This window comes from Heterocephalus glaber, unplaced genomic scaffold, assembly GCF_053883595.1.
Source record: "Heterocephalus glaber isolate CG9 unplaced genomic scaffold, H.glaber_assembly_v1.0 deba00001429, whole genome shotgun sequence".
In the NCBI taxonomy this organism is placed as follows: domain Eukaryota; kingdom Metazoa; phylum Chordata; class Mammalia; order Rodentia; family Bathyergidae; genus Heterocephalus; species Heterocephalus glaber.
This window is the reverse complement of record NW_028258294.1, coordinates 21913522-22057700: the sequence shown is the minus strand read 5'-3', so window position 1 is coordinate 22057700 and position 144179 is coordinate 21913522. Positions and strand designations below refer to the sequence as shown.

The 144179-nt window shown below is 37.1% G+C and overlaps 1 long non-coding RNA gene and 1 pseudogene across 1 annotated transcript; one reads left to right on the top strand and one right to left on the bottom strand.

Moving 5' to 3' along the window:
• The first annotated feature begins 34627 nt into the window (after positions 1-34627).
• Positions 34628-36874, top strand: LOC101702119 (DNA polymerase delta subunit 3-like; annotated as a pseudogene).
• A 643-nt stretch (positions 36875-37517) lies between these two features.
• LOC147827907 (uncharacterized) lies at positions 37518-105872 on the bottom strand. The gene is made up of 4 exons (XR_015451645.1): positions 105569-105872; positions 88018-88064; positions 38632-38772; positions 37518-38511 (listed from the first exon to the last, which is right to left on the bottom strand). It is a non-coding gene; the product is annotated as an uncharacterized LOC147827907 (long non-coding RNA).
• Between the last annotated feature and the right edge of the window lie 38307 nt (positions 105873-144179).

The following is a 144179-nucleotide window of genomic DNA, read 5'->3' as shown; positions in this document are numbered from 1 at the left end:
TGCTTTCTGATAACACTTGATGTCATCTTTGAGGCAGTGTCAAAAGTCTGCATGGTAGCTATGAGTTCCCAATTAAATTCTCTGATTTTCCTGAGAATATTAAAATATATTCAGTTGACAGTCACCCAGTGCATGTGTGTAGGAATGGGGAAAAATTTAGCTAAAGAGATAACAAAGATAAAAATCTATCTAATTCTTAGGAAGCTAGTAAAAACAAGATAAATTATCAGAAATGTCTTTCATAAATGAAAGATACATTTTAAAGACTTATGTCACTTGATTAGCCTATAAATATAAATCAGAGGAAAGTTATATATCGTGTGTGTGTGTGTGTGTGTGTGTGTATCCAAAGATCTTCTCGCCTATGTGCTAATTCAGCAATTCAGCCTATTGTAATGTCTTGCCTGTGTGCTAAAATAACTTTCATGGCTCCCATGTTTTTCCTAAATCCTTACTTCAATCTACTCTCCACATAATAACATCTTTATTATCCAAAATCCAAATGCTACATTGTTTTAAAATTTTTTTGAGTCTCCATTAATACAAAGAGTTTAAAAATTAAGTTGTACTCAGTGTAATCTGGGAGAAGAGAAGAGGAAAAAGGCCCGCACACACTATTCCCTCACTACCTGAGCCATCCAAGGCCTCATGCAAGCCACATAGGAGAGGAGAAGAGCAGCCAATCTAGTAAATTCCAGCCATCTCTGCACCTTCATTTTCCTCAGCACAGCTGAATTCTACAAGACTTCTGGGAAGATATGACACTATTATTCTCCAAGCTCTAATAAAATAGAGAGGGAAGGGATACTTCCAAAATTATTTTTGGAAGTTATCCTGATCCCAAAACCATACAAAGATCCAACCAAAAAAGAAAACTACAGGCTAATCTCTCAAATGAACACAGACACAAAAATCTTCAACAAGATATTGGCAAGCAGAATGAAAAAAATCATCAAAAAGATCATACACCATGACCAAGTAAACATCATCCCAGAAATGCAAGGATAGGTCAATGTATGCAAATCAGTAAATGTAATTTATCACATAAACAGAAGCAAGGATAAAAATCATATGATTATCTCAATAAACACAAAAAGGCCTTGACAAAATCCAACACCATTCATGATATGAACTTTGAAGAAAATGGATACAGAAGGACTTTATCTCAATCTTATAAAATCCATTAACGACCAACCTTCTCCCAACATCATATTAAATGGGGAAAAACTGAAAGTTTTTTCTCTAAAATCAGGAATAAGACAAGGATGTCCACCATCACCACACCTGTTTAACATAGTTCTGTAAACATTAGCTAGAGCAATTAGCCAAGAGAAAGAAAGAAAAGGGATATGCCTTAAAAAGGACAAAGGCAAAGTATCATTTGCAGATGACATGATCTGATACTTACAAGACCCAAAAAACTCCACCAAAAGACTCCCGGAGTTAATAACCAAATTCAACAATGTAGTAGGATACAAAACAAACACACAAAACTCAATAGTGTTCCTGTACACTAATAATGGAACTCACTGAGAAATTAGAAAAACAATATCATCCACAATAGCATCAAGAAAAATTAAATACATAGGAATTAATCTAACCAATGAAGTGAGAGGCCTCTGCAATAAAAATTATATCACTCTAAAAAAGAAAATTGAGGAGGACATCAGAAATTGAAAATCTATCCATCTGCTCCTGGATAGACAGAACCGTTATAATCAAAGTGGCTATAGCTCCAAAACAAATATACAGATTAACACAATTCCAATCAAAATATCAACAGCATTTCCCACAGATTTAGAGAAAACAATCCTAAAATTTATATGGAACCAGAAGAGGCCTGGAATAGCAAAAACAAACCTGTGTGACAAAACCAAAGCTTGTAGGCATCAAATTCCCAGACTTGAAATTAAAAGATACCATGATTAAGACAATATGATAGTGGCACAAAAACAGGCATGTGGATCAATGGAACAGAATAGAGAAAGCAGAAACAACCCCAGACATATAAACCTTTTGATCTTTAACAAAGGGCCCAAAATCATATACTGGAGGAAAGATACCCTTGTTAATAAATGGTTCTGGAAAAATTGGATCTCCATGCAGAAGACTGAGTTTAGACCTACATATTTCACTGCACTAAACTAAGTTCAGAATGGATGAAATATCTAAATGTCAAAACATTAATCTCCTGGAAGATAAAATAGGTACAACTCTTGAGGACACAGGCATAAGCAAGGACTTTCTGAACAGAATCCCAATGGCATAAGAAATAATACTGAGAATCAACAAATGGGATTATACCAAAGTATAAATCTTCTTCACTGCAAAGGAAATAACCAAGAGTAGAGACAACCTAGAGAATGGGAAAAAATGTTTCCAACTATTCTTCATACAGAGGACTAACATCTAGAATATAAAAAGAATTCAAAATATTAGACTCCCCAAAATAAAAGACCCAATCAAAAAATGGGCAACTGAAATGAATAAACACTTCTCAGAAGAAGTACAAATGGCCAATAAATACATGAAAAAATATTCAACATCAATGGCCATTAGAGGAATGTAAATGAAAACTACATTGAGATACCATCTTATTCCAGAAGAAGGATTAAAGGTTAATGAGGATGTGGGGGAAAAGAAACTTTTCTATATATATATATTTTGTGTGTGTGTGCGTGTGTGAATATTACCTAGTATAACCACTGTATAAATCATTGTGAAGATTCCTCAAAACATTAAAAATAGCAATTTTATCTATCAATCACCCTTCCAGGTATCTTCCCAAAAGAGTTAAAATCATCATATATAAGGGATATGTATATGAACATTTATACAAGCACAATTGATGATAGCTAAATATTGGAAATAGTGTATATGTCCATCAATAGATTACTGGATAAATAAAATGTGGTATTTATAAACAATAGCATACTACTCTGCCATAAAAAAGATAAACTTGAGGTATTCATAAGGCAAATGGATAAAATTTCAAGAATAATATTAACTGAAATAAGTCAGACACATAAACTTAAATTTTGCCTGCTCCCAGTGCAGAGGAAGTGAACCTTCCAGGCCAACGTACACCACCCCAAGCACTGAGAACGTGAGCCGCATCATCTGGATTTCTGCTGGGTGCGTTGTAATTTCACCCTTTTCATTCCTAATTGCTTGGATTTGAGCCTTTTCTTTCCTTTTATTGATAAGGTTGGCTATGGTTTTGTCAACTTTGTTGATTCTTTGGAAGAACTAATGCTTGGCTTCATTGATTTTTTTGTATTGTTCTCCATTGCATTGATGTCTGCCCTGATCTTTATAATTTCCTTCCTTCTATGTGATTTCCATTTGTCCTGCTCTTTTTCTCTAGAAGCTTGAGGTTCAGCATCAGGTTATGTAATTGAGCTCACTCTGTTTTCCTAACGTTAGTATTCACTGCTATGAATTTCCCTTGTAAGACCGCTTTCATTTTGTCCCATAGATTCCAACATGTTGTATTGTCATTGTCATTTAATTGAAGGAACTGTCTGATTTCTTCTTTAATATCCTCTGTGACCCACTGGTTATTCAGAAGTGTGTTGTTCAATTTCCACTTGTTTATGAAATTTTTCCAGTTTCTTTTGCTATGGATCTCCAATTCCATCACACTATGGTCTGATAATATTCAGGGGATAACTTCAATTTCTTTGCATTTACTTAAACATGTTCTATGAGCAAGTGTGTGGTGTATTTTGGAGATAGACCCATGTGCAGCTGAAAAGGATATGTATTCTGAATTTTTAGGGTGGAACAGTCGGTAAACATCTGTTAAGTTCATTTGTTCAAGAGTTTGATTGAGTTCTAATATTTCATTGCTTATTTTTTGTCTAGTTGATCTATCTATTTGTGAGAGTGAGGTATTGAGGTCCCCTAGTACTACTGGATTAGTGCTTATTTGATTTTTCATGTCCGTTAGTATTTCTTTTATATAGTTGGGTGCACTAGTGTTCGATGCATATATGTTTATGATTGTCATCTCTTCCTCTTGGATTGTTCCCTTTACAAGGTTGTAGTGTCCTTCTTTGTCTCTCTTAATCAGTGTTGGTTTGAAATCCACTTGATCTGCAAAGAGGATAGCTACTCCTGCTTTTTGGGGGGTTCCTGTCACATGGAGTATTGTTTTCCACCCTTTAACTTTCAGTCTACAAATTTCTTTTTGAAATAAGTGTGTTTCTTGTATGCAGCATATTGTTGGATTTTGCTTCTTGACCCATTCTGCCAGTCTATTTCTTTTGATTGGTGAATTGAGACCATTAATATTGACCGTTATAACTGTTAAAAATTGACTTATCCTTGTTATGACTTTTTCTTTTTGTTGGATTCTCTGCTTTTGCATTTAATTTCTTGTCATGCCCAATGGATTCATTCTTCTGGGCTTCCTGGGGTTGTGAGCCTCATTGTCTTTTCCTAGGATATTGTGTAAAAGTTTTTGGAGTGCTGGTTTGGTATTCATGAAGTTCCTAAAGTGCTCTTTGTCATGAAAGTATCTTATTTCTCCATCAATTTTGAAAAATAGTTTTGCAGGATACATCAATCTGGGTTGGAGGCTGTTTTTCTTGAGGGCTTGAAATACATCACTCCAAGCTCTTCTTGCCTTGATGGTTTGTGTTGAGAAGTCTTCTGTGACTCTGATGGGCTTTCCTTTGTATGTGATTTGTTTCTTTTCTCTAATTGCTTGTAGAACTTTGTTCTTCTGTTGAGATTCTGGAATCTTAATTATTGTATGCCTATGTGTAAATTTTTTTTTTGATCAAGGCTATTTGGAGTACTATATACCTCACTTATCTGCATGTCAATTTTTTTCCCCTGCTTGGGAAGTTTTCTGTCATCACTTCTGTGAACAGTTCTTTTATGTCATCTGCACTCTCTCCTCTTTCTTCATTGACTCTGATCACTCTTATGTTATTCTTCTTTGCACCATCTAGCAGCTGCTGGATTGATTTCTCATGGTCCCTTACAATTTTAAAGAAACTTTTCTTTTCCTGGTCACTAATTGCAATCTTATCTTCTCTATCTGAAATTCTGTCCTCACATTGGCTCATTCTGCTATGTAAACTTTCAATGGAGCTTTTAATCTGGAAATCTGTTCGCATCTGTTTTATGGATTCCATTTGTTTCCTATGTTGGAATTCCATCATGTTTCTCAGCTCCTCTATTTTTTCATCTGTGTCTGTTCTAGATTTATTAATCATGTCTTGTACTATGGGAACAATCTCTGCTGTTATCTGAGAAAATATTTCTGATTTCATTTTTGCCAGGTCCCCTTTCATTGACAGTTCAGGGGGCCCAGGTGGTTGAGTATCAGATTGTTCCATCTTGTTTCCCTTTGAGGTTCCCTTAGGTGATCTTGAAGTCTGGTTTGGGGACTTATTTACATGTCTTCTTATTTCAACAGATGCAGCCTGCTGTGTCTTTGTTGAGGTGACTTTTTGCTCACCCAGTGGTCTTAAATTCTCAGCATGCCACTGAGCAGCCTTTACTCTGCTCACCAGTATGCCAATTCCTGGGTTCAGAGTGGTGGCCTTCTAAATCCCTGAGCTGACTTGTTGTCTGGGTGGGCTTCTGGCTGAGGTCTGAGCACACTTGGGATGGTATCTAGGCATGCCTCTCACTGGGGCCCCTATGTAGCTATTGTCTGGGAGGGCCTTTGGTTGGGGGCTGTGCACCCTAGTTTCTATTGTCTGCACAGGCTTTGGCTAGGATCTCCTCCCACTTATCAGTGGTATTGGGGTGAGCCTCTGGGTATTGCTTGTGTGCCTGTACAGCTCTTCTCCAGGAGGGTCCCTGGCTGTGGTTGATGGTATGGCAGGCCTCTGGCCGAAGCCTGTGTGCCCATGCAGCCCCCTTCTTGGTGGGCCTTTTGGCTTGGGCAAGTGTGCTGAAGCTTCTGGGGTCAGAGCGGAGCCCCGCCTGGGGTCTGCCCACAGCCGTGCTGGTCTGGGCCACACAGCTCTTCTCAGGGATCTGTAGACACTCACTGATGGAATGGCGGGCCTCTGGTGGGAGCCCATGTGCTCATGCAGCTCCTCTCTGCTCAAAAATATTTAATATATATGCTAATTCATTTCATTTATACTATTAGTTTCTCTTAGTTCATTGAAAAGAAAGTTTTGTACTATTATCTTTTTGTTTCTTCTTTGCAAGATGCTTTTTGTCTCTGCTTTGCAAAATTCTTTTTGGTTATGTCATATTCTGAGTAACTTCTTTTAAGATCATGATATACAGTGTATTAACTACTGTTATTCTCTTATTTTGTTATTAAATTTTGTTTTATTTTTTCATAGAAGAGTGCTTCTCTATATTTTCTTTATTAATATTTATTTGAATCATATTAAAATTAAAAATTAAATTCTATCACTTTTTGTAAAATACGTGACTGTATAGATACATGTCTACTTTCTTATTTCTATACAATTATCTTTGTTCAGTTGGAAGTCACACAGATGAGAATAGCCTGGTCAATATATGTAAGTTAATTTAATTTGGATAACTCAGAACAAAGACAGTGTGATTCCAACTGAAGGAATTTATGTACTCAAGAGTAGAGGCTTGTGCACATAGCCGTTGCAGTCTGAGAAATGCAGACTGTCACAGAACAATGTGGTAGGTTAGAGAAAGGAATTAGAGAGTATCTGACTTCAGCGAGCAGACATGGGTTAAGTAATGATATTGTTTCTTTTTTTTAAGGAGGTTTAGATGCCTATATTATTCTCCTAAGGTACCTAGATCAAAGCTGACCCCTGAAACAACTGAGACTGAGCAGAGGTTTATGATAAATCAGGCTCCTGGATGTTTCTGCTAGGTTTGAGAATAGTAGTCATCTTTATTCAGTACACTTTGATGAAAATTTTTGACAAATAGATTCCTCAGCTGCTTAAAAGATACTCTCTCACTTTGAACCTCTTAATATTTACAGATGCCAGTATTTTAAAAAATAATTATAAAAATTGGATCACTAAAGATACAGAAAAATTACAGGTGTTAAGGGCTTAGCCTCCAGAGTGACCCTGACTGAGAGCTCATATGGGGTGAAGGTCAGACCTAGGCAAAGGTCTTTATGTCACTGAGGGCAAGCCTTAGAAGGGGACTGTAAGGCCCTGTTCATCTCTTCTCTCTCTGTCTCTCTCTCTCTCTCTTTCTCTGTTCACTGATTCCTGATGTCAGCATTCACTAGACTCACACTTCCATCCCAAAGTGCCAACCTTACCAGAGATTCAAACCAATAGGTTCACCTAAACTTGAACTTGAATCTCCAGAACCATGAGCCAAAATAAGCCTGTCTTTATTTCATAAGAGGTTGTTATCAATTATTTTGTTACAGTAACAGAAAGCTGACTGATACAGATGGGATATTTCAAAAAGATGGAGAACTCTACACCTGGAGCATTTTTTCCTTTTCATGATACTTGAAATTATTTCAAATGTAGAAGGCTGAGAGGAAGGAAAGTATTATTTTGTTTTTCTGCCTAAATTAATTTAATGGAATGCTCAAAAGAACAACAATCCCAATGACTTCAAAGTAGAATATTTATTTTACTATTCTTATTCTCACACTTGACACAGCCATCCCTTCAAAATGTGGCCTAATTCTCATTAAATTGATTTCAAAGGTATCATTTGTTTCTTTTAGTTAAAAATGTCCATCTACCTCCTAAATTCTTTTATTTGACTCAAATCATTCCTATTTTCTGACAAGTTTCTAATCTCTTGTAAGTTCCTCAGTGAAATTAAGTGACACCTTCTCTGTCACAGAACATCACATACCCAGTGCCTCAACACCCCTGCTGAACTTGCTCATTCTCTGATTTGTGTTAGACCCTGGCACCTGAATTTCCTTTCCAGGCTGCAGACAGTCAACTCCACTGAATGCTTTGCCTCTGACTCTCCTCTCCAGGATTTCAGGTCAGTTGTGGTTCAGGAGTGGCACAATTTCTCCTTTCTCCTTCCTTACAGCCAGGGTCACATCCTGAAAGACTGGCAGCCTGGGTAAGGAACAGATGGTGTTTCACTGTGGCTGATGTAGAGGGATGATGAACAACCGCAGTAGACCAGGAGGGAGCTGTGGTTCAGAAAGAGCCTTGGCCTCAAAGTTGCAGGGCTGTATGTGCCTCTTATTTCTGCTCTTGGCATGAGTATAACCATGATCCAGTCAACACCCTTCTCAGAGCCCTGGTGACATAAATATAATCACACCTATGTGGCAGGATTGGTGCAGTAAGTATATAACAGGTGAAAAATATGGAAATACATGCAGGAAAAATATAAACTTGACTTCACAAGATGGTGGTTCCCAAGTTCCTCCTTTCAATTTATCACTGAAATAAAACTAGGTTATGTTCCCTTACAGAAGAAGACAATTGGGATTAATTAAAACCATTCAAAAGTTAAACTACTCAGAGCAGCTGAAAAATTCAGAGCCACTAACATTTTGTGAACTCTTAGAAAAAAAGGAATGAGCCAAAATAATGAATTATGCAAGAAAAATGGCTCAACTCTTTAGACAACAGGTTTTGCACATTTTCTGTCTGTCTGTCCCTCATTACAGTTAATTACCTGAGGCAGGAAAGATATAGATAGGCACAGACCAGCCTACCGCAGCAAATAGAAAAATTAATAACTCACTGTCACTGGTCAATGAATCTGTCTAATACTATTTTTACAAGGCATATTATATCTTCAACAATACATTCTTATTCATTACTGCTGTGCTTGGAAGTCATTTTATATAGTTCTATGTGCAAAAAAGCATGACCCACTTGATCCTCAGCATCAGAAATTCTGAGGCCTCTAGAACACTTACTGAAAGCCCTAAGTCCAGCTTTCTTTACTCTGTGGGTCTTATTCTTCCTGCTACTTTTTAAGGGTCACAGATGACTTTCCTTTGACATCTCAACATGCCAACAGACTGGCCACTGGCCAGGGGCACTGGCTTCTGGATGCTGATTTAGACATACATATCATGCCCATATTGTGGGCAAAATTTCCCTCAAGCACTAGACCTTGTATGAAGGTAGCATTTCCTTTCCCTGAAGTGTAGTTTTCCAGGCATGGGCAGCCATTCTTCAGAGTTGCATTCAAAGAAGATGGTCCCTGGCCAGGGCTCTTTAGTTTAACACTATTTTCAATGTGCTGTTTCTCAGACATGGAGCAGAGTAAATATTACTCAAAGTGCTACTTCTTGGTCAAAAAAGAGGTACAAGAATATGGAATCAATTTAATCTCTTTGAGGAGATTCAGGCTTCCTGATATCTTTGTGGTGAGAGCCACGGAAGTGGCTGACTCTGCACTGACTCCCCATGAATGCTAAAAGTGAGTTTTTCCTTGCCAAGCAGGTTCTAAATGCTTAACTTATGCAGAGTCATCTATTAAACATCTAATATAAACCAACATCAGCCCAAAAAATTGCATATGTGGTTTAGAGGAACTATGTTTCTTAAAATGGAAAAAAAAAAGACTCAATAATTACTAAGACACAGTACTTTCAAGAACTAATAAAAGCAAACTCTGTTTTATAATTAGCAAGTTCTTGTTTTTTCATAAACAGCTACATGTTTTAATTCTCATACAAGCATAAAATTATTCTGAAAGCCTTGTGTTAATGACCTCTTGAACAAAGTAACTCATATATCTCACTTTAACCCCTTTCTACAGGTGAGAAAAGTAAGGTTCAGAGAGATTGGTTATTTGGTTAATAGACTTTATCTGTATAATACTGTATCTTCAATTCCTAGAACAGAGTATTCACAGTAAAAAAAGAAAATGTCAAATGCATGGACTTATCCAAGACTAAGATGGCAAATGCAGCAGATCTGGCCATTGAATTTATTTTTGGATGGGGCTATGCATTCCAAACTGTAAGTTAGCTTGCTTGAACAAATCAGTATGTAGAATCCTAAATTCTTGGGGCCTGAAGGGATCACCCAATCATCCAGATGCACATTAGCATAGAAAATAAAACATTTTACATATTATTTTGTATATTTACAGAGGTTAATAAACATTGTCTGCTGAAAAAAAGAAAGATTGGAAATGGTAGCTTAGAATAAGATTCTATATGTTGCAGAATAGGTGAATAGTACTTGCTGATTTTTACCTTAATATCTGTGAGTTGGGAAATCGTTGCACACCAGAAAGTATATTTCAAAAGTGCAGTTATCTTTTTTTCTATTTTCTAAAATAGTTATGAAAATGCTCAAACAAGGAGAATTTTTCTAGGCATATCATCTTAATTCTAGTCATATACATGTACTAAAAAGCAATTACTTAGAAGTATTTACTTTCTGCAAAATACCTGCAGTTTATTAATTGGCTCTACCTGATGAGTACTTTAGGTTGATTGAAGCAGTTCTATGTTGCTTAAATGTCTTATGATCAAAGTGCTCAGCAGGAGGGTATATGAAGATAAATAAGATAGACACTTGCTTACAGAGGCTGGAGGAGATGATAAAAGATGAAAATAATTGTAACTCAAGCCAGGAAAAAAGTACAATAAAAGTGATGGTGGTGATGTGCTTAAAAATTCTAAGTAAATCTCACTTAAGGATGAGGAGTTGTAGGAATTGTCTGTAGAATAGGTTTTTAAGGTGCACTTTGAAAAGTGAGTAGGATTGGGGCCAACTGAGATAGAAAATAATCCATCAATTTATTAATGAATTCTTTTTGAGCACTAGGATGCACCTGGAAATTATGAATAATTTTCATGAACAAGATACAGAATTCTTTTCCCTAACAGAGTATTGAACAACTGAAAAAGACAATAAATGCACAATTACAATGAAATATGACAATGAAGTACATGGTGCTTTGATAACACGGGGAGGAACATCTATTTTAGAACATCAAGAAGGACCTATTTGAGTGAATAACAATTAAGCTAAAATTTGAAGATTAGAAGACTCAGATAGGTGAAGAAAGGCAGGCAAAGTGTTGCAGACAAAGAAACAGTGTCTGCAAACATCCACAAGTAAAAGAGAACATGTGGGGCCGGAGATTTAGCTCAGTGGTTCTGGTGCCCGCCTCACAAGCACAAGGTCCCGAGTTAGATCCCCGGTAACAAAAAAAAAAAAGAGAGAACATGTGATTTACAGGAACCCAACTAAATTGAGTGGCTAGCTCAAGAGCATGAAGAATACCAAGAAATGTGACTAGAGTCTCACCTCACATGTACTTATAAATTATTTCTAGAAGGCAATAGTCACTGAAAAGATCCAATAGAGATGTAACATGGCTGGCTGTTTTGGAAAGAGCACTCTAATTCTAGAAAGCCAAGAGATCAGATAGGAGATTTATGAAGACATCTTGAATCTAGATAACAAATAATAGTGGACAGGACCAGGACATTAGCAGTGGTATGGCGAGAAATGATTCCATTTTGGAGATATTTGGACATTAAAAATCAATAGAAAGTGGTAATTAATAGAATTGGGGTGGGAGGAACATACAGAAATACCAGACACAACCTAGGTTACTGGCTCAGATCGGGAAGATTGGGAGAAACACAAACATGGAGGCTACTATGGTTTGGATATGGCTTGTTCTCACCAGAACTCTTATTGAAATTTGATTCACAATGTACCTGTGTTGAGATGAGGTAAGACCTATAAAAGGTAATTAAATCAAAGGGCACTATCATTGGAAAGGATTAATCCTCCTTTCATTTTGAGGGAGTGGTTTAGGTCTTATAGGGCTGTACTCATTACCATGACAGCAAACTGTTTTGAATGGGGTTACCTTGGGGCTTTAGCCTTTTTTGCATGTACCCACTTCCCCTTCCACTTCTCCATCAAGAAGTGGGTAGAAGCCAAGAAGCCAAGCCTAAGCTAGTACCATGCCTTTGGACTTCCAAGATTGTGAACTAATAAAACTTTCTTTTATAAATTGGGCACCCTATCTCAGACATTTTGTTAAAGCAAAAGAAAACAAACTAAGACATAGATGTCTTTGTTCAGGCTACAACAATATAAGTTTCATGGACTAGTTGGCTTGAACAATAGAAAATTCTTTATCATGTTTCCAGAACCTGGAAAGTTCAAGATCAAGGGCCCTGCAGATTGGGTGACTAGTAAAAGCCTACTCCCTGGTTTATGGATGGGACCTTTTTGCTGTAATTTCACATGCAGGAAAAGAAGAAAAGAACATGTAGGGGCCTCTTTTATTAGAGCACTAATTCTTTTATGGGGGTCAACACTTATAACAGTCACCTCCCAAAGGCCCACCTCCAAATACCATTATATTGGAGATAGTTTTCATTATATGAATTTGGAAAGGATAAAAACATTTAACCTATAGCAGAAGGAAGTCACAGTGGATCTTGTTTTGAATATGCTTTGAGGCTTGTAAAAAAAATTCCAGTGATATAGATTTCTAATAGAGAAGAACATTAGAAAAGAAATGAAGGTAGAGAAGGAAGGGAAATCTCTCTAAAGTGTCTGGCTGGGGAGAAAGAAACTAAAGGAGAGAAGTATGAGAAAAGCCAGAAAGCCAGGGTCAGATAGTTAGAGGGTCTAGAAAGCTATGCCAGTTTAGAGGATAGATTCATTCAGGTCAAAATATTAAAGAAAATGTGAACCATTCCAAGCTCAGTATAGAAAAAAAAATGTTTCCTAAGGATATTAGTGTCTATATTGAAAAGGTCTCCAGAAATCTGAATGATTATTACTATAGTGCCTCTCAAAAAGTTAGCCTTTTTCTCTCCACTGTTTGATTAGACCAAACTCAGAGTTTTCTCAATAGAGCTGTTTTGGTTTGGATCTAAACTGTTCACTGTTCTCCAAAAGGCTCATCTGTGGAAGGGTTGGTCCCCTTGCTCATGCAGCAAAGTTCAGAGGTAGAATTTTGGAAGATGATTGGAACACGAGGGCTCTACCTTTAGCAGTGAATTAATTCATTGATGGATTCATAATTTGATGGCCTTATTTGGAGATGATAAAAATTTACCAGGTGGGGCCTAATTGAAGGGAGTGAGTCATGGAAACATGACCCTGGAGACTACATCTTACCCCTGCTCCCCCTCTTTTTCCCTCCCTATTTCCTCCCTGGCTGCCATGAGGTGAGCAGCTTTCTTCTACTACACCTTCCTACCATGTTTCTGCTTTGTCACAGTTCTAAAAGCAAGAGTCAGCTGACTATGGCATGAAATCCATAAGCTAGAAATAAAACTTTCTTTCAATTGTTGTTCTTGGATATTTTTGTCATAGTTATTGAAAGCTGACTAAGAAAAGAACCAAATTCTTCATTCTAATATCCAATCATGATTCTATCTGTTCTTGGAGAGACCTAGGCTTCAAGTAAATATTTTGTAACATGACTAGCTACAGAAAAAAATTGAAAGTAATATCTTTTTTGCCTTCAATTTGAGTTCTGTTTCCCTCTGGGTCCAGTAACTTCTTGGATTTCAACTATGAAAGTAGTACCTAGATGGACTGCATGAAACTCACTTGCTTCCTCTTTGTGTTCATCACACACTTCTTATTAAGCAGACAATGCAGTTCTAGTTAATTTCTTTTATAAAGGAGAAAACTAAGGATTAGGGACACACTCCAGTTAGAATGAAGAAGAAAGTCTTCTAATGGTAGAGTCAGACTTTACTACCTATAATGCTAAGAACTTACAGAAATTTTTATCCCATAAGTCAGAAATAGATAATATTCAACACACATGTGCTATTGAATTCTACATCCCGCAGGCAGAGCAGACATCAATAATGAATCATGGAATTCTTCCTGCTGAGTCTAGATGCAACCTCAAAATTCTTCTCAACATAATACTTCAAGTAGTTACTACCTGCGAATCTGAGTTGGCATGTCATAAAATCTATTTCCAGTGCTTTCCTTGGGTGTCTGTATTTTTAATCAGTTCTCTGAAAGACCTACAAGCTTTATATGCATTAAGGCATGACTGTATAGTAAAGAGTTATGAGATTTTTGAGACATGACTGCAAATCCAAGCCTTTTTTCCTCACTATAAATATATGAGCTATAAGTTTTTTTCAGTCTGATAGTCAACAATATTATGAAAGCTCAAGTATAATTACAAGATTGATTATTTTGAAGCAAGAGTGATTTTGCTATTGCCATAGATCTCATTGTATAAATTTTTCCTTTCTTTACTTTTTTTCCTTTCTTTGTAGTTCAGTCCTGTTAATCATCCTTGTGTTTCAAAGCCCAAATTTTCACATAGGGGTGAAGAATATAAATTGAGTCTTTAAAATTTAATACACAAAAATATCTTTAATATTTCTTTTGGTCTCTCACTAGGTTGAGATTGCACAAATTGAATACAGGTTGTAAATCACAGTGATGTAGTATTTTTTAAAAGTGTGGAATTTTGCATCATACAGATCTAGATTCACATCTTGATTCCATCCTGGATCTTTTAAAAAGAAATAATATATTTAATTTAGGGTGTGTGAATTACAAGTAATGTGTATAAACACATTCTATGACAACCTGGAATGGAAAATTACTAAAGTTAAATATTATTTACAGATTTCTAAAGCTAATTCAAGATACAGTGATACCTCAGTTGTCGAACAGCTCCAAGCTCAAACTTTCCACTACTTGAACAGTAAAGTTAAAAAAAAAATCTGCTCCATGTTCATAACTTTGGTCAGTAGTCAAATGAAAAAAGCATTTATGGGCCAAGAGTGAGTCACACACAGCATCTCGCTGTGGACATGAAGGGGTGATGCTTCTATCTAAGCACCACTCTCTCCCAGACAACATATAGTGCTTGTGTTAGTGCGGTAAAACATTCATCATTGTCCTGATTTTTTTTTGGCACTTTATTTGCGTAAAATATCATATTCACGCCTCAAAGAAAGATAGTGATAAAAGGAAAACTAAAAGGAAAACTGAAAACCATGAAAGACATAAAGAATCATTGTGAAATTTGTTAAAGTCCTGGAAAAATGAATTGATAAGTGTAATTTTGGGGCCTCAGAACCAATTATTTGGTTTGCCATTATTTTTTATGGGAAAAATATGTTCACTTCTCAACCTGTTTGGTGTTCCAACATGAATTTGGATTGAATTGAGTTTGACAACTGAGGTATGACTGTACTGCATAGTTGCCTATTTGTTCACCCACTTTGAAAATTTAAAATCTTACCTTTGGTTCCAGAAAAACTCCTCAGATGACTTGTAAATATTTAGCATTAGCATATCTTACCCCATCCTTACAAACTCTTCTCTGGAAAGAAAGTTTTGTGGCTTGCAGAATCATGGTTATAATATTTAACACTAACCCCAAGACAAGCATGTGCCCTGCCATAGCCACCAGAAAGATAATTGTGTGTTTTTTCAGACCACCATGGTACCAAACAGAGCTCAAATAGCTTACATAGTGCCTGGTATTATTCTGTATTCTGGAAGCATCAGATAATTTTATAATTTAATCCCATATCTTCATGCTGGAGGAAGTTGTGTTTGAAATAAAATAAAGTGGGGGGGGTTAGACTGGATACAATATATATTTATTGAAATATAACTGCGTTTGAAGAGTAAAAATATCATTACTGACAAATCAATGCCTTCAGAGCATTTTGAAGTGTGCTCAGCTTGTATAAAGCAGAGTGATGAGAAAAACTGGTTTTTGACCTGAGTAAAGATCATCCAGGAGGCTCTGTGAGCTAAGGAGCAGGGAGGGGAAGCAAGAGATCAACAGACAGCAACTCTATTCCAGCCAGACCTCTAACTTGTCAATAGATCAGGGAAAGTCATCACTCCTGTGTGTTTCTGATTTCTATAGCTGTAAAATATGAATAGCAATTGAGTTACTATAAGCCATACAGAAGCAAAAGAATCAAGGATTGGGAAGTTCAGTGAATATGAAGTGATAAAATAAAATATATTGATGAATTTATAAGATCAAGACTGGCCCTGATTTGATGGTTGCTGCTGATGGACTTTCTGCCAAAATATCTCATGTCTTTTGAGGATCAGCCTTCCCTGGTACTTCACATTCCAATCATTTAGCATTGTACCTTTAAGAACTTCATTTTTATGACCGAAATAGCCCACAGAAGAGGTAAGGTATTAAGCACTGGTTTTTTTTTTTAAATATGCTTGTGTATGACACAACAATGAAAGACATAAGATAGATCCATTTTGATGGAGGTGAAATGAATAGAAGGATGGGTCTGGAAATTGAGACCATACATAAAGGCAGAGTCAGATAAAAGCTAAGAAGAGAGCAGTCCAAGGCAAGTGACAAGGAGAAGCACAGGAATGTAAGAATGTAAGAAGCACAAGAACCTGAAAAAGATATCTGCAGTGGAAATGGAAGAGGAAACTTGACACCTATTCTTTATACACTGGTTAGTACTTTCTCTATGGAGTCAAGGAATCAAGCTACAACACCAGATTAAAAATTTCCTGTGTCCAGTGCATTATGATTTAGATAAAGCTCTTCCCTTCTCTGTATTTTGGTTCCCTAATTTGTAAAAGGAAGACATTGGAACAGATGGTATCTGGGGCCCATCATAAGGCTGGCATGTTATATCTCTTCATATGCCAGTAATGGCAAACATATTGAAAGTATCGGACTTTTTTCTCCATACAGAGGCTTGGCAGATACCAATAATCAATCATGGTGCTTTCCTGGTGAGTTCTGATACAACCTTAGAATCCTTTATAAGGAGTAGCCAATAACAATTATCACATTTAGCCAGAAGTTCTAATCTAATTGCCATTATTGATAAATATATTGAATTCCTAAATTTTCTCAAAGACTTACACAAATGATGATAGTGGCTCTGAAGTATAGATTCAATTCTGCTTCAGTAACTAATGAAATTCCCATGGAGAGTTATAAGGACTGAGTCAGCCACTGGAAATGGAGAAAAGGCAGACATAGTTGACCTGAAGAGATGTGAAGAAATCTTGAGCAGAGATATTCTCTTTTGTTCTTCATCTTTTCACAGCTACTATCTCCTTCCAAAGTTTAATGTCTCTTCTGAGATGAAAACTATGCTGAAAGTGGTCCAAAAGAGAAGACAAAATTTATGGATAAGATTTGAAAGACTTGAAGCACATTTGACAGTGAAATTTTGGGTAAATTACCTCTAAATATTAGTCTCTAAAAATTCAGATTAAAATAATCTATAGTGTTGTTGTGAAAGGTAAGATAAATTTAAAATGTTTCCAAAAATAAAAAGAACTATAAAAAATGTGATACTAGTAAATGCCCTTTGATAGCTAACAACTTTGGAGAATTTATTAGACAACTGATTAAGATGAAAATAATGAGTCACAGGACAGACATCAGACTGCCAAGCAAAGGAAAGGACAATGACTAGAAAGGCAAATGAAGAACAAACCCACATTCCATCAAGGTGGCTTTTTCCTTCTATCCCCAGTGAATTATTACTACAACAGTGTAACTCAGTGTTTCTCCTTGAACAGCTACCAAGACTTTGATGTGCCCTTTGCAAAACCAGGGATTTTTATATTTATTCTGCTAACTTCGTTTCCTACTCATCTTTTCCTCATGGTACAAGAACACAAACTCCAGAACACATGCAAACTCCATGTAGAAGACAAACTCTAAAGCACCTGCCACCATGTGAAAGGCTCAGGGGCATGATGACAGCAGAGAATGCTTGGAATTCTAGGGTATCAATAAACTCTCTGAGTGAATAGTGTGGGGACTTAGAAGCTCTGTGACTTCTGCTCTTCAGCAAGGTGTTGGTTAGGAAGCAGTTCATCAGTTCTTTTCTTACAGGTATCATTGTCTGTGGCAACAAATAAAGCATATGAATTCATGTTCCTATCAGACTTAGAATTTAGACTCACACAGTAGGAGACCAACACTGTGCATAACTTCAGAGAAGAGAAGCAAAGTTCTAACTTACTATTGGACATAGAATCACCTTTAAGAATTGTTTTTAAAGGGAATGGTGAAAAGAATATGTACTGAATTTGCTTTAGAATGTTATAGACTACTTTAGGAACTAGTGAATTATTATTTCTTATCATCTGTTTTTATTCTGACAACACAATTTTTACAGTAAAGATTTCAGTGTAATTATTAAGCAATCCAATGTGATCCAACCATGCGACAACATCCCACATTCGGTCATTTTCATGTTCCCACCTTATGGATGAATCACAGTGAGAGATTCTGAGAGACATGTTCAAGATTACAATGACAGTTAGTAGCAGGTCAGGAACAGACAGTAAAAGAAAATATAAAGAACCATAACTTCACCTAAAGTGGAACCTGCTAGAATGTATGTCATGAAAACACAGACACCAGGGTCAAGATAACTACAATAGGGTAAAGGTTGGGAAGACAAGCTCAAGAGGATGAGGGTCTGGGGATGTAGCTCAGTAGCACTGTACCTGCCTTGCAAGCACAAGGTCCTGAGTTTGGTCCCCAGTACCAAAAAAAAAAGAAGAAGAAGAAAAGGAGGAAGCTGAAGCTAACTTGTCTCTGTAATCTCATCTTGCCTACAGTACTACAGTGTTTAACTCTAGTGGACTCACAGAAATGTACATTTTTAAAAATTGACTTTAACATAACCAAATCAAACCAGGGATTTTTTTCTGATAGATCTACTATATATGCGAAGACATGAAAACAGGGATTTTCAAAAGGAGACAAGTAGTGTTGACATGAAAATCTCAAAAAGTCCACTATGACTTTCAGAAGCATAAGAAATCAATAAATTTTCCAGAACAAAAAGAATCAAAATGAAGAATATGTGGAGAGACACTTTGCAATCATAAACAAAGAAGTTATTCTTTTGGGAACTTGTTTTGAATTTGGGTTAAGAAGATCATGATTATGTCTCTTCTTGATTGAACACTACAGTTCCAAACAATATTTTGTGTGTGTGTGTGTGTGTGTGTGTAAATGGGTATTTTAAAAAACTGACAGCAAAATATCCCTGAACTTCTACATTTTGGAGGCTTGAAAACAGCTTGAGTTTATTTTGAGAAAATACTATATTGATAACTGAAGTCTTCTGAAGGCAGAATTTAAGAAATGTTAATCATGTGATCATTTCAACTCTGGAGAGAGTTACAGTGTAATTTGGACATGGCTGGCTATTGCTTCTCAGAGTATGTATAAGAAAAATATTCACCATACCAGTTTGGTACTGTGATCTCTTAGCCATCAATTCCATTTCCAAATAGTAGCCACTAGGAATTCATACCTGTGTTACAAATGATGGAATAAGTTACCACCTTTTCCTCTAGGAAAGTTCACATTAAAGTATGACATTTATTAAAAGCTGCTTAAGTGATAAAAAAGAAAAACATCTCTGTCTCAAGGGGCCAGAAAGAGACAGAGTAGTATAATGGGAACTACTATACCATTTAGGGCAAAGTTGAGTTGGTTTTGAAAACGGACTGTCACTTACTGGATATGTGGCTCAGGGTTGGTTTTACTTAGTTTTCCTCATGCTGGAATACAATACCAATGGTTTAAAGGAAGAATTTAATGTGAATCACAGTTCAGAGGATTGAGCCCATGGTCAGCTGGCTCCAAGAGAGAAACATCACAGCTGAAGGGTGTGACAGATCAAAGATACTGAGTTCATGGAGGCTGGGAAGCAGAGCAGGGAAATAGCACCAGAGAGGAAGGGGCAGAAGACCAGACATAGACCCCAAGGTCACACTTCAATGACCCACCCAGACACACCCTGAAGTGTGCTCCACTAATCCCCTTGGTGACTCCCAGGCCATGAAATTGACACAATGAAGCTTAATAACCACAGCAGATAGCTACTCTTGGACTCTGTTGCCTAACAACCTAAAAGAAAGAGAAATACTTGTTTTACTTGTTAAGGACTGAATGACATAATTATGTACATTATCTAGTATGGGTTTTAATAACTGGTAAGTAAATTGTTAATTCTAAAATACAACTTTTGGGACACATTAATGAGAACTAAAACACATACCTCATTGATTTTTTTATATTGTTGATGATGGTTAATTCTACCCTCTATTAGTCACCTTTCCGTACCTGAGATAAAATGCCTCACACCTGCAATTTAAAAGAGCAGAGGTTTAATTTGGCTGAAGATTTCAGAGGTTTCAGTCCATGGTCTGCTAGCTCCCAGGCAGAAACATCACAGTGAAAAGGCCTGGTGGAAGAACACTGCTCAACTCACAGCAAGTGGAAAGCCAAGAGAGCAGGAAGTGAGCCAGCAAGCAATATACCCTCCAAAGATTGGACCCCAGTGACACACCTTCACGAACTGGGCTCTACTTCTCAGCAGCACGTTCAGCTGTGACTGATGTGCTGATGAGGTTAGCCTCCATGTTTATGATCCAGTTGCCTCCAGAAAGCCCCACCTCTGAACATGAGACTTTCGGGGGACATTTTAGATATCAACCATAACACCCTCCCTGAGTTTTGTGTGCTAAAAATTCCAAGATAATCTTTCATAATGCACTTTTCTCTGCAAAGAAAGGAAGATCCCACAGATGACAAGTTGCAGATTTAACACTAACTCCTTCAGCACAAATTCATTTAAAACTTTAATTGCAAATTTTAGATGTCCTAAGGGTAGATTGTCTCATAGCTATATGTGTGCCTATGAAACCTAAAAGGAAAGACTAAAAACTATAAAAGAATATGTAAGAAATGTTGTTTTGATCATCTATCTTGAGGAATGAACAATTTTTTTAAAAAGCTCAATTTGGGAAAATATATCAAAGATGTTAGTCTGTGGAAATTTATGTAGAAGAAATACAAAATTTGACCAACATGTTACCTAAAATATGACTATATAAAACCACACACAAAAAAGGTTTTAAAATCTCTGAGACTCACATGAAAGTAAATATCCAAGGAAGCTAGACATTATGCTGTGACATTAGACTACAGCATAACAAACTTGGGCAACCTTGACCCATAAAATGCTCTTTCCTAAAATAAATCTAAAACCTTAATGAGCACCGAAAAGCTTGCACTAAGAGTGATAAGGGCTCAGCTTTGTTCTTGCTCTAGACTATAAAACCCATAATATCTAAAGCTAATGAAGGCAATTGAATTCAGTCTAGTGTAAAAGTCAAGCCCTAGACCTGGGAGAATTCTGTATTTAGTTCATTGAAGTAAAGATTTAAGGACTATAAACTTCATATGCTGTCTCTTAGTCTCCTTCCAAAATCTATTTCAACATGTCATTTGGCATAAGATATTACTTGACCTAGAAGAGTAACCTCTTTTATGGATTAGGACTAATTGGACTTTCAATTGAATTTTGTGTGAAAATGATGGCCCTACTATCAATAGGGAGCTAGGTATTTTTAACCCTAAACAGAAAATGCATTGACAAAAATGAAAAAGAATCTTTACATAAATAGACCTTGGAATGTTTATAAGACTTTTTTTTTACACCAGAATCTCTAATGTTGGCTTTAGAAGCTGACTTGTGGAAGTGACAGAAAAGGCATCCTTGGATAATTAAACCCTTTCAGACCATGAAACATGAGGTTAAGTCAGCAAGTTGGCCCTTTTCCTCTCTCCTTCAGATTCTTCATATATTTTAATTCATACATAAGTTATATGTATTCGTGGGGTACCATGTGATGTTCCGATACAGGTATACATTGTGCAATGTTCAGATCAGGTAAATATTTGTCATTTTTTTGGTGAAACATTCAAATCCTTTTTTATAGCTTCTTTAAAATATACAGTGCGTTATAATTATCTAAAATCACCCTACTATGCAACAGAACAAAATTTATTTCTCTTATCAAACTGTAACTTAGTACTCAGTGGCCAACTGTTTTTCATGCCTCTCCCTTCTTCTCAGTCTCCTTAGCCTCTGGTATGCATCATTCTCCTGTCGACTTTTATAAGATTAACTTTTTAAAATTCCACATATGAGTGAGGTTCAAGTGGGATTTATCTTGTTTATTTCATTTAACATAATGATGTCCAGTTTTAGCCACATTGTTGCAAATTACAGGAAATCTTTCTTTCTATGGCTGCATTGTATTGTTTTGTATACATATCTTGTTTTCTCTCCTCATTTACCAATTGGTGGACATTTATGTTGTTTCTATCTCTTAGTTATTGTGAATAGTGCTACAATAAACCTGGGAATGTGGATACCTCTTAGGCCTACTGATTTCATTTCTTTTGGTTATGATGTGGGAAGAACAGTCACACGTTTGTTTCCCTGATAGGAATGATTCAGTGGAGAGGAGCAGTTTAATGATGAATGAAAAATAAGTCATGGGCATCTTGTATCCCACAATTGAGAAGAGCAAGCTTGGCCAAAAGAAATCTTAGCATGATTTGGAGTGCTCAGTACCAGGAGTTCCCATGCTTCCCACAAGTGCAAAAGTGAGAGTGGATTTTCTTTCCACTACATGAAGAACTATTCACTACCTATAATTCCTGAGAAATAGGAAAGTGTGAGGAAAAAAATCATTAACCTAGTCTACTGCTCTCTGGTTGAAAAGAGGAAAGTCCTCAGAGATCTGAAGCCTCAAGTTCTAGGACCTAACTCCAAATTGTACTAGGCCTTATGACCCACCTATCACAACAGTGGGCTTCCTTAGCAGAAACAAAAGACAATTTTCCCAAGTGCTGGAGACTTTAACAGGATTCATTACTTTAACCCTCACAGCACCAACGAGAGAAGTATTACAACAATCATTTTTATTTTAGAAATGAGAGCTCTGAGGTCTTCTGTAAGTAAATAAATTGCTCAGGAATTTTGAGCTGAGATCTGACTGACAGTAGAGCCTGATTGCTTCATCTGTAGTCTGCCTGCTTTAACTTCCATCCTATTCCATGCACGTGTGACAGCAATTGTAGAAAGGGAACTGAATCTGAGATTGACTTTTCTTTCCCCCCAAAAAAGTAATTCAAGATTTCCTTAAATGGAAAGGGCAAGTGCTGAAGTGAATTCACATATTTATATGAAACTGAAACATAATTTTGTTCTGTAATTAATTAACCTGTGAACAGTGATAAATGTACATTTCATGACATTTTCCAAATGCTATTTGTATGCCTAACAGTTTCTATCATTTCAGAAGATTAAGAATCCAATATTTAATTAATGTGAAAATTATCACTAACCCTTTGAGCTGCCCAATATTTTCAAAAGAAGACTCTCAAGGCCTAGGTTTGCAACAGATGCTAGAAGTCTGCAGTTACCCTGAGTGTGTGGGAATTTTGTGGCAAAGCCATATAAATCCCAAGAATTTAGGAGTCATCCCCTGAATTCTTCTGTTAAGAGTATCTTAAGGGCTTCATCTTAGCTCTTTAATCAGATAAAGACTGAATCAATCAGTTCAGATGTTTATCAAATCCTTATTATGTGCCATGTACTGATCCAGGTTAAGTCCGCCCCTTCTTTACATTTTATGGGACCCTTCTTGTCCTATTGGGGACAAAGAGCCAGATTATCCCATTCATACCTCACCTCTGGGGAATCGCCAGATCTCTTATATTAGCCTCAATCACAGAGGACTGTTTATTAAGCATTCTGTTAAAATATCTTCATCTGTCAAATGAGCTAACATAGCGTTCAATAAGTTTATATTGATCATTTAATGTAGCCTGGCAACTGCTAAACATGAAAATGGTTCCTGTTCAAAATTTAAAAAAAAAATCAGAGTTTCACTTTCTCAGTTTGACTGTCTCCCCACAGTGCAAATGTTGAATATTTAGAAAGTCATGCTCTTAATCTATGCTTACTTGTACTTTACCTTGAAGAATGTTGAACTTTGCCAGTATAATGTACATGTCTTATGTGTCAGCTTACAAAGATATTTGCCTGTGTTACCTCCTTTAATTTTCAGAAATGAGAAAAAAATTAAAATCCCCATTTTATCACATAGTAAATTTAAATTCAGAGAAACTGCTGAACGTGTTCAAAGTCACATGGCTAGTTTATTGTAGAGATTCAAATCCTTGATGTTGAAGTTCATTGATCATTGTCTTTGTTTATACCTGGTAACTGACTTCTAAAGAGCTTTAATGTTCTCAGCATCTCAATCACCATTTTTCATGGCATGTTTTATCTGGCAGCCTTCCTTTAAAATTACTGATTTATCAAATAAATGTATTTCCTCTTTTATTAGTTGCTATATTAGGATTGGAACTATAATGATAACCATAAGCAGACATAATTGCAAAGATAAATGAAAAATGTGATTACTGTCTCGAAAGAATATGATGCTGCTCATATATGATGAGGGAAATTTATCTAGTCTGAGAGTGAGGAGTGAGGAAAGGTTTCCCAAAGAGGTGGCAACTGAATTGAAATCTGAAAGATAAATGACAGGTAGCAGACAAAAGGAGAGGAGGGTTCCTGGGGATGAGAATAGTATTCAGAAAGGACAATGGAAGAGAGGAGAAGAGAGTGTAGCACTAAGAACCAACAGAAGACTAGGGGCCACAGCAGAAAGCAAAGTCAGGGGGAGTTGAATGTGAGATAAAACAACCCACAATATGGATGTATTTTTTAAAGACTGCTTTTTAAAGAGATATTCAGTATACCTTCTGCTTCTACATATGCACACCCTCACCTATTATCAGCATCTCTGGTACATTTGTAACAACTGGTGAACCCACATTGACATATCAATCATGCCCAAATTCACAGTTTACATTCGGGCTCACTCCTGGATTTTCATTAGCTATGTTACTTATTTTCCTTCTTAATGAATGTATATTAATAAAACACCCATTATATACCAGTCACTAGAGAGCTAGTGATGACAGCTTATACACCTGGCACTTGGGGACTTAGCTTTTTTCTTTTTTTAACCAGAATACCTCACATAAGTAATTAAGATTCAACTGTTTGATAGAGTAAGTGGAAGATCCTAGGAGTACATGGAGGAGGGACACTGAACCCAGACAAGGAAATAAGAAAATGTCAGCTGGAAACTAAAGATGAATGAATGTTGGCTGATGAAGAGGTGGGGAAGTGTCTTACAAGACAGGAAAACAGATTAGGAGAAGGTTCCTGAGTGAAAAGGAGGATGACTAAACCAGAATGGAAAATGAGAACTTTAGAGATGAGGTTGCAGATTTAGGTTGGTGCCAGCATAGTTTTCATAAGTCATATATCAAATTTCAATTTATCCCAAGTCTCCAGCTTTAAAACTGAAAATAGATTGAATAGGACATCACAGAAAGTAAGGACATACATAAGAAAGTTATTGCTATAGTCAAGACAAGATGTGATAGTGACCTAAACTGGAGCAGTGATAGTGGGGATAGAAAGAGGCAGAGGGATTCATGTTATGAATATTATAACCAGAGCAGAATATAAATAGGCTGTATTCTTTACATAAACTGCCATTGTCTAAACATGTTGGTCATACCTACAATTCCTTCTAATGGAAATGACTGTTTATATGTCACAGGCTAACATGAGTCTTTGTGTTAGTGATGATGGAACTTAAAACTAAATGAATTTGTAAGCAAAAGTTTTAATTGGGAAATAAAAGAAGATAAGAAAAGGACTCCAGCTTGCCTAATAGCTGGAGCAGCCACATTCTAATGAAGAGGATCAGACTGGCCCATTAGTGGAGCAAAGGAATCAGTTTTATGGGGCACTTGTGGTGGGTCTGGCATATCATCACATCAGTCCTGTCTTCATAGCTCAAATTGAAATCTAATGACTTAAGGGGTAATTCTGTTTTCATAAGAAGATTCCTTATGACTTTAGTGGCAATTTCAGTCATGTAAGGCTCTGCTGGAATCCAAAGTAACTGTAGGTTTACAGCAATGGAAATTCTGAGCATAGTTGAATATTTCTGTAAATCCCTTATCTTGATGTCCTCAGTCTTGATCGGTAAAGAGATAGATATATTTAGGGAAGGATGATGAACCTTGTTTTGCCAGCTTTTAGTTGGACATTCCCTAAATGACTAACATGCCTATTTACAGAGCAAAGAAAGATTTGACCCAAAGTTTTATGAAATGAAAGTCAAGTTTTGTTCTACTTTTAGTAACTTATTGGACATCAGTAAGCTATTTTCAGTATATAACTGCTCAATATAAGTAAGATCATGGTGTCTTTCATGAGGATTAAAGTCAAAATATTACAGAGAATAAGGTAAATACCCAAGTACATTCTAATATGAGGAGGAAACCAAGCCACATGGAAAACAGTGTTAAGTTGAAACTCTAAGAAGAAGCCATATGGCCCAAGCCATAGAGGTCACTTAAGCCACAGTGTACCCAGAACCACACTTCAACTCTTGCTCTTCATGAAGTTACTTGGTTTTTCTGAGGTCCTATTACTGTATCTTCTTACAACAAATCACCACTGTTTGAGAAACTTTGAGTCAGTCTGAATTCTTTAAAACTATTATTCTAAGTAGAACAGTCTATCATACATCTCTTAAGAAAGGTCATACATCAGGCATCCTCAAAAGTACTGAGACAATAAGACTTTTATTTCAAAAACTATTTCCAGAGAGAGCTCTGTTTAACTAGTAGTTATCTTCAAGAGTATAGAGGAAGATAAGGTTTAACATCAGTGACAGTTTGTTCTTTATTTTCAGTGGAAAATGAACAATAAGAAAGGGGACTTCAATGATAGTTAGATTTAGATTTTTTAAAGTAATGGATATTTTGCACTAGAAAGATAACATAATGATTTTTCTCTGGATGAAATAGACAGGAAGTCATTTTAGAGGAGCCTTGTATATTTAAAAAACTGGAGTTCCACACACAAGGCTATCTCCAGGGTACCATGTGCTATAATGGTTGCATTTATGGTGACCAAAGATCAGCTCATCCGCTCTTGTGGGGACCGAATCCCAAGGAGCCATTTAGATCAGATTACAGCCTATGGGGCTTTATTTCATTGTGAGAAGGATTATGATAAAAAAACCACAAGATCAGCATTTAGAGTCAAAATGCCTCACTGAAGGCTTGGCTTTATGCATTCTAAGTCTCTATTTAAAAGTGTTTAATGTAAAAGTAGGAATTCTTTATGGCTATGGTGAGAATTTTTAATCTGAAAATAATTACTGTGTAGAAAACCATCAGAAAAAATAAGATATCACTATATACTTAATATTTGTAATAAGAAGAATTTTCTAACAGAATAAGGACAACCTGAAACTCACAAAAGCAGTAATGAACACTGATTTTGGGATCAGATAGTATAGACTTGAGAGTTTCCATATTATTGAATCCCATGTAATTGGATTATTAGTTCACCAACACCATAATATTGGGCAAGTTATTCAAAGATGCCATGCTTAGGTTTTAGCAGCCTTCAATCTGGTTAAAATTGGGGCCGGGGATTTAGCTCAGTGGTTCTGCCACCTGCCTCACAAGCAGAAGGACCAGAGTTCGAGCCCTGGTTTCAAAAAAAAAAAAAAAAAAAAAAACTGGTTAAAATAATACCTTGCCTCATAAACTGTTGTGATTTTAAATTAATTTTCATAAGGTAATGCATATAAAGCACTGAGCCTTCTAATTCATGCTTATTATGTACTCTTAATGGTACTTAACAGTATAATAGAAGCAGTAAATGGTACTGTAAATATTATTTATAGCCAAGTATCATCCCAGATTGAGTAATGTCTTGGATTGTCTATCCCAAGAAGTAGTTAAGAATGGGCAGTTGCGCTGAAAACACCAAATCAGCCCGCTGCAGACAGGCAGGTCTGCGGATGTGGTCCCGAGGTCAAAAGTCACACTGAAAACACTGAATCAGCCCGTGCCCTGGCAGCAATCCACTGGAACCCCCACCCTCCCCGCTCTTTTGGCCTCTTCTCTGTACAGGCACCTGGTTCCACACTACAACGATGCAGAGGACACCAGACCACCAGACCACTGTACTGGAGCTAACCAAGTTCTTAGCATTTAAAGAATTCCAGTCCAGAGGTAGGGGCTTCTGAGCCACTGGACCACTGCTGCTGGTCCAGAGGAAGGGGCTTCTGGGCCGCCAAAAATCCAGCCAATCCCAGCAGAGAAAGGGGCATTTGGGCCACCATTCCTACTGACACACTTGGCCCCTGGCCCACCTCTCTGAGATCAGAGGAGGTGAGCCAAGTGGGCACCAACAGCACCCCCCTGCCTCCCCCAGTTGAAATGAGAAAACACATAAATAAGTCTCAAAACCAGACGTCCAGATCACCTACAGCAACCCCAAAGGGAAATGAGATGGAACACTCTGGTACTCAACCATCTGGACCCACTGAACTGGCAACAAAAGGGGATCTGGAAAAAATGAAATCAGAAATAATTTCTCAGATAACAGGAGAAATTGTGCCCCTAGTTCAAGACATGATTAATAAATCTAGAGAGGATCTCAGGAACATGATCAAATCCCAACATAAGAAACAAATGGAATCCATAAAACAGATGCAAATAGATTTCCAGGACATGAAAAACTCCACTGAAAGTCTACATGGCAGAATGAGCCAATGTGAGGACAGAATTTCAGATATAGAAGATAAGATTGCAATTAATGACCAGGAAAAGAAAAATTGCTTCAAACTTATAAGGGAACATGAGAAATCAATCCAGCAACTGCTAGATGATGCAAAGAAGAATAACATAAGACTGATTGGAATCAATAAAGAAACAGGAGAGAGTGCAGATGAAATTAAAAAAATCTTCGCAGAAGTAATGGTAAAAAAACTTCCCAAGCATGGGAAAAGAGCTTGACATACACATAAGTGAGGCATATAGGACTCCAGCTAGCCTTGATCAAAAAAAATCTACACATAGGCATATAATTGTTAAGATTCCAGAAACTCAACAGAAGAACAAAGTTCTCCAAGCAGTCAGAGAAAAGAAACAAATCACATACAAAGGAAAGCCCATCAGAATCACAGCAGACTTCTCAACACAAACCATCAAGACAAGAAGAGCTTGGGGTGACATATTCCAAGCCCTAAAAGAAAACAACCTCCAACCCAGATTGATGTACCCTGCAAAACTATCTTTCAAAATGGATGGAGAAATAAGATACTTTCATGACAAAGAGCACCTTAGGAACTTTGTGAATATCAAACCAGCACTCCAAAGAATTTTACACAATATCCTAGGAACAGACATTGAGGATCACAACCCCAGGAAGCAAAGCAGAATGAACCCATCAGGCATGACAAGAAATTAAATGTGAAGGGGGAGAACCCAACAAAAAGAAAAAGTCATGGCAATGACAAGTCAATACGTTTCTGTTATAACCATCAATGTTAATGGTCTCAATTCACCAATCAAAAGAAACAGACTGGCAGGATGGGTCAAGAAGCAAAATCCAACAATATGCTGCATACAAGAAACACACTTCATTCAAAAGGAAACTCACAGACTGAAAGTTAAAGGGTGGAAAACAATACTCCATGTGATAGGAACCCCCAAAAAAGCAGGAGTAGCTATCTTCTTTGAAGATCCAGTAGATTTCTAGCCAACATGGATTAAGAGAGATAAAGAAGGACACTACATCCTTGTAAAGGGAACAATCAAAGAGGAAAAGATGACAATCATAAACATATATGCATCAAACACTAGTGCACCCAACTATATAAAACAAATACTAATGGACATGAAAAGTCATATTTGCACTAATACAATTGTAGTGGGGATGTCAACACCCCACTGTCACAAATAGATAGATCAACTAGACAAAAAATAAGTAATGAAATATTAGAACTCAATCAAACTCTTGAACAAATGAACTTAACAGATGTTTACAGAGTCTTCCACCCCACTAAATTGGAATACACATTCTTCTCAGCTGCACATGGGCCATTCTCCCAAATAGAACACATACTCACACATAGAACATCTTTCAGCAAGCACAAAGGAATTGAAGTTATCCCCTGTACATTATCAGACCATAGTGTGATGAACTTGGAGATCCATAGCAAAAGAAACTGCAAGAATTTCATAAACACTTGGAAATTGAACAACACACTTCTGAATAACCAATGGGTCACAGAGGAAATTAAAGAAGAAATCAGAGAGTTCCTTCAATTAAATGACAATGACAATACAACATATTGGAATCTATGGAACACAATGAAAGCAGTCTTATGAGGGAAATTCATAGCAGTGACTATGCATATTAGGAAAACAGAACAAGCCCAATGAAACAACCTGATGCTGAACCTCAAGCTTATAGAAAAAGAAGAGCAGGACAACCACAAAGCTCATACAAGGGAGGAAATTATAAAGATCAGAGGAGAAATCAATGCAATGGAGACTAAGACAATGATACAAAAATTCAATGAAGCCAAGAGTTGGTTCTTTGAAAGAATCAACAAAATTGACAAACCCTTAGCCAACCTTGTCAGAAAAAGGAAAGAAAAGGCCCAAATCATGCAATTAAGAATGAAAAGGGTGAAATTACAACAGACCCAGTAGAAATCCAGAGGATCATCAATACCTACTTCCAGAAACTATATTCCAATAAGATGGAAAACACAGAAGAAAAGGACAGATTCCTAGATACATATAAATTACCAAAATTGAATGAAGAAGACCTAAAAATTCTGAACAACCCAATATCAACCAAAGAAGTTGAAAATGTAATTAGAAACTTATCAACTAAGAAAAGCCCAGGCCCTAATGGCTTCGCTGCTGAATTCTACAAGACATTTAGAGAGGAACTTCTGCCACTACTGTTTAAAATCTTCAATGAAATTGAAAGGGAAACAATACTCCCAAATTCATTCCTGGAAGCAAGCATCACTTTGATCCCCAAAGCAGAGAAAGACCCAATTGAAAAGGAGAACTATAGGTAAATCTCACTAATGAAGATAGATGCAAAAATCCTTAATAAGATACTGGCAAATAGAATACAGAATATCATCAAGAAGATCATACACCCTGATCAAGTGGGATTCATCCCAGGGATGCAGGCATGGTTCAACATACACAAATCAATCAATGTAATACACTATGTTAACAGAGCCAAGAACAAAAATCCTATGATTATCTCCATAGATGCAGAAAAAGCATTTGACAAAATCCTACATGCATTTATGATAAAAAAAAAAACCCTACAAAAAATTGGAAGAGATGCTCTCTACCTCAAACTGATAGAAGCCATCTATGAAAAACCAACAGCCAATATCATACTAAATGGTCAAAAACTGAAATACTTCACACTAAAATCAGGAACAAGACAAGGATGTCCACAATCACCACTCTTGTTTAATATAGTTTTGGAAACATTAGCCATGGCAATCACACAAGAGAAAGAAATAAAATGAATAAAGATAGGAAATGAAGAAGTCAAGCTGTCATTATTTGCAGATGACATGATACTGTATATAGAAGACCCCAAGAACTCCACCAAAAGTCTTCTAGACTTAATAACCAAATTCAGTCAAGTAGCTGGTTACGAGGTCAACACACAAAAATCAATAACTTTCCTCTACACCAATGACAGACTCACTGAGAGAGAAATAGGAAAAATAACTCCTTTCACAATAACATCCAAAAAACTGAAATCCCTAGGAATCAACCTAATGAAAGAAATCAAAGACCTCTTCTCTGAAAACTATAGCAATCTGAAAAGAGAGATTGAAGATGATATCAGAAAATGGACAGACATCCCCTGCTCCTGGGTAGGAAGGATTAATCTAGTGAAAATGGCCATACTTCCAAAACTGCTATATAGATTTAATGCAATTCCAATTGAGATTCCAGCAGTATACTTCATGGACCTTGAGAAAACAATCCACAAATTCATTTGGAACAAGAAGAGACCCAGAATAGCAAAAGCAATTCTAGGTAACAGAGACATGGCAGGGGGTATCACAGTCCCCAACCTGCAACTCTACTACAAAGCTACTGTGATAATAACAGCATTGTACTGGCAAATAAACAGACCTGAGGAGCAGTGGAACACATTAGAAGATGCAGAAACATCTCCAGACACACTCAGCCATGTCATCTTCGACAAAGGAGCCAAACACCCTCACTGGAGGAAAGATAGCCTCTTTAATAAATGGTGCTGGAAAAATTGGGCTTCAACTTGCCAAAGATTAAAACTAGACCTATATCTTTCACCATGCACTAAACTAAAATCAAAATGGATTAAAGATTTAAATATTAAAATAGAGACTCTAAACCAGTTGGAACAGAGGTTAGGTAGAACCCTTGAAGACATCAGTGTAGGAAAAGATTTTATGAACAAAACCTCTGTTGCCTGTGAACTAGCACAAACAATCAGCAAGTGGGATCTCCTCTTATTAAAAGGCTTCTGCACAGCAAGAGAAACCACCAGCAGTGTGAAGAGACAACCCACAATGTGGGAAAAAATCTTCACCTGCTTTTCCTCAGACAAAGTCTACTATCTCGAATCTATAAAGAACTTAAAAAGATCAGACCTCCCAAATTAAAAAACCCAATCCTAAAATGGGCATCTGAAATGAACAGACATTTCTCAGACAAAGAAGTAGAAATAGCAAATAAATACATGAAAAAATGTTCAACATCACTGGTCATTTGAGAGATGCAAATGAAAACAACACTGAGATTCTACTTCACTCCAGAAAGAATGGCTGCTATCATGAAATCAACCAATAACAAATGCTGGTGGGGCTGTGGGGAAAGAGGAACCCTACTCCACTGCTGGTGGGAATGCAGACTAGCGCAACCACTGTGGAAATCAGTATGGAGATACCTCAAAGAACTAGGACTGGAAGTCCCATTTGACCCTGCTATTCCACTGCTGGGGATCTTCCCCAAAGAATTAAAAGAATCATACCACAGTGATATATGTGCACCCATGTTCATAGCAGCACAGTTTGTAATAGCTAAAACTTGGAAACAGCCCAAATGCCCATCAACTGGACACTGGATAAAGAAAATGTGGTTTTTTAATAAAATGGAGTACTACTCAGCCACAAAAAATGAGAAATTAGAGACATTTATAGCTAAGTGGATGCACATTGAGGTGATACTCTTAAGTGAAATAAATAGGATACACATGTATAAATACCGAATAGTTTCTCTGGTGTGAGAAACTGAAAGTGTAAATGGGGACTGAAATGTATGATAGGTAATGTGAAATAGCATTTAAACAGGCAAAGAGGAAGGAGGTGGGAGGTGTAGGGGAAAGTAAAGAAGGGAATGGAATTAATATGAGAAACTGGAAAAATAGGAACAAAATCTTTGTAAATAGGGAGGAATGGAGGTTTTGAAGGGAGGACTGGGCAAGGGTGAAAGATGGGAACCAAGAGAGACTATGTAAAGGTGCAAATTTCCAATGATGAATGTCATTATATTGTATACCTAAAATGTACCAATGATTAGAATGAATAATTGATAATGCAAAATAGGAAGAAATGGTCCAAAGGGGTAGGGGTAGTGGGAGGGGCAGGGGAAAGGAAAGAAGGAAAAGGAAAAATTCTGAGAAATGGAAAAAATGGAAATAAAGTCTTTATAAATAGGGAAGGATGGAGGGTGTGAAAGGAGGGCTAGGAATGGGGAAAAAATAAGAACCAAGATGCATATGTAAAGGTACAATTCCCAATGAAAAATGTAATTGTGTTGTATACCTACAATGTACTAATAAAAGAATTTTAACAAAAAAAAAAATCCCCAGTCTCCTTTTATTGTTAATATTTAAGTGATTTTTTTTCATAAATACAGAGTAAGTGTCAAATGTTGTCAAATGTTTGATCCCTGGTACCAAAAAAAAAAAAACAATGAGCAATTTTGACTATTGTAGTAGTTTTCCCATTACTGGGACAAAATACCTGACAGCTACAATTTAAAGGAGGAGAGGCTTATTTTGGCTCAGAGTTTCAGTAGGTTCATTCCATGATTGGTATTTTCCAGGCAGAAATCACGTGATGGAAGGGCCTGACAGAGGAAAGCTGCTCACCTCATGGCAGCTAGGAGGAAGAAAGAGAAGGGAGGAGCTGGGGACAATTATACAGACTTGTAGAGATGGCAAAGGAATCTCAGGATGAGGACAAATGAGAGAGGAGAGGGGAAATGGAAGTAAAAATAATCAAAATGTGATATATATATATATATATATATATGTAGAAATACCCTACAATGAATATCTTCATTATGTATCACAAACAAATACTGATGGAAATTTTCTAAAAAAATACACCCATCTAAGTCATGTCCCCTGTGACCAACCTCTTCAGAGCAGGCCTCACCTCTGAGCAGCACAGTCAGCTATAAACTCATACACAGACTAATCCTCTGATGAGTATATTATCCCTATGATCTAGTCACCTTCCAAAAGCCCAGCTTCTAAACACAAAATTTTGGGGGGTCATTTTAGGTCTAAATCGTAATAACTATGAATCTAACATTTTACACAATTAGCATTATGCTTCATTCATGTGGCACATAATTAGCAAAGAAAATTAAATGTGTCTAGATTTCCCAGCTATTCTTTGTCATATCAAAGAATGCAGAACTAGTATCCCATAATGAGGAAATATAACCGCTTAACAACAGTGTTCAATGTATTATTTAGGGTTCTCTAGTTTAGAGAGCTGTCAGGAAGAAAATATTTTATTCTATATTATATATTAAGTACCTACATTCTTAGAGTTTATAATTTTCAGTCCTATTTGGAATATTTTTGACTTATTCATCCATTCAACAAATGTTTATTTGCACTGGATTAAATATTAACTATTTAAGAGTTGAGACCGGGTTTCAGAGCTGATGGCACCCATCACTATAGCACCATGGCAGACCAGCTTTATCTGGAAAATATAGACAAGTTTGTCATGGACCAGAACAAGATAGTAACATACAAGTGGCTGAGCTATACACTAGGTGTTCATGTTAACCAAGCCAAACAGATGCTGTATGATTATGTTGAAAGGAAATGGAAGGAGAATTCAGGAGCCCAACTGCATGTCACCTATTTGGTGTTTGGCAGTTTCATTCAGAATGGACATTCTTTCCACAAGGTTGCAGTAGTGAGAGAAGATAAATTAGAAGCAGTGAAGTCCAAGCTAGCTATGACTGCCAGCATCCATGTGTACAGCATCCAGAAAGCTATGCTAAAGGACAGTGGGCCTCTGTTCAGTATTGACTATGACATCCTTAAAAGCAACTTGCAGAAATGCAGCAAGTTTAGTGCCATACAGTGTGCAGCTGCAGTTCCTAGAGTTCCTGCAGAATCCTCATCTTCCAGAAAATTTGAGCAGTCAAATCTTCAGGCATCAAATGAGACACCAGCCAATAATGAGCTGACCACCAATGGTCATGGCCCACCTCCCTCCAAACAGGTTTCCCAGAAACCCAAAGGAATTATGGGAATGTTTGCCTCTAAAGGTGCTACTAAAACCCAAGATACCAACTAGGAAACCAAAACAGAGGCTAAAGAAGTAACAAATGCATCTTCAGCTGGCAGCAAAGCACTGGAAAAGGGAATATGATGAGCAATTTTTTTGGAAAAGCTGCTATGAATAAACTTCAAGTCAATTTGGACTCAGAACAAGCAGTGAAAGAAGAAGAAATAGTGGAGCAAGCTCCAGTGTCTGTCACTGAACCAAAGCTGGCAACTCCTGTAGACCTGAAGAAATCCAGCAAAAAATTACAGCCTGTTAAGATGCAGCAGAAGGAAAAAAAAAATGCAATAGGGGGAAGCGAATGCAGTTATCTAATGATGAAACAAAGGAAACTGGAAATGTGAAGAAAAAGAGAAGAATTAAACTTCCTCAGTCTGATACCAGTGAAGATGAAGTCATCCCAGACTCTCCTGGGACTTATGAAGCTGAGTCACCATCCCCGCCTCCTCCCATATCTCCACCTCCTGATCCAGAGCCAAAGACTGAGCCTAAACCCCCTTCTGTCAAGGACTCAAGTGGAAAAAAACAAAAGAAAATGAAAGCATGTACTGTAAGACAGAGGGCCTTACCAAACGCTCCAAGGAGCTGACTGCAGCGAAGAACACCCAGGGATCCCAGCGGGGCCTCCAAAATGTAAGACTGAGGGCCTTACCAAATGCTCTGAGGAGCTGACTGCAGTGAAGAACACCCGGGAAGGAACACACTGGACAAGTTGGAAAGTAAAACAGACCTTAGTCTGGCCAGACGGCACTCCCAAAGCAAAGTATCTTAGAGAGGCGACTAGCCCAGAGTCCGAGGCTCTTTTTATAGGGGGTTGCAGGGGAAGTTAACAGGTGAAATTTACAGAAGAGGAACAAAGGTTACTGGTCAGCTGACATGTACTGATGGTCAGCAGATGTTTGTAGATTGTTCTATAGATAGTGGTGTCTGGAACATCAGTTTCGAACAAAGAGTTGAGTAATTTACTTTGGGACCTTATGGTTAATACAGATCTTATCTAGTGTCCTGGAACTAACAAGCATCTTTATTTACTCACATTCAATCACAGTTGGGGCTAGGGGAGTTTTATGATTACAGAGTTATGCAGTCCCACAGTACTGAAATCTAAAACCTTTGTGGATATGGAAGGCTGCATAGTGACTGAAAAATTCTACAAGAGTGAATCTTGCACAGACAGTGAAGAGGAGTTTAAGAGAAAGACATCCTCTGGACACAGATCCCCTGCCATGACTGTGAAGAAAGAGGCCAAAGAGGGATGAAACGGTCCCAAGAAAGGGGCTGCTGCTCTGGGCAAAGCCAATAGACAAATGTCCATTACTAGTTTCTTCCAGAGGAAATAAACTGCCACCGCTGGTAGGTCAGAGACTTAAGAGTGGTCAAAGGAAAGGCCAAGAAGTATAGACTCTCACTTACTGTGTAAGCCCGTCTGTCATCTAGCTAATTGCCTCACCTGTATCGAGAGACTGTTCTTCCATCCTGTGAAATTTATACTACTACAGTTTTTAATCTAAGACACCTGGAAACAGAAGGCAAAAGAGTATTTAAAAAGCTGTTACCTTCTTAATGACATTTTAAAACCACAAACTTAGAAGAATTCACTACAGAATTAAATTTGAACAAGTTCAGAATAACCCACTGTGCCCCACTTACTCTTTGCCCTGACCCTTTTATCATAGCTCAGGAAAATTCTGTCAGGTTCCTCTGTGTTCTGTGAACTTATTTGGATGTTTTTATACCTGAATTCTACTGGATGTGTTTGCTGTCCCCAACCTCCTTTCCCTACTATGATGCTTCTGTCCCTTAGTCCCATAAAGCTGTTTTTTGTAAATCTTTAAAAAAAAAAAAAAATTAACTATTTAACAGTGAGCAAGATAACATTTGGTCACTGCCTTCAATAGCTAATACCCTACTGCATACACAGGTAAGACAATCAGCAATTACGATACTGATTGTTAAATGATATGATAAGAAAAATATGCTTTATAAGTAAATCAGAAGAAAATGTGACCCAGACTCATGACCATTCCAGCATATAAAACAATTAACTCATCTCTTCTTCCCTATTAAATTGTACCTAGATTCTCTTGACAGAATCTGGCTTATTTGTTTTTGCATTCCCTGTAAGGTTTAAAAATAGTAATTTCTACAGGTAATTGGATGGGGTATGACCAGCCAATTGCCTTATACACAATCGATATCTATCCCAACACCTTTGTATTCTCCAATAAGGCTGAGAAACTAAGAGCAATACAGTATATCCCAGATTCCCTTGCAATCTAGTTAGGAATGTGACTTGGATGATGCCACTTAGCTATAATTGCACAAAATCTGTTTTAGAAATGAATTAATAGAAACAGAAGTAGTACATGAACCCTTCCATCATTGATGGAGTTTGTAGCAGGCACCTGGGGCTAGAACTAACATCTCTAATAAGGATTACCTAGGTTACAGTCAAGGTAATATAAACTAGAGGTGGTCTGACTCATAGTTTCCTCATTCTCTGGCTTGTAAACAGTGCCAGGGAAACAACTCTCTTAGTGAGGGGGCTCTATAGATTATTACTTTTTTTCTGCAGTTATTCTTTTTTTTTTTTTTTTTTGGTACCAGGGATCGAACTCGGGTCCTTGCGCTTGAGCAGCAGGTGGTGAAACCACTGAGCTAAATTCCCGGCCCTCTGCAGTTATTCTTAATGGCCTATTCTAAAAGTTGTTTTCTCAAGCACTTTGATCAATATTATACCAAGCTAGTTCTCTGTATTATGTCCCTTTCTTCATAAACTAGCTGGAATTATCGCTGCTATCTGAAATTAAACATTATTGGAGCCTTTTGAGTGAAATTTTATTTGTCAGAAATATATACTAGCCTAGAGTCAATACATTCAGCACTATAATATAAAGTCACACATTGAGTATCTAAATATTAAGAATGAGCACACAATAGCAATACTTAATCAACTACCATAGTCATTCTGCTTGAGATGATCTTTAAACTTATTGTCAGTAATTTTGAGTTACCCAAGGTCAATCTTTGTGGCTTTGTTGCACACTTGAAACTGGCCTATAACAAAAGAGACAAGCTAATCTTTCACATTTGCAAATATAGTATGATCTTCAGGGGTATGGAAAGAAAGAAGTCAACAAACACAAACATATCAGTGTGTCTTTGGCATCTTAGAAGAGATGGACACCTGAACTGCAGTTGAGTCTCTCAGTTTCCTCTGGATGGTATGATACTGTAAGATACAGAATAATAACACTTTAATGTATTATGTGGAGATCCTTTAATGACATTTTACATATGCTGCCTCCCACAAAGAATTTCTTTTCAAAAAACAACATATTGATCAACTGACCTTCAATATCTAGATCCTTTTGTCAGCCATAGTTCCCTGCAAAATTAAGAGCTCTTTCTGGTTGTGAAGCAATCCCTATGTGTTGAGGAAGCATGATGGACTTCATTCAGTCTCCTAGACTTGATCCATCAACTGCATAACCTTTAGAGATAAATAAAGGTAAGAACAGACTTAGAAATATGTCTAACCCACCAAAATGTGCCCATCCTGGGGGGACCCAAACCTAAGCAGCCAGCAGGCTTTTTTATTTATCCCTTCTAAATCCACAATCTCCATTTCTGTTTTCCCTCCTAGAGTCCTCAGAAGGCTCTTGTGATTTATACATGAAGCTCGTGGGTGTTCAGTATAAGTACACGATACAGATTTCAGCACTATATCAATGAAGGGCTTGCCCCTACCTTGTTCACACATGAAAGATTTTTCAAAGGTTTTATAATCCCACAGCTCAGTCCTCTCTTGACTGGTCTCTCTTAAAAACAAGATCTGTCAACAGTAGCTGCTTTTGTGATGTAATTTCAGGGTCAAAAAGGTATTTCTGGCCTTTATAAAATTTTGTCTTCATCTTCCCAATGGTATCTAAAAACACAGTGATTTATTTATTTAAATTGTGATTTCTTGCACACTGAACAATTCAAATATCCCTAAGAAATTAGCAGATGAGTTTTGTGAGTCATTAATATCCTACTGAGCCTGAGTTTGTCAGATCCTCTATTTATAAGAAGTTTTCAATAGGTAAGGCCAGAAAGGGATACCTCAGAGAATAAGCCTTTATGTAAGACACAGAACTATGGGATGTTGTCTCTGTCTTTCTAGATCCCAACACTGGAGGGGGCAAGGTCAAAATCAGGAGTCACACTCTCTGGTTGTCTCTTCTGTTTCACTAGCTCCTTTGTAATCTGTATCCTACTGCTACCTTAGTGTGGCCACTGAGCAGTACACCCCCTAAGGGCAGAAATCCTGCTTGCCACTGTGTTCCCACTTCCTAGGACTGTGACTATTAAGAAGTCATTGATCAATAAGACTTTGTTGAAAATATATTTTGTGGAGAAATGAATTTCAAATCAGTATTACTCAATTCTTATTTATTTAACCACTCTAGGCATTTTTTCACCATTTCCTTATTTAGACCCTTCTTCCCTTGGTGTTTATGTTCTCATTCCTCCTGGATAGAGAGGGATGAGTGCTGGTATTACATTAAGAGATTGGATGGGCAAGAGTTAAGGTTAAGGTGTTTTATTTACTAGTTGTGTGACTCAAGTAGGTACTTAGCTGTCTAATTAGGTTTCTTCATTTTAAAAAATGAGGATCTGAAGTTTTTGTCCTTATCCACTGTTAATAGTGATATAAACATAGTAAGCAATCAATAAACAGTAGTCATTTAAATACATTAAAACTATTTGATTGCTATTTCTTATGCTTGTCCTCATTTGCAAGCTAAATACTTACTGATGAGAAAACTGAACATTCCTCCACCTTCAATTCTTTTATGAATTCTCATCCATTTTATAGTCAATCACCCACTATATCGTAAGGATATATCTCTTAGTTTTTATTTCTAAACCATGAAGCTCTGTGTGGCAGATATTACCATATGTTCACCCACTCATTTCCTCCATCTCTTGAGTAAATTGCAAGACCTCATTTCCTAGCTTTCCCTATGGTTCTGCACAGCCATATAAATGGACTCTGTGAATGAAATGATCACTTCTAGATTTGGCCCAAAGACTCCTTCTATATGGTTCTCTATACTTTCCCCCATCTGATACTGGATGCAGATAATTCTAGGAGAGAACCAGGAAGGCTTAAAGAATAGGGAAGCCACAAGAATGAGAAAGTCAGGTTTGGGCTATAACCTGAATGTCATGAACTCCAATGTTAAAATTCTGAAGAATCTAAATCTCTTAAGTCTAAAATCTCAAAATGTCAAAGTCCCAAAAGTTTAATTCTGGAAATTCTTTTTAATTCTCTAAAAAATATTTATTTATATTTTAAGGGGTTTTATTTTAGAAACACAAAAATGTAACACACTAGTTCATAGGCTACTGTACACAGTAAAGTAGACAATAACATACATAATTTTGTAACATACATACTCAGGCATAAAAAGGACAGTTGCATGGGAATAGCAATTATGAGCAGACAAATTATGAGCAACTGAACCATATTCATAAAGAAATAGGAAAAAAGTGAAATACAGAACAATCATTATGCTTGTTAGTTGTGTGGATATAGGTTTATAAAATTTTTGACAAAATTTATCAAAAACTGCAGTGGATCACCACTAAATATGCAGTTGCCCAAAGAACTGAGATCTTGAGAAATTGTATCTCTAACAAGTGCAAAAGTATAAAATGACATCTCTTCATTTACTGAGGAAGTTTCAATGCCTTTATTCACTCACACAATGTTTACATACAAAATCTATGCTGTGATTGTGATAATACACTTTTGCGGAGTCCAACTAGCAAAATTAAATGGATCACATAAATTAGTGCTCTCTAAAAGTCTTTATGCAAGGTATGCATAAAATATTGCATAAGATATAAAGATGAAACACATAGCACAGTGAATTGTAAAAACTAATGCTGAAAATTTAAAACAGTTGGGGAAAACTTAAAAACAAAGCAAATTTTAAAATAAAAAAAAAATTGTTCATGAAAGTGTAAAGGAATAGAGGTAGTCTGTGAGAACTGACTGACTTTCAGGATCATTAACTATAGTTTTGTCATGGGAAATATGAAATATGAAATATTACGTCTCCCAATCTGTTAACTGTATGATAAGCCTAGTTCTTGTTCTCTAGGAATTGAAGAATAAGTCCTAGGAATGACAAAGAATAAAAGTAGGAAGATATTTATTGATAGGAAAGCTCCTGAGGAACAGGAGGGGTCCCAAGTGGGTAGCCAAGGACCTCACTTTACAAAGAAGTTTTATAGGGTGAAGCCCACATAGGTACAATGTGGGCCACAGCCATGAACATCCAATAAGGTTACAAGTATAGTTACTTAGGTAATGGTGGTCCAATTGGGAAGCAAGTCACATAGCAAGCGTGGATGGGAAGAACAATGGTTCTCCTAGGATGTGGTGGGTCCAGAGGTCTCTGGTCACCCCAAGGATGGTCGATGCCTATCTATACTTCACTAAGCCCAATTCTTTGAAGAAGAATGTGGGGTCTGGTCATCTTGTCTCCATCATGAGGCCTGGTTTCCAGCTGATGTGGAGCTGTGGTGTGTTTCACCTTTGTCTTGGCCCTCTCAAAGACTTATCTGACTTCCTATAATACTTCCATCTAGCTCATCTATCTATAATAGTTTGAAGTCTTAAATTATGATAAATAGCAGCTCTTTTTCTTTTAGGCCATATCTGTCCTCAGAGAATATGTTCACACACACTTTTTATACTGTGTTGATCTTTTTAAAATTTTTCTGTAATTCAGTATTGTCAGGTAAAAGGGCCAAAGACCAAGACCAGACCAGGCCACAACAAGCCTTTATTAGGGGAATAGATCTGCCAGGCAGTCTCTGAACAAAGGAGAAACAAAAGCAACATGGCCGGGGCAGGGAGAGTCTTTTATAGAGACAAGGGTGGGGCTTGTAGGGGCTGAGCTGGGGTTGAGTGAGGTAGTGATCAGGGAGTGGAGAAGCCGGTGATATCACTAGGTGGTAGGAGGTGAGCCAGTATTAGGTTACTCTCTAGGTGGGACCAGGGGCATGCTGGGAAGAAGGGTTTGTTCTTTGGTGGAAGCAACCATCTTGGCATGACATCACACAGGGGAGGGGGCAAGGCACCATAGGAAGAGGGCAGCTACTATACATAATAGCTGCTGAGGTAGTGGAAGACCTATCAAGTACATATCAAGTGAAGATTTCCTATTAAGTTTTCCAGATCTAAACCTCACTCATACACCCAAAATAATACTTTATCAGGTATCCAGGTTCATTCTGCTTAACACAGTGAAATTGTCCTGCATAAAATCTAAATTGCACTAGTCCCTGTGGGACCAAAATGACTCCATTTTGGAGCCATCTCCTTTGTTCTCTCAAATTTGTGCTTAAACTAGGAATTCACCACTTGAAATTCCTGAGTTTATTACCCAACCACCTGCGTACCCGGGGAAAGAGCGTTCCAGGCACACTATCTATAAGATAAGCAGTTAATGAGCTAACTATCCACACAAGATAGATGCGGCCATTAGTTAGTGGGTCTGCTAACGATCAGTATGTAACAACTGGCCGTTAATCTTTGCCCCTTTCTCCCTCACAAAAACCAATACGTAATCCCCTTCGACCCCCAAAGCCTAGCCAACCAAAACCCTACACTTCATATGTATTAAGTATTAACCAATCACCTGGCTACTAATAACCAAAGCTTGTTGTATTCTCAATAAAAACCCTGCTAGTTAGGGACTCAGGGCTCTCAATCTTGATCCGCTGTGTCGGTGACACTTGAGAGTCCCTGCTTAAGCTTGAATAAACGACCCTTGTGTGCTTACATCGGAAACGGCCTCCTGGTGGTCTTTGGGACTTCACAATCTGGGCACAACATTTGGGGGCTCGTCCAGGATCCCAAGACCTTCAGGACTCCCATACCGGAGGGTCAACGCCGGCTGGTGAGTGTTTTTTGTGTTTGTAAAGTCTGGGCCTATTTTCTGGGAAGGTCGGCAGACGGTCTAGGCAGACGCGCTGCAAGGGCCGCCGACCCGGGATCCTGGAAGACGTTCCGGATTCCGCTGGTGGGGACGGAGTGCCCCAAGAGTACGAGTCAGTGAGACTCCTGGAGGGACGGTGCGGGTCGCTCCCGCGGCATGGCACGAGGCCGTCGTCCCATTTGCATTGCCTCCGATCGGGCGGAGGACGGTTTTGTCTCGCCTTGTGTTTTTCTGTTGTGTTTATTTGTCTATTTGTTGTGCTGACTTGGACTGAGACGATGGGACAGACTGTGACTACCCCTCTTTCCCTCATGAAAGATCATTTCAAGGAAGTTAGGGAGAGCTCTCGTAACCTAAGTTTAAAAATTAAAAAGGCTAAGTTCATCACCCTCTGTAGCTCGGAGTGGCCCACCCTTGGGGTAGGATGGCCCCCCGAGGGAACTTTTGATTTGCAAATTATACGCAGAGTTCGTAAAGCCATCCTTCATCCCGACCAGGTACCCTACATTGCCATTTGGGAATTTCTGATCTCTAACCCACCCCCATGGGTTAAGCTTTTTTTGCCTTCACAGCAACAGCAGCCCGATTTAATCCTGACAGCCAGTAAGAAGACTCCTAGAGGGCGCGATGACGAGAAGCAGACTGAAACCAAGCCGACCGCGCCACTCTACCCTGTCCTCCAGGGAGGGACCGAAGAAGATCTTATTTTCCCTCCCCCTTACTCTCTCCCCTCTCTTCCGCAACAGCAGGCTGAAAGAAATGACCCAGTCCCAGCCGGGGCTAGGGAGAAAGAGCCCGCCCCGGGTGCTGGCGACCGTGATGGTCCCGCCCAAAATACTCGTCACTGGCGCACCGCCTCGCCAGCAGGACCAGCAGACTCTACTGTTTGTCCGCTGCGAGCGATAGGGCCGCCTGATGAGCATGGGAACCAGCCTCACCATTACTGGCCCTTTGCTACAAGTGATCTTTATAATTGGTGCCAACAACATGCCAATTTCTCTGATAACCCTAGAGATTTGATTAACCTGTTAGAAACTGTTTTGTTTACCCATCAGCCCACTTGGGATGACTGTCAACAGCTTCTGCAGGTCCTGTTCACCACTGAGGAACGAGAGAGGATCCAGAATGAGGCCAGGAAATTGGTTCCTGGTGACAGTGGTCAACCCACCACCAATGCTGACACTATCAACACTTCTTTTCCTCTGTCCCGACCCAACTGGGACTTCAACACGGCGGAAGGTAAGGAGAGGCTTCGGGTCTATCGCCAGACTTTATTGGGAGGTCTCAAAGCAGCGGCAAGGAAGCCCACCAATTTGGCTAAGGTAGGGGATGTACAACAAAAGTTAGATGAAAGCCCTGCTGCTTTCCTAGAAAGAATTCAGGAAGCTTTTCGTAGGTACGCTCCTATGGACCCAGAAGCAATTGAGACAAAGGCAGCTGTGATAATACATTTTGTCAACCAGGCGGCGCCAGACATTAAGAGAAAGTTACAGAAAGTAGATAGGTTAGGAGAAAAGAGTATTCAGGACTTAGTGACAGTGGCAGAGAAAGTGTATAACAATAGAGAAACCGCAGAGGAGAAACGAGAAAAAGCTGATGACCGCCAGACCCGAAACTTAGCTCGGATCCTTCTGGCTGCCACTGCGGGAGGACAAAAGGAACGTGAACGTAGACTAAGAAAGATTGCGGTGGAAGGAGAAAACAAAGAGAGACGCAGAGAGCGCCCCCAGTTAGGAAAAAATCAATGTGCTCATTGCAAAGAGTATGGACACTGGGCCAGAGACTGTCCCAAAAAGAAACAACAGGAAGGACGCTCCAAGGCCCCTATCCTGGCTATGGATGAATTAAATGATTAGGGGGGACGGGGTTCGGCACCCCTCCCCGAGCCCAGGGTAACCCTAAAAGTGGAGGGGAGACCTATCGAGTTCCTAGTGGATACAGGGGCTCAACATTCAGTCCTACTTGAACCATGTGGCCATGTTTCTGATAAGACCTCCTGGGTTCAAGGAGCTACAGGCATGAAAAAGTATTCATGGACAACCCAAAGAACAGTAGACTTGGGAGTGGGCCAAATAACCCACTCATTTATGATTATACCAGACTGCCCCTACCCCTTATTGGGAAGAGACTTACTTACTAAATTAGGGGCTCAAATTCATTTCCAACCCGGGGGCACAAAAGTCCTTAATTAAAAAGGGAAGGCCCATTCAGGTACTAACCATAAACCTAGAAGATGAATATCTGCTACATCAGAAGAGGGCCCCTCCTGATCCTGACATGGAACAATGGCTCACCATGTTCCCACAAGCATGGGCGGAGACTGGAGGCATGGGGTTAGCTGCACACAGAGCACCGGTGTTTGTGGAAATAAAACCTGGGGCAGATCCTGTACAAGTTCGCCAATATCCTATGCCCCTAGAGGCCCAGAAGGGAATAACTCCACACATCAGGAGGTTGCTTGCTCAGGGGATTCTTAGGCCTTGTCAATCAGCCTGGAACACCCCCTTGTTGCCAGTGCGAAAACCTCATTCTAATGACTATCGGCCAGTGCAGGATCTCCGGGAAGTGAACAAGAGGGTTATGGACATCCACCCCACAGTGCCTAATCCATACACCCTTTTGAGTTCACTTCCCCCGAGCCATCGATGGTACACAGTCTTGGATCTCAAAGATGCTTTTTTTAGCCTTGCGCTAGCACCCAAAAGCCAACACATCTTTGCATTTGAATGGAGTGACCCAGAACAAGGCCTCAACGGACAGCTGACATGGACCCGATTACCCCAAGGATTCAAAAACTCTCCCACCATCTTCGACGAGGCCCTACATGAAGACCTGGGTGAGTTTCGCCTCCAGAACCCCCAACTAACTCTGTTACAATATGTAGATGAACTCCTCATAGCAGCTGAAACGCGGGAAGACTGCCTAAGTGGAACCAAGAGACTCTTGATAGTCATAGGAGAACTGGGGTACCGGGCGTCCGCCAAAAAGGCCCAGATCTGCAAACCCGAGGTAAGCTACTTGGGGTACATGCTTAGGGAAGGGCAGAGATGGCTGTCGGATGCTAGAAAAGAGACAGTTCTTAAGATACCCACACCAGATTCTCCTTGGAAAGTCAGAGAGTTCTTGGGATCGGCGGGCTTCTGCCGCCTATGGATACCGGGGTTCGCAGAGCTCACAAGGCCCCTTTACGAGGCAATGAAAGACAATCAGGCTTTTCAATGGACAGAAAAGCTACAAAAATCTTTCGATCAAATTAAAACAGCCTTGCTGACGGCACCAGCCTTGGGCTTGCCCAATATTACTAAGCCATTCCACCTTTACATTGATGAAAACAAAGGAGTCGCTAAGGGCGTCCTGGTCCAGCATCTAGGGCCATGGCGCCGCCCAGTGGCGTACCTATCAAAAAGACTTGATCCAGTTGCATCAGGATGGCCCCCGTGTCTAAGAATGATTGCAGCAGTGGCTCTAATGGTCAAAGATGCTGACAAGTTGACATTAGGCCAAGAACTGTGCGTGACCACCCCTCACGCTATTGAGGGAGTCCTAAAACAGCCTCCGGATCGATGGCTCAGTAATGCTCGCCTGACCCACTACCAGAGCTTACTCCTAAATCCAACCTGAGTTGTCTTTCAGGCCCCGGCTGCTTTAAACCCAGCCACACTGTTGCCAGACCCGAACTTGGAGGCTCCGCTTCACGACTGCACAGACATCCTAGCCCAGGTACATGGAATTCGAGCATATCTGAGTGACCAACCGTGGCCAGATGCAGATGATACCTGGTACACTGATGGGAGCAGCTTTGTTTGTGATGGCCGCAGGTATGCAGGAGCAGCAGTGGTGACAGAGACTGAGGTCATTTGGGCAGAACCATTGCCCACCGGGACCTCAGCACAACGGGCAGAGCTCATAGCTCTGACCAAGGCATTGACTCTAGGACAGGACCAAAAGTTAAATATATACACAGATAGCCGGTATGCCTTTGCCACTGCACACGTCCATGGGGCCATCTACAAAGAAAGGGGACTCCTGACAGCTGAAGGAAAGACTATTAAAAACAAAGAGGAGATCCTTGCCCTCTTAACAGCCCTCTGGCTACCTAAAAAATTAGCCATTATCCATTGCCCAGGACACCAAAAAGGCGACACTCCAATTGCCAGAGGAAATAATTTAGCTGACCAGACAGCCCGAGAAATAGCCTTAAAGATCAATCTGACACTGGCCACTCAGCTGCCCGATCCGGGAAGTGCAGCCCTACCAGAAAAACCCCAGTACACTGAAGAAGATTTAAATTGGATAAAACAATTACCTATGCCTCAGTGCCTCAACGGGTAGTGGAAATCTTCTGATTGTAAAGTCATCTTGCCTAAAGCACTGGGAGAACAAGTTCTCTCCAAGATGCACCGGACCACCCACATGGGCACTCAAAAAATGCAAGATCTCCTGAGACATGCTGAAATTAAGATCCGTGATGCTAATTCTAAAATTGAACATATTGTTGCTACCTGCAAAGCCTGTCAATTGACAAATGCCACCCACAATAGGGCCAACCCAGGAAATAGGCTGAGGGGAAGCCGACCTGGAGCCTATTGGGAATTGGACTTCACCGAGGTAAAACCTGGAAGGTATGGTTATAAATACTTGTTAGTTTTTGTAGACACTTTTTCAGGATGGACAGAAGCGTTTCCTACCAAACATGAAACAACGCGAAGTGTGACTAAGAAACTGCTAGAAGACATCCTGCCAAGGTATGGTTTTCCAGTAATGCTAGGATCAGATAATGGACCCGCCTTTATTTCCAAGGTGAGTCAAACCCTAGCACAGATATTGGGGACGAATTGGAAATTACATTGTGCATACAGACCCCAAAGTTCAGGACAGGTAGAGAGGATGAATAGAACATTAAAAGAGACCTTAACTAAATTAACCTTAGAGACTGGTGGTGACTGGGTGACTCTCCTTCCCTTCACCCTCTATAGGGTACGCAATTCACCCTATAAGATGGGATTAACTCCCTTTGAAATCATGTTTGGAATTCCCCCTCCCATTATTCCCAACCTTCAATCAAATGTGCTTGTTGAATTTGATGACCAAAAGTTGTTACTTTCTTTAAAAAACCTCCAAAGTGTGCATGAGGACATCTGGCCTAAATTAGAAGCCTTATACCAAACTGGACCGCCTCCCGAGCCCCATCGCTATCGACCAGGAGACTGGGTCTTCGTCCGGAGACACCGACAAAGGGACCTTGAGCCCCGTTGAAAAGGACCCTACGTCACAGTCCTGACCACGCCCACCGCTCTCAAGGTCGACGGGATTGCCTCGTGGGTGCACTACACCCACGTTTGCCCTGCAGATCCTCACGCTGTCCTAGAGGACTTCGTTCCATCATGGCAGGTGTCCAAAGACCAAGACAATCCCCTCAAACTCAAGCTGCGTTGTCGACGGTCATGATTGTGGTAACTGTACTTTTGACACCGATATTAGGAGGGCAGAACCCACATGCTCCCCTAAATTTAACCTGGATGATCATCAGTACCGCCACAGGTGACATTATTAACAGCTCGTCCAAAGTGAGCCCACCATTAACCTGGTGGCCTGCTCTAGAGTTTGATCTCTGTCGGCTAGCCACTGGCAGCTGGGATATCGGACACTGGAGCCTAGAGTCACGGGGAAGGCCTGAATGTGGGGAAACAAAAAAAGGGGTGTACCCTCCCCCAGGTCGATTCACGAACACCGGGTTGCAACCATGTAATTCGCAGGGCAATATTACGAGACACCCCCTTCTACGTCTGTCCGGGGGGGGGGGGCATACTAGAAGTCAAATTGTAACTTGTGGGGGTGCTGAACAGTTCTTTTGCAAAAATTGGGGTTGTGAGTCAACGGGGGCCATAGCTTGGAAACCCTCCATTACAACTGATTTTATTTCGGTCGACAAGATTCCCCAACAGAAGTTGGCACACAATCCTCTCTTTGGCCGCTGTGCCCAATTTCTGTGTAACCCCATCCGTATTACTTTTACGGACCCAGGCAAGCAGTTCACAAATTGGGAAACAGGCCGCAGTTGGGGGTTGCAATTATATGAAAGTGGATATGATAATGGATTACTTTTTACTATAAAACTAAAAATGGAGCCGCTCGCAATAGGGCCTCCCCAATTGATAGGGCCAAATTTGGCACTAGCCCCAATAGCCCCTTTTGGACCTACTAAGCCCCCTCCCCCGAAGAGCTCGCCCATGCCACCAAAAACAAATACCTCCATACAGCCATCAAACTTAACCTCCGCTTCCACATTCCTGCCCTTGGTTCAAATGATCACCCAGACAGAAAAAGTCGATCATAGCCAGGACCAAGACCCCCTTTGGGAACTGATGGTCCACACCTTTAAGGCCCTAAATGCATCTAGGCCAGACCTCACTCAGTCCTGCTGGCTATGTTATGATACCAAGCCCCCATACTACGAGGCAATAGCTTATCTAGACAATTTCACTAAATCAGACAGTCCAACTCAGTGTAGATGGCAACAAAAAGGGACAGCTAGGCTGACCCTACAGTCGGTAACTGGACAAGGAACTTGTGTTGGCAGTGTCCCGGTCTCCCACCAACACCTTTGTAACAAAACCATTCTTCGGCCTAGACCTAAATATCTCATTCCCCCTTATGACGGGTGGTGGGCCTGCTCCTCTGGACTCACCCCTTGTGTACATGGACTAGTGCTAAAACAGACTAGAGATTTCTGTGTACTTGTACAATTGGTCCCCCGGCTGTTATATCACTCAGAAAGGGACATCTCCAGCCGCCTGGCTGAAACCCAAATCAGAGTTAAACGAGAACCTGTAACGGCCATTACTCTGACCGTTCTCCTAGGTTTGGGGCTAGCTGGGGCAGGAACGGGAGTTTCATCACTAATACTACACAATAAACATTACAATGACTTAAGGGCAGCCATAGATATAGATATTGAAAGACTAGAAAGCTCCATCTCCCACCTCCAAGAGTCTTTAACTTCACTGGCAGAAGTAGTCCTCCAAAACCGAAGGGGGCTAGATTTAATTTTCCTTCAACAGGGAGGACTCTGCGTTGCCTTAGGTGAAGAATGTTGCTTCTATGTAGATCATTCAGGAGTGGTCAAAGAGTCCATGGCTAAAGTTAGGGAGGGCATCGCCAAACGTAAGCGAGAAAGAGAACTATCTCAAAACTGGTTCGAATCTTGGTTTAATTCTTCCCCTTGGCTAACTACCCTAATCTCTACCCTGCTAGGCCCCTTGCTTATCGTGTTACTACTGTTGACCTTTGGACCTTGTATACTCAATAGACTAGTTTCGTTCATCAAAAAATGAATTAACGCTGTTCAGTTAATGGTGCTCAGGTCCCAATACCAGCCAATTCCTACCGACTTGATAGAATTAACCCCCAGAGGCCCATGATTGGCCCTCTATAGCATCATGAGAAGGGGGGAATGTGGGACCAAAATGACTCCATTTTGGAGCCATCTCCTTTGTTCTCTCAAATTTGTGCTTAAACTAGGAATTCACCACTTGAAATTCCTGAGTTTATTACCCAACCACCTGCGTACCCGGGGAAAGAGCGTTCCAGGCACACTATCTATAAGATAAGCAGTTAATGAGCTAACTATCCACACAAGATAGATGCGGCCATTAGTTAGTGGGTCTGCTAACGATCAGTATGTAACAACCGGCCGTTAATCTTTGCCCCTTTCTCCCTCACAAAAACCAATACGTAATCCCCTTCGACCCCCAAAGCCTAGCCAACCAAAACCCTACACTTCATATGTATTAAGTATTAACCAATCACCTGGCTACTAATAACCAAAGCTTGTTGTATTCTCAATAAAAACCCTGCTAGTTAGGGACTCAGGGCTCTCAATCTTGATCCGCTGTGTCGGTGACACTTGAGAGTCCCTGCTTAAGCTTGAATAAACGACCCTTGTGTGCTTACATCGGAAACGGCCTCCTGGTGGTCTTTGGGACTTCACAATCTGGGCACAACATCCCCTTTCCCAAATTTGGCTTTCTAACATAACCTTTCTTTTCAATAGGAATTGTGGTGTTGTAGGGACAGGGGGCACTGTAGGCAGGAAAAAGATAGGATGAAAGCCTCATTGAGGCTTTTTTATTAAAAATTAATAAGGTGGTTTTGACCTGCCCCAGACTCCAGCAATTAGAAGGACAAAGGCAGCTAGACTCTGAGGGATTAGAAAGACAAAGGTAGCTAACTTCAAGCAATTAGGAAGACAAAAGTAAAGAACTCAGGACTGCAGAAAGGTCCCTCATAGCACAATTAACATAAGAATCACAAATTTTCCCTTTACTTACTCTTTAAACTTAAATTACTTCTGCTTACTGCCCCACCCATAATCTGATCTTCCACCAAGGACAGAGAAAAAGTCGCCTTGCCAGAAGAAATCCAAGGTGGGATGGAAGACAAACCAGGGAGCCAATCAGTTTTCAGGAGCCTACAATAAAAGGAGTTGCAGGCAAGAAACCCAGGAGCAATTAACTTTGGAATTCTCCCTACTCATCTAGAGTAGCTGTCTGTCACCTCTCTTTTACTCCTTCCCATCTTCAAATAAATTTTCTTCTTTTTTTTTTTTCTTTTTTTTGTACCAGGAATCAAATTCAGGATCTTGCACTTGCAAGGTAGACATGATGCCACTGAGCTAAATCCCTCGGCCCTGTCTTCTTTATTTTAAACTGCTTTGTTAGTTCTTTAGTGAGGCTGGGTTTAGGATCTCAGGAGCTGTATGTTGCAGCAGAGCAGTGGCTTGCTGTCCCCCCTTGGACGTTACAGTGTGTCGCAGTGTGACATGGTGTACAACCCTCCCCAGACATTACAGTGTTGGGGATTTCATCTCCTTCCATCATCCCCCAGGTGACATCTGATCACCATTGCCTGTCTTCAACAAGACTCATGTTAGGTCATTTTAGGTAGAAGCTCCCTTCTCCTTGATGCTTCCTCTTAATAATTTTCCATCCACTGACCCTCACCCCACTTCTTGGCTATAAATTCCCACTTTCCCATACTGCATTCAAAGTTGAGTCTGATTTCTTTCCCTCACAGCAAAATCTCACTTCAGTGGTCCCAGTGACTATCCCAGTGGTCCTAAATAAAGTCTTACTTACCTGGCTTTAACAAGTATTATTAAATAAAGCTTTTCTTGGACACTACAATGCCTCTGTAGATGAATAACAATGGCGTGATTATTGCCCAGAACTTCCAACATTTCACCTCACAGAATGTAAACATTTAGGTAAATTTGCCTCTGTGGTAATTCAGTCTTGATAATTAAAGATATGATGTGTTCATTATATGGAAAATGGCTAAACTTCTCCAGGGCAAGGTCACATTAGACTAGTTCATAAGGCTGATTTATTAAGCCAGAATAAATATGTTAGTTTACACTGGGAACTGTAGCTGCCAAGTGCAATGGCTACTTGGATCAGGTTGACTAGCACTTTGCCTCTCTTTAGCAATATTCCAAGTAAAATGCATCCAGAATAAAAACAAAGAGCATGTTTTTAATAGGGTTTGAAGAGTTGGTGATGTTGACCTCTAATAACATGAGTTGTGCAATCTAACACCAGTTAGATTGAGAATTTCCCTTCATTCATTCTTCTGTCTTTCATCAATATCTTACACCTCCTTTCTTCTGTTCATCTTCAATGTTAGTGTCTTAATTCAGGTTCCAATCATTGCAGACCAGGACTATACCAGTTTAAGCAATATCCTATTCTACTCTTTTTGGCCATTTAAATAAATTCTCAAGAAATTAGACACTCATCTTTCTAAAAATGAATGTGAAATCACATTATTTTTCCAATCTAAAATTCATCAGTGTTTATTTTCCAGGATAAATTCAAAGTTCATCATGTGATTTTTTAAATTCCTTCATGAACTTTCACCTACTCACTTTTCCAATCTCATTTAGTGACAATTTCCTTATGTTCTACTGATGCAGAAATTTATGCAGTCTTCTCTAAATAAGAAAGGCTTTTCCTCACTTTTTAACTTGTGTACAAGCTGCTTCCTTTATGCCTGAAAAATCTCACTTTCTTTGTTGACTTCCTTGCACACTGATTTACTAACTCCTCTGGGATGCCTCAGACTACCCTACATATCCAAGAATGTATCCTATCATACTCTAACTTTCTTGTTCAGTAATTTCTCTTCACTAAATGGTGAATTCCTGAAGGACTTGTTATAATTTTATATTACTAGTTATTAGTACAGTACCTACTACACAGATAGTATTTGTCTGCTGAATATTTATAGAATGAATGATTAATGTAAGAGTGCATATGTCTATCCTTTTTGATCAGTATCTTTTGACTACTTCAAATATACTATTTAATCACTTAACTCCTACAGCAAAGTAATTACTATATTTTCTATTTGTGCATGAGAATTTGATCTCTGAGGAGTTAATTAACTTTCCCAAAGACCCAGAGTGAAGTGAAAATCAAGATTTGAATATAGATGTGACTTTAGAAGTCAATTTTCTACCTTCTGGACCATTCTCTGGACAACAGACTATAGGCTCAAAATGCATCCAGGTACACAAGGATCATTGGACCTGGAATCATCTGAGAAAATTCTATATAAGAAGCAAGTCTTTAATGAGTACAAGAAAATTGTGCAGATTTTTACTATATTGAAAGTTGAAGATAAAATCTTTCAGCTAAAGAGGAACACTAAGAAAACCATCCCCAAGTAAATTCATGTATTGTAAAACCAAAACTATGATGGTTTCTTAGTCATTTGTTAAAAAAAAAAAATTTAAATCTTGTCTCAATTCATGAAATTAATCTCTGATTTTAAATTGCATGTTTTTCACTACATCTGCTGGAATATAGAATAGTTAGAATTCTTGAAGGTGTCGACATAGGCAAAGACTTTATGAACAAAACCCCGATCACACAGGAAATATCACAATGAATCAACAACTGAGAAAGAAAGGAAGTGAAATTTTCATGCATAAAGGAAGCAGCCTGTACACAAGTAAAAAAAGTGAGAAAAAGCTTTTCTTGTTTAGAAAAGACTGCATAAATTTCAGCATCACTAGAGCATAAGGAAATTGAGACCTCATATCAAAAAGCTTTTTCATAGCAAAAGAAACCACCAACAGTGTGAAGAGACAAAACAAAGCAGGGGAAAAAATTTCACCAACTGTTCCTCAGACAAAAGACTAATATTTAGAATATACAAAAAGCTCAAAAAAAAAATAATAATCAAGCCATCCCAAAATTTAAAGACCCAATCCAGAAATGGGTGTCTAAAATGAATAGACACTTCTATATGAAAAAACTTTCAACATCATTTGGTCATTTCAGAGACATAAATTAAAGCAACACTAAGATTCCATCTCACTCCAAAAAGAATGGCTGTTATCAAGAAATCAACCAATAACAAATGCTGGTGGGGCTGTGGGGAAAAAAGAATCTTTCTCCACTATGGTGGGAGTGTAGACTGATACAACCACTGTGGAAATTAGTGTGGAGATTCCTGAAAAAACTGAAACTAGAGGTTTCGTCTATCCCTCTTCTTGGTATCTCCCAGAAAGTTAAAAGCATCGTATCACAGCAATATATACATACCCATGTTTATAATTGCTAAATCTCATCCATCCATCATCTCATCCAATGCTAATCTCATCCATTCATCCATTGATGAATGGATAAAGATGTGGGGTTTTTTGATGCAATGGAGTACTACTCAGCCATAAAGAAAGATAAACTCGGGCCGGGGATTTAGCTCAGTGGTTTCGCTGCCTGTTACGCAAGCGCAAGGACCTGAAATCGATCCCCCGTACCAAAAAAAAGATAAACTTGAGACATTTCTAGGTAAACAGATGCTCCTTGAGGCTATATATTTAAGTGAAATACATCAGACACACATATTCAAATATTGCATGGTTTCTTTGGAGTGAGAAACCAAAAGTGTAAAGAATTCTCTACCTAGCAGCCAGTGGGAAGGGTAAAAAAGAGTAGAGTTTTGATTTACTTACTAAAAATAGGGCCTACTTTGTCTGGAATCTCAAGGAGCAGGAAGCAAAAGCACACACCACCCCTGAACAAAGGCAGGATGGACTAAAGCAAGAACAGTGGCTTGTGTTGTGCATGAACAACAAAATGGCCTTCTGACCTGGTGGCATGACCCCTTGGGTGCTAGCCACTCCTCCGAAAGTGAGGAACTAGTGACAGCCCAATGCCACTGCTCACATCTAAGAAGCAGAGTGGAAGTCCTACATGAAAATGACAGAAGTACAGATCGTCCCTAACACTTTTCACTGTATTCAGACTCTCATCTTCAACTTCTGTAGACAATTGTAAGCCTTTATAGTAAAGACATAAAGTGAGATCATGCTCCATAGGTGATAGAAACAGCACAGAGCTGTTATTACATGGAGAAAACAGCCTTAGAAACATACTTTACTGTAACATTTAATATTTGGTACATTGATAAATGATTTAGGGAATTATATCTGCTTTCTAGATGTAAATCCTTTTCCTCTCCTAAATATTAAAAAAAGTAATTTTTATCATTGATATGGTCAAGTCAATCCCCACCTTGATTTTTTTAGCTGGTTTTCTTATGCAGAAAACTAGGAGCAAGTTTTTATATTTGTATTCTTCAGAGGATATAATTCAGTATTGTGTTCTTCACAATACGTACATTTCAATGAATAGTGTCTCCATAATATGGTCTAAAAACTACTTGAAGGTTAGTATGCATGTACTTTGCTTCAATAATATCCCTCACAACATTGAGCAGCACAGGACATACTGAAGAAGAAAATGCATGAATTTATTTAATAAGATAAAGGACACAGACCCTAGAAAGGAGCTACTTTATTCTTAAGAAGACCATGTTGTTTCTTCCAGGATGTTCTGCTGTTCTAGCAAGTACTTCAAGTTCTGCATAAAGAAAATAGGGAGCCTTAAGCCTAGTGTTTAGATTTTGTTTCTGAATAGTCTAAACTCATCTGATCTCCATCTTGTTTCATTTTCCCAAATTCTCTACCAGCCTCTCCTGTTGCCCTTTGATTGTCTGTAACCTCTTCTTCCAGCTTGGAAGGACCACACTTTGACTTTAATTTGTTTCCATAGTTGGAATGTTCAAAGATTACTTTCAAAACCATATGTTTGCCATAACTGCTAGGTCCCTGGTAGCATACTCTACTTCTTGATGGCTGGTTCATCAAAGATAGCTTGATCAAGCTTTGTGGCCATGAAAGAATGTACCTCCTATGTAGGGGATATCAAATGTTGCTCTTAGAAGGTAAGCATTTTCTTCCTTTGACAATAGCAACATGATCCAACCTTGACCAGTCTGCCTTGTTACCAGGAAGCTGTGTTCAGTACTCACCTACAGCAACCAACATTTGATATCTAGGAATATTAATTTCCCTACTTCTTTTAAATTCTTTCTGCAATTTAGTAGCATTCAGAAAATGCTAAATTCATTTATTTTCTCAACTCACCAATCAGATAAGTCACTCTATCACCTCTGAAGGGAGTCAAAGCATTATTCCAATTGAGAATAAAGTGAGGTAAGTGAAGTTACTTCCAAACATCCAGATTTGAAACTCAACCCATACCTCAGTTTCCATGCACTTACATTTTATTAAAACTTAGGTTGTATGAGAGAGAAACAAGGGGTTTAAATCACAGCAACATTCCAACTTCTGTTTTTATAGTTACTTTTCAAAAATCTATTCAGCATCCAGTCATTGTGGTACAGGCCTATAATCACAGCACTCTGGAAGCTGAGGCAGGAGTATTGCCATAAGTTCAAGCCTATCCTGGGTGATATATTAAGTTAAAGACTAGCCTGACCTGCATAGCAAGACCCTGTCTGAAAAGACAACAACAACAAAAAAAACCCAAAACCAAAAAAACCCACAGAACTATTCAAATAAAAGACATTTAGATGGGATGCCCACCAGCCACCCATGGAGCTGCTTGGGCACCTACAGCAACAGAGCCCCCCTCTCCTGCCACCTCCAGCCTCTTGGCTGTCCAACTACTTGGTTCCACACTACAGAGGCACAGGGGGACATAAAGGCCATTGTCCTGAGCTGCAGATGTGAACAAGAGAGAGACGGCCTCTCTCAGAGTCCCTGATGATAAATGAAGCCCACTGGAAAAGTAAAGTAAAGAGAATCTCTGCAATAAAGGCACACCAGACCACCATACTCGGTAAGTTAGAAGGATCATCACCTCCCATCAGAACCTGGGCTATCTTCAGGGGAAAGGCAGCTGGAACCTGCAATAGAAACTTGCACAGTTCAACCCTGCAGGAGGACAGGGGGCTCAACTTGGGACTTGCAGCCAGAGATCTGCCTGAATCTCATGGGAATGTGACTGGCTTACAGAGACTCATTGACTTATAACTGCACACTGAGGCCCACATTGTCCATTGTGACAGAAAAGACATACCTTGAAGGAGGCCCTTCATTTTTACCTTTTATTTGTTATTTTCAAAATTACCACTTTTTTTTGCTCTTATTTTTAATTTTTTTCCTTTTTCTACTCTTTCAAAATTTTTATTTTTCTCTTTTTTCTTTCTTTTCCACTTTCTTTCTCTCTCTCTCTCACTTGCTCCCTTGTTGTCCCACATTGTTCTTCATCTCCCTTTTTGTTCCTGTTCTGGCCCTAATTCATATTTCTTCTTTATTTTTCTTTTCTTCTCTTTCCTTCTCTTGCCTTTGTCCTTTGGCCTCACTGCTAACCTTCCCCAATCCTTCTACCTACCTATGCCTCCCTTCCCAACTCCTTTTAACTCCCCATTCCAAGGGTAAACTTGCTATATTGAATAGTTTATTCACTATAAACATATGTTGGGTTGCTCCTTGATTTTGATATAATTCACACAGTTAAGGCGACAGATTAATAACTACCACAAATTGTCATTTTCTAAGAAGTATTTGATGCTATTGTGTTGCTGATTGTATCACTTGGGCTAAGATGTTATGATTGATCTAATCAGTTCTCCTTCCGGGTATAATGAAAATGAGACAGACTCAGAGCCATGAGAGACTCAAAACCTAAAGACTGGCTATATCTGGAAGACACCTCTGAGAAGCAATCATTCCATAAGGGTTCTAAATAAATCAATAAAGATACAATAGGGAACTCTGAAGTGTCAACCCAGGAACTAAACCAAGGACAGTACCAAAAACAAAAATGAGAAGACATTAAAGCAAGGAACAATCTCAGACTTCCACCCCACAAAAGGCAAATTCTGAGGGAAATGAGGTAGAAAAGTCTGATAATGAACCACCTGGACACTGTGAACTGATAGCACAGGAAGTAACAAAACAGATGGAAGAGGCTCTAGAAAAATTCAAAGCAGAAATAATCTCCCAGATAACTACAGAGATAGTGAGCAGAGTGAAAGATATGATTAGAGGCTCTAGAAAGAAACAGATAAAAATATAGATGAACTCAGAAACATGCTGGAAGCCAGGAATACCCAGCATAAGAAGAAATGGAAACCATGATCGACCAACATAAGAAAGAAATGGAATCCATTAAACAGATTCAAACAGATATTCAGGAGATTTAAAATGCCATTGAAAGCATGCAGAGCAGATTAAGGGAATCTGAAGATAAAATATCAGATATAGAAGACAGGATTGTGGGGAAGGACTGTGAAAACAGAGGTTTCTTAAAAATACTAAGGGACCGCGAGAAATCAATTCAGCACCTGCTAGATGGTGCAAAGAAGAGTAACATAAGACTGATAGGAGTCCATGAAAAAGCAGGAGAAAGTACAATTGACATAAAAAAACCTGTTCACAGACCTAATAGTAGAAAACTTCCCAGACAGAGGTGGAGAATTGGACATACAGATAAGTGAAGCATATAGAACTACAACTAGTCATGATCAAAAAAATCTACACCTAGACATACAATAGTCAAGATCTCAGAAACCCAACAGAAGAACAAAATCTTATAAGCAGTTAGAGAAAAGAAACAAATCACCTACAAAGGAAAGCCCATCAGAATCACAGCAGACTTCTCAACACAAACCCTCAAGTCAAGGAGAGCCTGGAGTGAAGTATTTCAAGCACTAAAAGAAAATAACTTCCAACCTAGACTGTTGTATCCTGCAAAATTATCTTTCAAAATTGATGGGGAAATTAGATACTTCCACAACACAGAACACCTGAGAAATTTCATGAACACCAAAGCAGCAATCCAAACAATTCTAAGCAATACCTGGAAAATGACAATGAAGGTCACAACTCTATGAGACCCAACAGAGGGAAGCCACCAGACAAGGTAAGAAACTAAAGGGAAAGGGGGAAAAAAGAAATAAAAGAGCCAACAAAAGTAAAACATCATGCAAGGATAAATCAATATCTAACAATTATAACCATCAATGTTAAAGTCCTCAGTTCACCAATCAAAAGAAAGAGACTGGCAGAATGGATTAAAAAGCAAAATCTAGCAGTATGCTATATACAAAAAACACACCTAACTCAAAAAGAAATTCACAGACTGAAAGTAAAAGGATGGAAAACAGTTCCTCATGCAACAGGAACCCAGAAAAAAGCAGGGGCAGCAATCTTATTTGCAGACAAAGTAGATTTCAAACCAAAACTAATTAAGAGAGACAAAGATGGTCACTACATCCTTGTAAAGGGAATCCAAGAGGAAGAGATGACAATCCTAAATAAATATGCACCAAATACGAATGCCCCCAACTATACAAAACAAATATTAAAGGACATGAAAAACCAAATAAGTAGTAATAAATTGTAGTGGGGGACCTCAATACCCCACTAACACAAATAGATAGATCATCTGGACAAAAAAATTAACAACAAAATTCTAGAATTGAACCAAGCTACTGAACAAATGGACTTAATACATGTTTACAGAGTGTTCCACCCCACAAAATCAGAATACACATTCCTTTCAGCTGAAATAGCTATTCTCCTGAATAGACCACATGCTAGCTCATAGGACATGTCTAAGTAAATGTAAAAGAATTGAAGTTACCCCCTGTATATTATCAGATCATAGTGCAATAAAATTGGAGGTCAATAACATTAGAAACCTCAAAACTCCCACAAACACATGGAAACTTAATAACACCCTCCTGAACAACCAATGGGTCACAGATGAAATTAAAGAAGAAATTAGACAATTTCTACAAATAAATGATAATGCCAGTAAAAACATACGGGAACCTATGGGACACAATGAAAATGGTTCTACTTGGCTAATTCATAGCAGTGAATGTCCATATTAGGAAAACAGAGAGAACTCAGTTAAATAACCTAATGCAGAACCCCAAGCTCCTAGAAAAAGAAGAGCATAACAAACCTAAAGCTTGTACAGGAAAGGAAATTATAAAGATCCGAGGAGAAATCAATGCAATGGAGACTAAGAGAATGATATAAAAAATTAATAAATCAAAGAGTTGGTTTTTTGAAAGAATAAATAAAATCAACACACCTTTAGCCAACCTTATCAAAAAAAGGAAAGAAAAGGTTCAAATCCATGGAATTAAGAATGAAAAAGGTAAAGTCATATCAGACCCAGCAGAAATCCAGAGGATCATCAATAACTACTTCGAGAACCTATACTCTAATAAAATGGAAAACACAGAAGAAATGGACAGATTCCTAGATACATATGAATTGCCAAAGTTAAATGAAGAAGATATAGAAATTCTAAACACCTCAATTACAATGAGTGAAATTGAAAATGTAATAAAAAATTTATCAACAAAGAAGAGCCCACGTCCTGATGGCTTCACTGCTGAATTCTACAAGACATTTAAAGAAGAACTATCACCATTACTCTTTAAACTCATCAAGGAAATTGAAAGAGAACCAAGGCTTCCAAATTCATTCCTGGAAGCAAGTGTTACTTTCATTCCAAAACCAAGGAAAGGCCCAACCAAAAAAGAGAACTACAGACCAATCTCCCTAATGAACATAGAAGCAAAAATTCTCAACCAAATACTGGCAAACAGAATACAGACGGTCATCAAGAAGATCATACACCCTGACCAAGTCAGATTTATCCCAGGGATGCAAGGGTAGCTCAACATTCAAAAATCAATAAATGTAATACACTATATTAACAGAGTCAAGGACAAAAACCATATGATCATCTCAATAGATGCAGAAAAGGCATTTGAAAAAATCCAACACCCATTCATGATAAAAACCATACAGGAAATTGGAATAGAAGGTCTTTATCTCAACCTGATTAAAGCTATGTATGGAAAACCAACAGACAACATCATACTAAATGGTCAAAAACTGAAAACTTTCATGCTAAAATCAGGAACAAGACAAGGATGCCCACTATCATCACTCCTGTTCAATATAGTTTTGGAAGCATTAGCCACAGCAATTAGACAAAAGAAAGAAATAAAAGGAATAAAGATAAGAAAGGAAGAAGTTAAACTCTCATTATTTGCTGATGATATGATACTTTACATAGAAGACTCAAAAAACTCAGTCAACAGTCTTCTAGACCTAATTGACAGATTCAGTAGAGTAGCTGGATATAAGGTCAACACTCAAAAAACAATAGCCTTCTTATACACAAATAGACTCATTGAGAGAGAAATTTGGGAAATAATTCCTTTTATAATAGCTTCCAAAAAAATGAAACACCTAGGAGTCAATCTAACAAAGGAGGCAAAAGATCTCTACACTGAAAACTACAGCACTTTGAAAAAGGAGATGAAGGAGGATATAAGACAATGGAAAGACATCCCTTGTTCCTGGGTAGGAAGAACCAATGTGGTAAAAATGGCCATACTTCCAAAGCTGCTATATAGATTTAATGCAATCCTGATTTAAATTCCAACAATATACTTCACAGAACTAGAGAAAACAATCCAAAAATTCATTTGGAACCATAAGAGATCTAGAATAACGACAGCAATTCTAAGCAACAGAGACATGGCTGGGGGTATCACAATCCCCAACTTGAAACTATACTACAAAGCTACTGTAATAAAAACAGCATGGTACTGGCAAAGAAACAGACCCAAGGATCAGTGGAAAAGATTAGAAGATGCAGAAACAACTCCAGACACACTCAGCCACCTCATCTTTGACAAAGGAGCCAACTACCCTCATTGGAGGGAAGATAGCCTATTTAATAAATGGTGTTGGGAAAACTGGATTTCAACCTACCAAAGATTAAAACTAGACCCGTACTTATCACCATGCACTAAACTAAGATTGAAGTGGATTAAAGATCTAAATATTAAGACAGAAACACTAAACTTGCTGGAAGATAAGTTAGGGAGAACTCTTGAAGACATTGGCATAGGAAAAGACTTTATGAATAAAATCTCAGTAACACAGGAACTAGCTCAGAGAATCAACAGCTGGGATCTCATCTTATTAAAAAGCTTCTGCAGGGCCGGGGATTTAGCTCAGTGGTTTTGCTGCCTGCTGCGCAAGTGCAAGGACCCGAGCTCGATCCCTGGTACCAAAAAAAAAAAAAAGCTTCTGCACTGCAAAAGAAACCACCAACAGAGTAAGAGGCAACCTACAATCTGGGAAAAAAATTTTAGCAGAGGTACCTCAGACAAACGTCTACTATCTAGAATATATAAAGAACTGAAAAAAAATCAGACCCCCCCAAATTCAAAAACACAGTTCAAAAATGGGCATCTGAAATGAATAGACATTTCTCAGACAAAGAAGTAAAAGCAGCAAATAAATAAATGAAAAAATATTCAACATCACTGGTCATTAGAGAGATGCAAATGAAAACAACACTGAGATTCCACCTCACCCCAGATACAATGGCTGCTATCAAGAAATCATACAATAACAAATGCTGGTGGGGCTGTGGGAAAAGAGGAACCCTGCACCACTGCTGGTGGGAGTGTAGACTGGTGCAACCACTGTGGAAATCAGTATGGACATACCTCAAAGAACTAGGACTGGAAGTCCCGTTTGACCCTGCTATTCCCCTGCTGCGGATCTTCCCCAAAGAATTAAAAGAATCATACCACAGTGATATATGTGCACCCATGTTTATAGCGACACAGTTTGTAATAGCTAAAGCTTGGAAACAGCCCAAGTGCCCATCAACTGGAAACTGGATAAAGAAGTTTTTTTTTTTTATAAAATGAAATACTACTCAGCCATAAAGAAGGAGAAACTAGAGACATTTACAGTTAAATGGATGCATATTGAGGCGACACTCTTAAGTGAAATAAATAGGACACATATGTGTAAATCCCAAATAGTTTCTCTAATGTGAGAAACTGAAAGTGTAAATAAGGATTAAAATGATTAAAATGAATGATTGATAATTTGAAATAGGAAAAGATCCAAAGGTGTAGGGGTGGTGGGAGGGGAAGGGGAAGGGGAAGAAGGGAAAGGAAAAATTATGAGAAAAGAAAAAAAATGGAAATGAAATCTATTTAAATAGGGAAGGGTGGAGGGGTTGAAGGGCGCACAGGTGATGGAAAAAAAAATAAGAACCAAGATACATCATGTACAGGTAGGTACAAGCGCCCAATGGTAAATGTAAACATATTGTATACCTAAAATGCACCAATAAAAGAATTTTTTTTAAAAAGACATTTATATGGAAAGTTTGGTTTTAAAAACATAATTCCTGGGCCAGGAATTTAGCACAGTGGCACTGTGCCTGCCTCACAAGCACAAGGTCCTGAGTTTGATCCCCAGTATCAAAAAAAATTTTTTTAATGAGAAAAAATAAAAATATAATTCCTGCCAAATTTGTATCCCTAATTTTTAGTTAAGAATGTTTGTTTTTCTACAGACTTTAATTGTACAAACTCATTTGAATAGTTTTAGAAGTAGACATGGTAAAATTCAAAATTAACATAAGACCTGAAATTCTGAACAAGTGTGTCTATACATCAAAAACCGCCAGTGACCGAGGTAAACTATGCCTTCTAACCTAAGTGGGGCCCCATGGAAATAGGGACAGAGCCTTAGGAAACAAGCAGAGGCAAGTACAAACTTACATTGTTCATGTTTTAATACCTTACTGTGTTCCATATCTTTTTTAAAATTAATTTTATTGGTACATCTAAGGTATACAATATAATGACATTCATCATTGGAAATTTGCACCTTTACATCATCCATCTTGGTTCTTATTTTTTCCCCATTCCCCTGCCCTCCCTTCAACCCTTCCACCCTACCCTATCTACGAAGACTTTGTTTCCATTTTTTCTTTTTCTCATATTAATTCCACTCCCTTCTTTCTTTTCCCCTCCCCCTCCCCCTTCCCCTTCCTGTTTTCTTCCTATTCTTTTTCTTCCTATTTCACACTATCTATTATACTTTTTAGTCCTTATATCCACATCTTTAGGCAAACAATGTGAAGTTGATTCTATTCATAACTTAGAATAGTATTTATTTAGTATTTTCCTTCAAATTGCACAGTGCATGTTAAAAAAAGAAGACTGTATCAAATTCTGTACTGTGGGATTTTCTTGAGAAAAAAATGATCTATTTTTGAAGAAAAACTAAGTGAATTAGCTAAATTCGGAATCTGATCTCCAATCTCATTAATTCACATATGTGCTTTTAATTAAAAATTTAATTTAGAATTTTTAGAGCATTAATCTTCAAAGCACCCCAGAGAGGTGAGTGAAAATTACTAATATTCTTCTTTAGGCTCTCAGTCACAAATATTCAATTAAGAGCCAACTGAGAAAAGAGAAAAGAAAAAATAGTAGAATGAAAAGCAACACCAGACCGAAGATTTAGCTCACTGGTGCTGCCACCTGCCTCGCAAGCACAAGGTCCCAAATTTGAACCCTGGTACCAAAACAACAAAAAAAGCAACACTATTGTCATTGTCTTTGAAGTGCTTTTAGTCTAAGTGTAACTGGCACTGCAAAATGGAATTTTAAAAGCTAGATATATTTTTTTCCCCTTTGGAGTCAAGTGGCTTCCAAATTTCCACCTCTTCTTTTCCCAGAGAAATGGACAGAATATGTCCATTTGACCTGGAGGTCAAGCTCAATTTCATACTCTTAGGCAAGGGAAGGGGAGGTCTGGGTCCAGAAAGGGATGGAACTGTTATTAAAATGCCTATTCCATTTATTCCCTCCGACACTGTTCCTTGTTACAAAAGATTCCAACACACCTGTACATGGGGAGGTGGTGATTTGAGGAAATAGGCCCCTCCGTCTCCTGCAAGCTGGCTCTGAATAAATCCTTTTTTCCTTTTTTTACCAAAATACATAGGTTCTTTTGATTTAGTCAGTGGCAAGCTCACAAACTTGAGCATATGAAATTAAGTGGCAGGTAACATAAGGAAGCCATGAGATCCTATGGGCAACCATCTGGTTGCTAATGTGAAACTTAGAAATGGAGATATTTAAGTATGATGACAAAGAACTATGAAATATCTTTAATTAGTTGTGCTAGGCTAATAATACTCTCCTCTTCCAAAAAGATGCCCACATCCTAATCTTTGGAACATGTAACTATGTTACATTACCCACAAAAGAGATTTTTGCAACTGCAATCAAAGTTAGAAGGCTTAAAAAGGGAAGTTCTCCTAGGTTAACTGGGCAGGTATGATCTAATTATATGAATTCATCAATTTAGAGAGATTTCTTTGCCTGGAGACAGAGATATGTGGGTAGACACATGTTGTAGACAAAGAACTTGAATAAGGAAGCAGAAGAGAAAGCTACAAGAGATTTGAAGTGTGAGAATAACTCAGGCCACCATTGCTAGCTTTGAAGATAGAGGAAGGGCAAGACCAAAGGATGTGGCCATCCTCTAGAAGATAACAATAATACCCAGAGAAAAGATGGCAAACAAATGGGAACCCTAGTCCAGAAAGCATGCATAACTGAATTTTGCCAACAATCAGAATGAATCTAGTAGTAGATTGCCGCTGCATGCTCAAGTAAGTGCTCAGATCAACCAACTCCTTGCTTTCTACCATACAAGACTGGAAACAGAACACCCAGTGATGTTTTGAAAAAAAGTCAATTTAAACAACAGATGACTAATAATTTCTCTGAACATTCTCTTGGTTGTGAATTGAATAGTGTTCCCTTACAATTAACATATACCTAGAAGCTTAGAATGAGAGGGTTTTGTAGATATACTTAAGAATCAAGATGAGATCATGCTGGAGTAGAGTGAGCCCTGAATCTAATAAAAGGGTCCTTATCAAAGACAGAAAGGACTCTTTCTCCATCTTCACATGGCCTTAAAGGAAGAAGGCCATGTGAAGATGGAGGTAGAGTTCAGAGCTGTGCTACCACAAGCCAAGGAAAGCCAGGAACCAACAGAAGTTGGAATATTTGAGGAAGGATTGCCCTTAGGAGCATCTAGACAGAGCATAGCCCTACCAACATCTTAATTTCAGATTTCTGACCTCCAGAACAGTAAGAAAAATTTCTGTACTTTTATGGCTCAAGTTGATGGTAATTTGATATGGCAGCCTTGGGAAAGTAACACAGATGTTTGAACTTGTTTTAGCTAAATCAGTTGTGAGATAAAATATTAAGGTTTGCTAGTATTTCCACTTATATGTAACTGCAGGAGTATTTTTTACACCATATTTTGCCAACATATTATATATTTTCTGAGATAATTCAACATTCTTTTCCTGATATGCTTACTTTCTCATCTGAGTCAGAGAAAGGCATGAAGAGTTTTAGCACTTCTAGCTTTTCAAAGTCACTATTTATTGGGGGGGGGGAGTCTTTACCATAACATTCTAATTTTTTCCTCCTGAAACTACCAGAAATTCAACAATTATCCACTAAATTAGGGGTATCAGTGATGCTTAATTCAGAAGAGAGTCGGACAGTGTGGAGTTTATGCCTGAAAACTGTGTTGGTTTGACCCTGATTGTTTGTCATTTAGATTTTATCCTGTGAAATATGAACTGTGATGTTGGGTTTCTACTTCAGGTCTAGCATAGCTTATATAGACTGTTATTTTCCTTTTCTTTCATTATTTTCCTGGGGACAGACAGATTTTGTGAGTGACCACATTTCGATCTTTAAGTATGTGACTTTGTTTACTTCCTACTGCATCATGACTGTTTTGTCATGGGTTTTTTGGCACATCACAACCCATATGCTTGGAGTGCTCAATATTTTATGTCACAGAATCTCTACATCAAACAAGTCTTACTTCAGAAGACTTCAAAAGATGAACTTTCAAACTATCTCAAAGTATTCATCATTTATCAGTGTCATAAAAAATACCACAATTTAGCAGGTTTATGTTACTAGACATTGGAAAGTTGAGCACTATATGCAACTGAGCTTTGGATGCTATCTACTGGTAAAATGGTCAACACCACATTATAGCACTTTAGGATAAAAGAAAGAATATAAATTTCCTAGAGAAAAGGCTTGAATTGTTCAGTATGGAAATGATTCATGATATGTAAAGGAGCGGGGAAAGCAGAATGCCCAAATTAATTCCAAGTTTGTAATAAAGGATCTCCTGATATTGACAAATTTACTAAAACAATGGATTGAATAAGCTAACAGTTGTAAAATAATTTAATGGGAGGAATAGAGAGATTACAGGGCCAAAAAACAAATTAAGAACCAAGACATCTACTGGACAACTAAAAACCAGCTATGTTAAAGAACATACCTGATACAGTTAAAAAAAACGTTTGAGTTTATCACAGTGAATAAAATGTAGAAAAAAAATTTAAATTAGAAAGTAATTATATTAGTTTTTTATGTGTGCATTACAAATGACCATAAAGCTAATTAAGATACTTTTAAAAAAACACATTTATTATGTTCATTTCTGTGGATCTGAAATCAAGCAATAACCTCATTCTATAAAACAGAATGAGCACTCTTATGAGCTAGTCAGAGGAGGTTGGCTTCATGTGCAGAAAAAGGCTAAAGAAAGTAGAAACAGCAGAAAGTAGATTAGTTGTTCAAAGTTATTTTTCTAATAAGGAACAGAGAAGACTTCCTGTCTTCTTAGGCTGACTCAAGTTGCCTGGAGTCTCCTATTTTTTAGAAAAACTGTCATTTGCAAAGGTCAGTGTGATTTTGTGGCACCAGACTCCACTCTGGTTGGATCTAGTCTTTTGGGTCGAGTGCAGGAAGCTGGTCCAGAACAACAATTGCCCATAAATCTTGTTTAACACTAGATTTCTGGATAATGAATAATTAAATTAAACTTTCAAACTAAAAATTTAAAACTTTAATCCCAAATTATGGAAAAAAAGGATTGTGAAACATAAAATAGAAATTGTAAAATTAAAAAATTGGATTACTAAATGAGCTCCAAAAGATTAAAATATCTACAAAATCAAGAAATTAAAAAGTCATAATGCAAACAAACATAGGGAAAGTATAAATAACCTTTGTAAACTTATTGTTTAAATATTACTTTCTTGCTTGAAAATTTTAATTAATACTTAAATACAACAAATTGTCTTTAGAAAAAACACACACATTGTAACAGACATAGAGAGATATTTAGACCAATAACCTTGGCAGAAATTGAGAAAGTTGTCAAAAACCTACCCATCCAAAGAAATACTAAGCCCACATTATTTCACAGTTGAGTTATTCTGAACCTTCCAAAAAGAGATCATTCCAAAGCTTTTAAATTCAACCAGTATGGGGAGAAAAATGGAAATATTTCTAATCCTCTTTACAAAGGCTACATAACTCTGATACATGAGGTAGGATTTTCACCAATAAGGGGGAAAATATAAGGGGGAAATATCAACATACATACAGAGAAAATAGAAGAATGTAACAAGAATAAAAGTGAAAAGGGGAGGAAAAAGAATGAAAAAAAAGCAATGGAAATAATCAACAAAACCCCAAATTAGCTTTTGATAAATCTAAATAACATAGACATATCATTAGTAAAATTTGTTATGGGGGAAAAAATGCACATATAAGCAATATTATGAATGGAAAAATAGGAAAATACAAGTAAAATAGAACTTTTAGAATCCTAAAAGATGCTGTGGAAGTTTAATTCATAAATCTGAAGAACATCAAAGCCAATTCTAGAAAAAAATAATTACTAAAATCAGTTTACAAAACTAAAAAATTTCACCAGACCAATATCCATTTAAAAATGTTACTGATATTAAAAAGTCCTCTCCCTAACAAAAAGATACCAGGCCCAGATCATTTATAGACACTTTCATGAAACCTACAGCAAACAACCCATTTTATGCATGCTATTACAAAGTTTAGGAAAAATGCCCATCTTAGTTTATAAAGCTGGGCAAGCACTTCTCCCCAGACTAGGCAGAGTACAAGAAAAGAGAACCATTCATTAGTTGGTCATTCTCACTTGTAAACACAGAATCAAAAATTATAACTGAAAAAAACCAACCTGAAAATAGAATATGGACCTTTAGGAAAAGAGAAGGGGATGAGAGTAGGTGGGAATAGAGGGAAGGATAAGAGAGTGGGAAAATAAATGTGATCAAAACATGATATATGCATGTATGAAAATGTCACAATGAAACCCATTAATTTGTGCAACTAACATGATTGAATAATCATAATAAAAAGTCAAACAATACCTGAATAAACCTTCAAAATATATATTTATAATAAATGAAATTCAGCATGCAACAAAAAGCAATGTTGTAAATGAGAGGACCTGCCTCATAGGCTAAGCCTATTAAACATTTTTAAAAAGCTGTCAATTTAATAAATTGATCATATTACTGGGTTAAATGAGAAAAAAATCAATTATCATCTTCAAATTTCAGGCAAAATTTTAGTTTGCCTCAAACATTAAGTAGCAGCCTTTTGTGGTTAAAAAATAAAACTCTTGACATTCTAACAGAAAAGCTTTCAGTTATCTATTAAAATCTTACAGCAAGTATTTGAATTATTCCGATTAAAGTTAAAAGAAAGATAAAGATATCCTCATCATTCAACATTGATTTGGAGGGCCTAGCTAATATGTCAAAACAAAGAAGAAAGTATAAAGATTAGAAACTAAAACAAAACAATAATCAGTGATTTTCATTTTTGTCTGTCCAGTACCCAGCTTCCCTATGGAAACAGACCCCATTGGAGAGAATCCAGAATGGAAGACTGCTCTAGGATCCTAGAACCTTAGCCATAGCCACTCCAAAATTAAGTTAGAAAGGGAAGCCAGAGCAGTTGAGTTCTTCACTAGAATTTTTCCTAGTACTGACTGCTTCCTTCTCTACCAGAGCTAAAAGAAAACCAATTTGGCTATTAATAACCACATGTAGAGTAAACCCATTTACCCTAGTAGAGAATGAAGTCAAACACAGATCAGCAAAAATAAAAGAACAACAACAACAACAAAACAGAGATCATTGAAGTCACTGAATAAAAAGAAAAAACTAAAAGAACAAGAGGCACTTAATAAATGTCTTGTTTCTAGTTCTAGCCCTTCTGACTTAGGGTTCAAATGGCTCCTGAAAAAATATTCACTCTGCCCATTCCACAGATTTTTCACGCTATTTCTCCACCACTGTTCATTCTTGGAAACGGGGGAATGGGCAGAATCAACTATACAAGTCTCAACTTGGGTATATTTTCATAGAGCATCCCTAATGTCCAAATCTTTCAATTTGTAAACTTCTCTAGTATCTTTCCCTTAGTATCCATAAAGTTCTGATTAATGCTCTTTGTGGGTTTTTCCATTAAAGTGAAACAATATGCAAATATGTTTTTAGAGACTTTCCATGAAAGCTAATGCCATTGGAACTAGGAAAAAGCAAAAGGACAAACAACTAACATATATTAATTATGTACTAGACTGTATTCAGTGTGCTAATTAAGTAATTGGTACATATTACCTTAATCTTCACAACAGTTCTTTAAGAAAAGTATTGTTATATACAAGTAAACTGAGATTCAAAAATCTGTTTAAAACCCTGGTAAGTCTAGTTCCAAAGCCAATAATCTTTCTATTATGCCATGTATCTTGGGGTGAACCTGTTAAAGAATGTAACAAAGATGAATTAATTAGCAACTGACTTCAATTCCCATCATCATTATAAGAACATACATGTTATTCCTTGAGATTTCAGTTTTCCTCTTTGACTGAAGAGTTATCCTTTCAGTAAGTACAACAGAGGAGACCGAGTCTATTTGACATTTAATCTGTATTCTGGTCAGGTGGCAAGGCTTGTGTCACTTCTTAAAAGAAAGATATTCTACTTGTACCTATGATCAAGATAAACTCTAATTTTCCCTGGGCTTCTCTGACATTTTATCTGCTTCTTTTCAAATCCCTGAAATTTAAATATTGCCCAAAGTTCTATCATTAATTTTCTATTCTTCTTCATATATTATTTTATCATTCAATGAATTCATACATTTACATCTTAAATACCAAATTTTAACATGTGTTCACAAAATTTTTGGCATTTGACAAAAAATGCAATGAAAACTTCAGTCCCATGTAGATAATTGTCTTGAGATGCAAAACTGGCCATTTTGAAACTCTCAATATAATATAACCAAATTCAGACACAATTTTCACACCAAACAGGATTGTACTTTCGTGTATTTGTGGTCAGTCTGGCTCAGAGCCTCAGTGGTTAATTGTTGTCAGTCTTCTAGGTCATTTTCCCTTGTGCAGTAATAAACTGGTAAATTTTATTGATGTTTCCTTGCTCATCTAGCTTATATCAATTATCTCCTTTCCATTGACTAGTTTGGTCCTTACTCTTGTTTGGATACTTTTTAAAGTTTGAAGGATTGAAGGGAAGGGAGGGGGAATGGGAAAAAGAATTAAGAAATATTATCTACAGGTATGAATTCCCTATGATGAATGTGATCATTACGTTTGTCAAAAGTGTACCAATACAATTAATTTAAAAAAAGAAAATTTCCCTAACCCTTTATATAATTTCAGAATCCAGTATCAGCACAATCTATCCTTCAACTCCTATAGTCCATTCAATCACCAAATATTTATTGGAGCTGGGTTTGGGGCACACACCTTTAATCCCAACACTCTGGGAGGCTCAGAAAGGAGGAGTATCACAAGCTCAAGCCCAGTTTGGGCAACTTAGTGAGTTAGCAAGATCCTATTTCTAAAAAGAAGAAAAATTAAAATGAGGTTAGGGATATACCTCAGCGTGAAGGCTCTGGGTTCAATTTATGAGTGTGCATAGAGTGTGTGATATATCATGAAAATTCAGAGGAGCAGGGACAATTTAGGGGTTCAGGGGAGGCTTTCTTGGAGAAAGTCATTTATGTACTGAGTCCTAAAATTAAATCCTCAGCATTTTGATAGCTCTTGTTAATATTTGTTATAGTATTATACTTGCTACTTTGACTATAAGATACAACCCATATAATTCACTTATGTATTTCTTGTTTTCATTAATTTGGGGTTTTTAGATGTTCTCAGGGAAAGCAGTATGAGGTATGATTTCATAATCCCTTCAGTTCAGTCTATGCCTGTGAATAGATGATTTTCTAGGCACAGTAGAATATTCTTATACTGCCTCCACCACTTTTCTCTGAATCAAATAACTACTAGATATCAATAGTTGTAACCAATTCTATAGGGATGACTTCAAGCGATAGAAGTAAAAATGAGGCAACATGTCACAAATGTAGCTACTTAGATCCCTAATGCCTCAGAAAACTGAGCATTTCTGCCTCTTAGGAATAGGCTATCCACACAAACCTATCTGATACCTTGATTTACATGTCTCTTGTTAGCTTCTGTCTTACCACCTCCATTAAGCTTTCCTGTCAAAATAGCCAAGCTTTCATTGCCTCTTTGTCATGTGTTAAAATTTTTTTCATCATTAGTTGTGGAATATCAATGCTTACTTTTCTGCCCAGCTCTTGCTGCTCTGAAAAAAAGGCTGGATCTCATGGGTGGCATCTTAGCAGTGGGAAAGGGAGGGGAGAAAGGTAAGGGGTGTGTTTTGATCCTGTAGTCGGTGGAAAGGTGTGAGACAGTGGAGGGCTTCCATTCTGTAATACTGCAGTTTCTTCCACAGAGTTTCATTTTAAACTTCCTTACCTTTATTTTATGTTCTATTGGTTTATGTTTGTGATACATAATATCTACATTTGTTCTGAGGGATTGGTACATATTTAAGACATATCTTGGTTATCTTCAATCCTCTTTCCCTCTTCTTCTGATCTACTTTCCTATCCAGAAAGTCTGCCTCCCTGTTTCCTACCATCTCTTTTTTACACTCTTTAATTTGTTATGTTGTATTATGTGATACTATTTTTTGTTGTATTTGACCTATTTCACTTACCACTATGGTCTCAAGAGTTATCTATTGTTTTTCAGATAGCATATATTCATTTTTCCTCAAGGTTCAATACAATTCTATATATTTTCTTTATCTGTTAGTCCATTGGTGGTCTTCTAGGCTATTTCTAGGGCTTACTAATAACTAGAATATATAAAGAATTCAAAAAACTTAAACTACAAAAAATCAACCCAATCAAAAATGGACAAATAAACTGAATAGACCCTTCTCCAAGGAAGAAGTAAAAATGACTAAGTACATGAAAATGCTCATCATCTTTGGCCATTAGGGAAGTGTACACCAAAACAACTTTGACAGCTTATTGCAGTCAGAATGACTATCATTAAGAACAAAATGGCTATCATCAAAAACATAAATAACAATAAATGTTGACAAGGTTCTGGAGAAAAAGGAACCCTTCTACAATTTTGGTGGAAATGTAAATTAGTACAATCACTACAAAAATCAGTATGGAGATTCCTCAAAAACGAAAACTAAAAACTCTGTTCAACCAAGCTATATACCTCCTGTGTATAATCTTGAAAGAGCCAAAGTCTTCATACTTTGGTGAATATGCATAGCCATTTAGCAATCCAGTTTAAAGTTTCTGAAAGCAACTAAAGAATGTATCTCTCTAATTATCTCCTACATAGTTTACATTCTACATATGGATTCCATACCTGTACATAAAAAGTAATATTTTCTTTTAAAATAACTTTATATTTCTTATGAACTAATACTATGACTTTATTGTGCTATTTTCCCCTCCCCTTCCAGAGCTATATCATAATATTTTGCATATAACTAAATTTGACATTAAAATTCACCAACCTATTTCTTTCTTTCTTTCTTTTTAATTCCTAGGAAGTATGTAGGGAAAGGAGTCTGCACCATCCTGCACTGTAAAATTATAGGCATCAGAAACTATGTCTTATTTACCTTCAGTTGGTCAGGATTTAGTTGAGTGTGTAGTGCACAGAGATTTCTCAGTCAATCATTGATGAAGAAATGGATGCAAACATCCAACATCCACACAAAGCTTTCTCACAGAAACTGTTGTAATAATGCTCTGCCTCATTGTTATGGCTTAGAGGTAGAATGCTCCCCCTGCCCCAACAAAGTCTTATGTGTTCATTGGTGGAGCTTTTAAAAGGTGATTGAATCATGGGGAGTGGTATACTCATGAGTGGATTAATCCACTAAAGAATCCATAGCTAAATGTGCTGGAGTAAAGGCCTGGTTGGAAGAGGTGGGTCACTGAAAGCATGACCTGGAAGAGCATATCTCCTTCTCCAGCTCCTCCCATGCTCTCTGCTTCCTGGCCACCATGACATGAGCAGCTCTTCTCCCCAGACCCTCTACCATGCCCTTCCAATCTTGGAGCCAGCTGACTATGGGCTGGATCATCTAAAAGCTGTGAGGCAGAATTAACCTCTCCTCCTTTAAGTCGTAAGTGTTGGGTATTTTGGTCCAGCAAGGGGGAAAGTGACTAAGACACTCATTCTGTTATATCTTGGGTCCATTGCAAGAATTTATGCAACAAAGTCTAGATTTGTCTATCTGTGTTAAAATCATCAAAAGTTTCAGAAGTAAACAGTTATAAAATATATATATCTTTTATAAACCACAGGAAACCTAATTCAAATATCTATTTATAAGCTTTTTGACCAATAAATGTTATTGCTGTTTGAGTCACTTCTATCTCAAAGCAACATCCTGTACTGAAGAAAAAAAAAAGTCTAGTGATCTGGGTGTATTAGCTACCACACACATTGGCCTCTTTGGGGAACCTTCTAAAACAGGCAGCCTCTATCACTTATGAACTGGCATTCAAAAGGACTGCAAACTCCCTTCCCAAACACACAGAAGGAAAAAACAAAACAAAACAAAACAAAACAAAAAACACATCTCCAGAGGTACTTTCATTTTTCTCTGAAAAATTCTGCCACAGCTAATATAGTGGGTGACTCCCACAGGGTGAATAGAGGCTCTGTAAGTTTATCTTTAAATAACAATTCTTCCATTGCTGCTTCAGAAAACATAGACAAAAATTTTAACTTCCTATCAGTTAGCCCTAATGGCTTCTAATGTATTTGAGAAAATAACTACATGCCAGATGAATTTAATTCAATGATTATATTCATTTTATTTTACAAACAGCTGCTTAATCCACTTAACCTACTTACAGGATTCATCCTAAGTTTCAAAAGTTGATTTCTCATAAGGCCCAAATTCTGCACTGACTTCCAGCCTTCCAATCTTCTCTAATTTTCTAGTAAACATTAGGATGCAAACAGAATTTGGGTGTTAACATCATAACAAACACATTTAGATACTTAAGCTATTTTCATGAAACAAATAAAAAATGTTACTTCATTTCTCTTTAGAAGCTACTGATAATGCCACTTGATCCCAACTTCTTTGTAGTATTTCCTCACTCAGGGTGTTTTATTTCTCACTTTCTTTTAGTTTTATACCTAATACGGAATCTCTTCTAGGAATAGTGAGTAAACTGGGCTGAGCCCCGACTACATTATATTCATTCTCTCAATAAATCATTTTCTAGGAAACAATCCTGGACTACATACCATGATATGTGCTGAGAATGTCAATAACTAAGAAGTAATAGCTGACTTAGAAAAGCTCAAAATTCAGGAGGAGAAATGCACATGTATTTCAGTAAAATATGATAAAAATTCATACAGTGGGGAGATTCTCCTTTCCCTTTGGGAAACTCAAAAAGGCTACTATTCCTCTCTATTAGAACTTAATCTAAAGTAAAATGATATTTCTATTCCAAATTTGTAGATAAAGGAATGATTGGATGCTGTTGGCTAGCTATTCCACAGGCACATTAAACTCCACAGGCCCTCTGGCAAAATGGAACAAAAAAATTGCTGCTAGTTTAACATGGCTTCTACATCTTTTGTCTGTGACACTGAAACAATTCCCTGACTTCTCTGTTGCCACTCTATCCCTTACTGCTAATCTATTTTGTACATTAAAACCAAAATGTATTTCTATTTCTAAAAGGCAAGGCTGAGCATATGCTCTCCTTATATAAAATCTTATCAGAAAGGATGTATTTCTTCATATAGAAAAAGAAGGATAGGATGGGAAATAAGCATTTAGTTGCTTCTGTAATTTATTTCTTAAAAAGTAATCCAGAATAAATATGGAAATGTTAACTATCATAAAACTCTGTGTGACAGGTATAAGGGCATCTGTTATATTATTTTCTTACTGATCTACACATTTGGGAGTTTTCAGAATTAGAAAATAAAACACTAAAAATTAAAGAAAATCCTCATAGCTCTCATTCTGTATAAACTACTAAACTATGTCATCATAGATTTGGTGTTCAATAAATATTTGTTGAATAAATAAACCTCTTTATTATGTTCTAGTCTTGCAGAACAATGATTCCCAAAGATGTCCACATCTAAACTCTAGAATCCATGGAATATTACATCTTATTTGACAAAGGGAAATTAAGATTGCAGATTGAGTGAAGGTTCTAATCAACTGACCTTATGATTCAAGCCATTATCCTGAATTAAAGATTAAAGGTCACTAAATCTGTACAAGCAAAAGAGGAAGACAAGAGGTGAGCACAAAAGGCCTTACAAATGGAACCAGAAGGCACGACCTTCAGTGCCAGAGTGATACAGCCAGAGAAATATTCATCCAGCCATTGCTGGCTTTAAAGAGATGAAGTGACTAAAAGCTAAGAAATGCAGGCTGCCAGTACAAACTAGAAAAGGCAAGGAAATAGATTTCTCTCCTAGAGCATCCAGAGAAACCTGAGAGCCCTGGAACATGTTGATTTGAATCCACTGAGATCCATTTCAGCCTTCTGAACTGAAAGATAGTGAAGTGGTACAATTTTAAGCCACTAAGTTTGCGGCAATTTGTTAAAGCAACAATAGAAAACTAATGTACCTCATTACAGAGCCTGAAACATTTTATTCTCCTGAACATATCTCACTTCCATCTCAGAGAGGCAATCTTGCTCATTGTTGTGTATTTAAGTCTGAGTCAGATATATATATTAGAACCTTAATAAATGATTATTAGGTTACATGGTTTTGTTCAGGAAATTTTTCCTCTAACATTATTAGAATTTCTTAAACTTTTGACATCAACTAAATTTCCACAAATATTGAACATCAATTTCTTATAAGCCATCAAAATATCAATGTTGTCCCTTCTTATTTTTCTGTATTGAATCTATATATTTAATCAATATATTTTATTTTTCTTTAGACATTTGTAGGCTTCCATGTGCTCCTCTCCCAGAAAGTCAAAATTCCAAGATGGAAATTAGCTCATCCTTACTCTGAAAGGCCCATAATCTTTTAACTTCATTCTACATCTTTGCTCTACATAAGCTTAGTCAACTAATTCTGACTTTTTTTTTGGTTGTGGGGGATCACACAGATCCCAATATGAATTGTTGAGTTTCCTCTGGCCTGTGATAATTTTCTGGGGTATGACAGTCTCTCTCTTGCCCTGGATTTTGATCTTGATATTTATTAAAAGCATTTAGATTAAACATTCTGCAATACACTCTCACTTTAACCTGGATCAATTCCCTACAGTTTCTTTCTTTTTCTCTCTTTTTTTTTTTTGGTATGACTATGATAGTTTATTTCAACACACTAAACCAACATATAACAATTAAAAACAACTTTCTCTGGAAAAACGTGAATTGGGTACATGCAGAATTGGTTTATGTATTTTAGCAAAAAATAGTACTAATTTACATATACCATATCTAATAAAGCTTTCTATATACACAATAGACATTAAATAATCTTGCTTAATGGCCTGACATTTGAAAAAATCAAAACATAGTTCTGTAAAACAGAATTAAACACATAAGTTAAGAATATTGTGAATTTATATAACTGTACAAAAGAATCATTCTAGTCTTGCATTTTTATATACTTTCATGTTTTGTTTTTTTCTGCACTGGGGATTGAACCCAGGGCCTTGTGCATGCCAGGCAAGCACTCACTACTGAGCTCGATTCTAGGCCTTTTTATTTTTTGAGGCAGGGTCTCACTGAGTCACCTAGACTTACCCCAAACTTGCAATCCTACTGCCTTGGCCTTCAGAGTAACTGGGATTACAGGCACATGCTCCCCCCACCCTGTCATATACTTGAGGAGAAGTAAGCTCCAGATTTGAAGGATTAAATCCTTCCTCTGAGTCTCCCTACAGTTTCTTTAAGATATTTTATTGTTCACATGCTAAAGTTTGTCTTCTTCTAAGTATGTTTCCCTTGATACTATATTTCTATTTGCCCTATCATTGGCCTTACTCCTGTATTTTGTTACCCTCTCCACCTCCTTTTGAAAGTTTTTCTTTTTGACTTTCAAAAATCTTTCCTTTTTAGGAACATTTCTTTTTGACAATATTTTAATTAGAACAGTCAGAATTTGAAGTCGCTTTTGGATTTGCTTTATCTGTTTATGTGAAAGGTGAAAAACACAAATGACAACTAGACCAAGTATAATACTTCTTCTCAAGAACTGAAAAGTGATCTCCTGCAAGTTTTCACTATTTTTCTATAGCACTGTGAAAAATGCCACCATCCGTGAAATGATACAACTATATGTGGGAGCCATGCATCATTGCTATGTAAGTAAACTGGCAAAAGAATCTGATTGATAAGCCTTATCTATTTTACCATGATAAATATACTTCCACATATGCTAATTTTTTCTGTTTTCAATTTCTTTTTCTTTTTCAAGTAAATGCCAGTCACTCTCACTGTCTCATGTTCCATTTTTATATCTTCAGTACTATTCATTTTTTGCCTTTTTTCTCTATTTTGTATGACTTTGTTCTTTTTTATTGTTTCATATTCCAAGCATAAACTTCACATATTTCAAATATTGGCACTTCTTTTGTTATTGCAAGAAGGACATCATTTGGAAGTTATTACAGGGCTCAGATTAATTATTAACATCCATTTTACCTTCATTCTTAGCATCTCTTCAATTTATAATTAAATATTTTAGAGAGTCTCCAAAATCACATTAAACAAACTGGTTATGAATAATATCTTCTCACTTTTCTCTTTCTCTTTTCTTTCTCTCATTTTTCCATGAAAATGTAAATGACCTTGATTTATATGTCTTAAAATATATTGGCAGTTTTTCTAGTACATAACCATATTTGCCCTTTTTGGAAGCACAATTTAGGGAAGATATCAATTTGGCTGATTTTTATTATTGTAAACATAATTTCCCCCTAGTAAAAGATAGTAGTCAAGACTTGTGATGGGAGCTCTGAACTCTATATCTCTGAGGCACGGTTGCAAGAACAGGCAAGGTGAGAAGATCGGGGAGCATTCATAACAAGTTTTGTATTCCAGGGTATGTCAGTTCAGATCATCATAAAAGTGGACACTAGAACAGATTTGAAAGCACAAGTTTAACTGATAAAGCATAAAAGAGAGAGGAAGCAAAAGTAAGTAAGGAGAGCCTCAAACTGTGATGTAGGCCCAACATGTGAATGAAGGAGAATTAAGTAAGAACCTCAGACTATGAGCAATGGCTCTCACAATTCTGCATTATGGCACTTCCAACAAGATTCTTCATCCTTAAAGTTAAGGTGTTTCTGCAACAAACAAACCTTCTGTTCAGAGTTCAGAATCTCAGCTTTGCAGAAGCCCTTTTCTATCTTTCTAAGGTTCTATCTTTACCCACTTTTCTCTCAGTCTTAAGGGTGGTAGATGCTTCCTGTAGTTGCTATTGTTAACTGTAGCCTGCAATTCTCTTTTACCTTCCTACACTTAATCATCTTTTATCTAGTTCATAATTCTTTGGAGTGTGTTTGCCCTGTTTAAGTTACTGATATGTCTGTACCCTTACTAGAACCTGACTGATTCACAAACCTTTAATATTCTGGGCTCAGATGGTCTACTCTAAACTCAGACATATTTTTTCTACACTCTGTTTCTTGCTGTTTCTGCTTTCAATCTAACTTCTTATGAGACCCACAGGGTATAAAACCTATATCTCTGAATTCCAACTGTGGACAGAATTCAATTGCATTCCACCAAAGCATTAGGTATCATGAAAATTAGTATAGCTGTGTAACATTTTATGTGTCATTAAACATCCCTTTATAGGTAGGTAATCTAAAAGGAAGCAATATACAAATAACTAATATAGGTTAATGGAAAAGAGATTATCATTCTAAACTCTGCAAACATTGAGAAGGCACAGAAAGTATATAAACAACTCTATGCCAATGAATGTGAAAATTTGGATTAGAGAAGTTGTCAGAAAAAAAAGTGTATAATTCGTGACTAGTAATTATTAGGGTTTAGATTTAGAACGTCCCCCAAAGGCTCATATGTTGAAAGCTTGATCTCCAGTTAGCGGCACTAGTAGGAGGTGGTAGAAACTGTAGGAGATGGAGCCTACTTGGAGAAATTAGGTCTCTGGGGACATGACTTTCACAGGTACATGTTGGCCCTGGCGCCTTCTTGTCCTCTCTCTGCTTCTTTTCTGCAACAAGATACGGAGCTTTGCCCCACCACATGCTCCCCATCATGATGTTATGCCTCACCACAGGCCCAGAAGCAATGGAGCCAGGTGACCATGGACAAAAACCTCTGAAACAATGAACCAAAATAAATTTTTCATCCCTTAAATTTTTCTTATTTTCTTCTAACAATGGAAAACTGACTAACATACCAACTCAAGAAAGAAAAATGAAGCATAACTGTTAAAGACAATGAATATGAATAGTTCAACATATTTCTAAAAAAATTCAGATCTAGTAGCTTCAACACTGAATATTTATACTCGTGATGCTAATATTTTAATCATATCATAATAATTCCAAAGAACAAAATAATAGGATTATTCCTAATTAATGTTAGAGGTCAGCAGTTAATGGTTTATGAGGGTAGTAGTGGGCCATCTAGCAACAGCTGTCAATAAAAATGATTACCCAGAGCAGCAAGACAGAAACACAGCAGTGTTATGAATATACTTTTCATAGTTGCAGCTGCAAAATTACAAAGCAGAGGGAAAAAAAAGGATGGATTTTGGAACTGAGAGGCCAAAATCTAACAAAGACAGTATACATGTTTATAGCATCAAAAAGAGTGACAGAGGCCCGGGAATTTAGCTCAGTGATTCCACCGGCTGCCCTGCAAGCGCAAGAATCCAAGTTCAATCCCCAGTATCTAAAAAAAAAAAAAAGAAGAAGAAGAAGAGTGACAGAAAAGCTCAAAACAAAGGCATAAATCACAATAAATAATATATAAACTGGATAATACTTGATGACTAAATAATAATTATCTCAAAAGTGCATGATATGGTTTAGGGTTAAAAATAACAGGATTCTTCATATTAAGAAATTAGAGAAAAACATTTCAAAAGATGATAAAATTTTGATAAGAATCAAGATTAATTAATGATTTTTAAATGATCTCTTAGAAATGAAAAATAAGAGGTCCTACCTTTAATCAATAAAGGGTTATTAAAAAGAAAACCTGTAAGAAACATAAGTAATGGTAAACCACTGAACATTTCCTTTTTGAGTACAAGTACAGGTTAAGAAATTTCCTTGTTGTTTCTGCTACTCAACATGCCCTGGACTTCCTGGTCCAGAAGCAAACCAGCTGTTTCTCAAAATGTGTGCAATCCTTTGCTGCAAGTAACATAAGTTTTTTCCAGAGCCCCAGAAATCTGTTCTGTGAGTCTCCTATGAGGGCTCCTCATCAGTACCTTCAATAGCATGCTGCCAGTGGAAGCTGAAAATGTCCATGAGCATTGTCCTGAGGCCTGAGAGTGGTGGAGCACCTGACTGGGAGACCAAGTGACCATGTGGTTGCAACTAACCATTATGAACTGGATCCTATCAGATGGGTCAAATTGAAAAACTCGAGAAAATTTTAAAATCTACCTTAATGTAGCAAAGCTACATCTCAAATGAAGTATGAACAGAACTAGTTGGGAAGTTCCCACTGCATACATCACTGTTTCATCTCCCAGTGCTCCTTTCTCACTTCATCCCTGTGAACATATGCAGCATCCTATACAGTCAGATGAAGGAGAAGCAAAATGTCTGAGATTGGTTTATGGATGTCAGAGTGGACATGGGAGTGCAAGTCAAGAGCTTTTGGTAGTTTATCTGGTCATCCACTTTGTATCGAAAGAGAAACAGTCCATAATTAGAAATACACTCATTGGAAGTGGTAAATAGCCTGGGCTGCTGGTATAGGAGAAAGAATAAAAGACTGATGTGGGTCAAGGGGATCTAAAGAAGATCCATGTGGATTGTGTGGGCGGCAGAAAGTGTGAAGGTCTTTGAACCATGTTAATGTCCATCAGAGAACAATTGAAGATGGAAGAGCTACTAAATGACCAAGTAGACAATATTTTCCAATCAGCTAATGTCATCCATCCTCTATCATTGGCAACACCAGTGCTGGAACAATAAACACCTGAGTAAAGTGGCCGTGGTAACCCAGATGATTATCACATCTGTGTTTTACAGTGTGAACTTCTAGTTATCCAATCTAACCTAGTTCCATTGCTGCTGAATGTTCAACCTGCCAGCAAGAGACATCAACGATGAGTGTCCAGTATGGCTCCCTTCCTTAAAGAGACCAATGAGTCACTTAGTGGTCTATTCCAAGCTTAGAAAAGCCAGTAGTTCATTCTCATAGGAGAAAAACAAACCTATTTCAGCTATGGGTTTGTCTTTTTTACCTTCTGAGTCTTAGTGCCACAGACATAAAATTTATAGAATGATTAGTCCAATAGTATGTCATAAAATAACATTCCATCAGATCAGAGGAGCCATTTTACAGCATAAGAAGTGTAAATCTGAGCCCACAATCATAGGATTCACTGATTGTATCACATACTCCAACACCCACAAAATGACACAAGTGTGTAAATACTGAATAGTGTCTCTAGTGTGAGAAACTGAAAGTGTAAATGAGGATGAAAATGATTAAAATGAATAATTGATAATTTCAAATAGGAAAAGGTCCAAAGGTGTAGGGGTGGTGAGAGGGGAAGGGGAAAGGGAAGAAGAGAAAGGAAAAATTATGAGAAAAGAAAAAAAATGGAAACAAAATCTATGTAAATAGGGAAGGGTGGAGGGGGTGAAGGGCGCACAGGTAATGAGGGAAAAATAAGAACTAAGATGCATCATGTTCAGACATCAAACACCCAATGATAAATGTAAATGTACTGTATACCTAAATGTACCAATAAAGATATGAATAAAAATGAGAGTTGAAACCTCTTGTCAAAGCATAACTACTAAAGTTACACTTTGGAGACAATATTTTGCAAGGATAAGAGTCTTTCCCAGATGAATTGAATTCACTGAATCGAAGATGTTTGTATCTTTCCATGTTTTCAATAGAAAAAAAGTATGGGTTCAGATATGAAAAGATAGAAGTAGAGTTCTAGGCTCACTTCCTGTTATTGTGGGCCACTAGGAAATTTGAGCTTTTAAAAACAAAAGTCCAATTGCCAAATTACAGACTCAAATTTAAAGAATAAATGGTCAAGAAAACTTAAATTTAATCAGAATCACAAATAGTATGACATTTTTGTTGACTTTAATTTATTTTTTCTGAGTTTGTGTTTCATTGAAGCCTTCTTGGTTTTGGTGTTGATTAGAGGAATTATTTTTTACTTTACCTTCAATTGAAGGAACCAGCTAATTTATAATTTTTAGAGTTGTTAGTGATTTTTCAAAAACAAAAACATGGAAATAAATAATTTCTGCACTAAATTTTTCTGGACCTTCCATCTCAAGCAAGATCCCTATGAGGCCATTCCAGCATATTGATTTCAATCATTCATCTTGGGATGATGCACACATGAGTCCCGTATATTTATCCTAATCTTTCTCACTTTTCTTTAAGAATTTATAGGAGGGGCTAGGGAATTAGCTCAGTGGTACCGCCCCTGCCTTGCAAGTGCAAGGTCTTGAATTCTATCCCTGGTACTGGAAAAAAAAAAAAAAAGAACTTACAGGAATAACATCCTGTTTAAACTAAACAAGGCCAAATTACAGAAACAAATGGCTGATGATACATCCATGCTTGTACATCTGTGTGTGGTGCAGAAACATATGCATATATTTCTATATATTTACCCCTCCTCTATCTAATCATTGTTCCACTGATATTTTCAGGATTCTTCTACAATTCCTATTGCACTCATTTTGGTCACTCTTTGGAATTTTTATTTTCCTGCATTAACACACACACACTGAAATAATCTTGTTGTCCTAACATATTTTGCGGTAAACACCTTCCTTTTCTAGCAGTTGATGTATGTATGATCATATAACATACTGGCTTGGAATCCAACACACCTAAGCTACTTAGCTCCACCATTTTATGTAGCCTAGACTGGATATTTGCTTCCCTTTAACATTGTGTTAATATTACCCGTCTCTTGGAGTGTTCTTGGGTTTTGACTGATATATATCTTTGGTACTTGTGGAGATAATTTAGTTGTAGGGGTTCTTAACATGGTGATTGGTGTGCTGTAAGTATAAATATGTAGACGATAATAGTATTGATCCATCCCCTGGTGAGAAATTAAATCTCTTATTAACAAAAGTTTCAGAAACCTTGTAATGCTGAATTTCAAGATTATTTTGTGTAGTTCCACACAATCTCTCTTACTTCAGTTAAATACTTCCAAAAATTTTCAGTATAGTAATCGTTTCAGATTTGAAGGAATAGTACGATAAATGCTGTGTATCCTTTGACTGTAGTCAAGGATTATAATTTGACACATTTACTTCATCTTTTTCTCTTTCCATCCATTGCCTTTTTATTGGTGAAACATTTAAAAATATGAAATGTATGACCTTCATAATCATAAACTACACTTTGACAGTCTTCTCCAAATGAGTATTTGACTATAAAATCAAGTCACCAGTGAGAAACAAAACTGGAATCTTCCCTTGCCTACTCCGAGCACATATTTTCCTCATCCTTGGCAATTGGGTTCAGATCGTTCAGCTACTCAGAGAATAAGTGGCTCCCTAGGAAAACTTTATAAGCTTTATTTCAAGGGTGTCATTAACACTTAACTTCAGATTAGTTTAAGTGGGAAATTGGCTGCAGAAGCAGAAGCCTGTTGTGATTATCTAGTATGAATTGCAAGACAAAAGGACGAGATGTTCTTCAGAGTATGGTTGTTTTTCTCCCTTAACCAAGCACATTATTGATTGAAAGTACTTAGTGAGATGTAGTGGCCACATGAGATTCTTGAGCTGTACTGAGACTTCTCTCCCTAGCAATACCAACTTGCAACTTCTAGCTTTACTTTTGCTGCTACCCCAAGAAGATGTGTTTCTCCATTTTTAATTAGATGTAGGAAAAGTAAAGTAAAAATAGTGCCATTCACTGATCACTCATTTTTTACCCTGTATTCGATGGATTTTTTATGTGTGATTTGTTCTATTATCACATGTGTAACATGAATAAATTTCAGGCCACACACTCAGGTACAAATAAATATTTTTTTCTATATAACTTAAATTAATATTAGTGTGGAATACTCATTTTCTGGAAGTGGAAGAAATATACTCTCAAGTGGTTTAAGGTTTTCTCATATTTCCTTCCTTTTCCTACCCTGGGGAAATAATTTTTCTGTTCAGTAACATGAAAGAGAAGATAAACTCAATTCATGTGATATCTCTCCCAGTTTGCCTGCTAGAGTTTTGTTGTTACCTTCTCTAAAGTCACCAGTGTTTGTTCTTTTTATCTTCTCCTTTACTTTGCTCTTATCATATTCTCCCCCAGAGAAGATAAGCATACAATGACATAGATGCTTGAATAGTGAATAGAGCAAATGGGAGAAAATGCCTAATATTTTGAAAATAATATTCTGCTGCTCATATACCAGTCATCATTGTGTCTGTACAGTTCTTAGATATAAGAACCTAGGCTAATTTAGACATAAAAAATATATTAGAAGACAAAGGTAGCTCACAAGATCTCATGTAAGGCCACAAGAACCAGAATGTGGAAATAAGTTAAACTGTAAAACAATGAGGATACTGTCACCCTTGTGCATAGGAATGCCCTTGTGTCAACACTGCTGATATGCATGACCCCTGGCATTCCAGCCCCTGGAAGCTGATATAACTTCTCCTACTGCTACCTCCTCACTAAAATCAGTTTTAAATAGTCCCTGCTTGGTTTCACTAGCTCTATGAGACAAAATCCCATAGAGAAAGCATTTGGTAAATACAGCATAGTTTAGGGTAAAGACTTGCTGTGCCCCAGTAATAGGAAGGCTGGGGAAGTTTTCTTCTTCAGTGGTAGAAGTTAATGCCTACTACAGTTCCTACAATGGATAATTCCTGAAACACAGAGTATTTTGCCCAGTTTACATCACATACTGTCTGTTCTCTGAGCCCAGCCGTGTACTCCACTTCCCTAGCAGCACAGCCCAACAATAACACATGTTTCCTGGGATCATAAGCTCAATGCTGATACTATCGCCTTACCTTGCACTCTATTGTTTCTATATATTCCTCCCTTCCAAGGTGGGCTATACCTTAGGCTGTCCAACAAGAGAGTAAACTCACAGTTTCCAATATCTAAGGCCCTTCCTTGCCTCTCCAGGGTCTAACCAGAAAAACTACTCCACACCTCCTAGCAGTATGGAGCAGGCTTATGGGACAGACTTTGGTCAATTAGTGACAGGAATGGAAAGAATACAAGGAATAAATTGCTTACCATTCCTCTCCTGGACAAACTGTTCTGAGATCCAAAAATTGCCTAAGATCTCTCAAATTTTCTTCAAGGCTAAGAGCAACTAGCAGCACACCTCCTTGTATTGGCTTTTCCTGATTTCCTGCCCCTCTCCCGTTACTCTTACTTTTGTATCACTGAGATGACAATGATGTTGCCAAATGTCTGGAAGCTGCTATAACAAAGTGCCATGGACTTGATGGCTTATAAACAACAATAATTTATTTTTCCCATTTCTGGGTTCTGGAAAGTACAAAATTAAATCACCAGTAGATTCAATATCTGATGAGGGAATTTTTTTTTTGGTTCATCACTGGTGACTTTTTGCTGTGTTTTCACATGGTGGAAGAGGTGAATGAGCTCCCTTGGGTCCATTTTACAAGACCTCTAATCCTATCACATCCCCAAAGGCCCTTCTTCCTAATGCCATCACCTTGGGAGTTAGCATTTCAACATATGAATTCTGGGAAACACAAGTGTCTACTATTTAGGCCATGGCAGTAGGTAGCTTTGTCTTAGACTGTGTTGCAGGGAATAGGCTACAATACATAGAGAGGGTAGAGGATCAAAATATTATGTGTCATAATAACCATAACTGAAAATTAGGTACCTTTTACACAAAAGAAAACTGAGCCTCAGAGGAGTAAATCATTGAAGCTAACACTACCAGCTAGTGACAGAGCCACAATCAGAAATCAAGCCAGAATGGCACAGCTCACATTTTCACGGCACTGGATTCATGGCCATCCTCAGATACTGCACAGCCCTGTGAAAAAATGTAGAAACATAAAAAGGTTGTTTACATTCTTCTATGCTAAAGCATCTCAAACTAAATTCTATTGGCACCACAGTGGTTTTCTTCACACCCACACACCTTTTAATAGTGCCTCGGATAAGTCTTTGTTCCCATCTGACCCATTTTCCCTGAGCCCACCCACTTTGAAGTTGCCAGTAGAGTGGAAGTGCTGGCAGAGCTACTGGGTGGGCTCAGTTTTGAATAAATAGCACCAGCAGAGAGTTAATAGGGCCCAATATGTGGCAACTCTTAGCCCAAGATTTAAGAAAAGGAAACAGGATTTCAGTACCATGGTTCAGCTTGAATTTATGAGATGGCATGATGTAGGGATTTCCAAACCAGAGTTGGGAGTCAGATATGGAGGGAGCCAAGCCCTGGTTCTACCTAGTTATGGTTCTACCTAGTTACCAAGCAAAGGAAAACTAATCTCTTCAAGCTTCAATTTGGTCATCTGCAAAAGTAGATATAATTCACCTAGCCCCCTGTGAAGTACTCAGTAAATGTAGATAAAAGAAAAAGAGACATTAGTATTGTTAAACCTAAGGAAAAATAGTGTAAAAGAATCTGGTATCTTTTTAATACACTGCCTACAGTTTGGTGATACCCACTCTGAAAGGCTCACCTTCTTAAGATATAATTCAAACCACTTTTCTCTTCAGGGCCTTTGCAAGATAAGGACAGGAGGTTTAGCTTCTGGCTGTCATAAATACCCATGCAGGAACTCAAGCTGGAAATGAGTCACCTAAAGAAAGAGATCCTCAGTAGGACACCAGTTTGCTAGCACAGGTAGCAGCCCAGGGGAGCAGGTTTGGAAAACAGTGAAGCTGATATGGTTGCAGTGGCAACAAAATGAGGTTGCTGGCATCCAGAGGACAGGTGCTAGGAACAATGCTAGAGAAGTTTTATTATCATACCTGTTTGAGAATGATACTGAGAGTTCAAAGTTCAGTTTAGCTTCAGCCTGATTCTCTAACTCTCCAATTTATTCCGTAACTATCTAATCTCTCTCTCTCTCTTTTTTTTTTTTTTTTTTTTGTTTGATATAAGGGATCGAACTCAGGGCTTTGCGCTTGTTAAGAACCACTGAGCTAAATCCCAGGCCCTCTAATCTCTTTTATAAATTCCCATTTTCTTGCTTTGAAGAGACAAAATGTATTCTTTGTTTGCAACTAATTATCCTTATGTAGACAAGAGAACTAACATTCAGATACTGTGTTCAGGATATTCTTATATCCTTGGTGTTTTAATCTTATAGAGAAGAAAATAAAAGATTAGAATGATAAATAATGATAATCTTGTCTTGTCCCATTTGACTACAAATTTTGTGTCTCCCCTTATCTCTACCTTCCAGAGAACACTCATGCAGGTATGCACTGGTATTCAGTACCACATAACCTTTCGGAGAACCTACTAAGTCCAAAGCTTTATTGGAAATTTGTTCTTCTCCAAGGTGACTACTGAACAAAGCAATATTAGGACAAAAAGTCTGATTTTCAAAACATCAGGAGATGTGAGTTGGATTCATTTGTACACATTAAAATGAGTCATCAAAAAAAGATTATAATAATTTCCTATAAGACAAGAAACACTTCTGTGTTAGGGGCTGTCCTGGTTGTATCACATGACTAAGTGATAACTTGTAAAATCTTTGACAGGTCTAGTAACTAATTTGTATGTATGGGAAATTCAAAGTATTAGAATTAGCTTTCTTTGAAAAAATGTTCGACATCACTGAACATTCGAGAGATGCAGATGAAAACATCACTGAGATTCCACCTCATCCCAGAAAGAATGGCTGCTATCAAGAAATCATTCAATAACAAATGCTGGCAGGTGTTTGGAGAGAAAGGAACCCTTCTCCATTCTTGGTGGGAGTGTAGACTGGCTCAACCACTGTGGAAATCCATATGGAGATACCTCAAATAACTAGGACTAGAGGCCCCATTTGACCCAGCTATTCCCTTGCTGGGTATCTTTTTTTTTTTCTTTTTTTCTTTTATTGGTACATTTTAGGTATACAACACATTTACATTTCTCATTGGGAACTTGTACCTTTACATGATGCATCTTGGTTCTTATTTTTTCCCATTCCTAGCCCTCCCTTCACCCCCTCCACCCTTCCCTATTTACAAAGACATTGTTTCCATTTTTTCCATTTTTCATAATTTTTCTTTTCCCTTCTTTCCTTTGCGCTGCAAATCCCACTACCCCTACCCCTTTGGACATTTTCTTCCTATTTCACATTATCAATCATTCATTCTAATCATTGGTATATTTTAGGTATACAATATAATGACATTCATCATTGGAAATTTGCACCTTTACGTAATCTCTCTTGGTTCTTATTTTTCACCCTTCTTCTGCCCTCCCTTCAACCCCTCCATCCCTCCCTATTTACAAACACTTTGTTTCCATTTTTCTGTTTACTCATATTAATTCCATTCCCTTCTTTACTTTCCCCTACACCTCCCATTTCCTCTTCCTCTTTGCCCCTTTTCTTCCTAATTCACATTATCTCTTATACCTTTTAGTCCTTATTTACACTTTCAGTTTCTCACACTAGAGAAACTATTTGGTATTTATACATGTGTGTTCTATTTATTTCACTTAAGAGTATTTCCTCAATGTGCATACATTTAGCTATAAATGTCTCTAATTTCTCATTTTTTATGGCTGAGTAGTACTCCATTTTATTTTAAAAACCACATTTTCTATATCCAGTCTCCAGTTGATGGGCATTTGGGCTGTTTCCAAGTTTTAGCTATTACAAACTGCGCTGCTATGAACATGGGTGCACATATATCACTGTGGTGAGATTCTTTTAATTCTTTGGAGAAGATATCCAGCAGGGGAATAGCTGGGTCAAATGGGACTTCCAGTCCTAGTTCTTTGAGGTATCTCTATACTGATTTCCACAGTACTTGCACCAGTCTACACTCCCATCAGCAGTGGAGCAGGGTTCCTCTTTCCCCACAGCCCCACCAGCAATTGTTGTTGGTTGATTTCATGATAGCAGCCATTCTTTCTGGAGTGAGGTGGAATCTCAGCATCGTTTTCATTTGCATCTCTCAAATGACCAGTAATGTTGAATATTTTTTCATGTATTTATTTGCTATTTCTACTTCTTTGTCTGAGAAATGTCTGTTCATTTCAGATGCCCCTTTATGGATTGGGTCTTTAAATGTAGGAGGTCTGATTTTTTTAAGTTCTTTATAGATTCAAGATAGTAGACCTTTGTCTTTTCCTACACCGATGTCTTTTCCTTCACCAATGTCTTCAAGAGTTCTACCTAACCTCTGTTCCAACTGGTTTAGAGTTTCTATTTTAATATTTAGATCTTTAATCCATTTCAATTTTAGTTTAGTGCATGGTGAGAGATATAGGTCTAGTTTTAATCTTTGGCAAGTTGAAACCCAATTTTTCCAGCACCATTTCTTAAAGAGGCTATCTTTCCTCCAGTGAGGGTGTTTGGCTCCTTTATCAAAGATGAGATGGCTGAGTGTGTCTGGCATTGATTCTGCACCTTCTAATCTGTTCCACTCATCCTCAGGTCTGTTTCTTTGCCAGTACCATGCTGTTTTTATCACAGTAGCTTTGTAGTAGAGTTGCAGGTTGGGGATTGTGATACCCCCTGCCATGTCTCTGTTACATAGAATTGCTTTTGCTATTCTGGGTCTCTTCTTGTTCCAAATGAATTTGTGGATTGTTTTCTCAAGGTCTGTGAAGTATGCTGCTGAGATCTCAATTGGAATTGGATTGAATCTATATAGCAGTTTTGGAAGTATGGCCATTTTCACTATATTAATCCTTCCTACCCAGGAGCAGGGGATGTCTGTCCATTTTCTGATATCATCTTCAATCTCTCTTTTCAGATTGCTATAGTTTTCAGAGAAGAGGTCTTTGATTTCTTTCATTAGGTTGATTCTGAAGTATTTCAGTTTTGTGGATTCTATTGTAAAAGGAATTATTTTTCCTATTTCTCTCTCAGTGAGTCTGTCATTCATGTAGAGGAAAGCTATTGATTTTTGTGTGTTGGCCTTGTATCCAGCTACTTTATTGAATTTGGTTATTAAGTCTAGGAGACTTTTGGTGGAGTTCTTGGGGTCTTCTATATACAGTATCATGTCATCTGCAAATAATGACAATTTGACTTCTTCATTTCCTATCTTTATCCCTTTTATTTCTTTCTCTTGTCTAATTGTGATGGCTAATGTTTCCAAAACTATATTAAACAAGAGTGGTGATAGTGGACATCCTTGTCTTGTTCCTGATTTTAGTGTGAAGGATTTCAGTTTTTGACCATTTAGTATGATACTGGGTGTTGGTTTTTTCATAGATGGCTTCTATCAGTTTGAGGTAGAGACCATCTCTTCCAATTTTTTGTAGGGTTTTTTATCATAAATGCATGTAGGATTTTGTCAAATGCTTTTTCTGCATCTATGGAGATAATCATAGGACTTTTGTTCTTGGCTCTGTTAACATAGTGTATTACATTGATTGATTTGTGTATGTTGAACTATGCCTGCATCCCTGCGATGAATCCCACTTGATCAGGGTTTATGATCTTCTTGATGATCTTCTGCATTCTATTTGCCAGTATCCTATTAAGGATTTTTGCATCTATGATCATTAGTGAGATTGGCCTATAGTTCTCTTTTTCATTTGGGTCTTTCTCTGGTTTGGGGATCAAGGTGTTGCTTGCTTCCAGGAATGAATTTGGGAGTATTGCTTCCCTTTCAATTTCATTGAAGTGTTTCAATAGTAGTGGCAGTAGTTCCTCTCTAAATGTCTTGTAGAATTCAGCAGTGAAGCCATCAGGACCCAGGCTTTACTTAATTGGTTGCTATTGGGTTGTTTAGAATTTTTAGGTCTTCGTCATTCAACTTTGATAATTCATATGTATCTAGGAATCTATCCATTTCTTCTGTGTTTTCCATCTTATTGGCATATAGGTTCTGGAAGTAGGTATTGATGATCCTCTGGATTCCTGCTGGTCTGTTGTAATTTCACCCTTTTCATTCCTAATAGTATGGATTTGGGCCTTTTCTTTCCTTTTTCTTATAAGGTTGGCTGAGGGTTTGTCAATTTTGTTGATTCTTTCGAAGAACCAACTCTTGGCTTCATTGATTTTTTTTGTATCATTCTCTTAGTCTCCATTGCATTGATTTCTCCTCTGATCTTTATAATTTCCTCACTTGTATGAGTTTTGCATTTGTCCTGCTCTTCTTTTTCTAGAAGCTTGAGGTTCAGCATCAAGTTGTTTAATTGGCCTCTTTCTGTTTTCCTAATATGCATATTCACTGCTCTGAGTTTCCCTCGTAAGACTGCTTTCATTGTGTCCCATAGATTCTGATATGTTGTATTGTCATTGTCATTTAATTGAAGGAACTGTCTGATTTCTTCTTTAATTTCCTCTGTGACCCATTGATTATTCAGAAGTGTTTTGTTCAATTTCCACGTGTTTATGAAATTCTTGCAGTTTCTTTTGCTATGGATCTCCAATTTCATCACACTATGGTCTGATAATACACAGGGGATAACTTCAATTCCTTTGCACTTACTTAAACATGTACTATGCACAAGTATGTGCTCTGTTTTGGAGAACGACCCATGTGCAGCTGAGAAAAATGTGCATTCTGATTTTGTGGGCTGGAACATTCTGTAACCATCTGTTAAGTTCATTTGTTCAAGAGTTTGATTGAGTTTTAATATTTCATTACTTATTTTTTTGTCTAGTTGATCTATCTATTTGTGACAGAGGGGTTTTTGAGGTCCCCTACTACTATTGTATTAGTGCTTATTTGATTTTTCATGTATTTCTTTTATATAGTTCAGCACACTTGTGTTCTGTCTGTAGATATTTTTGATTGTCATCTCTTCCTCTTGGATTGTCCCCTTTACAAGGATGTAGTGTCCTTCTTTGTCTCTCTTAATCAGTGTTGATTTGAAACCTACTTGATCTGCAAAGAGGATAGCTATTCCTGTTTTTTGGGTGGCTCCTGTCTCATGGAGTATTGTTTTCCACCCTTTAACTTTCAGTCTATGAGTTTCCTTTTGAATGAAGTGTGTTTCTTGTATGCAGCATATTGTTGGATCTTGCTTCTTGACCCATTCTGCCAGTCTATTTCTTTTGATTGGTGAATTGAAACCATTGACATTGATGTTTATGACTGAAACGTATTGACTTATCATTGCCATGACGTTTTCTTTTTGTTGGGTTCTCCCCCTTTACTTTTAATTTCTTGTCATGCCCAATGGGTTCATTCTGCTTTGCTTCCTGGGGATGTGATCCTCATTGTCTGTTCCTAGGATATTGTCTATAAATTTTTGGAGTGTTGGTTTGGTATTCATGAAGTTCCTAAGGTGCTCTTTATCATGAAAGTATCTTATTTCTCCATCCATTTTGAAAGATAGTTTTGCAGGGTACATCAATCTGGGTTGGAGGCTGTTTTCCTTTAGGATTTGGAATATGTCACTCCAAGCTCTTCTTGCCTTGATGGTTTGTGTTGAGAAGTCTGCTGTGATTCTGATGGGCTTTCCTTTGTATGTGATTTGTTTCTTTTCTCTGACTGCTTGGAGAACTTTGTTCTTTTGTTGAGTTTCTGGAATCTTAACAGTTATAAGCCTATGGGTAGATTTGTTTTGATCAAGGCTATTTGGAGTCCTATATGCCTCACTTATGTGTGTGTCAAGTTCTTTTCCCCTGTTTGGGAAGTTTTCTTCCATTACTTCTGTGAAGAGTTTTTTATGTCATCTGCACTCTCTCTGGTTTCTTCTTTGATTCTAATCAGTCTTATGTTATTCTTTGCATCATCTAGTGGCTGCTGGATTGATTTCTCATGGTCCCTTACAATTTTGAAGCAATTTTTCTTTTCCTGGTCACTAATTGCAATCTTATGTTCTATATCTGAAATTCTGTCCTCACATTGGCTCATTCTGCCATGTAGAGTTTCAATGGAGTTTTTGATCTCCTGGAAATCTATTTGCATCTGTTTTATGGATTCCATTTGTTTTCTGTGTTGGAATTCCATCATGTTCCTCAGCTCCTCTCTGGATTTATTAATCATGTCTTGTACTACATACACAATCTCTACTGTTATCTGAAAAATTATTTCTGTTTTCATTTTTTCCTGATCCTCTTTTGTTTCCAGTTCAGGGGGTTCAGGTGGCTGAGTATCAGATTGTTCCATCTCATTTCCCTTTGGGGTTACTGTAGGTGATCTGGAAGTCTGGTTTTGAGACTTGTTTACGTGTCTTCTCATTTCGACCTGGGGGTGGGGGGTGTTGTTGTCACCATGTGGCTTACCTCCTCTGAGTTGGGAGTGGTGGGACAGCGGCTCAGAAGCCCCTTCCTCTGGGCTGGGAGTGGTGGGCCGGATGATGGCCTGGAAGCCCCTTCCTCTGGGCCAGGAGCAGTGGGATGTACTGTGGCCCGGAAACACCTTCCTCTAAGCCAGAAGTGGTGAGATGGCAGCTCAGAAGCCCCTTCCTCTGGGCCTGGTGTGGCGGGACAGAGGACAGCCTGGAAGCTCCTACCTCTGGGCTGGGCACAGTGGGATGGATGGCAGCTCAGAAGCCTTCCTCTGGGCCAGGAGCAGTGGAATGGACCATGGCCCTGCTGGGTATCATCCCAAAAGAATTAAAAGAATCATACCACAATGATATATGTGCACCCATGTTTATAGTCACAGAGTTTGTAATAGCTAAAGCTTGGAAGCAGCCCAAGTGCCCATCATCTAGAAACTGGATAAAGAAGACGCGGGGTTATTTTTATAAAATGGAGTACTACTCAGCCATAAAGAATGAGAAACTAGAGACATTTATAGCTAAATGTGTGCATATTGAGGCCATACTCTTCAGTGAAATAAATAGGATACACATCTGTAAATACCAAATAGTTTCTCTAGTGTGAGAAACTGAAATTGTAAATAAGGATTAAAAGGATTAAAATGAATAATTGATAATTTGAAATAGGAAGAAAAGGTCCAAAGGGGTAAGGGAAGTGGGAGGGAAAGGCAAAAGGAAAGAAGGGAAAGGAAAAATTATGAGAAAAGAAAAAAAAAGGAAACAAAATCTATGTGAATAGGGAAGGATGGAGGGAGTGAAGGGCACACAGTTAATGGGGAAAAAATAAGAACCAAGATACATCATGTACAGGTACAAGCATCCAATGATAAATGTAAATGTATTGTATACCTAAAATGCACCAATAAAAGAATTTAAGGGAAAAAAAAGAAATAGCTTTCTTTGAATTCTCACAAAATCTCCTCCTGAACATATGTTTTAAAACGCCAAATAGCAAATTTCTCAAACAAAAAGACAATGTTGATACTTAGGATTTATTTTTTTATTTTCCATGAGATGTTACATTTTTTGTTAAAAAATCTAAATAATACAATGAATTCTAGTTATTTCTCACCATAATGCCAAATATTATGCTAAATTGATTACTTTATGGAGAAACCACCCAAACAGGACAGTGTATCTTTTTTATAAAAATCTTTTACTAAAAATGTTTGAAAAAAATGAGCAGAAAATCATCTTTCAGCAAGTGTGGAATCCATAGAAAACACTCATCCAATTTTTTAGGGAAAATTCCTATCTATAGATTTACATTTAGGTGACAGATTTTGTACATCTATATTCAGAACCACATTGTCTCTAGGTAGAGAAAATCTGAAATCCCAACAATGGAACATGTGCTGTTTTATGTCTCTCTTAGTTGTTCTTTGATAATTATTAAGAAATACCAACTAATTTTTATTCAGTTTTAGTGTGCACTCACTTCCTGGCTCTCTTTCATGGGGTCGCTATGAGCAAGGATTATTGTATCAAGGAAAGAATTGCTGCATTCATTGCATACTTATTATGCATCACTTACTATTTTAAGCACTTGACATGCATTCATATTTGATCCCCATGAACATCCTAGAAAGTAGGCATTGTTATACATGAGTCAGAGATGACCTCTGTGCATTGGCTCCTAAGCTGTTTATTTATTTATTTTATTTCAAGATGACACCTACTAGCTCAAAGGCCCACTGGCACCAAACAAAAATTCTGACACACTGAATTGTTTTTAAAACCATCACTCAAATAAGCATTAACTGTTTAGAAACTGCCTGCTTTGTATACCCCATTAAACTTGACCCAACGTTGAAACTGCTGTTGCAATAGTCAGCCCTCTGTCCCAGAGACCGGCTCCCTGTCATACTGAGGGCTACTGAATGATATCACCTAAAATAAACTCCCTCTCTTATTTCTTCTCTCACAGGAATTCACTTAACACTCTTCCTCTTCTAAGTATGAGCCCCTACTAGCTGTAGCTTCTGGATAGGCTCCTGCTGAGTCTTCTCTCCCTTGCAAGCTTGTCAGGGTCACCCACCAAACTTGTGTGTGCTGCTGCCACCCTCTGGTCATATTGTTTAGCTCTTATTCCCCAGATCTCTCAATCTAAATTTCTATAATTGGCAACAAGAATGAGACTTTATTTAGATCAGGAAATAAAATATAATATTATAAAATAATATGTTATGGTAAGATAATAAATCGGTATTATAGTCAGTTAGTAAATCCATCCTGACCAGCCTCAGGTGGTTGGAACCACAAATTGGAATGCCTCCTCCTCTACATCTGTTTGACCTGGCATTACCCCGTACTATCCTGCACATGTTTTTTCCTGGTCTCTCCCTGTAACTCCTTAGTCTGAACAATCAGGTAGTATTTGAGCACCAGTATCTGAGCAATTCATGCTGCTAGAACTAACTTTTGGTGTCCCAGGCACTGAGTTTCCTAGGAAGGAGGGCAACCAACTAACCTTGGTCTCTCTCTAGACAGGCACTGAATATTAAGACTTATGAGCCTGAATAAAGGGGAAGAGTGCATATTCTAGACCAAAGGTAGGCTACTTTTGATGCTATCATGGGCTCTTGCAGAAGGAGCTGCCCTGTTGGTTTGGTGACTGAGATACTTTGAGAGGTCTTTGTCTCTGGGGTCCACTATGCCAGGAAAATGAGCCTACAAGACCTTGACAGCAAGCCAAGGACAGTCTCCTGAACACAGTTATGAGAAGCACCCTAGTAAACATCCGACCTTATGACCCCAAAGGATATTGAGATCCCAGCCCTTGAGCCAGCGAAATCACTACTTAGAGTGACTAAAGCCAACAAGGTCTATATTCTTTTCCCTCCCAAGGTGGCTTGTAGGAAAAGGGAACAATAATTCCTAAGGAATCCAAATGTGCCATGGTCCACTGACCAGAGTGGGAGCTATGGGTATTGAGAGATTTTTGGTTCCAATCTGTTTAACAGTAGCGGAGTAGCCTCTGTGAACATATTATGTGGAGTTATTGTTCACTTGAAGAGTGTATACTTGTATGAAAAATACTTGGTGGGTTTCTAGCAAAATTCCCATAAAGGCTCTCTAACATCATGGAGTAATGCTTTTATCCAAATGAGCCAGTGGAAGCCCCTGGAGTTCTCCTTCCTTACCACAATGATAAGCCAAAGGTAATACCTCATCCACAAAGTAATTTCAGAGACTGGTGCCACCAACTTGAAATATACAAAAATATTGAGTCCTATTGTACCCCCATGTCACCTACTCTTTGGATTATGAGTAACAAGATGATTATTTCAGAATGACAATGAGTCATCATATACTATCGATTGTGGCTGCTGTTCCAGATGTCATCTCTCTCCCAGAACAAACTAAAATATCTCCCACACCCAAAATGTGCAAATACTCCACTCATGCTTTTCATTATCCTAATAATGAAAACAGAACCAAAAGCAGTTCCTTCTCTTTATCGGGATCAACTGTACAACTCCTATCAATACACACGACATCATAATAGACCATAATATTATTGACATCAGGAAGAAAAATCTGATGAATAGGAAATAAAAAGTTACCTCAAGGCCCCAAGATGCATGCATTCCAGAGAACAAAAAGAAGTCCCATAAAAGTATGTAGTGTCTTTGTTCAGATATGTCAGGATATTCATTTTACACCATTTAGTATCACCAAGAAAGAGATTCGAGCCTGTTCTGCCATTCGTGATTTATAGTATGACATGATAACTCCCCTTACCAAAGCCACTGCCACTAACAAAAGAATATAGCAAATTTTGAATCTTTATGAATTTGGGAGTCAAAAATTAAAAAAAAATTGGACCAATGGGGGTCCAGGGTAATGGATGGTCTAGTCAGTAGTAAGTATGAACAGCTTTGCCACTTGGCCCTTATGATCCAGTGGGCTTAGAGACACCAAAGTATCTGCAGCTGATCAGGATGTCATCGGTAAACTGTGGCAAACCCCACTGACAAGTCACAATGGAAACTCCCAGTGTTTTACATAAACTAGGTTTTAATTTGGTATCAGATTCAGGAGAGACAGAATATATAGCTCTAGGATATCAGGGGAAAATGGACCCTGATTTGCTTCATAAAATGGTTATTGTCTGATATCCTAACACATAAAACAGACTATTCTGTATCACTCAAATTTCAATTCAAGTAATGCAAATCCTCCCAAGTACTTTATTAGAAATTAGTTCTTCTAAAATCTTTAGAAATATTGGAAGAAACAGTTCTAGTTTATGCCTTCAAAATAACTATTAGGATACTACATAATTGATCACTAAGAGTAATTTGCTCTGAAATTGTCATTCTCAAAAATCAAGAACACTCATCTGGGAGGAGACTATGCATTTATGCAGACAAAAGATATATGGAAAATCTCTCTACCTTCCTCTCAATTTTACTGCAAACCTAAAACTTCTCTTAAAAATAGCCTTAAAGAAGAGCACTGAGTAGTAACTGCAATCCAGGCATCAGAAAACCAAAAATCAGAAAGTCCCCACTGAGCAATCACCATCACAAATGCCTATTAATACCCACACACTAAAGATTAAACACTACAGTATTCCTGGTAGAAGAATTTATGTCTCCACCAAGTTGATTCCTAGCAGAAAACAACAAAAGGAGACAGAATATGGAGTATGCCTCACTTCTTCCCAAATCTGTGTGATTACACCTAAAAGCTAGTTATACAGAGATCTGGGATATGTAGATTTTTACCTTTACATTTGCTTTAGGTCAGAAAGTCACTCTTTAGGGTGAGTGGAACACAGCCTGAGTGAGCAAATCAACCTCAGCATGCCATTATCAAGAGGAATTGCTACATTGTTATAAGATAAAATATAAGCAGGTCCTGAAGGTAAAATTAAATTGTATGAGCAGGTGCTTTATACTTCCAGTGACCTATTCTACTAGACCTCTATCAACTCATACCTACTGCTTTATAAGGAATTCCCTCAGTTATAGACTCCTCACCTGCAGAACTTAGTATCCACCTGAATGTGTGAATATAGCGGCCTTTTGTGAATCCACATTTCAGAGTAAAGTTGGACTAGCATTGAGATACATATGTCAGACCTAACAGATAAATATGAATTTTTTGTTTCATTAATAATCAGTATAGGATTTTTACTTTTGATTAATATGTGGACTCTTAATGTTCTCCTTCTCAGCCTGATTTTATTATGATGAGAAGTTACTGTTTTACTATGTTATATATGCTGGTTCTGTTTCCTTGGAGAACTATTACTCATACTCTTTCATATCCTCTAAGAGTTAAATTTTTATCACTGTGGTGCTATGGTTTTGAGGAGTGACCCTCACAGGTCCATGTATTAAAGGGTTACAGCTCAGGGTGATGTTAGAGGAGGTAATGGGATCTTAGGAGATGGAGCTTTATGGGTGGTCCTTAAGTCATTGAGGACATGTCCCAAAAGGGTATTGTGGGACTCTAATTTCTTCTTTTTCCTCTTAATTATTTCCTCTTATTTATTTCTTCTTCCTCTCTTACTTGCTTCCTAGTAGTGATGTAAACCATTACCTCTGCCACATGCTCTCCACTATTAACTCATTGGAAGCCCAAAGAACTGTGGACAATCTTGGACCAGAAGAGCTTACATGAGCCCAAATAAATCTTTTCTCTTTATAAATCAATTATCTCAGAAATTTTGATATAGTAACATGAAGCTAACCAACACACATGGCATGGTCCCTTCCCACTCTGATCCTCAATGCTCCAGTACAATCACAGTCCCATTATTCCACAGTAAAGAGACTATCCACAGAAAAAACACCTAGGAGGTCTAAGATCTATTTAAAAGTAAGGATGCTACTAGCTCCAAAATCTGAGGATGAGCTATTAAGTGAAATTTTCCTTAACTATTCTTAAGTTTAAATATAAATATGTACATAAACTAATACACACATGCACACATATTGAAGCATATGTGTGTTCCATATAATTTGACTGATAAAACAAATAGATTTCTACCTTTGTTAGAACTGACACAAATAGAAATCAAAAGTCTAGACCTGTGCAACACCAGAGACAAATCCTGTACTGCTCCATTAGACACTTCCACTATTTGCTTTTTTTCATCTAAGCTGTCTGGGCTACCTCAAATCTTCCTGAAAATGGATTGGGCATTTGAAAAAAATGTATGTATGATCTTCTATTTTCTTATTCAAACTTCTCAATATTTATAAGAAATGAGAGGGAAGGAATATTTTAGCCCTTTTAGCTAATAGTTGTCAATTGTAGATGTACAATATTTGCTAAGTGAATGAATGAATCAGCTTAAGCCAATGGGTCTGAATAAAGAAAAGAACAAAGGAATGTGCAAATAGAAGAATGAAATTGTTTAGTTGACTTAGTCCACTTGCTTTCGGGATTACTCACCTAAGATTTGTTTTAAAACTTCTATTCATTCACTACATATTGTAGTGAATGAATGTTTGCATCATATAGCTAAAAATGAAGTTGATATATCATCTGCACATAAGATAATTCAAATAATTCCTATAAAGCAAATTGAACTAAAAAGCTATAAGAAGAGTGGGCATTTTTTAAAGCATGGTATCAAGCAAACTTGACACCTAATCGAATAATCCTTGTGACAAATTCTTTCTGTTATGAAAGGAAATACAACATTGGTTTAAAATTTTTCCTTGAATCACTAAGAATTAAATAGGAAGATCTGAATATTCATATAGGGCCATTTGGTTTGGTTTGGTTTGTTTGATTTGTTTTAGGCATATGTGTGTTGTTTTGGTTTTGTTTGTTTTGTATTCAAAATGAAAGAGAAGATGGGAATTTAGATAATATGCATCTGCTATGAGCCAAACACCATGCCAGTTGGCTCCTTCCAAAGCAACTCTGTTGATTTGTATTATTGTAATCATTTTTAAAATAAAGAAAAAATGACACTACAATGTTAAGTTATTTGTTCAAGGTTGGAAAGCAGCTGAAGTTGTGCAACTAAGGTTTGAATCCAAATCTGCAGCCTTCAAAGTCCATTTCTTTCTAAATATTGATCTACACTTTCTCTCAGGCACAAATACTTTCCATCTCCCATTTGAGGAACACATCAATGTGCTCTGAATAAGGAGTTGGTGCCTCACAAGTGCCCCATAGAGCTCAAATAGCACTGCAGAGGCTTAATAAAATGGACATTCTGTGCTGTTCATTCTGTAAATAAACGCATACACACAAAAAATGGGTATGAAAACAGAAATAGAAACAGTACGATATAATATGAAACTTAAGGATGAAGAAATAGAAGACAATGAAAGGACTTCAGAAGGAAAGCAATTGTCTTTTCAAGGTATACAGATCTGTGCATATGTATTAAGTTTTTTCTAATCACTTTCAATATGCAAGTAGTCTAGTTGTAAACCAATCAACATGTAAATAGAAATGCTTTGGCAAAAATCAGCATGCTAGCCAATCACAGAGAAAAATTATTTTATTGTCAATGAAATTCTAACAGAAATAAAATCCTTTAAACTGAGTGGGTTTCCTACCATTTCTGTTTCCAAAAATTTTTCAACATAGAATACAATTATCCTTAAAATTATTCTTCCTAGACAACCCACAATGTGGGAAAAAATCTTCACCTGCTCTTCCTCAGACAAAGGTCTACTATCTTGAATCTATAAAGAACTTTAAAAGATCAGACCTCCCAAATTTAAAGACCCAATCCAAAAATGGGCATCTGAAATGAACAGACATTTCTCAGACAAAGAAGTAGAAATACTAAATAAATACATGAAAAAATGTTCAACATCACCGGTCATTCGAGAGATGCAAATGAAAACAATGCTGAGATTCCACTTCACTCCAGAAAGAATGGCTGCTATCATGAAATCAACCAACAACAATTGCTGGTGGGGCTGTGGGGAAAGGGGAACCCTGCTCCACTGCTAGTGGGAGTGCAGACTGGTGCAAGCACTGTGGAAATCAGTATGGAGATACCTCAAAGAACTAGGACTGGAAGTCTCATTTGACCTAGCTAGTCCCCTGATGGATATCTTCCCCAAAGAATTAAAAGAATCTCACCACAGTGATATATGTGTGCCCATGTTCATAGCAACACAGTTTGTAATAGCTAAAAGTTGGAAACAGCCCAAATGCCCATCAACTGGAGACTGGATAAAGAAAATGTGGTTTTTTAATAAAATGGAGTACTACTCAGCCATAAAAAATGAGAAATTAGAGACATTTATAGCTAAGTGGATGCATATAGAGGCAATACTCTTAAGTGAAATAAATAGGACACACATATGTAAATACCAAATAGTTTCTCTGGTGTGAGAAACTGAAAGTGTAAATAAGGACTAAATGTATAACAGGTAATGTGAAATAGGAAGAAAAGGGGCAAAGGGGAAGCAAGTGGGAGGGCTAGGGGAAAGGATAGAAGGGAATGGGATTAATATGAGAAAATGGAAAAATAGGAACAAAATCTTTGTAAATAGGGAGGACTGGAGTGGTTGAAGGGAGGGCTGGGCAAGGGTGAAAAGTAAGAGCCAAGAGAGACTATGTAAAGGTGCATATTTCCAATGATGAATGTCATTATATTGTATACCTATAATGCACCAATGATTAGAATGAATAATCGATAATGCAAAATAGGAAGAAAAGGTCCAAAGGGGTAGGGGTAGTGGGAGGGGCAGGGGAAAGGAAAGAAAGGAAAGGAAAAATGCTGAGAAATGGAATAAATGGAAATAAAGTCTTTGTAAATAGGGAAGGGTGGAGGGCGTGAAGGGAGGGCTAGGAATGGGGAAAAAATAAGAACCAAGATGCATTATGTAAAGGTACAAGTTCCCAATGAGAAATGTAATTGTGTTGTATACCTACAATGTACCAATAAAAGAATTTAATACAAAAAAATAAAAAAATAAAATTATTCTTCCTCAGTGATGTCACTGTTTAATCATAGGGCTTAGGGAGCCAAGTCAATGTGGCCTTTGTTGTTATTCAGAAAGTATTTAGCTGATAGTCAGGCTCTATTTTATATGAACTTTCTATCACTGAATCAGAAAGGAGTTGTTTCTATTTTCAAAATGGCCCTGTTAAGTCAAAGGAAACTTACCCTTCTTGCACCTCTAAAGCACCTAGAGAATGTTCACTTATTTGTGAAACAATTCTATTAAGAAGGCTTATGTATTTCATTTCTGACTCTCACTACAACCAGTAAAGCCATTACAATCATTTTCTTTTGTCCAAAGTCAACCAGTCTCTCTTAACAACATGGTCAGGATTTGAATCAAATTTATCCAAACAGCAAGCTATCACATTGCATAGCTTTCTCCTAACAAATACTATAGGTGAGTATTTCTTGAGCTAGAAACAAGAAACTAAAATTAATACCAAATATGTAAATGAAAAAAATTTTAAATTAAAATGAGCCCCCAAAAGAAATTGTAAAAAATATTTTTTTTAATTTATGGGCTCTGTTTTCTAAAACTTATAGCTATGTTTTTATGGAAAAATTAGATTATAAGTATAGTAAATTTCCCTGGGTAGATTTTAGATTTTGAAATTCTGATATCCAAGAAAAATAGGGTGGAATGTTCTAGAAGAAGACAGCATTCTTCTTTAAGCAAATTTAGGAAAATAGCCTTCTAATGTATGCAAAAATATTTTTTTCCTCAGTGATGATTAAATCTTTACATAATTTATCCTTTCATTAGTAAAGGAGATAAGTGATGCACTTCAGCTCTTCCAGCCTTCTTACAAATAAACTTGGCTTTGGCTGTCAGTTTTCTAAGAGTAACAGATACCAAACATTATGGCTGAAAGGTTAAAGGTGAGTTATAGATCATCCTAGAAAGAAAATTGATTTTATCTCCAAAGCCCATTGATTGTGGCTGCCCAGAACGCTATACTGAGAAGTCTGAGTTGGGCTGGATCTCAATGAACAGTTAGCAGTGTCTGGTAGGGCCCATGAGGGAGAGTGATCCCAGCCTGGCCACCTGTTCTGGATTGAATGTGGCCCACAGAAAAATATACACATCCTAATACCTAGAAACTGTGAATATTATGTTATATGGTGAGAGAGTGAGAAATACCTTACATAGAAAAAGATGTGATTAAATTGATTTTGAGGCTCTTACCTGATTATCTTGGTGGGTAAAGCCACTTGACATCCTTATAAACTGAAGCAGAGGGAGTTTTGACAGAATAAGAGAAGACTGTGTGATCATAGAAACGGTCAATGGAGTGGTCACGAGGAAGGGAATGCTGACAGCAGCAGAAGGTGGAAAAGCCAAGAATGAATTCATGTCCAGGGCCTCTGGGGACAATGCAGCTGTACCAACAGCTTGATTTCAGAGATGAAATTCCTATTGTTTTAAGCCACCCACTTGAGTGGCAATTTGTTATAGCAGCCCCCGACAATGTTATCTATTTACTGCCTCCTTAACTTGGCCTCTGTCAAGTCCAAAATAGAACAGAGCTAGGACTTTCCCCCAGGCACTCTGACTCCCGTAAGTTGATATGTTGGCTCTAATGGATTTCTATGTATAGAAGCCATATCTTTATCTCTTAAGAATGGAGCTATAACCACCTTCTAACTGAGACCAGAAAGACAATGGAAGAGACTGAAGACCAGGACTGGAAGTTGACCTCGAAGTCAGTGAAGAGGTATGCTAGTCAAAAGGACAGAATTTAGACAAGAAAGAAACAGCAGGCTGCAGTGACAACAAAAATTGGTAATAGGTTCAAATCTAAGCACAGAAACCATGAAAAATAATTATAACAACCCAAATGGCTAGTTATTCAGGGAGACAGCATAGCATGAGTTGATTCCTATATATATAACTTTGGTCTAAATCCTACTTACTAGGAAGCAGACCATGAGTAAATTGCTAAACCTCTCTGTTTTTCAGTCTCTCCATTCTCTAATCCAAGCCTGAAGTATCTATCGTACAGGGCTATTGTGAGCATTAACTGAGGTCAATCATATAAAGCTTTCAGAAGAATGTCTGACACTTGCTTCTTATTCCATAAGTTTTAGTAGTTATTGTCATCAGCATTATTAACAGTAGTGTTTACAGAAGCATGAGATTTGAAATTAGACAGGAATTCAAATTCTAGACACAAAAACCTGACAGAAAATTGCCCCCAGCTGTTTTTTATTCATGTTTCTTTTATTTCTGACCACCAAGGTTTTAAAAGGTTCAAATAGCTTCTGAAAACTTTGGCAAACCATTGCAAGAGAATCTTGCATGGGCTTTTCAAAAGGCACATGTGGTCTCTTCTGTCAGTCTGGAGGTTGACTGTTTATACCTAAAGCTGACCATATGTCCAGCATATGGAGGAGTGGCCTGGGAGACGTCTGTATAGATTTTGTGTCTCAAGTATCCAGATAGCTCTCTAAGTTCCCAATTCCTTGTGCAGTCCAATTGTATCTGCTTCCTCAAAGATCTTAATGTGTTAAAGCTTAAGAACCATAAATTTCTTCCTCCCGAATGATGAGAGGGAAGGAATTGAAAAGATGAGGACTCCCAGACCCAGGCAAGAGTATAACTTTCCCCAACCCCAAACTTAGTGACAGCTGCAAATTCTCAAATAACTGCAAAATTCCAATGTTTTCAGGAAGGAGTAAAAGAATATTCTTCTCTAAGGGCTGGGGATTTAGCTCAGTTGTTCTGGGGCCTGCCTGGCAAGCGCAAGGTCCTGAGTTCGATCCCTGGTATAAAAAAAAAAAAAGAATATTCTCCACTGAAGGAATCTATCAACTTTCCTTTTCAATTTTTAAATAGGTGGCAGCCTTGCCTGTATACTTTTGTATTCATTCAGTCTTAACAAAGTTGCATAAGAAATCAACAAAGTTGCATATGGAGAAAAAATTGTCTCTTGGGCTAATGCTTTACTGAATTAATTTAACTTAGCTCTTTCTAGCATAATACTCAGATACTACTTATTCTGCTCTGGCACATTTTAGAATCAGTGAATACCAATAGAAAAAACAATCATTGCATTACATTTTTGTCAAGAATTTCTGAGGAAGCATATATTTCCTGGAAGCTTTTGAGTCACTTGGTTGAGCTGGTTTTCACAATAATTTTGTGAAGTGCACTGCTAGGATCTTCAATTTAACATAAAAGGAATGGAAGATCTCCAGGATTCATTTAAAGTTGCACTGCAGTTATCAGCAGAAAAAGGATTAAAATTAGACGCTGCCTCACATTAGCCACTAAACTATGTTGTTTTGCAAGTTATAGTACTTTCAGATCTTATTTCATATGCACAGCTTCCCACACAGTGCTTAATAATTTCCAGGTCTAAAGGCCTCCTATTTGACTTAGACAACATTAAAGAAGTAACTGAAATGATTGTATAAACCACTATCCAGAGTTAAAATAATACCGTTCCCAAACCAGCCAAAATTCCTAAGACACTGTGTTCAGAGAAATGCAAGTACCAGGACTATCAGTGTTGTGGATATATTAAAGTAAAACAAGCAGAGGAAATTGAAGTTTTACTCTATAGATATTTATTGCACATGCTTTATGTGCCAGGAACATTGTGAGGAGTATGATGCAAGATGAATGAGGTATGATTTCTGTCCCCAGGAAATTTGCTTAAGTTGGAGGAAGACAGTTACATAAAAGATAATTTCATTACATGTGGAAAGTTAGAAAAAAGGCTACCATGAGAACACAGGTGGAGCTCCCATGCAGAATGAAGGAACCACAGAGTCTTCAGCAAGAAAGAAACTACTAAATTGAGGTTTGAAAAATGATTAGGAGTTAACTGAAAAAGGAACAGAGGTCAAGGAAAGGGGCAGAAAAGGGTCTATGCAGCTAATATTATTAGAAAAAAATTTTAAAACAGTAAAATGGATGTGAAAAAGCATGACCAATTCCATGATATCAAAAGATGAAGTGTTCAGAAGGAGATGGTTGGAAGAGAGACCAGAAGTCATTGTCATGGACAGCCACATAGACCATTAGAGGATTTTATCCAACAGATTGTAGGTATAAAATTCATGAAGGTGCAAAAAGACAACCATGATGAGAATCAAAACAAAACAAAAACAGCATATAACATCCTATAATATCAGAAAAGTAAGAATGAAAGAAAAATATTGAGGAAGTAGATTCATATTATTTAATATTTTTAATTAAGTATATCAATAAAATAAACTGTCATAGGAGAACTCCCACCATTAGATAAATAAGAAAAAATTAAAAGTATTTATCTTCATAGTAGGAAAATGTATGCTCAAGTGTGAATGATTCATCTCATCAAGAGCCAGTTGAAGGTTCTTGATGACAAATATGCTTACAGAAATTTTACTATTAATTCCCCAAACTAACAGTGATATACGGGGAAGATATGTAACTCTCAAACCTACTAGATATCCAAAACGTGAGTTCATGTCCTCTAAAATAGGAGAATGAATTCTAGGAACAATGGAAGTTAAGAGTAGGAAAAATTTATTGGGAGAAAGAAATCTTCTGCCTAAGAGAGACAGAAGGGGGACCAGAAAGTGGATTGCCCACCCACCCCACTTTTCAAAGATGTTCTATTCAGCAAAGCCATGTGGTGAGGAGGGTGCAAAGTGGGACAAAACTATATGACCCTGTGGAAATTTACATGGTGGGCATGTGGTAGGACAAAACCATGACCAACCAATAAGATTACAAATACAGTCACCCAGGTAATATTGATTAAATGGGGATGAAATGGGAAGACAAGTCCCATACAAGGAATTTCCCATTTAGAATATCAATCACTGCTATCTACTGTAAGGGAAGTAGTACTTCTTTTCCTTTTTATAATGCTAACCAGTGGATGTGCCTCAGTTGTTCTCCATGTTGGTTCCTTACAGTATTGGCTCCTGGAGGGCTGGTGCCTTAAGGGAGGCCCTGTCTGATTGCCAACAAGACATCTAATTAACTTACCTATCTATAATAACAGGAGCATTTTACCTACCCTTTGGGTTCAATAGGTCAAATATAACTCTTTATTAATTTCTAATAATTTAATAATTCAATTCTCATTATTAAATAGCTTATTGGTTAAAAATACAAATTTTGTGTTTGCTTTTTGCCCCTACTGCAAAAGCATTTTATGTATAGTTAAGAGGAAAGGACAAATTTTATTAATCTAAATCACCGAGATAGTTATTAATAAGTGTAGCTAAGAGAAAAAAAACTGCGAAAATAACAACTTGTGCCAATTCTAAGTGTAGAAACTTGGATTTGCTCCTTTCATGAAAATTTAGTCTATTGCTGCTGTATTTCTCCCTCACATCACTCAAGCCCAGAGGCTTGTCTTAGCTGGTTTCCATTTATCTGGCCAAATTAACAAAATGAATTCTGTGATTTTTTTTCCATAAAATTTATGGTGAGACACACAGAGAGAAAGAAAGAATTAATTTTAAAGTGATTTAGATTCTTCTTCATTCCTTGTCCTCCATCCTCAGACTCCCAATTGAAATGCAAAGAATAAAAAAGGCCTTGAGTCCACCTTCTTTGAAACCTATTTTTGGTGGCAGCTGTAAAGGAATTCCTGCCATTGCTGGAGACATCACTTCTGGGACAATCATATTTTGAAAACATCTTCAAGTTTTCATTATTTTATATTTTAAAAATAGAAAAAAAAATAAATGAAAATATCTTTTAAAACCATACATATCTTCTATGGTTTTAGAAGCCAAACTTTCCCAAATTACAGACTATAATCCTAAGAATCCTACAATGAGAAATACTCATCTATGCAAGCCTGTTTATTTCTCAACTTCAGGGCTTATAAGGATGCAAAAAGAGACGCTAGAGTCGAAGTCCCTACAATTTACAGATACTCTATCTCCCCAATAGAAGAGGAAATTGTGCCCCCTGCCTTCCCTATCTTCTCTAGACTACAGAGGGGAGCCAGTGTCTCATAAAGACTAAACTGTCACTGACCTCCTGTGTCACACATACACACACACACACACATTCCTGCCATCTTTCCCCAAGTGTTTGAATTTAAGTCTAGTTGTACACTAAAAAATGAGTTCATTTTAATTAAATAAATGGGTCAAAGTGAGGTTTTGTTTTATTGCCTTATTTTAATGCTCTCTTCATCCACTTCAGTGAGTACAATTTTGCTAAGAAGGAATCATGTGGTGTGATGACCTTGAAGACAAACCAGGCCTAGTTTCTTCAAAAGAGTCTGTTGAAAAGAGCGTAGATGACTGACTGCCCAGAGCTGCTGCCTGGTAAGCCTGAAGCCACATTTCTACCAGGGTGCTTTGCATCCAGTGTGAGCATCATGGAGTAACTAGCTCTGTCTTATTCCTGCCCAGCGTGGGACTCCTCTCATCACCAGCTTTCACTCTGGGACTCTTGGTCAGCTTGGATGACAATTTCTCAGAAAGACACCACAAAACAATGCCTTGTCTACCCAGTTTCCTCTTTCCCCCTTCTTAGCTTTCAAACCCAAGCCTCTCTGCCTATTTTTCTTCCTTTCTTTTTCATACTTCAGAGGAATTTCCTCAATATATCTCCACCTTACCTAATCCATTGTAGGCATCTCCTTTTCTGAAAGATGTGAAGAAGAGATTTCATTAGCATCATAACTCATCAATATCATATTCTGATGGGAGCAAGCAAGAAAAAAGTCTTGTTTGCCTTTAGATATTACTTTTTGAAGATTATAACTTTACCTAGTTGTTAACATACAATATTTGCCTCTTCAAAAGTCAGAAAGACTAATGGGGATCTGAAGTTTAGAAAAAAATGGAAAAAGAGGCTGGATAGGAGTTTACAAAGCCATGTTACTGTAAGAAATGTAGATCTTTAACTGCAGGGTAGATATGTGGGAGACACGATCTTAGAGAATAATTTCCATTGAGATAAACACTAATCTGGCTCTTACTAAGTAATGCTTTCTATGACAAAGTTGTTTCAAAAGAATGGGAAAAAGGAAACCAACAAACACTCTAAGGAGCTAGCATGGTTTCATTTTAGAAGAAAAACTAAAAGCAGGTTCTCAGTGATTCTCAAAGCAAGCAGTAGTATACAGAAATAAAGAGAGAGATGAAGGGCCCAAGATAGGGAATCAGTAAATCTGGGTGTAATGTTTTTCTGCCATCCATCTTGACTGGGTTACTTAAATTCTTCTATCCTCAGTGTCTTCATCTGACGGATAATATGAATAATAGTAGGCTATTGTGAAGAGGCAGTAGATACCAAGTACAAAGAAGACAGCAAATAAAGCTCACTTTATTCAGCACTAATTATTCACCAGGCTAAGGATATCTAAAATAATTAAATTATATAGGATATCTAGAATAATTAAAAGTGATTTCTATTCTATGATAGGAGGTGGCACAAAGGGGTTACTGATGTATGTTATGAAACTAAATCTAGAAATTTTAATACTAATAAAAATCTGTGCATAAGATAGACTACTTCACTGGTTAAAGAAAATTTAATCTTACTATTCAAAATGTTCACATTTATAAAGTCTACCAAGATCAGATTCTTCCACATTACAAATAACTTGTAACATGTTTTGTAATAGCTACCTCAGAAAAACCTGATTTGTAGATGACATTCAATAAACAATAAAATCACTACAAGTTTAAAGGTGGTAACTTAAAAACTGCATCTTTCCCTTTTCTTTCTTGGAGATCATCCAAATCAACAAGGAGAATAAGACACAAAATCACTAGCTCAATTTTTGCAAAAAGAGTACAACACTAAAACCCAAAATACAAAATAGGTATACAAGCTGTCAAAACCAGTGAAGATGAAGCAGAAATAAGAGTGAGCAGAAGCAGAGAGATGAAACCACAGAGGCAGTGAAAAAACAAGGAAAACAAGCTTCTTAGATGATAGGAAAAGGAAAAGAGTATTTCCTGAGGTGAAAACCTGACTTATGGCTTGTGGAGAGACAAACAAGATGAAAAACTGGTGGCAACAGCTTCAGGGAACTCATTTAGTTCCAAGAAGCAGAGAAGGTGAGACCACAGGAAGACTTGTGTATAAGTAGCCATGATTGTAGGAATCAATTTTTTTCAGAGTTATGTATGTTGTTTGGCACAGTGGTTTAGAATTGAAAGGAGCTTCAAAGACAGGATTAGATTTTCCTTTGCACCAATTTTCTTCCACAAGACTTTTGCTGAATATTAGCCTAGGGTCTAGTTGGGAAAACAGAGAGAGACTGGAGAAAAGAGAGATCTTTTAGACTTATAAAAGGAGATCCAGAAAAGAGTACAAAGAAATAATGCTGAAGAATTTACAAAAATGAATGAGACATATTAACCAGACTTTCAAGTGTAGCAAACTGTAAACAGAATAAATGAAAACTCCACTCCTAGGCACATCACAGTGAAAATCAAAAGTGAAAAGAAAGTCTTATAAGGGTCAGGGATTTAGCTCAGTGGTTCCGGCACCTGCCTCGCAAGTGCAAGGTCCTGAGTTCGATCCCCAGTACCAAAAAAACCAAAAAGCCTTGTAAGCAACAAAAGAAAAAGAATAATAAGGAAACAGCTAGATCAATTGTAGTACATTCATATGAATGAATCTTACAGCTATAAAAAGGCATGCAGAAGTACTTTATGTATTGATATAGAAAGTCTTTAACTTAATAAGAGATAATATTAAGTGAAAAAAATGAAGGTACAGAGCAGTGTGTACAACCAGAAAATAAGAAGTAAAAGGAAGAAAAATGATTTTGGCTTAAATATGCACAAATACCTGGAAAGATCAACATTAGACTGAAAACATGGATAGTTTTTATGAGGTGGTAGACAGCAGAGACTACAGATGGAAGGCAGAGTTATGAGCAGTCTTGCACTTTTTAATTTTTAACCCAGTAACTATGAATTAACTATTCAAGTCATATGTAAAGAAAATGTAAAAGCAAACATATTATGTATCATTCAGGTGTAATTCAGTTAAAGAAAGGAGGAGTTGTTATGAAGAAGGAAATCTTTCTATTCCCCATTTCCTCTCCTCTTTGCAGAAAATCAAACTTCATGGAAATTGGAAAATAAATTACCAAGCCCTACTCCAACTCTCCCTTCTGAAGACATTCTCATCCCCATTTCTTCTTGTGTCTTGCTCCAGTCTCCTCTCTGGGGTCCAGCTTCTAGTTTTGTTCTCCCGTGATTTAGCTTCACTTTTGACTGTTCATTACTAGCCTGGCAAACATCTTCCCCATTCAAATAATTCATATGGATTTTTGGGTTTCAGAATATGATATATCATAGTGTAGCATCTTGGTGGGCTGAATACATTGACCCAAAGAAGAGTGGAGGGGTTTCAGAAACAAGTTCTTCCTGCCTTTCTTCCATCCTCCTGTCTCCTGCCACTCATTTTCTGTGAATTAAAAATTCTCAGAAAACAGAATACCTCTACCCCAAGGAAAGTTATACTAATTAGAAATCCTCTGCCTAAAGTAAGACATAAAACCATTTTCCTTTCTCCCTTTAAGACTCCCATGCCAGGGGAGTCCTACTCCATACCTGGGAGGAAGGAAGACTACACAGAAAGGCCAAGAAGAATACAAATTGTGGGCCGGGGATGCAGCTCAGTGGCACTGCACCTGCCTCGCAAGCACAAGATCCTGAGTTTGATCCCCACTACCAAAAAAAAAAGAAGAGAATATGGATAAACCTTGATATGTTTCCCCTTTTGGTCTAGTTTTACAAAATTTGTGTTTTGATTAATCACACTGGTACAATGCTGTACATTTTTCTTTGAACCTAAACATGAGAAGAGATGGTTTTCTCTGGGTCTTTAGGTCTTTATTCCTGAAGACTATTGCATCATATAAAACTCTGATTAAATAAATTTGAGGTTTTTTGTATATGTTTGGAGTACATAATGAGTACATTCATCCTGAGGAACTGGCATATATACATAATACATCCTAATTCTTCTCACTTCTCTTACGGCTCCCTTCCACCACAGCTGCATCTTTTTCATACTCACTTTCTTCCATCTCTTTTTTTCTTCCAACATCTATCCTTTGTTTTGCTCTTTATATTTCAGATTTCTAATTCAAGAGAAACCATGAAATATTTAAGCTTGTGAGTCTTATTTATTTCAATATTTTATAATATTTTATGGTCTCAAGGTGCATTCACTTTCCTACCAATGCCTAAAGTTTATCCTTCTTTATGGCAGAGCACTCCTCACCATACTGATTTCCAAAATGGTTGTACTAGTTTGCATTTCCCAATGAAGAAGCTTTCCTTTTTTCCCACAGCCTTTCCAGTATTTGTTGTTATTTGATTTTGTGATGATGGCCATTCATTCTGGGGTAAGATGGAATCTCAGTGTTGTTTTAATTTTGCATTTCTCTACTGACCAGAGATGGCAAACATTTTTTTTATGTATTTCTTGGCCATTTGTATTTCTTCTTCTGTTCATATCAGTTGACCACTTTTTGAGTGGGCAAATTTTATTTTGAAGAATCTAATTTTTTGACTTTTTATATATTCTAGATATTAGTCCTCTGTCTAAGCAATAGCTGGCAAAAAATTTTTTCCATTCTGTAGGTTGTCTCTTCACTCGGTTGGTGGTACCCTTTCCTATGCAAAAGCTTTTTAATTTGATATGATCCTTTTTCTTAATTATTGATGTTCTTTCTTGTGCAATTGGGGTTCTGTGCAGAAAGTCCTTATTTACAGCTATGTCTTCAAGAGATGTAATTTTTATTTTCCAGAATATTATGTGTTTCTGTTTTAATAGATCTTTGAAACATTTTGATTTTAGTTTAGTACATGATGAGGGATAGAGATCAAGATTCAATCTTCTGGATGTGGATAACCAGTTTTCCAAGTACCATTTGTTAAAAAGATTGTTTCCTCCAGGGTAAGTTTTTGACCTCTTTGTCAAAGATCAAGCATATGCTTGGAGTTGTTCCTGCATGTTTTATTCTGTTCCATTGATCTACATGTCTAATTTTTTGTTTTGCAAAAACCATGTTGTTTTTGTCACTATACCTTTGTAGTATAACTTGAAGTCTAGAATTGTGATTCCTTCCGATTTTCTCTTGTTGTCCCGGATTGCTTGTGCTATTCTAAGTTGGTTCTGGTTCCATATAAATTTTAGGATTGTTTTCTCTAGTCCTGTGAGGAATACCACTGATATGTTGATTTGGAGTTCATTAAATCTGTATATTTGTTTTGGAAGTATGGCCATTTTGATTATATTGGTTCTACTCATCCAAGAATAGGGGCTATCTTTTCATTTTCTGATATCCTCTTCAAATCTCTTTTGTTCAGAGTACTATAGTTTTCATTATAGAGGTATTTCACTTCCTTGGTTAGGATAATTCCTAGGTATTTAATTTTTGATGCTATTGTGAAAGGTATTGTTTTCTTAATTTCTTTCTTGGATAGTTTATTATTTGTGTACAGGAATGCTACTGATTTTTGTGTACTGACTTTGCATCCTAGTATATTATTGAATTTGGTTATTACTCCTAGAAGTCTTTAGGCGGAATTTTATGGGGTCACCTGTGTAGAGGATCATGTTATTGCCAATGACAATACTTTGGCTTTTTCCTTTTCTATACATATCCTTTTATTTCTTTCTTTTGATTGATTGCTCTAACGTTTTGAGAACTATACTGAACTGAAGAGATGATAGTGGATATCCTTATCTTTTCCTCTTTACAGAGAAAGCTGTCAGATTTTTCCTATTTAATATGATGTCTGTAGTAGATTTGTCATAAATACCTTTTATCAGGTTGAGATAGGGTCCTTCTATATATGTTTCCTTCAGGGCTTTTTATCATGAATGAATTTTGGATTTTTCAAATGATTTTCTGCATCAAGTGACATGATCATGTGGTTTTTGTCCTTTTTTCTGTTTATGTGATGAATTGCATTCATTGATTTGTTTATGTTGGACCATCCTTGCATCCTTGAGTTGAAGCCTACTTGGTCAAGGTGTCAGGTAAAAGTGCCGAAGACCAAGACCAGACCAGGCCACAACAAGCCTTTATTAGGGGAATAGATCTGCCGGGCTGTCTCTGAACAAAGGAGAGACAAAAGCAATATGGCCAGGGCAGGGAGAGTCTTTTATAGAGACTGGGGTGGGGCTTGTAGGGGCTGAGGTGGGGTTGAGTGAGGTAGTGATCAGGGAGTGGAGGAGCCGGTGACGTCACTAGGTGGTAGGGGGTGAGCGAGTATTAGGTTACTCTCTAGGTGGGACCAGGGGCATGCTGGGAGGAAGGGTTTATTCTTTGGTGGGAGCAACCATCTTGGCATGACATCACACAGGGGAGGGGGCAAGGCACCATAGGAAGAGGGCAGCTACTATACATAATAGCTGCTGAGGTAGTGGAAGACCTATCACAAGGTATGTGATCTTTTTGATGATTCATTGCATTCTGTTTGCCAATATCTTGTTGAGGATTTTTTGTGTCAATGTTTCTTAAAAACATTGGCCTATGGTTCTCTTCTTTTCCTTAGGTCCTTTTCTGGTTTTGGAATGAGGATAATGCTAGCTTCAAGGAATGACTTTGGGAGTACTCTTTCCCTTTTAATTTCATTAAAAGTTGTAGGAATATTGACATTAGATCTTTCCTAAAGTTACTATTGAATTCAGGAATGAATCCATCAGGACCTGGGCTTTTCTTAGTTGATAGGGGTTTTTTTACAATTACTTTGTCAGTATTGCTGCCTGATATTGGATTATTCAGAGATTTTTTTGTTTTGTTTTGTTTTGTTTTTTGGTACTGGGGATCGAACTCAGGGACCTTGTGCTTGCGAGGCAGGCGGCAGAACCACTGAGCTAAATCCTCAGCCCCAATTCAGAGATTTTTATGTCCTCTTGGTTCACCTTTTGTAGTTTGTGCATATCCAGTAATCTCCTTTTCTGCTGAATTCTCCATTTTATTATAGTACAGATTCTTACAGTAATTACTAATAGTCTTCTCGATTTTGGCACAGTCCACTGTGATTTCACCTTTTTAATTTCTGAGTGCATTGATTTAGATCTATTTAGATCTTTCCTAAGATAGTTTGTCTATTTCACTTATTCTTTCAAAGATTTACCTTTTTGGGGGCCGGAGATTTAGCTCAGTGATGCTGCCGCCTGTCTCACAAATGCAAGATCCCAAGTTTGATCCTTGGTACCAAAAAAAAAAAGATTCAGCTTTTCAATTCATTGATTCTTTGTATTGTTTCTTTAGGCTCAATTGCATTAATTTCTGCTCTGATTTTTATAATTTTCTTTTTGTATTAGTTTTGGATTTAGACCATTCTTTTTTTTCTAGTACCTTGAGGTGCATCATTAGGTTACTTATTTGTGCTTGGTCTATTTTTCTGATGTGGGCATTCCCAACTATAAACCTCTCTGTTAGGATTGCTTTCATTGAGTCACATAAGTTCCAGTATGTTGTACTGGAATTATCATTAGATTCTACGAACTGTCTAAATTCTTCCTTGATTTCTTGTGACTCATTGATTATTAAAGAGGGTATTGTTCGATTTCTATGTGTTTGCATAATTTCTGTCTTTTTTGTTGCCATTGATTTCTAGTTTCATTGCACTATGATCTGATAAGATGCATAGGATAATTTCAAGTCTTCTACATGTATTTAAGCAGGCTTTATGAGCTAGCATGTAATCTATTTTGGAGAAAGTCCTATGTGCTGCTGAGAAGAATGTGCATTCTGTTGTTATTGGATGAAATAATCTGTAGATATCTATTAAGTCCATTTGTTCAAAGGTTTGGTTCAACTCTGACATTTCTTTGTTGAATTTTTGTCTAGTTGATTGTCTATCTGTGACAGTGAGGTATAGAGGTTCTCCATTATAAATATATTGTTTACCTGATTTTTTATGTCCAGTAGTATTTGTTTGATGAAGTTGGACATGCCAGTGTTTGCTGTATATATGTAATTGTTATCTCTTCCTGTTGAATTGTTCCCTTAGTCAATATGTATGGACATTCTTTTCCTCTTATGATCAGTTTTGGTCTGAAATTCACATTGTTTGAAATTAGGATAGTTACTACTGCTTGTTCTCAAGTTTCTATTGCATAGAATAATGTTTTCCATCTTTTGATTTTTAATTTGTGTATATTTCTTTTTTAATTAAATGCATTTCTTGCACACTTGTACATTTCTTGTACACTGCATCTTTCAGGTCTCTTTTTTGATCCTTTCTGCCAATCTGTGTCTTTTGATAGGGGAATTGAGACTATTCACATTGAGAGTTATTGCTGAAAAGTACTGGCATATTCTTGTCATTGCATTGTTTTCCTGTTGCCGATTTCCTCCCGGTTCCCCTTTCTGATTAACTGCTCATCCTGATGGTATATTCATTCTATTAGATGTTTTTGCCATTGTTGGCTTCATTTTCTCCTAGGATATCCTTGGGAAAGTTTTGTGGTGCTGGTTTGGTGATCATGAATTTCTTGAGATGCTCTTTGTCATGAAAATACCTTATGTCTCCATCAATTTTGGAAGAAAGTTTTGCAAGATATATAAATTTGGATTGGAAGTTATTATCTTTTAGAGTTTGAAACACTTCACTCAAGCTCTCCTAGCCCTTAAGGTTTGTGTTGATAGGTCTGCTGCAATTCTAAGGGGTCTACCTTTATAAGTGACTCATTTCTTTTCTCTAACAGCTTTTAAGGTTTTATCCCTGTGTTGGACAGCTGGTGTTTTGACTATGATATAACGTGAAGAGGTTCTCTTTTGATCTCTTGATTACAGAGTAAAAGGATATGTATAGAATTAGATAAACATAATAGAAACTAATGAGAAATAGAAGAGAAAGAAAGAAAAATATGGATTAAAAATAGAAAAATTTAAAGGAAAGGAAAAAGAAAAAAGGGGGTAAAAGAAGAAAGAATGCGTACAAAACAGGAAAAAATTTCTCTATTTTTAGTGTGTTATTTCTTTCTAGGATCTTTTAAAGTTTCTGCCTAGCCTTAAGGCCTATGGATTTGTGAGGTGTGAACACTATTCTAGAGGCTCCTCTGTCAGCCCCAGGTTCTCGCCAAGACATGTCTTCACTCACATTAGTGAATGGGGAAGATAGTGAAACTGCACATCTATACATGTACACAGCAGGGCAAGGGTTCAAGTCCTTAATGCCAGCAGGCACTTTCACACACAGGTGTTTGTGAGCAGACAGAAAATAGTGTGTAGCTGTAAATAAGGACAGAAATAAAGGATTTAGTATAGGCCCTAGAGTTATTTTTCCCTTTAGAGTAGGTGAAGGTTTGTGAGACACAGATGACACCAGGTAATAAACTAAGTTTTATGCTACAGTATATTAATTTCTTCCTGTGTAACAACAAATATCACAAATTTAGCATTCAAAATCAATACATATTTATTATGTCACAGTTTTAATGGATTGGGATTCCAGGCACTGCTCAATTGAATTCTCTCCAAGAAAAGTATTGTCCAGGACTGCATTCTCATCTGAGGTTCCCCCGGGGAAGAATCTACTTCCAAGCCCTCATGGTTATTGGCAGTATTTGTTCCTTGCAAGCTGCCAAATTGAAAGTCTCCGTTCCTTGTTGGCCAGCGGCTGCTCTCAGTCCCTTACTGCACAGCTCTCTCCACAGGAAAGTAAACAGCATGGAAGTGTGTTTCTTTAAAGGCAACAAGGAGAAAAGAGTGAAAGTTATGATCCTGTATAATGTTTTTACACACACAATCCCATGCATACCATCCCCTTTGTCTTATGCTTTTAGTTAAAAGCAAGTCACAGTTTTCTTCACATTTCATGTGGGGAAGACAGGGATAGTGGGTTTGGTCTATATAAAGGTATGAGCAATGGGAGTTGGGATCATGAAAGCCACTTTAAAATTTGTTGGCCACACTCAGCATCACAAAACTATTAAGTTCTATAATCTTAAATTTTGACAGTGATCTTCAAGTACTTGTTCGACTTTTCTATTTATACATTCATCTCCTACTAGTTTACCCTCTTTAACTAGATTGTGAGTGCTTCCTGAGCAGAGATGATTTGATTACCTATTGGTTGGCTGACTCTTTTGTTTCTAATACATACTTTATTCCCATTCCACCCCTTCCTAATTCAGTAACACCTAGATAAGTGCATCTTCTCGTTATCCATACATCCTTTTGAAAGCTGTATTAAGAATTAAGAAAGTACTTTGGAAAGAAATCTCTGGAAGGCAGATAAGTGGAAGAAATTTGGCCCTGTACTTCAAATCAAGGAGGCTATAGTTAGAAAGGTCAATGGAACTGCTTATGTCACACTGCTAGTTCTAACACCTCATTAATCTCATCTCTAGAGTCATTTCCAGGAGGACAAAGTGAAAAGGCAACTAAATTTATTGCTTCAGTAGTTGAATGTAGATACCTCCTTTAATAATTTTTTTTTGGGGGGGTACCAGGGATTAAACTCAGATCCTTGTACTTGCGAGGCAGGCACCAGAACCACTGAGCTAAATCCCTGACCCCCCTTTAACAACTAGTTTAATCCTATCTTAGTTCTTAGACCTATAGGAGATTCTAATAACCCAATGTCATGAAGAATAACTCTGAGAACTTTAGTCCTCCCTCTGAGAAAATTATTTCAAATTTTCCCTTGTAGAAACACTTTGTGTCAAATATTTTCCAGCAGTGTTGTTTGTTTTTATATAGCAAAACTCACAGTATGCTTTTCCATTCAATTGTGAGCAAAACAATAGCAATAACATGAATAAATTCCATTTCTAAATTGATACCTTTACAGATTGGCTGGTTCTAGGAAGAGGCCATAGGCAGCAAAAGAAACTGCTTGCTTTTAGTTTCCAGTTTGTTCTTTTTACTTACAAGCACATTTTATGAAAAGATTTTTTAAGCCATAAAACAGCTATACATCTAAAAAAAATCATTTGAGTCAAAAAATCGTCCTTCAGGCACTTCACATTGTAAATAAAAAGCAATCTAAGCATATAATGCAGGGGCAGAAAGAGAGATAAAGAGACAGAAATAATTGCTCAACTCATTCTGTTTATTAATTGCCATTTCTCATATTCATTTTCTTTTCCTTCTTCATTTCCCCAACCCTTGCAAAGTTTCACTTTATATTCTCTTGTCACTGTTTTTAAATTAGCTTTTAAAATTGCTTTTACCATGAGGTAAAGCTGAACATACTAACATTTAACATAGAAAAATATTCACAATAGAGTAAGTTGTAGGGGGAAAAGCTGAAATAAGAACACAGTTATAGTACGAGTCCAATTTTTGCTTCAATACATACATAAATAATACACAAAATAAATCATAATGCAAACATATGTACAATGCATATGTTTAATAGATATATAGAAATGTGTGTGTTTTTTGAAGGAGAAAAGAGCAAATATATACATGAACAGAGTACAAAAAGATTAAAATGCTAGAAAGAGACATAGTAATAGAGAGATTTAATAGAGAGATTGTGAGGAAAGGTAGAAGTGAAGAATTCACATGGTAATGTAGAGTTTCTTTTTAAAAATAAATGTGTACTACTTGAACAAAGAAAAATTAATACTTTCTAATTGCTCCTCCTATTTGCACAGTGTCCATTTATCCTCAGTGCTGCTCAATCTTCACCTATTATTAGTAACACTTCATGATTTTGACAGTGATTGATTGCTTCCCCACCTATTACCATACACTATCATTACCTCAAAAATATTTCAAAAATTCATATCTAAATGCTTGCACGTCCTACGCAAGACCTGTCAAATTCTTCTTGTCTGTGTTTCCTGGGCATCAACCTCCAAGATCCTTCTCTCAGACATCCAGCTGTTCCTATAAGTGCCAAGCTGCTGCTGCTGCTGCATACTGCACCTGCCTATGACTGTCGGGTTTATGAAGTTAGCTAGCAAACACTCCCTAGGGAAAGCCAGCATGCATTAAAAGAAACCTACAGCACAAATAAGGATCAAAAACAATTAATATACCTTAACCATAAAATCTCCTACCTGAAGAATACCTTGTAATTCCTACGGTGCTCACTCACCCCTACACATGAATTTGCTTTTGATTCTTACAATCCTTAATACAGAGCCCCTGGTTTTTGCCACTGCATTTCACTGATCTGATCACACAATTCTGCTGAACTTACATTTCATTTTTTCCTAATTAATTTGCTTAATCATCAGTTCACCTAAAATATCCAAAAAAGCTGATTGCTTTATTATCTAGGAAACATAGCTGAGATAATCATTTTTCTTCTCCTGGGAGAAACACATTATAGACAGAGCGTGGGATTTGGAGCCAAATAGACTCCTGATCTAATCTTAGCTCTGCCGCTTATGACTAACTCATGCAGACATGGTGAAACTACTTAATCCTCTAAGCCTCAATTTATCCCATCTATAAAACAGGGATCACAATTCCTACTCAATAGGGCTGTATTAAGGATTTTATAGAAATGTGGAATAAAGAGCTAGGGATTTAGCTCAGTGGTTTCACCGCCTGCTGTGCAAGAGCAAGGACCCAAGTTCGATCCCCGGTACAAAAAAAAAAAATTAAGTTCAGAAGTGTGGAATAAAGTAGATACCTCAAAGAAACTCACTGAGCATTTGGAACCCGGCAAAAATCCTTCCCCTAGCTCCACCTGCTGGAAATAAAGAGTAAAGTCATGTTTATAATTCACCAAAGCATACAGCTTTCAAAATGTAAAGATTCTGTAGTTCAACATCATTTACAAAATTTCATAATATTCAAAAGCAAAAATTACTATCATCCCACCAGTGTTATAATAGGAAAAACTAGAGGACCCAACTCAGAGTCACAGAGCTAACTGGTGACAGAAATTCTAACTTGGAGTCCACAAAACCAATCTAAAAGTTGATAGACTAAATGGATGTGTACAGGTCGAAGCGACAGAGAAAAGGAACTCATCAGGAGCCAGTGATGGTCACCTGCATGTGAATTGCTGGTGGTAGTGGCAGTGAGAAGAGGCAGATTTTAAGATCCTAATAAAAGAATGTAATCTAAATGGCAGCTTGAAAATCACCTTGTCCTTTGAGATTTACATAAAGATATTCCAAGCCCCGAGTATTTAGGAAATCCAATACTTTCCTAAAGTTTCTACAAATTTCCACCTTTAGCTCTTTCTCTGTTTGGGGTGAAACCCTTTTCACTTTAGAACCTATGGCTTAAGTCTATCTCTGCTTCATATGAACACAGATGTAGATTCAACACAGAATAGTTTTTGTTTGTGTAAAACCTTGCTGAAGGTTGGGAGGAATGGTACTTTATAGATGTACAGTGCTGCTAAGCAAGCTATTTAAATTGAATACTAGACATCCATGCTATGACAAGTGTTTCAATAGCTTAACTTTAGCACTTCCTTATTAGAAGCCACCTCTGGGGGCTGGGGATTTAGCTCAGTGGTTCCGCAGCCTGCCTCGAAAGCACAAGGACCGGAGTTCAATCCTTGGCACAAAAAAAAAAAGAAGACACCTCTGGACTTTCGACTAGCTTCCAACTATGCTGCTTGGACCCCCTTCTCCCTTGAGTCTTTATTACTTCTCAGGTTTTTTTTTTTTAAACAGAAAATGTCATTTTCCCACCTTCTTCTCAGCAAGACTTTCATTTGCATAACCAAGCATTCATTAGTAAAGCTTATTAAAATCAAGCTCCATTGATTCTGGGTCTTACCATTCATAGATTAAACTCTTAGATACTGAAGTTTCAGTTTCTTTCTCCCCACACCACATAATTTCTGTAAACAAAAGAAAGCAGTATAGATATTGACATTCTCCTTGAATTACAGAGTCCCATTTGTCCCTACAGGTCCACGCCAATTTACATATGAACGTGGAAGGCATTAGTTATAGTTCATTTTTACTTTAAATTGAGTTTTTGAATGTAAGTAATCAAAGAAGCAGTAGAGATTGGAACTTAATATCTATAAAAGTTAAAGATGAAAGAGAAGTTACAAATATTATCATAGCATTCCAGAAGTCAGAAGCAGTTGGAAAGCATGATGAAGTGTTTGGTGTCAGGGACTTCTGAGTATGATGTCCCCTGTGTTGACTACACAGACATTTGCAGTAGTGAGCTGGAAATCCCGGCTCAGAGAAGAAGGAAGAAGTCAGGATTGGAGCTTAGAATGACTAAAGCTAAGAGAAAAGCTGGGCTCTTCAAAGAGAGAAAAATGAAAAATGAAAAGAAATAAGGAAAGAACAATGCTAGGCAGTGCCCACAGAGAGCAACTGGTAGGAGAGAGAAAAACAATGACACAGAAGGAGCCTAAGCATTGCAGAGATTGGAAGAGAATCAAAAGAGACTCAAAACAATTTGCTGTCATAAAAGGCACAACTAGAGAGAACGTCAAGTGAGAGTGAACAGTAATATTAGAGGCTCAAGGTAAGTCATGAATCACTACCTCACACTTTGGCAAAAGGGCGTGACAGTCTTACCACTTGAGTTTTGTAGGACATTGGGGATAAAATTCAGGTTGCAAGATGATAGTGGCAGCACTAACATTTTAACTTTGTCTAACATTTCCTCAGGGCTTGAGATATAATGAGGGTGGCCATATAAAATGGACATTTAAATTTGAAAATTCAGGCACATAATGAATAATGTTTAATATATTCCATTTCAGATAAACAATAAATATTTTTAGTAAAAATATATCCAATTTCAAGTAAACAATTTGATATTTAATTTTTTATAGTTATTAGCACATATTTGTAGTACATATTGATTACACTCATTGTGGGGAATTGGTACATCTATATAACATATCTTAGTTGTTTTGGCATTTTTTCCTTAAATTATTTTATTGGCACATTTTTGGTATATAATACATTTACATTTATCATTGGGTGCTTGTACCTCTACATGATGTATCTTGGTTCTTATTTGTTCCCCATTCCCTGTGTGCCCTTAACATTTCTTAATTCTTATTCCCCCCTCCCCTCACTTCCCTCCTCCCTCCCTCCATCTCAAGATCCCCTTCCCATTTACAGAAGATCTATCTCCGTATTTCTGATTATCTGTCTTTTATTTTTCTCTTTATATTATATATACTTTTGGGTTTCTTATGTAAGAAAAGTTATGCAAAATTTAAGCATATGTGTCTGATTTCTCTTAACATGATCTCAAGGTTCATAAATCAGGCACTATGCTAAGCATTTTATATATACAATTATTTAGTGCTTGTAACAGTCAACTCTCAGAAATTTTGTTATATTTTTTTCTTTTCTCTAAGAAGTCCTCATAGGATCTAAACTGGTATCAAGGAAAAACTCTGGTTTTACATATTTGCACTGATACATATAGTTATTTACTAAGGCATATTGGTGCTAGGAACAAGATGATCACCATCCTTCCCTTTGTGGAGCTTTTGATATAGTCTACCTTTCTTGGTCTTTCATAAAAAGGAAGCCAGTATGATCACCAAACCTGCATGTGCACACTGATGCAATGTTTACTGTGTTGTCTCTCAAGAGCTTAAATGGTCACTAAAAATCTAGAGTAAAATGCTGGTTGTCTAGCACCATAAATATTATCAGTATTGGCAAGAGCATTAAGAATATCCAGATATTCATAACCATTTAAGATAGAAATCCACCAGAGAATTTTAATACATGTTGGATATATCAGTAATACCTTAAAACTATAAAGCAGCAAAAAGTTATACTGAGTAATATAACTCATATGATCAAGTGATCTTATTTATTAATGTCCTAATTTTTTCTTACATAATAAGTAAGGTAAACATGCATCCTTAAATAGACACTACACTATTTGAGAACTGTTAAACATATTAGAACTTCCAACTCAGTTATCTTAATAATCTATTTTGTTAAACAGAAATCTCTCAATTACCTAAAGCATTTAAGCAGTGGACTTGATAAAATACTTTTTTAACACAACTTTTATCAAGGAGCCAAATCCTCATTATAGAGGTGCCTAGGGATATAGTGAAAAAGAGCCCATAATCAATTACAAGACGACTGAAGGTATTTTCATCTACTAATATTCTATTTTGGGTGAGTGATTCTTTCTCTCTGAGTCTAAATTTTCTTGTATAAAATAATTCTTATCTACTTAATACAGTTATTGTGTGAGTTACTGTATAGGAATGAATCATCTGAAAAATAGGTGGAAATACCATTTTGTGATCCATACTTGATTAGCACATGGTTTTGGATTTTACTTGACACAAACTAATTTTGCAACTGACAATGAAATATTTTAAAGACCTAATAGTACTACTGTATAGAGCAAAACATTTTCATCCCATTTTAGCCATTAACCATGTTAGCAGTTTCCTTATCTAAAAACTGGGAGTGTTGTGCTCAATAGTCTCTCCATGATCTCTGCCACCTCTATGATATTTAAATGGCAAATGACAATGGAAAAAGATGGTACCCAAACATGCAAAGTAAAGGTGTAAAGTTATCCTGGATTTATATTTTTATTGAAGAGGATTCATAAAGTAGATAATTCACACATGAATAATAAAGTTAAAATCTGGATATATCAAAGAAAGCAAAAGTTTGATTCCTTTTATCATACCTATAACTTTCCCTAGCAGAATTCTGCCAGAGAACTTGTTCATTGTGCAAATATTTAAGAACCCAAATTAGTGCATACTAGGTGTTAGCAAATAAGATTATGATGGATCTCCTTGAAGTCAAGGCATTCATAGCAGGTAGTAGAGGCACTCAGAAAACTATATTTCATTATCACGAATGTTATCATGGAGATAAAGTACATATAAGGAGATCACATCAGAAGTGAGAAGGAAACCAAGATTTAATACGAAGGGATCCAAGAAAAAGTAAAACCTAAGGTACCTGTAGAGGAAAAAGTGTAGATGAGTTAACTCTATATGAAAGAAACAAAGTGATATATACAAACCATGGATTCAAAACAGAGTGCATAGAAAACAAAAAGACAAGGGCATTTGTCATATTATAAAATATGGTAGAATTCTGAACACAAAGGAGAAAGAGGAAAATGTAAAGGATTTCGATTGGAGAGGTAAAAAGAAGAGAAAGATAAGTCAGTTTACAAAGGATGGTGGTTAAACTTAATTCAGAGAACAAATTGTTGCCTTTTTACTTTGTAATCAGGATAGATGTGATTGCTATTTCTAGAATTGAGAAGTAGTTCCACCTAAAACTTTAGAAAGAAGTAAGATTGGACTGAGTGGATTAGAAGGCTAGGTGGGGGAACTATAAGGGAGAAAAAGGACTCAAGCGAAATAAACAGGATTTTGGCTTGGAAAACTTTAGATATGATAATATTATTGTTTAAAATAGGATACTAGTCAGTTTTCAGTAGGCCATATTGTAGTAAAATCTAACCTCAGTGTCTTACAGGGAAAATAGTACACTCTGTTTAAGTATAGTCATTTTCTGCAGCTCAGCTGCAGCTCTGCCCCACAAGTCTTATTCCAGAGCCCAGTTTGAAGAAGGGTTTATTGGTGCTTTGTTCTGCAATGTCTAATCTACTACTTCTTTGGAGTGTGTGTGTATGGGTGCCTTTCTGATTCTCAATATATGCATGTTTTCCTTTAAATTATCAAAATTATTTACAAATACTGTTTAATATCTCTGCTTATTTCTGAATCTGTTCCTACTAACTGATTTTTCTTTGAGATAGGGTCATTCTTCCTGGCTTGTCAGCATACATATTGAAATTTTTATTAGGTTCTAGACACCACAGCTTTTTTGTTATTATTGTATGCATTAAGTTGTTTTCCTTTAAAGAGTCTGGAACTTTTTGACAAAAAGTAATTTGTAATTGAATCTGGATTTTTTTTTAAGCTTTGTTAGGGTGCTAGGGTATCCTTTATTTTAGGGATACATTACCCCACTACTGAAGCAAGTCTGGGGTCTTTACTAAATATCTGCAAATAATCAAAAAGGACTCTTCCCTCTGAATAGTGTAAAATCAAATGATTACTATTTCTGCATGAGTTCTGGATACCACTCAGCTGAGGACTCCCCTGTCACTTTCTCATTTTCATGGAATTTCATTTTATGCCTGCATATTCAGTGAAGATTAATTAAACCCTACTTACATATTTTGGATCTCTTTCTGGTATAATTTACTCCTCTCTAGAACTGTTCTCTGAAAGTTTCAGCTGTTTCAAACTCCTGAACTTTGATGTTCATCTCAACACAGAAGACTACTGTGATTTACTTCAACTGTTTCTCCCTTCTACACTTTCAAGAAGGAGGCTTTCAACTAAAAGCCAGAGGCTGAATGGGCAGTCAAGGATGCATTCTAAAAAATGCATCATCAGGTGATTTTCGTCATTGTTCAAGCATCATGGAGCATATTTATACAAATTTAGGTGAAATAGCCTATTACACACCTGAGCTTTGTGTTTTAACCTATGGCTCCTAGGCTATACACATGGATATCATGTAACTGTACTGGATGTTGCAGGCTACTATAACAGTGCATTTGTGTATCTCAACATATCTAAAATGCAGAAAAATCTGGTATAAAAAATAAAAACTAGTACCTCCCCATAAAGGATACTTTTTATGAATGGTGTTTTCAGGAGACATTGCTCTAAGCAATTCAACGAGCAGGTAGTGAGTGAATATGAAGGCCTAGGACATTTATGTACTCTACTAAAGACTTTCTAAACACTGTACTCTAAAGCTATATTAAACTTACAAATTTTTATGCTTTTAAGAAGAAATTAACCTTGGCTTTCTGGAACACTCACTTTAGAAACTGTTATTTTCCAAAGTTTTTGGCTCTTTTATGGTAACTCTTAGCTTAAAACACAAACACATTATACAGCTGCCCAAAATATTTTCTTTTTTCTTTGCTTATTCTATAAGCTTTTTTGTATTTAGTTTTTTTCTACTCTTTAAATTTTTTTGTTAACTGCTAAGACACAAGCATACATTAGCCTAGGCCTACTTAGGGTCAGGATCAAAATACCATTGTTTTCTACCACTGCCCAATGTCCCACTGGAAGGGGTCATGCTAGGCAATAACTCATGGGCTGTCATCTTTTATGGTTGCAATGTCTTCCTCTAGAATATCCCCTAAAAGACCAAGCTTTGCTTGAAGAGGTATCACTTTCTTTAGATGTATGCTTATGGCAGTTTGCTTATTTTGTTTTGTTTCATTGTCATCATCATTTGGTGTTTTGGGAGCTCTCATTTTCAAGCCTTTCTTTTTTACTCTTAAGTTCTTTTATTGGTACATTTTCAGCATACAATATGTTTGCATTTCTCATTGGGTGCTTGTACCTGTACCTGTATCATGGTTCTTATTTTTTCCCCATTACCTGTGCACCCTCACCCCCTCCACCCTTCCCTATTTACATAGACTTCATTTCCATTTTTTTTCTTTGCTCATAATTTTTCCTTTCCCTTCTTTCCTTTCGCCTTCCCCTCCCATCACCACTACCCCTTTGGACTTTTCTTCCTATTTCAAATTATCAATTATTCATTTTAATCATTTTAACCCTTATTTACACTTTAAGTTTCTCATACTAGAGAAACTATTCAGTATTTACACATCTGTTCTATTTATTTCCCTTAAGAGTATGGCCTCAATATGCATTCTTTTAGCTATAAATGACTCTATTTTCTCATTCTTTATGGCTAAGTAGTACTCCACTTTATAAAGAAAAAAACCACATCTTCTTTATCCAGTTTCCAGTTGATGAGCACTTGGGTTGTTTCCAAGCCTTAGCTACTAGAAACTGTGCTGCTATAAACATGGGTGCACATATATCGCTGTGGTATGATTCTTTTAATTCTTTGGGGAAGATACCCAGCAGGGGAATAGCTGGGTCAAATGGGACCTCTAGTCCTAGTTCTTTGAGGTATCTTCATACTGATTTCCACAGTGGTTGCACCAGCCTGCACTCCAACCAGCAATGGAGAAGGGTTCCTTTCTCCCCACACCCCTGCCAGCATTTGTTATTTGTTGATTTCTTGATAGCAGCCGTTCTTTCTGAAGCGAGGTAGAATCTCAGTGTTGTTTTCATTTGCATCTCTCGAATGACCAGTGATGTTAAACATTTTTTCATATGTTTATTTGCTGCTTTTACTTCTTGTTCTGAGAAATGTCTGTTCATTTCAGATGCCCATTTTTGAACTGGGTCTTTGAATTTGGGGGGTCTGGTTTTTTTCAGTTCTTTGTATATTCTAGATAGTAGTCCTTTGTCTGAGGTACAGCTGCTAAAAAAATTTTCCCACATTGCAGGTTGCCTCTTAGCTCTGTTGGTGGTTTCTTTTGTGCACAAGCTTTTTAATAAGATGAGACCCCAGTTATTGATTCTTTGTGCTAGTTCCATGGCTACTGAAGCTTTGTTCATAAAGTCTTTTCCTATGCCAATGTCTTCAAGAGTTCGACCCAACTTATCTTCCAGCAAGTTTACTGATTCTGTATTAATATTTAGATCTCTAATCCACTTTGTTCTTAGTTTAGTGCATGGTGATAGGTACGGGTCTAGTTTTAATCTTTGGCAGGTTGAAATCCAGTTTTTCCAACACCATTTATTAAATAGGCTATCTTTCCTCCAATGAGGGTGTTTAGCACCTTTGTCAAAGATGAGGTGACTGAGTATGTCTGGAGTTGTTCCTGCATCTTCTCATCTATTCCGCTGATCCTCAGATCTGTTCTTTTGCCAGTACCATGCTGTTTTATCACAGTAGCTTTGTAGTACAGTTTCAAGTTCGGGACTGTGATACCCCCAAGCCATATCTCTGTTGCCTAGAATTGCTTATGCTTTTCTAGGTCTCATCTGGTTCCAAATGACTTTTTGGACTGTTTTCGCTAGTTCTGTGAAGTATATTGTTGGAATTTCAATCAGGATTGCATTAAATCTATATAGTGGTTTCGGAAGTATGGCCATTTTCACTATAGTGGTTCTTCCTACCCAGGAGCGAGGGATGTCTTTCCATTTTCTTATATCCTCTTTGATCTCTTTTTTCAGAGTGCTGTAGTTTTCAGTGTAGAGGTCTTTTGCTTCCTTTGTTAGATTCATTACTACATATTTCATTTTTTGGATGCAATTGTAAAAGGAATTATTTCTCTAATTTCTCTCTCAGTGAGACTGTTATTTGTGTACAAGAAGGCTATTGTTTTTTGAGTGTTGACCTTATATCCAGCTACTCTACTGAATCTGTCAAATAAGTCTAGAAGTCTTTTGGCAGAGTTTTTTGGGTCTTCTATGTAAAGTATCTTATCCTCAGCAAATAATGACAGTTTAACTTCTTCCTTTCCTGTCTTTATTCCTTTTATTTCTTTCTCTTTTCTAATTGTTGTGGCTAATGTTTCCAAAACTATATTGAACCGGAGTGGTGATAGTGGGCATCCTTGTCTTGTTCTTGATTTTAGCGTGAAAGTTTTCAGTTTTTGATCATTTAGAATGATGTTGTCTGTTGGTTTTTCATAGATAGCATTAATCAGCTTGAGATAAAGACCTTCTATTCCAATTTTCTGTAGGGTTTTTATCATGAATGGTGTTGGATTTTGTCAAATGCCTTTTCTGCATCTATTGAGTTGATCATATGGTTTTTGTCCTTGACTTTGTTAATATAGTGTATTACATTTATTGAGTTACGAATGTTGAGTCATCCTTACATCCCTGGGATAAATCCAACTTGGTCAGGGTGTATGATCTTCTTGATGACCCTTTGTATTCTGTTTGCCAGTATCTTGTTCAGGATTTTAGCATCTATGTTCATTAGGGAGATTGACCTGTAGTTCTCTTTTTGGGTTGGGTCTTTCTCTGGTTTTGGAATCAAAGTAACACTTGCTTCCAGGAATGAATTTGGAAGCCTTGCTTCCCTTTCAATTTCCTTGATGAGTTTAAAAAGTAATAGCGTTAGTTCTTCTTTAAATGTCTTGTAGAATTCAGCAGTGAAGCCATCAGGTCCTGGGCTTTTCTTTCTTGGTAAATTTTTTATTACCTTTTCAATTTCATTCATTGTAATTGGGGTGTTCAGAATTTCTATATCTTCTTCATTTAACTTTGGCAATTCATATGTATCTACAAATCTGTCCATTTCTTCTGTGTTTTCCATTTTATTACAGTACAGGTTCTTTTTCTTTTTTCTCCCCCCCCATTAACTTTATTGGTACATTTTAGGTATAAAATACAGTTACATTCATCATTGGGATCTTGTACCATTACATGAGTCTCTTGGTTTTTGGTTTTTTCCCCTTCCCTTGCCCTCCCTTCACTTCCTCCACTCTTCCCTATTTGCTACAGTACAGGTTCTTGAAGTAGGTATTGATGATCCTCTGGATTTCTGTTGTATCTGTTGTGACTTCCCCTTTTTTTTCTTAATTGAATGGATTTGAGCCTTTTCTTTCCTTTTTTTGATCAGGCTGGCTAACAGTTTATTGATTTTATTTATTCTTTTGAAAAATCAACTCTTTGATTCATTGATTTTTTTGTATCATTCTCTTAGTCTCCATTGCATTGATTTCTGCTCTGATCTTTATAATTTCCTCTCTTCTACAAGCTTTGGATTTGTTATGCTCTTTTTTTTCTAGGAGCTTGAGGTTCTGCATTAGGTTATTTATTTGAGTTCTCTCTGTTTTCCTATTATGGGCATTCACTGCTATGAATTTCTCTCATAGAATTGCTTTCATTTTGTCCCATAGATTCCTGTATGTTGTACTGGCATTTTCATTTACCGGTAGAAACTGTTTAATTTCTTCTTTAATTTCCTCTGTGACCCTTTTGTTGTTCAGGAGGGTGTTATTAAGTTTCCATGTGTTTGTGGGGGTTTTGTGTTTTCTTATGTTATTGATCTTCAATTTTATTGCACTATGGTCTGATAATATACAGGGGGTAACTTCAATTCTTTTACATTTACTTAGACATGTCCTATGAACTAGCATGTGGTCTATTTGGGAGAATGGCCCATGTGCAGCTGAAAAGAATGTGTATTCTGATTTTGTGGGGCGGAACACTCTGCAAACATGTATTAAGTCCATTTGCTCAATAGCTTGGTTCATTTCTAGAATTTCATTGTTAATTTTTTGTCTAGATGATCTGTCTATTTGTGATAATGGGGTATTAAGGTCCCCCACTACAATTGTGTTACACTTACTTGGTGTTTCGTGTCCTTTAATATTTGTTTTGTATAGTTGGGGGCATTCTTATTTGGTGCATATATATTTATGATTGTCATCTCTTCCTCTTAGATTGTTCCCATCACAAGGATGTAGTGACCATCTTTGTCTCTCTTAATTACTTTTGGTTTGAAATCTACTATGTCTGCAAATAAGATTGCTAACCCTGTTTTTTTCTGGGTTCCTGTGGCATGGAGAACTGTTTTCCATCCTTTTACTTTCAGTCTATGAATTTCTTTTTGAGTTAGGTGTGTTTCTTTTATACAGCATACTGTTGGATTTTGCTTCTTAATCCATTCTGCCAGTCTCTTTCTTTTGATTGGTGAATTGAGGCCATTAATATTGATGGTTATAATTGATAGATATTGACTCATCTTTGTTATGATGTTTTACTCTTGTTGGCTCTTTTATTTCTTATTTTTCCCCCTTTCCCTTTAGTTTCTTACCTTGCCTGGTGGCTTCCCTCTGTTGGGCCTCATGGTGTTGTGACCTTCATTGTCTTTTTCTAGGATATTGTTTAGAATTCTTTGGAGTGCTGGTTTGGTGTTCATGAAATTTCTCAGGTGTTCTTTGTTGTGGAAGTATCTAATTTCCCCATCAATTTTGAAAGATAATTTTGCAGGATACAACAATCTAGGTTGGAAGTTATTTTCTTTTAGGGCTTGAAATACTTCACTCCAGGCTCTCCTGGACTTGAGGGTTTGTGTTGAGAAGTCTGCTGTGATTCTAATGGGCTTTCCTTTGTAGGTGATTTGTTTCTTTTTTCTAACTGCTTATAAGATTTTGTTCTTCTGTTGGGTTTCTGGGATCTAGACTATTATATGTCTAGGTGTAGACTTTTTTTTTGAACATGGCTAGTTGGAGTTCTATATAACTCACTTATCTGTATGTTCAATTCTCTACCTCTGTTGGGGAAGTTTTCCACTATTACTTCTGTGAACTGTGTTTTTATGTCAATTGTACTTTCTCCTGTTTTTTCATGGATTCCTGTCAATCTTAATGTTATTCTTCTTTGCATCGTCTAGCAGCTGCTGGATTGATTTCTTGTGGCCCCTTACTATTTTTAGGAAATCTCTGTTTTCATGATGCTTAACAGCAATCCTATCTTCTATATTTGATATTCTATCTTCACATTCCCTTAATCTGTTGTGGATACTTTCAATGGAGCTTTTAATCTCCTGAATATCTGTGTGAATCTGTTTCATGGATTCCATTTCTTTCTTATGTTGGGTGATTATAGTTTCCATTTCTTTCTTATGCTGGGCGTTCATGACTTCCAACATGTTTCTGAGGTAATCTATTTTTTTTTATCTGTTTCTGTTCTTGAGCCTCTAATCATGTCTTTCACTCTGCTTACCATCTCTGTAGTTATCTGGGAGATTATTTCTGCTTTGAATTTTTCTAGAGCCTCATTCACCTGTTTTGTTACTTCCTGTGCTATCAGTTCAGGGTGACCAGGTGGTTGATTATTGGACTTTTCCACCTCCTTTTCCCCAGAGTTTACTCTTGGTGGGGTGGAAGTCTGAGATTGTGCCTTGCTTAAATATCTTCTCATTTTTGTTTTTGGTACTGTCCTTGATTTAATTCTTGGGTTGATACTTCAAAATTGCTTATTGTAAGTATTGTTGTTGCTTGTAATTAGAGCCCTTATGGAATGATTGCTTCTCAGAGGTGTCTTCCAGATATAGCTGGTCTTTAGGTTTTGAGTCTCTAATGACTCTGAGACTATCTCATTTTCATTATACCAGGAAGGACCACTGACTAGATCAATCACAACACCTTAGCCCAAGTGATACAATCAGCAACACCATAGCATCAAGTACATCTTAGAAAATGACATTTTGGAGAAACCACCAGCAGTATGAAGAGACAACTCACAATGTGGGAAAAAATCTTCACCTGCTTTTCTTCAGACAAAGGTCTACTATCTCAAATCTATAAAGAACTTAAAAAGATCAGACTTCCCAAATTTAAAGACCCAATCCAAAAATGGGCATCTGAAATGAACAGATATTTCTCAGACAAAGAAGTAGAAATAGCAAATAAATTCATGAAAAAATGTTCAACATCACTGGTCATTCGAGAGATGCAAATGAAACCTACACTGAGATTCCACCTCACCCCAGAAAGAGTGGCTGCTATCATGAAATCAACCAATAACAAATGCTGGCAGGGCTGTGGGGAAAGAGGAACCCTGCTCCACTGCTGGTGGGAGTGTAGACTGGTGCAACCACTATGGAAATCAGTAGAACCAGGACTGGAAGTCTCATTTGACTCAGCTATTCCCCTGCTGGGTATCTTCCCCAAAGAATTAAAAGAATCATACCACAGTGATATATGTGCACTAATGCTCATAGCAGCACAATTTCTAAGAGCTAAAACTTGGAAACAGCCCAAATGCCCATCAACTGGAGACTGGATAAAGAAAATGTGGGTTTTTTTTAATAAAATGGAGTAGTACTCAGCCATAAAAAATGAGAAATTAGAGACATTTATAGCTAAATGTATGCATATTGAGGTGATACTCTTAAGTGAAATAAATAGGACACACATTTATAAATACCAAATAGTTTCTCTACTGTGAGAAACTGAAAGTGTAAATAAGGACTAAAAGATATAATGGATAATGTGAAATAGGAAGAAAAGGGGCAAAGGGGAAGGGGAAATGGGAAGGGTAGGGGAAAGGAAAGAAAGGAATGGGATTAATATGAGAAAATGGAAAAATAGGAACAAAATCTTTGTAAGTAGGGAGGAATGGAGGGGTTGAAGGGAGGGCTGGGCAAGGGTGAAAAATAAGAACCAAGAGAGACTATGTAAAGGTGCAAATTTCCAATGATGAATGTCATTATATTGTATACCTAAAATGTACCAATGATTAGAATGAGTAATCAATGATGCAAAATAGGAAGAAAATGTCCAAAGGGGTAGGGGCAGTGGAGGGGGGCGGGGGGCAGGGGAAAGGAAAGAAGGGAAAGGAAAAATGCTGAGAAATGGAAAAAATGGAAATAAAGTCTTTGTAAATAGGTAAGGGTGGAGGGCATGAAGGGAGGGCTAGGAATGGGGAAAAAATAAGAACCAAGATGCATCATGTAAAGGTACAAGTTCCCAATGAGAAATGTAAATGTGTTGTATACCTAAAATGTATCAATAAAAGAATTTAAGTAATTAAAAATTTAAAAAACAGAAAATGACATTTTGTGGTAGTTATTAATCTATCACCTTTAACTGTATGAATTAAATCAAAATCGAGGACCAACCCAACATATGTTTATAGTGAATAAACTCTTCAATATAGCAACTTTATCTTTCAGGATTGGGAGTTAGAAGAAGTTGAGGAGGGAGGGATAGATAGAAGGATAGGGGAAGGTTAGCATTGAGGCCAGAGGACAAGGGTGAGAGAAGGAAAAAGAGAAAAAAGAAAAAGAAGAAATCCCAATAAGGGGCAGAACAGGAACAAAAAGGGAAATGAAGAACAATGTGGGATAGCAAGGGAGTGAGTGTGAGAGGGAACAGAAAGAGAAAAGAAAGAAGAAAAAAAAGAAGATAAAAACAAAAATTTGCAAAGAGTAGGAAAAAATTAAAAATAAGAGAAAACAAACAAACCAATAATACTAATTTTAGAAATAAAAAATAAAAATGAAAATGAAGGCCCTCCTTCAGGGTATGTCTCTCCTGTCACAATAGACAACGTGGGCAGCAGTGTGCAGATACAAGTTAATGAGTCTCAGCAAGCCAGTTGCAGACCCATGCGATTCAGGCAGATTTCTGGCTGCAAGTCCCAAGTTCAGTTCCCTGTCCTCCTGTAGGGTTGAACTCTGCAAGGTTCTACTGCAGGTTCCAGCTGCCCTTCCCCTGAAGATAGTCCAGGTTGAGATGGGAGGTAATGATCTCTCCAACTTACCCAATATGGTGGTCTGGTGGTCTAGTGTCCCCTGTGTCTTTGTAGTGTGATCCAGGTGGCTGTACAGCCAAGAGGCCAGAGGAGTGGAGGGGGAGAGTTGGGGGAGGGTGGTCCTTCAGGTTCCCCCGGCTAAGTGGATCGCTGCCTGGGGTGTGAGCCAGATGGGGCGGGTTCCGAGACCTCTCTCAGGAGTCCGCTGATGTGCCTGGCGTGAGCTGGATGGGGTGGGTTCAAGCCTTTTTTTTGTTTGTTTGTTTTTAATGGTACTAGGGATTGAGCGAAGGTCCTTTGCTCAAAGTCACAGGCTTGTATTTTATTCTTTGTTTTTAGACAGGTTCTTGCTAAGTCACTAAATTGCTCAGGCTGGTTTTATACCCACCTGGATGACAAGGGTTAAAAGTTTTCAAACTTTTCATTAGCTTGTTGAAACCTGAGAAGGCCTTTGGTAAACCCTTTTCACTGTGAACTTCTGTGGAGATCCTTCTTTCTGTTACTGCAGTTTCTCTCCTTTAAGTTTTCTTGGGCCAGGGATTTAGCTCAGTGGTTCCGATCCTTGGTACCAAAAAAAAAGTTTTTTCTTCATTATGCCTTTATGAGATAACAGGAATTTTTTTCTTTTGCTGCATTAAAATCTTATGGGAGTATCATCATCAGTGTGGTCCATTATTAACCAAAATATTGTTCTTGTGATGCATGTCTGTATATTTAGATTATTTTCATATCTGGAAATTGTGTATGCCTTTGGGTTTAGATAAGATCTTTTTTATACAATTTCAGCTTTTTCTGCTGTTTATCTGTTTATATAACACAGGAATATATATATATATATATATATATACACACACACACACACATTTGAACGTATTGAATAGAAGGAATAGAAATTTATATATTTCTATATAGAACATTATTCTGAAAATATCATTTTGTATAGTGTGATAAATAGTATTGTATTAATATTTATTCTATTTGAAAGCCATTTTAGCTTTTTATGTCTTCCCTATATAAAACTAAAATATACGGTTTTGTATTCTTATTTGACGCAAGTTTGATTTCTTTCACCCTCTATGGTTCATAGCACTTGATAGATAAGAAGCTCTCAATAGTATGTGCATGCATCCCTCCATTTACTGTGGTAGTTTTAATTAAAATTATAAATGATGGTATAAAGTTTCTTAAAAGCATGGCTGAATAACAAAATCAGATAAATTGCTAAGAGATCAGCTGCTATGTTTTTTTTTCTCTAAAGAATAGAAAATCATTTAACTCAATTCCTAGCTTAGGCCAATTTGTCATTCACCTTAATTAAACATTGTTAAATGGTATTCACTCCTGTGGTCAAGGAGATGTCACAATACCTCCAGCAGCAAAATAAAAAATGTATATATATTCTAGATAGTAGTCCTTTGTCTGAGGAACAGGTGAAAAGATTTTTTCTGACATTGTAGGTTGTCTCTTAGCTCTGTTGGTGGTTTCTCTTGCAGTGCAGAAGCTTTTTAATAAGATGAGATCCCAGTTGTTGATTCTTTGTGCTAATTCCCATGCCACTGAGGTTTTGTTCATAAACTCTATAAAGAACTTAAAAAAATCAGACCCACCCAATTTAAAGTCCCAATTCAAAAATGGGCATCTGAAATGAACAGACATTTCTCAGACAAAGAAGTAAAAGCAGAAAATAAACATATAAAAAAAGGTTCAACATCACTAGTCATTTGAGAGATGCAGATGAAAACAACACTGAGATTCCACCTCACCCCAGAAAGAATGGCTGCTATCAAGAAATAAACCAATAACAAATGTTGGCAGGGTTGTGGGGAGAAAGGAACCCTTCTCCATTGTTGGTTGGAGTGTAGACTGGCGCAACCACTGTGGAAATCAATATGGAGATCCTCAAAAAACTAGGATTAGAGGTCCCATTTGACCCAGCTATCCCCCTGCTGGGGATCTTCCCCAAAGAATTAAAAGAATCATACCACAGCGATATATGTGCACCCATGTTTATAGTGGCACAATGTGTAATAGCTAAAGCTCGGAAACAGCCCAAGTACCCACTGACTAGAGACTAGATAAAGAAAATGTGGTTTTTCTTTCCTTTGTTTTTTTCTTTTTGTTACCAGGGATCGAATTCAAGACCTTGCACTTGCGAGGCAGGCAGCAGAACCACTGAGCTAAACCCCAGGCCCGAAAATGAGGGGTTTTTTTAATAAATAAAATGGACTACTACTCAGCCATAAAGAATGAGAAATTAGAGACATTTATAGCTAAATGGATGCACATTGAGGACATACTCTTAAGTGAAATAAATAGGACACACATGTTTAAACACTGAATAGTTTCTCTGGTATGAGAAACTGAAAGTGTAAGTAAAGATTAAAATGAATAATTGATAATTTGAAATAGGAAGAAAAGGTCCAAAGGGGTAGGGGAAGTGGGAGGGGAAGGGGAAAGGAAAGAAGGGAAAGGAAAAAATATGAGAAAAAAAATGGAAACAAGGTCTTTGTTAATAGGGAAGTGTGGAGGGGGTGAAGGGAGGGCAGGAGAATGGGGAAAAAATAAGAACCAAGATACAGCATGTAAAGGTACAAGTTCCCACTGATGAATGCAAATGTATTTTATAGCTAAAATGTACCAGTAAAAGAATTTAAGAGGAAAAGAAATAAAAAATAAAAATAAAAATAATATTTGATTCTGACAACTTATTTCTCTCTTCTAATGCTAATCTTACATGTGGCCAAGATTTAATAAAAAAATTAGTTCAGCATTTTTCTCTTTGCCAACACTAATGTTGGTTCCAAAAATACATTTTAATCTACAGTTGTAGACTCCAGATATATTCTAACTATGCAAATTAAGTGGCAACATCTGCAGTTAGAAGGGATCTCAATATAAATCATTTGACCCAAATAAGCATCCTCATTGCCATTCAAAAAGCTTTTTAATTAATGGTCTAATAATTAAAGGCTGAATGATCAATTACACTAAAACCGATGATAGCACCAAGATGATTCATCATAATTTATTATTTTTTTCAGATGTGATTTCCAATTATAAAGTAGTCAGGATCATGATTGAGGTTCTGCCTTTCTCAGTATACCATTTTCATTACAAAATAATCCTTCCCACTCCTAATCCTATGCATTCTAACTAATGAGGAGAAAGCAAAAGAGAACTTACATAGAACTTACATTTATCAAATATTGTTAAAATAAGACTTTTCTTATACTCTACTCATCAAATATTATATAAATAGCACCATGAGATAGATATTATAATCTAGATTTAATATAGAGTGTATTCCTTAGTATTCTGTAGAGGAACAGAATCAAGAATCAACTCTGTGTGCAAGCAAGGGGAGTTGATCAGAAGCAAGAAAATCCACAGTGGCCATCAGCATGCTGGAGAGCCAGCAGTTCCAGTAGCTTCTCAGCTCAATAAGTTGGAAACCAAGAAACAAGAGCAATCAAGGATACAGCACCAGTCTGAGACCAAACACCTGGACACTTTCTCTTTTGCATGTAGCCAAGACTTTAAAAAAAATTAGCCCACAATTTTCCTCTTTCCCTATACTAAAGTTTGGTTCCAAAAGCACATTTTAATCTAAAAGGGTGTACTGGGGAGTTGCTGGTATAAGCCTGCATTGGAAGACTGAAGAAAACTAGAATCTGATGTCCATAGGTGACAGGAGCAAAAGATGCATCTCCTCAAGCAGAATGGAGCTATTCCAAAGGCAAGCCACTTCTTTCTTCTTTCCCTTTTATTCCATCCAGGCTATAAGCCTATTGGTTGGTGCCACCCAAAATCAGATGAGTCTTCTCCCTTCAGCTTACTGGACTATACCCCAATCATCTCTGGAAACACCCCACAGAGACACCCAGAACTGTGCTTTATTGATCTATTAGGAGTTTCTTAATCCAGTCAAGTTTACATAGCACAATTAATGGTCATGTAGGTTCAGATATGCTCAAGAAATTCTCCAAAGACTGCAGAAATAATAAATGAAAAAATTTGAGTTGAACCTAGATATAACAGATTTTAATCTAATACTCTTTCTACTATATCTCACCTTCTATTTTTGATAATATTGTAATTCTATATTGCTACTATTTCAATGTCCAAAACTAGCAAATAACTTCCATTTTGACAACTGATAAATTAATATGCATCTCATATTTTTATTTGTACCTTAGGTGATTTTACTTGTTTCCAGTGGAAAACACTGTTTTCATTTTATCAAGTCATTTCATGTATTTTTTATGTCTAGAAATTTACAAATGAAAATTGTTAATAGCTACTCATCTATTTCTGTTACAACTACTATTGTCTTTATTCCATCCACAACATCTATTTATTGTCTGAACAAATTGGGATGGTATGTCTTTCCTGAGTCCTGTAATAACATTTACCAGTGTTCTAAACCTCTTCATTTTCTTTTTCTTCCATCCACTACCAAACCAGTTCATGAGCTTGTTCTATAGGCAAACAAATTTCAGTAATTCAAAGATTTTTTAAACACAAAGCAAACATACAGAGGAGGTATACGATGAAGAATAGTGTTGCCCTTTTGTTCTTGAAACCCAAAGTAAAATTTGTTGCAATTCTTAGCTTAAAATCTTTTGTTGGTTTTGTTCACAATAATATTAGTTGAATGAGTTGAATGCATGACCTGAGGGGCCCTCAGTTCTTCATAGCACTTCACCCGGAAGGTTTGTATTATGAAACCAAACTACCATAAACCCCAGAACTCTTAATTGTTGGTAGCAATGACCTAACAGAACTGATATTACAGAATCCGTCCCTATCTTCATTTAAGTCTTCCAAACTATGATTGTCTGAGCAATAACCAAGTAAATAAAATTTTCATTGTTTATTTTGCCCTTTGGGGGAACTTACATAATGTCAATAAAATCAGATCTGACCCTGCAAGGTAATAAAGAAATAACTTGGCAATAAACACTATAAAAAAAGATTCACTTTCAATTCACTTCCCCAGTGTCCAGCACAAATGTATCATTTGGGGAAATCTAACCTCTCCAGAGGACTGAGGTTTTCAAATGTGGTCTCTGTGAAAAGGCTTACATTTTATTTTAAATTAACCCATTGCCCCATCAAGTTAAAACTCCACAGCTCATGGACAAGTGCAATTTAACTCAGGTTCCTATTAAACTGTCTCAAAACATTTTAAATTGAAAACAACCATTCTGGAAGAAATTAGGAAATGTGCTCTGGAAATGAAAATGGTAAAATATAAACATTGGTTCTATTTCCAACAAGTCTAAGAGTTGATCCAAAAGGAAAGCTGCCAGAAGCTCAAGGGAGAATAGTAACATTAACTACTTTGCCTAACAGCTCCCCAGCCAATGAGGACAATTATAAACTGGCCTTTCCTGATTTCTATGAATTGAATACATGGTCAGTGTAATTGGAGGGCAAATAATTAAATCCTCTTCTTCCAGTTTCACATTAATAAAAGGGAGAAATTTTCTTCACTTTCAAAATTGTGCCAAGATGTCAAGTTAACCAAATTGTATGTGTTTGAGGACAGTGACTTTCAGAAAGGAAATTTAGATCTTGGATCCTGGGTCTACAACAAGAAAAAAGAAACCTGTGGATCCTACCTCCCTCCTTATCTCACTGTGTCTCTGACTCTGTCCTTTCTCCATAGTTTATCGGTATATGTTAGATAACAGAATATGCCAGGCACTACAACAATATAGAAGGAAATAAACATAGTAGACATGGTCCCCAGCCTGTTTTCATGGATTTCATAGTTTGTAGGTAGAGAAAGAGAGGAAAAGAAAGGAAATTAGCATTTATTCATAGCAATAGAGTATTGGGATACTTAAGAATATGGGTGCCAAAACCAGATCACTTTGCTTTCAAATACCAGCATTACCATTTTCTAGCTCTGTGATCTTGAATAAATTAACCCCTCAGTGTCCTTATCTAGAGAATGAGGTAATAATAGAACTACTCATCCTCTTTGGTTAATAAAAGGGATAAAAAAGAAAACACAGGATATCTCCATCATAGAACATATTTGAAATCTTCCATCATAAAAGGCTTTTATCAATGATTACACATTCAATTCAAGGTATTTGGCAAAGAACAACAAAGCAAATCCAAAAAAATAAGGGAAATAAGAAGTAATAAAAGTGAGAGCAGAAGATTAGCAAAAACAAATGCAGGTTGTCTGAAAATAATGATACAACAAGACAATTATATACATAGCAATGTTCAGCAAGAGAAAAAGTGGTAAGGATGCATACAAAACAAATTAAATGTAATAAAAATAACTAAAGAGCACAGATTTTAAAAACAGCCAGGTGTAATGATATATGCCTATAATACCAGCACTCAGGAGACTGAGGCAGGAGGTTCACTGTGAGTTTGAGGCCAGCCTGAGGTATATGTGAGTTCAAGGCCATCCTGAACTACAAAGTGAGACCCTGTTTCAAAAAAATCAATCAATACTATGATTGTAATATGAACAACTATACTCTAATAATTTTGAAAATATAGGTAAAATGAAAATATTCCTGGAAATGTGTATGATGCAAAATTGTGCAAAAAAACAGTGAACTTCAAATGACCAATATTAAAAGAATTGAAATACTAATCAAAGATTTCATCATACAAAAATTCCAGGCTCACTTTGCTTTACAGGTGAATTCTATCAAATTTTCAAAAAATACTTCTTTACTATTCTATGTAATTTCTTTCAGAAAAGTAGAAAGGTTGTCTAGATCTCCCAATGTCAGATGAAGATATTTTAAGGTAAGAAAAAAATATATGAATAAATGTAG